We start from the raw sequence: 144,179 nt of genomic DNA on the forward strand, positions 1-144,179 counted from the left end.
CTACATTTTTTGGTGTTGAACCTAACCTGATTTGCCATCAGCATCCTTCAGCCCTCCTCCCGCCAGCACACCACGTGCATTTTTTTTATTATTATGTTCAATTAGCCAGCATATAGTACATCGTTAGTTTTTAATGTAGTGTCCACACGCATTTTTGACACAGGGAGCCCCTGTTCCCTTTATCCACACAGTTTACCTTTTGTTTTCAAATCTGTGCTGCCCCTCCCCCCCTCCTCTCCTCCAGTGGACCCAGGAGAGCAGGTAGCCGGGCAAAACCACAGGGGTTATCACCCTTGTCATGCACCCCATCCAGGTGGCCAAGATGGTGAATCCAGGCCAGTGCAGGTGCATTTCCCACGGTGACATCCTGGGACCTTGAAGGGGAAGGCAGAGCTAAGATGTCCTCCTGTGCCTCCTTTTTGCCCTATAAGGCAATTTTTCACAATATGGCTTTGCTTTACTCCCTCCATTTCATTGTTTTCCACCTCCCTGGCAATTTTAATTTACAGCAAGGTTTACTGTGTTATTTTTCACAAAAGGATCCATTAATATTTTAGCAGTTGCAGCACTGGTGCAGGATGGCAGCCAGGAAATGGCCTTAACTGGGCGTGTGGAGCACAGCTGGAAGGCAGCCATGAGGAAAACAAAGGGCCGGTGAGAGGGTCCACAAGGGAGGGGGGTGCCAGCTGGAGGGCTGCAGCTGGGAGGGGCAGTCCAGGGGCCTGCAAGAGAGCAAAGCCCCCCCCCCCAAAAAAAAACACCTGATAAAGCCATCCGGTAAGTGCCTGCACCAAGTAGAATAAATAGGTTTTTACTAAGAAAAAAACTATTCTTTGCATATAGGCCAAGGACAATGATAGTAAAGATATTATCACCTTGGTTCAAATCTGAGTAATTTATACTTTATATCATATGTCAATCAGAAAGAACTAAGAGTCAGCCTGGAGCTAACTCCGTGTTCTCATTGCTCCAATCTTTCTACTCACTTGCTCCATAGCCTTGGATAAGCCACCTCCCCATTCTATGAGGACATTTATTCAGGTAACCATTGTGGTTTCTTGCAATTCTGTGAACTCTATCGCTGGCCCCAGATTGTTTAGAAGGACCCTTGCTAAGGCATTTTCTTCCAGATTAGAAGCGTGAGATGAGAGTTGAAAAGTGAAATCTGACCTCTGACTCTGACAGAAGGTGGCCTTGTCCGATTAGACAAACCCCCAGGCCACCATTTCCTCATCTTCCTGGAACAGACAGGAGCCCCTCTCCCGACAACCTCACAAGATGGTGGCCACACAAAGCAGGAAGAAGAGAGACAGGATTCCCGCCTCCCAGGGACTACAGTCCTAATAGGGAGAGGTAAGAAAATGGACAATGAAGACACAGGTGTAGGAAAGTTTACTAAGGGAACCAAGTCATGGTCCCGAGAGATGAAGAGAAAGTAGAGGTAAGCAGAAGAGCACGTGGGATTTTGTTCAGACTGTCCAGGCACAAATCCTGGACACTTACCAGCTTAATGGCCTTGGCCCAGTCACCTACCTTTCCCAGTTGATTTTCTTACCAGTAGAGATAATCATTGGACCTGCAGCTTGTTGTAAGGATTACATGAGATTTCATAGTGTCTTGCACATAAGGACCCAGTAAATATAGTAAGAGGAATGGAAATATTATTAGTTTGTATTAGAAATAACCTTCTGCAGGTGCGTGGACATTAGTAGAGGTCAACAATAGAAACGGTTTACCAAAGAAGTAGAACTTCCTTTTTGCTCTCAATCATTTCTTCATTTACTTAGTCACTGAATCAATAAATTTTTAAGTGCTTATCATATACCAACCACTGTTCCAGGCACTGTTCCTGCATTCCAGGGGATTATAGACTAAGAAAGCCAGACAAGCAAACAGACCATTCAAGTCCAGGTTCAGAAATCAAGGATAAGCAGCGTTTCAATAGAGAGTGGACAGGGGTTGGGGTAGAGAGGGGATTGTGGAATTTCAGGCAATGGAAACAATATGATAGAAGGCACAAAAGGAGGGATGGGCTTGGGAAAAAATCCCCAGGAAACCCTGACATCAACGGAGTCTAGAAGGCCCAACACACAGTCATAATGACCTAAGGAGGGATTGGTAGCTTACATGAGCACCATAATGGATTCTACTGTTTGGGCATATGAATTGCAATATATTGTCTCTGTCTGGAACTCAGTTTTCAGCTGGGGCTTCCTACAAATCTAGGGAGTGGGAATTCATCAAGTGCTTCCTCCTCACCCCCCATTCCTTCCCCACACACTGTGCCATGGCCTGGGGAAGTCCTTTCTCCATGCTGGGTCTTCATCCATACATACTGTGTTTATGATCAACTGTTTTGACCCAGACATGAAACAACATTTTTTTTAGTTCCTTCAGAAGAATGTATTCTTACAAATGCATTAGTGAATGGACAAACTCAAAAAGGTAAACCTAGACATACCCTTCTTCTATGGTTTTTTCTTACTTGCATGCAAACACTTGCTATGCAGGGGTTTTCCTCTCTCTAGCTGGTCTCCGTCTAGCCCCCAGCCAGCTAGGCTCTCTCCTTACCCTCCCAATCTTTCTCCCCCTATTAACAAGGGAAAATGTTGCTTTGAGCAGCCCACACCCAAACAGGTGGGCCAACACAACCAAGGTCATATATAGTCAATAGCATCCACTCTCCTTACAAAACCTCAAATCAATTTCAATTAAACCACTTCTGTTTATTTTTTTTAAAGATTTTATTTATTTATTTGACAGAGACACAGCGAGAGAGGGAACACAAGCAGTGGGAGTGGGAGAGGGAGAAGCAGGCTTCCCACCGAGCAGGGAGCCCGATGCGGGACTCGATCCCAGGACCTGGAATCATGACCCCAGCTGAAGGCAGACGCTTAACGACTGAGCCACCCAGGCGCCCTAAACCACTTCTGTTTAGTTCTGTTAAATTAAAACACTTTGTTAAGAAGTGATAGCTGAACCTGGTTACCATTCTGGGATCCAGAGTCAGTGAGGTAAGTGAAACCTTTGCAAAACCGTGCCTAAGCCTACGTGGGTGTGTTACCCTTTACTTATTGAACTGCTGAATTTCTTTTTATCAGTTTATTCCTTTTTGTAAAGCAAGGATAAGAAACACGCCTACCTCAAAAGTCATTTTTAATGACTAATAATAATATAGTCACACATAGCTCAGATTTCATGGAACTTACAACTTTTGAACAGAATGGAATGTCCATTGTCTCCTTAAAACTAAAAACCAACCAAAACTCCTCATGTCCTTTAAACCTATTTATTAGAGCCTGAGGTGCCTTGCTAATGCTGGAAATCTACCACTGTGTGACCTCCTTCTTCCCTCCCTGATGCATCCACAAGGAGCCAGTTATCAGTGTGAACGACTATGTATCTGTATCACTGAAAAACACGGATCAGACATACTCGAAAATGCAAAAAAAGTCTGCACTGTGGCATCACTCTTTCTTTGTTCTTTCCTTTTCTGTCTTTCTCAACTTTAAAAAACAATTGCCATGGACTGTGTTCATAATCAAAAAGAAAAGTTATTTTAATCTTATAGAACAAAAACAGGGGCGCCTGGGTGGCTCAGTTGTTAAGCGTCTGCCTTCGGTTCAGGTCATGATCCCAGGGTCCTGGGATCGAGCCCCGCATCGGGCTCCCTGCTCCGTGGGAAGCCTGCTTCTCCCTCTCCCACTCCCCCTGCTTGTGTTCCCTCTCTCGCTGTGTGTCTCTCTTTGTCAAATAAATAAATAAAATCTTTAAAAAAAAAAGAACAACAACAACAACAAAAACAGTCACCAACTGTCAAACAGTTGAGCCCTAGAACCTCGTTCCAGCCAAAAGGTGAGCATATGGTGACTTCATGAAAAGAGATTATAAAACCAAACCGTTTCATCTAACCAGCTGCCTGGTGGCTTATAATTTAATATGCAGAAGTACCTGCTCTTTCCAGTGCTGCTCACCATCCCCAGAGACAATGGAACAGATGTTCAGTCTGTCAGATGGCCAATAGGAAACTATCCTTTAAAAGTCCTCCACTCACCGAAGTCCTTGGTATACTTCAGGGCCAAGCAGACACTCAGCTTCCTCAGAAAACTGCCTACGCCTTCTAAGACCTACCCAGGGTCCCTTCCTTGCTCCCTCAGTACTGTCTTCCTTCTCTCTCCTGTCTCTCTTGTTCACTGGTAGGTTTCTAATGCCTAGTGAGGTGTTTTACACATAGTGGACCTCCAAGACATATATTTTAAAATTAATCTGGATTTCTGGTTGATTTTCAGTTTTTACTGGGAAGACCTCTATCGAAGCTCTGAGCAATGGATAATTGAAACTATGTGTAAAAGCACTTTGAAAATTATGAAATTCTATTAGAAGGCATGGAATGATGATGATGGTTTTGATGAGGGTTAATGCCATCTCCCACTCCCTTTCTCCAGCATCATTAGGTGACCATAAATTTTATCCTTTTAAAGAGCTACTCACTAATGATGGGTGTGTTGGAAAACACACCAATCAGTCACAATTGTCACTTACATGTTCAGAAAGTGTATGTCTTCATCCTAAGGACGTGAATGTCAATTTTGTTATTGTTATGACCTCTAAACTTCACTGAAATCAACACCTGAGCAGTCAGCACCTGACTGGGCATTTGGTGAGCATGACATAGAGCCTTGCTAACACCCCTAAGGCGACTGGAACACTGAGGGAAAAAGAGGTTCAGGTTGGTTAAATAGGTGCAGCCCTGTATGAATTTGGATGCTGTTTTTAAGTCTAATGACAGCATATGAGTCCAGGGGAGGTAGAGTAGTGATTTTTGTTTGATGTACCTCCTGCACAACAAATATTTAATGAATAAATAAAAACAGAGCCCTAAGACAAACCCTAACATAGATTATGACATCATGAATATAGATTGTATGACCCTTGCTTTTTGTTGTTAGTCCCACTAAGAGTTTACTTGTGGAATTCGCTGCTATTTAGCTGGACCCAAGCAGTAAAATTTGTTTCTCAGAGTTAGGTGGTTTCCTGTTTATATGGTAGCCTGGCAGCCATTCATAGCCCATGCTGGTGTCCTGCATCTTCCTTGTCTGTGGCTGGTGGATTTCCACTGATCTGGGTGTCTCCGTGGGCCTCTTTTGTTGGCAGACTCAAAGGTGAGCTCATTAGCCATACCCCCAGGAAAGATGTTCTTGGAAATCAAACTCACTCTGAGTCACATCTGCCTGTCCCCTACAGAGACTGTATAATGTCATGCAGATTGGTTCTGCCCACAGGCTTCCAGGAGAAAGGAACTAAAAATCTCTCATAGCATGAAACAGCACAGCTTCAGTTGGAGAAGGACTTCACTCCACAGAAATTCAGAGTGAAGGCAGGCTTTTAGTTCACTTACACGTGTAGGTTAGCCTTGATAAAATTTGCAGGTCTCTGCAGAGGGCTGTAAAAAAAAAGAAGAAGAAGGAAAGAGGAGAACAAGTAGATTATTGGTGCAGAGGAAGCAGACTCAGCTCTTCCCAGAATGGTACCAGTCCTTGTTCTAAATTCAAAACCTAACACGTCTGCGCTTTTGTATACATCATGTGGACTGTTGCTTCAACAAGGTGTCATTAATCACCTATGTTGTTCCCGGCACAAACTGAAAGAAGCCAGGGGTACAAAGCACACTCCCTTACGCAGGGAGATTTGTGTTCTGGATAGGGAAACAAGAACTAAAATCTGGAAAGGTCCATAAACAAAATAAGGCTGCTTATAATCAAGGGCACAATGAGTGATGCAGGAAATCTTAGGACTATTGCAGAGATAGGAGGATCACCATGGGCTGATGAAACAGAAGACTGTAAGACAGCTACAAGAAGACCAAGTTTCAAGGCAGGAGTGAGCAAACCTATGCAGTGAGGATGTTCACCCAGGACCTGAGATCTTGGGGATTGTGAAACCAATACTTACATCTTACCAATAGGGAGCTGGGACCCACTGAGATACATGACCTACTCAAGGACACCCCATGCGTTAGTGGCAGAGCCGGGTCTGGAATTCCAGGCTTTTGGTGATGTTTCTCCCAGTTCGCTGTGCAGTACGCTAGACGGCCAAGGGAGAGGAAGGTTTGGGCCTTGCCCTCTGTGCTTGAGCAGGCTTTCCTGTTTACTGACTGCAGCTAGCTATTCTAGACAGGCTTGTTTCCTGACATTTTATAGATGGCTTCAAAGGTGTCTGAAATACAAGGTAACTTGCCCAAGCTCACCCATTTGGTGGAAGTGGATTTTGAACCCAAGTCTGGCTATTTTCAAAGCCCAGTTTTTCTCTGCTCTGTCAACCTGGAGTCAAGGGTTTCCACTGAGAGCAAAGAGAGATAAAGTGTTTACACTTGATATTTTATAGCTCCATAGACGAATGTTGCGCAAAATGAAGAAATGATTCACCTACTCCAATAGTTTACATATGCCCTTGAGGGAAGAGGTAGCAACGGGGAACATTGTTGGAGGTCCAAAAAGCAGACAAGTGGTCTGAAAATCATAATGTTGCTACGCTACTTTTTCATTGTTATCGTAAGCCTTACCCATCATAATAAAATCAGAAACAGATTTAATATCTCCTGCAGTTACAATAACACTTGTTGTCTACATTTGAAAAATGTTTCCTACATAATAAACCCTCAATTCCATAAAGTCAATCTAACCCAAGTAAGCAGAATTGCTCTGACAACTGACAAATTAATGCCTTTGCTTCGTCCCCCAGCCTCTGCTACTGTTTTGGCTCTCCACACAGAGTCACAGTCTTAATTCTCTAGCCGTATGTCTTCTGGGAAGCTTTCTGCCTGGAGAATCTGTAAGCTCAATAAGAACCACTGTCCTCCTCAGCTGATTAAACCCTAGAATACCCTGTCTGTTAGCAGAAATGTGTTGCGTGAACCTCAAATCTCCAACCCACCTCATCCCATGAGGCTTTCTTCCAGTGTTATTTTAGAGTGGGCATGTTTCCTGCATCATAAACCAAACTGATCGCTGGCATTTGGTAGTTACAACCAATTCAATAGACACATACATTATTTTTCATTAACTGTAATGAAAGGAAATATGGACACCTAATCTAAGAAAGAATATCGTGTTCTAGTTTTATTAGGCATTATAAAGATCTCACTCGTTGAAAGTGGAAAAGTAAACAAATTTCCAGAATAGTGGCAATTTTGAGGTCCTTCTGCATGAAACCCATCTCTATGGCCACTAAGGAAGCTGCTTCTTAGATTATGTGCTGTTTCAGCCCACACTGGTCCCAGAGAATTCAGAACAGGTCTCCATTTCCTGAGGTAGCCAGGTCTTTGATTTACCTGTGCCTATAGATATATGCACTAGATAATGATGATGAAACAATTATTTTTACTCCCTGAGCCAGGTACCTTACTCAGCTCTTAAATGCACCTCATTTGAATACTCACAGTAGACTTATGAGATGGTTGTCATCATCCTAATTTTACAAATGAAAAAACTGAGACTCAGGTTGAATTATTTCCTCAAGGCTACACACCCCACACATCAAAGCAGACTCAGGCTTGGCTGAGTCCAAGACATGAATAGTCCAATATAGACATCGCTATGTTGCCTCTCATAGGCAATGCCATAAACGGTAATGGCAACCTATCTCTCACTGTCGGAAGCCAGCATGGGCACCAGATCAACTTGACATCAAACTCGTCTGAAACCACCGGACCAGTCACTCCCTCCCAGTACAAAAGGTTCATTATTGTATTCCCAACACCTAGCAGAGTACCTCATATATTGTTGGAGATTAATACACATTTGTCGAGCGAATGAATGACTTACTTGGTTGGTTATTCGTGGATGATGCTCTAAGTGGCAGCCACTTTACTCATCTATTCTCTCCCATCCTCTTTATTCATATCCTTTCAATCATACCCCTTCGCTGTTGCTCTCGTCCTCACATCCCCAAACATCCCCACCATCTAGGCTCCTAGAACTTCTACCCCATGGCTCAGGTCATCCTAATCCTCATCAACCCACCTTCCCTCTTTTCACAGACTTATGCCTCACCTCCTGGTTTTACGTGAATCTTGTTTTTGCCCGCAGCCCTCTCACGCGGGGACATGCACTCACATATGCTCTGAGTACCCTGGACTCATCAGTAGAATTTTCACCTCTTAAGCAGTTCTTGAACTTGACCTCTGTTATTTATTCTCCAACTGCCACCTTTTTTCAGACCCTTATCCCTGCTTCTGCCTATCCTTAGCTGTATTCTTTCCTTCAAGAACTCCATCCATCTTTCTGAACATAATGCAATACGTTGCATCCTTGCTTAAAATCCTTTTGTAACCCACAACAATATGGCCAGTTAGTCTTGGACAAATCAGGAAAAAATATCCAGTGGGAAAAAGACAGTCCCTTCAACAAATGGTGTTAGGAAAATTGGGCAGCAACATACAAAAGAAGGAAACTGGATCACTTTCTTTTACCATACACAAAAATAAATTCGAAATGGATTAAAGGTTTAAATGTAGACAGGAAACTATAAAAATCCTACAAAAGAACACTGGCAGTAACTTCTTTGACTTTGGCCATAGCAATATCTTTTTAGGTATGTCTTCTGAGGCAAGGGAAACAAAAGCAAAAATGAACTATTGGACTTCATCAAAATAAAAAGCTTCTGCACATTGAAGGAAACAATCAACAAAACTAAAAGGCAACCTATAGAATGAAGATGATATTTGCAAATACGTATCCAATAAAGGGTTAGTATCCAAAATATATAAAGAATTTATACAACTCAACACCCAAAAAACAAATAATCCAATTAAAAAATGGGCCGAAGACATGAATAGACATCTTTCCAAAAAAAGACACCCAGATGGCCAACAGACATGAAAAGATGCTCAATGTCACCCATCATCAGGGAAATACAAATCAAAACTACAATGAAATATCACTTCACACCTACCAGAATGGCTAAAATCAATAATAAAACAAAAAGAAGCAACAGTTTTTGGCAAGGATGTGGAGAAAGGGGAACATTCTTGCACTGTTGGTGGGAATGGAAACTGGGGCAGCCACTCTAGAACACAGTATGGAGATTCCTCAAAAAGCTAAAAATAGAACTACCCAAAATCCAACAATTGCACCACTAGGTATTCACCCAAAGAATAAAAAAAAATACTAATTCAAAGGGTTACATGCACTTCGATGTATATAGCAGCATTATCTGCAATACCCAAAATATGGAAACAGCACACGTGTCCATTGACTGATGAATGGATAAAGAAGAACTGGAATACACTTCCACTGATAGATGATAGATAAGAAAGAAAGAGAGAAAGAGAGAAAGAAAGATGAAAGAAAGAAAGAAAGAAAGAAAGAAAGAAAGAAAGAAAGAAAGAAAGAAAGAAAGAAAGAAAGAAAGGTGACAGATAGACAGATAGATGACAGATATAAATGGAATACTACTCAGCCATAGAAAAGAATGAAATCTTACCAGTTGCAAGGACATGGATGGAGTTAGAGTATTATGCTAAGTGAGTATTATGCTAAGTGAAATGTTAGTCAAAAAAACATATATACCATATAATTTCACTCATATGTGGAATTTAAGAAACAAAACAAATGAGCAAATGGGAAAAGAGAGAGAGAGGCAAACCAACAGACTCTTAACTATAAAGAACAAACTGATGGTTATCAGAGGGGAGGTGAGAGGGGGAATGTGTTAAATAAGTGATAGAGATTAAGGAGTGCACTTGTGATGAGCACCAAGTGTTGTATGGAAATGTTGATTCACTATATTGTACAGCTGAAACGAATATTACACTCTATGTTAACTAACTGGAATTTAAATAAAAACTGGAAGAAAAAATCCTTTTGTAATTCCTAAACACATTTCAAGCAAAACATACTTTCCTCTCAATGACATAGTATCCTTCACACTCTGCCCCCCAAGGGCCTATACTCCAGCCATGCAGAATTATTCACATTTGCCTAAAGAGACCATGTTGGTCATATATTATTTCCAGTCCCCGGGTGACTTTGTACCTGAACATTCTTTCCTGTGCTGACTTGCAGTACTCTATTTCCTGATTCCCAAGGTGAGTTAGAAGTCCCTGGCTGGTATTGCCCTGACACCTAATTATATCCACCTCATAGCATACGTCATACTTGTGCATTTTGCTGTTTTGACAGAGACTAAATGTTCTCTTTGTCCCTTTTACCCAGTGATCGGCATCAGTACATATTTATTACCTATTAACTATTCAAAGAATGAAAGAAGTGCTTCCAACACCTGAGAGTCTACAGTTCCATGAAAAATAACTACACGTAGAACTCACCCTCTCTTTCCCAAACTACTGCTCCAGCTTTTTGCCTAGGCTCCTTCTCTCCATTCTTCCTTGTGTCCCTCAAACCCCATGCACATACGGCCACCAGAACGAGCTGACAGTGATATTTCCCTCGAATTTTACACCCTCGATGTTCCCCATAGGGCATGGATTTACATTCCACTGCCTCATAAAGCATCAGTGCCCTCCATGGGGGTGTCCTCTGCTTCTCCTTGTTCCATTCCATACCTTCCTTGATTCCTCCCAGGCGGGGTTAGAAAGCCTTCATGGCGGAACCCACCATACGGTGTGCAGAGCACTATCACTGCCCCCTACCACAATACTTTTTGGTAACTACTGAAATGACGTTCCCGTTGCCAGACAGTAAATTCCTTGAGGACAGAAACTGTGTCATATTTATCTCTGGATCCCTGCTAGCTTGCACAGTTGCTGACTGATAGCTGGTGCTCAATAATGGGTATTGAACTAATAGGATCTGGGTTGGCAAGAAAGTGTTGCAAAGAAAAGCAAACTTTTGGACAAAGAACAGGCCTCTCAGCAGACTTTAAATTTAATGTATCTCAGAATGTTAAGGAACTTATTTTTCTCATCAAACGTTTTCAACTGAGGACAATATTTCATAAATACTCTTTGGTGCAAGTCGAAAACTGATTAGATCATAAAACATAAGTAGAAAATAAAAATGCAGATAATCTTCATCAAATGCAGTGAATTTCATAGAGCAAGAAGTTTTTAATACACATTTTCATAACTAATGATACATAGCATTCACAGCATTGTACTTTTAGATAGCATAACAGCGGCTAATTGCATTCTGACAGCACTCATGTTCTGTCTCACTGTTTGCCAGTGCCTGATAACCCCCCATCAATAATTAATTGGTCAACAAGTATTTATTAAAGACTTCTTGTGAGGACAGCACCACAGTGGTTGCAGTGGGAGAATAATGGAATATCAGATTTCTGACACTCAAGCAGCTCACAATGTATTTGGATAGAACAGAGACACCCAAGAGCAATACAAGATAATCTGTGGACATTAGAATCCACAGATTCTATCCAAAAGCTGACCACTGCAGATCTGATGCAGGGGCACTGGCTGAGGGCTGAATGGAGGAAGTGCAAAGGCTGTAGAGAGCTCAAATAGAAAGAAGGCTCCTACAAGACTGGAGGGTTAACATCTGCTTCGTTTGTTTGTCTCTTCATTAAAACTGAGGTTTCAGTGCCAAGTCATCTCCATCTCTCAGCACTGGCTTAGTCTCAGTCATACATGTTCTGTTCATGATTATTACCATGAGCACTGTAAAAGGGACTTCAAAATGGAGCAAGCAAGCCTAGGTAGGAAAGCCTCTTTTAAAATAGAATCATGGGGCACCTGGGTGGCTCAGTCGGTTAAGTGTCTGCCTTTGGCTCAGCTCATGATCTCAGAATCCTGGGATCGAGTCCCGCATCGGGCTCCCTGCTCATCAGGGAGTCTGTTTCTCCTTCACCCTCGGCCCCTCCCCCCCAAATAAGTAAATAAAATCTTTAAAAAAATAAAATAAAAAAGTAAAATAGGGTTGGGGGCGCCTGGGTGGCTCAGTGGGTTAGCATCCGACTCTTGATTTCAGCTCAGGGCATAATCTCAGGGTCGTGGGATCAAGCCTTGCATCGGGCTCACATTGGGTGTGGAGCCTGCTTAAGGTTCTCTCTCTCTCTCTCTCTCTCTCTCTCTCTCTCTCTCTCTGCCCCTCTCCCCCCACACCCTTCTCCCTGCTCACACACTCTCTCTCTCTCTCTCTCTCTCAAAAAAATAAAATAATAAAATAAAATAGGGTGGCAAGGCCATAAGAGAGGAGGAATTTATGCAGGTCCTCATCAGGAAAACTATGAACTTTTTTGCCAGCTGCAAGCCCTCAGCCTGGCCTTACCTCCCTCCTCATCCTGACATGGGAATCTTTTGCATTCTTCACTTGGAAAGGAGCCAAGGTGATTTGACAAGCTTCAATCCCTCATTTGCATATTAATCCAACCAATCTCAGTTAACCCAGTTTCATAGAGGACCTAAGTGAGAACTGTACTCATGACCTTTTGCCTTACAACTCTGCCCCCTCTTTGTCTTCCCCAGAACACTAGTCAGCCTTCTACCTGATTTTATGTCTCCTGAATTGCAATTCTAATAGCCCAAATAAATGCCTGATAGCTTTAATTTTCAGGAGATTCTTTCTCTGTCAACAACATAAATATAACAAATAACTATATAGCTCGACTACAGCCTGTTTGATGGGTATTACTGCCCCTATTTTGCAAATAAGCAAGTGGGCACCCGGGGATTGTGACTTGCCCAAGTACATAGCTATGAGACAAGACTAAAACTTGAATTCACATCTTCTGACCCCAAAGTCCAAGCTCTTCCCAGTATGGTGCAAGAGGCAAATGTCAAATGTTGCCAAAAAGTATCATTAGTACTTCCAAATTCCTTCCAGCCTGAGATTTTATAGATGAAATCTGTTAGGGCAGATTTGGTTACATATGTTGGACTAAGAAGTCTATAATGTATCTTCTCAACCAAAAAGCACACAATTCTCTCTAGCCTATTTATAGACACCATCAATGCTGCCATAATTCAGCCATTACAACTGAATTGTTCCATCAAGCAACCAGTCAGGGCAATGAAGAAACAAACAATATATCTGATTTATTTAAGCAAGTGATTTAAACACAATGGTTAAACTGTTTCAGAGTGAAACAAAGCCATAGTCTTGGCCAAGATTAATATTACTTCATTCCTCCAGTGTTATATAATATGCTGGATTCCTGTTTATAGACATCACTATACCTTCATTAAACTGCATTTTGTGTATTAGAGAGTCTATTAAAATTCATTTGGCCATCCAGAAATATTTATATTAGTCCCTTGTGGCTTCTCTCATATCCCTATACTCTTCCACAATGCCTTATTGTTTATTTTTAATAATAAATTGCTGAATGTATTACTGCTATGGATTTGAGCATTCCATACTTATTAAATTTTCACAGAATTCTCCACTTTTCTATGACACTCAAGGTATGTCTTATTTTTTTTTCAAGGTATGTCTTAAACTATGAATGAATCTGAATCACTAAAAAGAGAATCTTTTGGAATTTCTAATTTTACTTTTTTTTCCCTTGGCTGGAAGACAACATCCACTATTTGAGGGAAATTTTCAGCTTTCATCCAGCTCTTTTATGGTAGATCTTTGTCCCCACGGTAAATTCCTAAAAAGCCAGGGACTGTGGCTTGCTTCTTCAGAGAGCCAACATTAATGAGGACAGTTCCGAAGTATCACAAGGAGAGAGAGCTCCTAAGTGCAGCCCAGGGGCATTAGCCTCTTTGCCTTCAGCAACTCTGTAGGATCTGACAGCTTCATTCTACCTTGCCCTGACTTCCAAGCCTGGGCACCCGGTATAAGTGCTAAATTCTAGGACAAACAGTCTCTGAAGGACAACATTTTACCTTAAAACGCAAACAATCTGCCCCTAACCAGGACTACAAGTTTTATGTATATTTAGTTCAGATAAGAAAAGCAGGAAAAGAATTTCTTTACAATGAGAGTTCTTGCTTCAAAGGCAAAGGATGACACCTCCTACAAAGGTAGTTTGGTAAGGAAATATTTCATCAAATTGGGAAGGCAGCAGTGCAACACCTTTGGGAGAGCAAGGGATATGGAGTCAGGATATCTGGTTCTCATTCTGCCGCTAAAATGTTCAGTCTGCACAACTATGAGCAAGTAACTCAATTCTCATGAGTCGGAGTCCTTCTCTGTCAAATAGAGATAGCTACCATAATTCCTCCCTTCCTTATTGAGTTGTTGTGAGGATCAGTTTAGTTATGGTAAAACATACTATAAATACCATACGCTGATTCATTATTAGCATTAATTCCACATTCATACCTGCCCTTTGAGACTGCATGAGTAAGTCCTTTTAGGATTCCCTAAATGCCTTCAGCTTTGAAATAGGAAAGAGTTTGTAAAGTAAGTATTCAACGAGCACCAAGTGGGGGTCCCATACTCTGTCAGGAGCTACAAGGGTTAACAATAAATAAAAAAATATATACAGTAATCCTATCCTTAAGCACTTCATATTCTAGTCATGGAGAAGATATGGCAATACAAGAAATAAATACTGAAAAAAAATCAACATGACATAGATTTAAGGCCACTTAGGTGAGACCTAATGGATGGATTAATACATAACACGGGTGAAGGGTAGATGGTGCTGAGGCAAGGCTTTGTGGAAAAAATGTTCACAAGCTGGGTGAAGATGCGGGCACCTGGAGAAATTAAACTAAGGAAAAGATCATCCCTTAATTGAGCCACTCTTAAATTGAGATTGATGTTAAAAGAAACTGAGGCATATTAAATTTTTTAAGAGTTTGAGCAAAAATTGATTTGAATTGACCAATATCTGATCTAGCAAATGAAAAGGAGCTCCAAGGAGTTGTACAAAAGGAAAGATTTTTATAGGCACAAGGGAGTGGGAACAAGGAAGTGATGCTAGCAAAAAAAAAAAAAAAAAAAGTGGGTTGGTTATGACAAGGTTACTTTCCTTCAGGGGATGGCAGGGATCTATCAGGCAGATTACCTAACTAATTCTGATCGGGTGACTAGTTTAAAATTCCATTTCTGGGGCGCCTGGGTGGCTCAGTTGGTTAAGCGACTGCCTTCGGCTCAGGTCACGATCCTGGAGTCCCAGGATCGAGTCCCGCATCGGGCTCCCTGCTCAGCGGGGAGTCTGCTTCTCCCTCTGACCTTCTTCCCTCTCATGCTCTCTCTCTACCATTCTCTCTCTCTCTCAATAAATAAATAAAAATCTTTTAAAAAAATAAATAAATAAATAAATAAATAAATAAAATTCCATTTCTGGGAGAACTGAAACTGTAATCAAGTTAAGTTTTGGCTTGGTAATATGGGGCTTAGCATACACAACTCCATTTTGGACCTGTTGTCTTGTTTTTACTACCAGAGAAGAATGACAAAGTAATAGAAGAGACACAAAACGATGGAATCCAAAATTTAGATCTCAGCACAAAGATTCCTATCTTCTTAGACAAAGGTGGAAATGTATAAGGAAACATGTTCACTGAAGTTTACTGCAAGGCAGAATAGAAAATTCTAAGTGTTTTGGTTGACAAGCTTGGTCAAGAGGAGTCCTTGAAGTGGAACCACAGTGAAATACTCATGCATGTAATTCTATCACACAAACTAGGAAAAAATATCTTACTAGAAGATCACATTTCATGTTTTCAAGTATCCATGTCTTTTTAAAAGTGATGAACATTTTTGAGTCTGTAACGTGTACAAAATAAGCATACTTGCAAAGATAAAGTCTTTACAGAAGTCCCCTAATTTGATACAACTCCTCAGTGAGCTAACTTTTTATATCTCCATTTTACAGATGATAAAATTAACGCATTTGAGTGGTGGATTCACTTGCCCACATGAGTGGCAGAGTTAAGATTCCAAGAGACATGCATTCAATCTTTTTTTTTCTTTTTTCTTTTCATGAGCTATTTGTTCATTCAAGTGTTGATGGCTTGCAAAATTTTATGTCAGAAATGGCTAAAACTGGAGATCTATTCTGTAATTTTGTTTTCTCTATGAATTGGAATGTAATCCCCATTGTTCTATTTTAGCAACAGAACACTCGAGCACTAAACATGTTAACTGTGGAATGTGGAATGTCCGCTGTAGGATCTTGGTTAGAAAACCACTGCGAACCAAGTCAAAAACTTTGAGAAAGACAAGAACAAGGATCTTTGTCTGGCACCAAGAACACTCCTGGCAGCAAATTAATTGGCTTTCTCTAGCAATTTTGCAATGCTCAGTGTTGGGATCCCAGGCAGCACCAAGAAAATGGCTGTTGGGCTCTTTGAGAGATTCAGTCACCATTAAAGGCAGTTGGATAAAATATGGTTTTAACAACCCCAATATTTTTTTTAAACATTGCCTTGAGTTCCAGCTGGCAGCTCTGAATATTTCTGCCTCTGTTTTCACCAACAAACTGAAAATTTTCCAATGTCAAAGGTAAACCACTGGGCCCTCCAACAGCAGCTCTTCCTCTCCCTGAAATATGTGTGCAGGCTGCATGAGCCTGAGCGGCCCATAAAATGGAGATGAGGGAGGTCACAGCCTCTGAGGCTTGCTAGACAACATCTTCTCTTTCCATTTGACCCAGACTCTGTTTCTCATCCCTGGAGGTACTTTTGTGTTCCAGAAATGTGCTCATAGGTCATGGTGCAATTCAGCGTGGCTGAAATATTATTTAGGAAATAGATGTGCTTTTCTGTTGATTGCTTAGTTTTGTTTTTGTAGAAATGTTGAGAGTTTTGCAGAAACTTTTTGATTTTGCTACGGAGCACCTTAAAAATGAACAACATTTAAAAATGGGGAAATTCAGACAGCAGGTCTTTAAGACAACATCTGCTTCTCCCAAGACAAGACCAGTGGAGATATTAAATTTTTAAAATCCTGAAATAGGATTTACTACAATTCCCAAAAGTCCCCATTCAGGCTTTTTGTTTGTTTGTTTCTGTAGTATAAGCCTCTCAGTCATAGGCAACTCTAGGGAAATGGACCTATTAGGCAAAATTTAGCTTCTCACTCAACTGAACTGAAAGATTCTAGGGCCCCAAATGCCTCCTTAGATTGTGCACCTGCAGAAAGGGAGGAGGCAGAACAGTGAAGGGTGAGTCATCACCCCAAGTAAAAATAAGCAAAAAATAGGGGAGGAAAAAGATTAGAAGAGACAGTGAACGCATACAACAGTAGCATAAACCAACCACATCTCAAATTCAAATAGCTCACCAGGTGGTCACATACCACACTCCATTCTGACTCCAAGAGTGGAGGGAGAGGATTTGGAAATCATCAGTGATGAAGTAAGGGGATGTTCATTTCTGGGGATTAGTCGTGAGGACCACTGTTGTAGGTAGGCGCTTGAGAAATAATAAATTCCTTAAAAGATGCAGGGAAGGGAAGAACAAAGATGATTCCTAGAGATCCAGCCAGAACTTCTTACATTCAGTGACACCTCTGAGGGAGAAAACTGGTGTTTCAGAGACTTCCTGTTCTTTGTTGGCCTCTGTTGGAAGATTTCAGAGGCAGCTCTGGCTCAGAAGCACAGGCTCCTTCCTTTGAATACGTCCAAATGTATGGAAAGGAGCAATGATCAGGTTACCCATGGCCCATGCCCACATCTCCCAGGTTTCAAATTACCAACAATGATAAGCCTCTTTGTCTGGATTGTGCAGATAATCATCTCAATTCTCCATTTCCATGGTGAGGCTCACTGTCATACTTTATTTTTGCCTCAAAAATAAATGGCCAGCCAAAAGTGTGCTGAAAGGGAAGAACAGAGTGGAGAGAGGAGTGTATTCCTTGGGAAACCCATTGCAGAATCTTGGTGAGCAGAGACAGTTATGGCAAATTTGGAAGAGGGGCCTCACAACCCGTATGTATAACCTACTGGATAAGAGCATTGACCCTTTTGGAGTATAGGGACCTCTTTAAAACCTAGGATGGCCAACCAACCCAGTTTGCCCAGGATTACCCCAGTTTTAGTGCTGAAAATCTCTTATCTCTCCCAGGTATGCAGAAAGTCCCAATGGCCATAGATACGGAAAATTGGGGAAACATAGAAAACCCGTACAGCAGCCCAAAAAATAGGGCTGAAATTACACTGTTGCTGATGTCAAATGACTGCAATGCAGATTACCCACCTTCTAGGGTGGCCATTGCTGCTTGTTTCCCCATAATTCTGTCTTAGTCTGGGTTTCTGTAACAGAATGCCCAGACCGAGTAGCTTATAAACAACGGAAAGTTCTTTCTCACACGCCTGGAGGCTAGGAGTCCAAAATCAAGGCATTGGCAGATTCTGTGTTTGGTGAGAGCCCACTTTCGAGTTCACAGATGGTGTTTTTTCTCTGTCCTCACGTGGCAGAAGAAGAGAGGGAGCTCTTTGGGCTTCTTTTTTAAAGGCACAAAGCCCATTCAGAAGGACTCCACCCTCATATCCTAACCACCTCCCAATGGCCCCACCTCCTAATACCATTACCTTGAGAGTTAGGTTTCACTATATGAATTTTAGGGGGACACAAACATTCAGACCCTAGCAACTGCTGATGTTGGCAACCATAATCTGCAGTTCACTATACCGGATCATTCACTGTTGTATTACTCCAAGGGATTAGTGTGCAATTTCAGTGCCTGGTAATCATGAGCCTTAACAGTCCACTTTTTACTTTGCATCCGGATCAACTATTGTGCTTTTTATCCAAATAAACCTAGTTTAATTTTTTCACATATTGACTATCGTGATCATGTTTTCTAAGAGTTCAGATAAAGAAAATGAGAGTGATTATGAAAGCTACTGCAGCATGATGTGGAAATTGCTAGAAAAGAAGGCTAAATGACTGCTATTTTAATGACAGATGGAAGAACAGTACAATGGGATTGGGGAGCTAAGTAACCAAAACAGAGTACACAATCTGCATCATCAGTACACAATCTGCAGGAAAGAATTTGGAGTTGGGCATGGCAAAAGGACATTTATGGTGAAAGGCTGACTTGGAGACCAAATCTCTTAAGTTCAAGACAGGACAGGCGTGCATTTCTTTCAATGAAGAGCCTTTTTGGGGGGGCACCTAAAAAGACACCAATGCTCAGTTGACAAAGGAACCAGTGAATTAGCTTAAGCACACCACACAAATGAATAGACATTGTCATATCTTTCTCTTGGCGTCTCTATGAAACTGAGTAGTTACATGTTCTGACTCAAGTTACAACTGAAGTGTCTATTGTTGAATAAAAGAGAAAATTTTCATAATAAATGTGCTGGCCTCTTAGAGTTTAGAGTTGATTCTGTCAGTTCTTACCAATGCCCATTCTATCTGCAGTTAATGAAGTGTTGAGTCAAACTGAGGCAACAAAAAGTGTTCTTTCTAGCTCTTCAGAACTTTGGTGTGAAAAATGAATTTTCCAATCATTCTCTTGAATTCTGTGAAAATTTAAAAGAAACCACAAAAACATAGAACAAAAGATTCTTGATATCTAAACACACACTAGACTTAGCAAATCTGCATATTTGGCAGACATTGCAAATGTAAATCTTGGTAAATTCCATTCAGTCCATATACTTCTTGCAGAAGAAAATGGGAGATTTAGTTGCTAATGTCCTGCACACTGGGTACACAATACTGCTAAGAGCAGATGTGATTTACTTATCTGTGAAATTGAGGCTCTCATAATGAAAGTTTCTACTCTGAGGAATTTTTCACTTTCCTCAAAATGTGCAGAAGCCTTTAATGAGGTATTGTACAGAAATTAAAGGAGATAGCCTCCTCACACATGTATCTAAAAGGGGGCTATAATTGTTACGAGCCATCAATAAATATTTCATGGCAGCCCAATATTTTAACACCTTTTGTATGATCTCCTTTCAGGAGATGATGTAGAAGTGGGAGTTTAAAAAACATGTCCAGAAAATTTTTGATACACTTCCTTTTAAGAAGTGGAGGTTCAGAGGAGCAAGATGAGGTGGAGTGGGAGACCTAAATTTTGTCTGGTCCCAGGAATTCAGCTGGATAGGGATCAAACCATTCTGAACACCTACGAACTCAACAGGACATCAAAGGAAAGAACAGCAGCAACTCTCTGAACAGAAAAGCGAACACTTTCTGAAAGGTAGGACGTGCGGAGAAGTGAATCCGAGGCGATATTCCGGAGGATAGACAGCGGGGGAGGGGGCCTCCGTCGGCCGCTTCTGGCAAGTGCTAGAGCCGCGGAGCACAAAATTGGAACTTTTAGAAGTTGGCTCCGCTGAGCGATGTCGCTCCAGTGGCTAAGTGGGGGGTGGAACCCTCGCGGGACAGTGTGGTCTCAGGACCCTCGGGGTCACAGAAAGACCAGGGGTGACTGAGTGCGGCAGAGCTCCCAGGTATCAGAGCAGGGAAGCAGGCTGCGGAGACAGAGCCGAGGCGCGGGCTCTCAGCTCGAGGTTGTCATAAACATGATCGGCAACACAGTCAGGCCACTGCTCTTCCAGCAGGGACCCAACAAGCAGCAGATCCGGGGAGACTCCCCTTCCTCCCCTGGGAGGAGTGGCATGTCAGTGCACTGCAGGGATCTGCTGGGTTTGGAGACTTCACACTGAGTCAGGAGCCAGAGATAGAAATGCTTGGTCTCAGGCCGGGTGAGCACAGAGTGCGGCCAGAGTCCGGGAGACAGGAGTGACTGCTTTCCTCTGGGGGCGCACTGAGGAGCGGGACCCCAAGTTCTCGGCTCCTCCGGGGGAGATTGGAAGGCTGCCATTTTCACTCTCGTCCTCCAAAGCTGTACGAAAAGCTTGCAGGGAACAAAAGCTCCCGAGAGCAAACCCGAGCAGCTTGCTTAGACCAGACCGACAAAGGTGGGGCAATTCCGCCTCCGCCAAAGACATTTGGGAACCACGGCAACAGGCCCCTCCCCCAGAAGATCAGCACAAACAGCCAGCAAGCCAAGACCAAGTTTACCGATCAAGGAGAACGGGAGAACTCCAGCACTAGGGGAATACTGCACGTAGAATTCATGGCTTTTTTTTACCATGATTCATTAGGTCATCAAAGTTAATTTTTTTAACTATTTTTTTTAATTTTTCTTTTTCCCTTTTTCAACCAACATCTTATCAATCCCTTTTTTAAAAAAACATTTTTTATTTTTCATTTTTAGAGTCATACTCTATGCCTTCATAGTAGTTACCCTTATTTTTGCCATATATAGGTAAGTTGTTCTCTCTTTAAAATTTTGAGGTACAGTTTCTTCTAACAGATCAAAATATACCCTAAATCACTAGTGTATGGCTTTGTTCTAGTCTCCTGCCTGACCACATTCTCTCCCTTTTTTCTTTTTCTTTTAACTCTCCTTCTTTCTTTTTTAAAACAACTTATCTTATCAATTCCTTTTATAAAATCTTTTATAATTTTCATCTTTACAGTCATCTTCCATCCCTTCATTGTATCGACCCTTATTTGGTAGATACATGTCTTTCTTCCTTTTAAAATTTTAGGAGGCACTTTTTTCTAACAGACCAAAATACGCCCAAAATCTAGTGTGTGGCACTGATCTATGCACTAGCCTGATCATATTTGATCATATTCTGCTTTTTTTGTAATGTTCTGTTATTGTTTTTATCTTTTTTTCTTTTTTTTCTCTCTTTCTTTTTTCTTTCTTTCCCTTTCTTTTCCCCTGGTTTCAGGTCTTTTCTGATTTGTATACAGTATATTTGCTGAGGATGTTGTTAACCTGTTAGCATTTTGTTCTCTCATTCATCTATTCTCCTCTGGACAAAATGACAAGACGAAAGAAATCACCTCAGCAAAAAGAACAAGAGGTAGTACCATCAGTCAGGGACATACTCAATACAGACATTAGTAAAATGTCGGACCTAGAGTTCAGAATCATGACTTTAAAGATACTAGCTGGGCTTAAAAAAGCATGGAAGTTATTAGAGAAACCCTTTCTGGAGAAATAAAAGAACTAAAATCTAACCAAGTCGAAATCAAAAAGGTTATTGATGAGGTGCAATCAAAAATGGGGGCACTAGTTGCTAGGATAAATGAGGCAGAAGAGAGAATCAGCGATATAGAAGACCAAATGATGGAAAATAAAGAGGCTGAGAAAAAGAGAGAAAAACAACTACAGGATCACGAGGGCAGAATTCGAGAGATAAGCGATACGATAAGACGAAACAACATCAGAATAATTGGGATCCCAGAAGAAGAAGAGAGAGAGGGGCAGAAGGTATATTGGAGCAAATAATAGCAGAGAACTTCCCTAATGTGAGGAAGGAAACAGGCATCAAAATCCAGGAGGCACAGAGAACCCCCCTCAAAATCAATAATAATATGTCAACACCCTGACATCTAATAGTAAAATTTACGAGTCTCAGAGACAAAGAGAAAATCCTGAAAGCAGCCTGGGAGAAGAGATATGTAACCTAAAATGGTAAAATATTAGATTGGCAACAGACCTATCTACAGAGACCTGGAAGGCCACAAAGGACTGGCAAGATATCTTCAGAGCACTAAACGAGAAAAATATGCAGCCAAGAATACTATATCCAGCTAGGCTGTCATTGAAAATAGGAGAGATAAAAAGCTTCCAGGACAAACAAAAACTAAAGGAATTTGCAAACACGAAACCAGCCCTCCAAGAATTATTGAAAGGGGTCCTCTAAGCAAAGAGAGAGCCTAAAAGCAGCATAGATCAGAAAGGAACAGAGACAATATACAGTAACACTCACCTTACAGGCAATACAATGGCACTAAACTCATAACTTTCAATAGTTACCCTGAATGTAAATGGGCTAAATGCCCCAATTAAAAGACATAGGCTATCAGATTGGATAAAAAAACAAGACCCATCAATATGCTGTCTGCAAGGAACTCATTTTATACCCAAACACACCCCCAAATTGAAAGTGAGGGGGTGGAAAACCATTTACCATGCTAATGGACACCAAAAGAAAGCTGGGTGGCAATCCTTATATCAGACAAATTAGATTTTAAAACAAAGACTGTAATAAGAGATGAGGAAGGACACTATATCCTACTTAAAGGGTGTATCCAACAAGAAGATCTAACAATTGTAAATATCTAAGCCCCTAACACGGGAGCAGCCAATTATATAAGGCAATTAATAACAAAAGCGAAGAAACACATTGACAACAATACAATAATAGTGGGGGACTTTAACACCCCCCTGACTGAAATGGACAGATCATCTAAGCAAAAGATCAACAAGGAAATAAAGACTTTAAATGACACACGGGACCAAATGGACTTCACAGACATATTCAGAACATTCCATCCCAAAGCAATGGAATACACATTCTTCTCTAGTGCCCATGGAACATTCTCCAGAACTGATCACATCCTAGGTCACAAATCAGGTCTCAACCGGTACCAAAAGATTGGGATCATTCCCTGCATGTTTTCAGACCACAATGCTTTGAAACTAGAACTCAATCACAAGAGGAAAGTCGGAAAGAACTCAAATACATGGAGGCTAAAGAGCATCCTACTAAAGAATGAATGGGTCGACCAGGAAATTACAGAAGAATTAAAAAAATTCATGGAAACCAATGAAAATGAAAACACAACTGTGCAAAATCTTTGGGATGCAGCAAAGGCAGTCCTGAAAGGAAAGTATATAGCAATACAAGCCTTTCTCAAGAAACAAGAAAGGTCTCAAATACACAACATAACACTACACCTAAAGGAGCTGGAGAAAGAACAGCAAATAAAGCCTAAACCCAGCAGGAGAAGAGAAATCATAAAGATCAGAGCAGAAATCAATGAACTAGAAACTAAAAGAACAGTAGAACAGATCAACGAAACTAGGAGCTGGTTCTTTGAAAGAATTAACAAGATTGATAAACCCCTGGCCAGACTGATCAAAAAGAAAAGAGAAAGGACCCAAATCAACAAAATCATGAATGAAAGAGGAGAGATCACAACCAACACCAAAGAAATACAAACAATTATTAGAACAAATTATGAGCAACTCTATGCCAGCAAATTAGATAACCTGGAAGAAATGGGTGCAGTCCTAGAGATGTATCAACTACCAAAACTGAACCAGGAAGAAATAGAAAACCTGAACAGACCTATAACCACTAAGGAAATTGAAGCAGTCATCAAAAATCTCCCAAGAAACAAAAGCCCGGGGCCAAATGACTTCCCAGGGGAATTCTATCAGACATTTAAAGAAGAATTAATACCTATTCTCCTGAAACTGTTCCAAAAAATAGAAATGGAAGGAAAACTTCCAAACTCATTTTATGAGGCCACCATTATCTTGATCCCAAAACCAGACAAAGACCCCATCAAAAAGGAGAATAACAGACCAATATCCTTGATGAACATGGATGCAAAAATTCTCACCAAAATCCTAGCCAATAGGATCCAGCAGTACATTAAAAGGATTATTCACCACGACCAAGTGGGATTTATCCCTGGGCTGCAAGGATGGTTCAACATCCGCAAATCAATCAACATGATACAATACATTAATAAAAGAAAGAACAAGAATCATGATCCTCTCAATAGATGCAGAAAAAGCATTTGACAATGTACAGCATCCTTTCTTGATCAAAACTCTTCAGAGTATAGGGATAGAGGGTACATACCTCAATATCATAAAAGCCATCTATGAAAAACCCACAGCAAATATCATTCTCAATGGGGAAGAACTGAGAGCTTTTCCCCCTAAGGTCAGGAACATGGCAGGGATGTCCACTCTCACCACTGCTATTCAACATAGTATGAGAAGTCCTAGCCACAGCAATCAGACAACAAAAAGAAATCAAAGGCATCCAAATCGGCAAAGAGGAAGTCAAACTCTCACTCTTTGCAGATGATATGATACTGTATGTGGAAAACCCAAAAGACTCCACCCCAAAACTGCTAGAACTCATACAGGAATTCAGTAATGTGGCAGGATGTAAAATCAATGCACAGAAATCAGTGGCATTCCTATATACCAACAACAAGACAGAAGAAAGAGAAATTAAGGAGTCGATCCCATTTACAATTGCACCCAAAACCATAAGATACCTAGGAATAAATCTAACCAAAGAGGCAAAGAATCTGCACTCAGAAAACTATAAAATACTCATGAAAGAAATTGAGGAAGACACAAAGAAATGGAAAAACGTTCCATGCTCATGGATTAGAAGAACACATATTGTGAAGATGTCAATGCTACCTAGAGCAATCTACAAATTCAATGCAAACCCCATCAAAATACCATCTACTACTGACCAAGTGCATTTCTTACCACTGAGGTGCGCCCTGTGGAAACCTGTGCTTCCCTCGCCCAGCCTGTTAGGCGCTGCCCTCCGCGAACATGTCCAAGTCTCTGAAAAAGTTGGTGGAGGAGAGCCGGGAGAAGAACCAGCCGGAAGTGGACATGAGTGACCGGGGCATCTCCAACATGCTGGATGTCAACGGCTTTTTCTCTTTAGCCCACATCACGCAGCTGGTCCTCAGCCACAACAAGCTAACAACGATCCCACCACACATAGAACTGAAGAATTTGGAGATGCTCAACTTTTTTAATAACCAGATTGAGGAGCTGCCCACACAGATCAGCAGCCTTCAAAAGCTCAAACACCTGAACTTGGGCATGAATAGACTAAACACTTTGCCTCGAAGATTTGGCTCCCTCCCAGCTCTGGATGTCCTTGATTTGACTTACAACAACTTGAATGAAAATTCTCTTCCCGGAAACTTCTTCTACCTTACCACCCTGCATGCACTCTAAGTGACAACGATTTTGAAATCCTGCCACCAGATATTGGGAAACTCACAAAGTTGCAGATACTCAGCCTTAGGGATAACGACCTGATCTCGCTGCCTAAAGAAATCGGGGAGCTTACTCAGCTTAAGGAACTCCACATTCAGGGGAATCGCCTGACCGTTCTGCCCCCAAAACTAGGAAACTTGGATTTAACTGGTCAGAAGCAAGTGTTCAAAGCAGAGAACAATCCCTGGGTTACCCCAATCGCTGACCAATTCCAGCTTGGCGTGTCCCATGTTTTTGAATATGTCCGTTCTGAGAAGTACAAATACCTCTACGGCAGACACATGCAAGCAAACCCAGAACCACCGAAGAAAAATAATGACAAATCGAAAAAGATCAGCCAGAAACCCCTGACAGGCAAGAACAAATAGAGGGTTGGCATGGGCTGAACTTCTGGTTGCTTCCCTCATTATGACTTCTGTTCTCTGTTACTGTATTCCACAAGTAAATACATGTGTATGTGTTGTTTTTTTTTTCTCTTTCTAGAGCTTATCACTTTACCTTTTAAATGTTTTTGGTAGGTGGTAGATTTTTATAAATTCTTAAAACCATTTCCATTTGTTTGCTTAAAAATGCCAAAGGCAGGAAACAAAGCTCTAATTCAACTGCAAATTCTATAGTAGGCACAGAGTTCAGTCTCTTGAATAGATGTTCACAAAGTTGCGTGTTATCAAAAGAATAATTAAAACCATGTGATTATTTAAATATCACAGCTAACACCATTCACTCTTCTGTTTATTCACGTAACTCATTACTTTGCTTTGTTAAAAGCTTGTTAAAAGCTGTAACCATCGAGATATTATGTTAAATAACATAATTTTTAATAAAATCTTGAATTTGTATCACATGTTGCTTCTTGAATAAAGAACGGTCTGATCTTAGGGTAAAAAAAAAATACCATCTACTTTTTTCAAAGAAATGGAACAAATAATCCTAAAATTTGTATGGAATCAGAAAAGACCCCGAATAGCCACAGGAATGTTGAAAAAGAAAGGAAAAGCTGGTGGCATCACAATTCCGGACTTCAAGCTCTATTACAAAGCTGCCATCATCAAGACATAATGGGACTGGCACAAAAACAGACACATAGATCAATGGAACAGAATAGAGAACCCAGAAATGGACCCTCAACTCTATGGTCAACTAATCTTTGACAAAGCAGGCAAGAATGTCCAATGGAGAAAAGACAGTCTCTTCAACAAATGGTGTTGGGATAATTGGACAGCCACATGCAGAAGAATGAAACTGGACCATTTCCTTTTACTACACACAAAAATAGACTCAAAATGGTTGAAAGACCCTGATGTGAGACAGGAGTCCATCAAAATCCAAAAGGAGAACACAGGCAGCAACCTCTTCGATCTCAGCCACAGCAACGTCTTCCTAGAAACATTGTCAAAGGCAAGGGAAGCAAGGGCAAAAATGAAGTACCAGGACTTCATCAAGATAAGAAGCTTTTGCTCAGCAAAAGAAACAGTCAACAAAACCAAAAGACAACCGACAGAATGGAAGAAGATATTTGCAAATGACATATCAGATAAAGGGCTAGTATCCAAAATCTGTAAAGAACTTATCAAACTCAACACTCAAAGAACAGATAATCCAATCAAGAAATTCACAGAAGACATGAACAGACATTTTTGCAAAGAAGACATCCGGGGGGGGAGCAAGATGGCGGAGGAGTAGGAGACCTAGATTTTGTCTGGTCTCAGGAATTCAGCTGAATAGGGATCAAACCATTCTGAACACCTACGAACTCAACAGGAGATCGAACAGGAGAGTAGCAACAACTCTCTGAACAGAGAAGCGACCACTTATTGGAAGGTAGGGCGTGCAGAGAAGTGAATCCGGGGCGATATTCGGGAGGATAGACCGCGGGGGAGGGGCCTCCGCCGGCCGCTTCTGGCAAGTGATAGAGCCGCGGAGCACAAAATCGGACCTTTTAGAAGTTGGCTCGGCGGAGGGACGTCGCTGCAGTGGCTAAGCGGGGGGTGGAATCCTCCCGGGACAGTGTGGACTCAGGACCCTTGGGGTCACAGAGAGACCGGGGGTGCCTGAGTGCGCCAGAGCTCCCAGGTATCAGAGCGGGGAAGCCAGCTGCAGAGACGGAGCTGAGGCGCGGGCTCTCAGCTTGGGGTTGTCATAAACTGTGATCTGCGGCCCAGTCGGGGCACGGCTCCCCCAGCAGGGACCCAACAAGCAGCAGATTCGGGGAGACTCCCCTTCCTTCCCGGGGAGGAGCGGTGCGGGAACGCACTGCAGGGATCTGCTGGGTTTGGAGACTCCGTGCGGGGTCGGGTGCCAGAGATAGCAACGCTCGATCACAGGCCGGGTGAGCACGGAGTGCGGCAGGAGACCGGGGACACGGAAGTGACTGCTTTTCTCTGGGGGCACACTGAGGAGCGGGGCCCCGAGTTCTCAGCTCCTCCGGGCGGAGATTGGGAGGCCACCATTTATGTGCTGGTCCTCCAAAGCTGTACGGAGAGCTTGCAAGGAACAAAAGCTCCTGAGAGCAAACCGGAGCAGCTTCCTTAGCCCGGACCAACAAGGGCGGGGCAATTCCGCCTCCGGCAAAGACATTTGGAAACCACAGCAACAGGCCCCTCCCCCAGAAGATCAGCACAAACAGCCAGCAAGCCAAGACCAAGTTGATCGATCAAGGAGAACGGGAGAACTCCAGCGCTAGGGGAATACTGCACATAGATTCATGGTTTTTTTTTTTTTTACCATGATTCATTATTTCATCAAAGTTAATTTTTTTTTACTTTTTTTTAATTTTTCTTTTTCCCTTTTTCAACCAACATCTTATCAATCCCTTTTTAAAAAAAAAATTTTTTTATTTTTCATTTTTAGAGTCATATTTTATCCCTTCATAGTAGTTACCCTCATTTTTGGCATATATATATAAGTTGTTCTCTCTTTAAAATTTTGAGGTACAGTTTCTTCTAACAGATCAAAATATACCCTAAATCACTAGTGTATGGCTTTGTTCTAGTCTCCTGCCTGATCACATTCTCTCCCTTTTTCCTTTTTTTTTTCTTTTTTTTTCTTAAATCTTCTTTCTTTTTTCAAACAACTTATCTTACCAAGTCCTTTTATAAAATCTTTTATAATTTTCATCTTTACAGTCATCTTCCATCCCTTCATTGTATCAACCCTTATTTTGTACATATATGTCTTTCTTCCTTTAAAATTTTAGGAGGGACTTTTTTCTAACAGACCAAAATACGCCCAAAATCTAGTGTGTGGAACTGATCTATGCACTAGCCTGATCATATTGGATCATATTCTGCTTTTTTTGTATTGTTTTGATTTTGTTTTTATCTTTTTTTTCTTTTTTTTTTCTTTTTCTCTTTCTTTTTTCTTTCTTTCCCTTTCTTTTCCCCTGGTTTCAGGTCTTTTCTGATTTGTATACAATATATTTGCTGGGGACGTTGTAAACCTGTTAGCATTTTGTTCTCTCATTCATCTATTCTCCTCTGGACAAAATGACAAGATGAAAGAAATCACCTCAGCAAAAAGAACAAGAGGTAGTACCGTCAGTCAGGGACCTACTCAATACGGACATTAGTACGATGTCGGACCTAGAGTTCAGAATCATGACTTTAAAGATACTAGCTGGGCTTGAAAAAAGCATGGAAGTTATTAGAGAAACGCTTTCTGGAGAAATAAAAGAACTAAAATCTAACCAAATCGAAATCAAAAAGGCTATTGATGAGGTGCAATCAAAAATGGGGGCACTAAATGCTAGGATAAATGAGGCAGAAGAGAGAATCAGCGATATAGAAGACCAAATGATGGAAAATAAAGAGGCTGAGAAAAAGAGAGAGAAACAACTACAGGATCACGAGGGCAGAATTCGAGAGATAAGTGATACGATAAGACGAAACAACATTAGAATAATTGGGATCCCAGAAGAAGAAGAGAGAGAGAGGGGGGCAGAAGGTATATTGGAGCAAATTATAGCAGAGAACTTCCCTAATGTGGGGAAGGAAACAGGCATTAAAATCCAGGAGGCACAGAGAACCCCTCTCAAAATTAATAAAAATAGGTCAACACCCCGACATCTAATTGTAAAACTTACGAGTCTCAGAGACAAAGAGAAAATCCTGAAAGCAGCTCGGGAGAAGAGATATGTAACCTACAATGGTAGAAACATTAGATTGGCAACAGACCTATCCACAGAGACCTGGCAGGCCAGAAAGGACTGGCAAGATATCTTCAGAGCACTAAATGAGAAAAATATGCAGCCAAGAATACTATATCCAGCTAGGCTATCACTGAAAATAGAAGGAGAGATAAAAAGCTTCCAGAACAAACAAAAACTAAAGGAATTTGCAAACACGAAACCAGCCCTACAAGAAATATTGAAAGGGGTCCTCTAAGCAAAAAGAGAACCTAAAAGCAGCAAAGAGCAGAAACGAACACAGGCAACAGACAGTTAACGGTCACCTTACAGGTAATACAATGGCACTAAATTCATACCTTTCAATAGTTACCCTGAATGTAAATCGGCTAAATGCCCCAATCAAAAGACACAGGCTATCAGATTGGATTAAAAAACAAGACCCATCAATATGCTGTCTGCAAGAGACTCATTTTAGACCCAAAGACACCCCCAGATTGAAAGTGAGGGGGTGGAAAACCATTTACCATGCTAATGGACACCAAAAGAAAGCTGGGGTGGCAATCCTTATATCAGACAAACTAGATTTTAAAACAAAGACCGTAATAAGAGATGAGGAAGGACACTATATCCTACTTAAAGGGTCTATCCAACAAGAAGATCTAACAATTGTAAATATCTATGCCCCAAACATGGGAGCAGCCAATTATATAAGGCAATTAATAACAAAAGCAAAGAAACACATTGACAGCAATACAATAATAGTGGGGGACTTTAACACCCCCCTGACTGAAATGGACAGATCATCTAAGCAAAAGATCAACAAGGAAATAAAGACTTTAAATGACACACTGGACCAAATGGACTTCACAGACATATTCAGAACATTCCATCCCAAAGCAACGGAATACACATTCTTCTCTAGTGCCCATGGAACATTTTCCAGAATTGATCACATCCTAGGTCACAAATCAGGTCTCAATCGGTACCAAAAGATTGGGATCATTCCCTGCATATTTTCAGACCACAATGCTTTGAAACTAGAACTCAACCACAAGAGGAAAGTCGGAAAGAACTCAAATATATGGAGGCTAAAGAGCATCCTACTAAAGAATGAATGGGTCAACCAAGAAATTAAAGAAGAATTAAAAAAATTCATGGAAACCAATGAAAATGAAAACACAACTGTTCAAAATCTTTGGGATACAGCAAAGGCAGTCCTGAGAGGAAAGTATATAGCAATACAAGCCTTTCTCAAGAAATAAGAAAGGTCTCAAATACACAACCTAACCCACACCTAAAGGAGCTGGAGAAAGAACAGCAAATAAAGCCTAAACCCAGCAGGAGAAGAGAAATCATAAAGATCAGAGCAGAAATCAATGAAATAGAAACCAAAAGAACAGTAGAACAGATCAACGAAACTAGGAGCTGGTTCTTTGAAAGAATTAACAAGATTGATAAACCCCTGGCCAGACTGATCAAAAAGAAAAGAGAAAGGACCCAAATCAACAAAATCATGAATGAAAGAGGAGAGATCACAACCAACACCAAAGAAATACAAACAATTATAAGAACATATTATGAGCAACTCTATGCCAGCAAATTAGATAACCTGGAAGAAATGGGTGCATTCCTAGAGATGTATCAACTACCAAAATTGAACCAGGAAGAAATAGAAAACCTGAACAGACCTATCACCACTAAGGAAATTGAAACAGTCATCAAAAATCTCCCAAGAAACAAAAGCCCGGGGCCAGATGGCTTCCCAGGGGAATTCTATCAGACATTTAAAGAAGAATTAATACCTATTCTCCTGAAACTGTTCCAAAAAATAGAAATGGAAGGGAAACTTCCAAACTCATTTTATGAGGCCAGCATTACCTTGATCCCAAAACCAGACAAAGACCCCATCAAAAAAGAGAATTACAGACCAATATCCTTGATGAACATGGTTGCAAAAATTCTCACCAAAATACTAGCCAATAGGATCCAACAGTACATTAAAAGGATTATTCACCATGACCAAGTGGGATTTATTCCTGGGCTGCAAGGCTGGTTCAACATCCGCAAATCAATCAACGTGATACAATACATTAACAAAAGAAAGAGCAAGAATCATATGATCCTCTCAATAGATGCAGAAAAAGCATTTGACAAAGTACAACATCCTTTCTTGATCAAAACTCTTCAGAGTATAGGGATAGAGGGTACATACCTCAATATCATAAAAGCCATCTATGAAAAACCTACAGCGAATATCATTCTCAACGGGGAAAAGATGAGAGCTTTCCCCCTAAGGTCAGGAATGCGGCAGGGATGTCCACTCTCACCACTGCTATTCAACATAGTATGAGAAGTCCTAGCCACAGCAATCAGACAACAAAAAGAAATCAAAGGCATCCAAATCGGCAAAGAGGAAGTCAAACTCTCACTCTTTGCAGATGATATGATACTGTATGTGGAAAACCCAAAAGACTCCACCCCAAAACTGCTAGAACTCATACAGGAATTCAGTCAATTAGCAGGCTATAAAATCAATGCACAGAAATCAGTGGCATTCCTATACACCAACAACAAGACAGAAGAGAGACAAATCAAGGAGTCTATCCCATTTACAATTGCACCCAAAACCATTAGATACCTAGGAATAAATCTAACCAAAGAGGCAAAGGATCTGTACTCAGAAAACTATAAAATACTCATGAAAGAAATTGAAGAAGACACAAGGAAATGGAAAAACGTTCCATGCTCATGGATTGGGAGAATCAACATTGTGAAGATGTCAATGCTACCTAGAGCAATCTACACATTCAATGCAATCCCCATCAAAATACCATCCACTTTTTTCAAAGAAATGGAACAAATAATCCTAAAATTTGTATGGAACCAGAAGAGACCCAGAATAGCCAGAGGAATACTGAAAAAGAAAAGCAAAGCTGGCGGCTTCACAATTCCGGACTTCAAGCTCTATTACAAAGCTGTCATCATCAAGACAGTATGGTACTGGCACAAAAACAGACACATAGATCAATGGAACAGAATCGAGAGCCCAGAAATGGACCCTGAACTCTATGGTCAACTTATTTATGACAAAGCAGGAAAGAATGTCCAATGGCAAAAAGACAGTCTCTTCAACAAATGGTGTTGGGAAAATTGGACAGCCACATGCAGAAGAATGAAACTGGACCATTTCCTTACACCACACACAAAAATAGACTCCAAATGGTTGAAAGACCTAAACGTGAGACAGGAGTCCATCCAAATCCTAAAGGAGAACACAGGTAGCAACCTTTTCGACCTTAGCCGCAGCAACTTCTTCCTAGAAACATCGCCAAAGGCACGGGAAGCCAGGGCAAAAATGAACTATTGGGATTTCACCAAGATAAAAAGCTTTTGCACAGCAAAAGAAACCGTCCACAAAACCAAAAGACAACCGACAGAATGGGAGAAAATATTTGCAAATGACATATCAGATAAAGGGCTAGTATCCAAAATCTATAAAGAACTTATCAAACTCAACACCCAAAGAACAAATAATCCAATCAAGAAATGGGCAGAAGACATGAACAGACATTTCTCCAAAGAAGACATCCAAATGGCCAACAGGCACATGAAAAAGTGCTCAACATCACTCGGCATCAGGGAAATCCAAATCAAAACCTCAATGAGATACCACCTCACACCCGTCAGAATGGCTAAAATTAACAAGTCAGGGAACGACAGATGTTGGCGGGGATGTGGAGAAAGGGGAACCCTCCTACACTGTTGGTGGGAATGCAAGCTGGTGCAACCCCTCTGGAAAACAGTTTGGAGGTTCCTCAAACAGTCGAAATTAGAGCTACCGTTCGATCCAGCAATTGCACTACTGGGTATTTACCACAAAGATACAAATGTAGGGACCCAAAGGGGTACGTGTACCCCAATGTTTATAGCAGCAATGTCCACAATAGCCAAACTGTGGAAAGAGCCAAGATGCCCATCGACAGATGAATGCATAAAGAAGATGTGGTATATATACACAATGGAATATTATGCAGCCATCCAAAGGAATGAGATCTTGCCATTTGCAACGACGTGGATGGAACTGGAGGGTGTTATGCTGAGTGAAATAAGTCAATCAGAGAAAGACATGTATCACATGACCTCGCTGATATGAGGAATTCTTAATCTCAGGAAACAAACTGAGTGTTACTGGAGTGGTTGGGGGTGGGAGGGATGGGGTGGCTGGGTGATAGACATTGGGGAGGGTATGTGCTACGGTGAGCGCTGTGAATTGTGCAAGACTGTTGAATCACAGATCTGTACTTCTGAAACAAATAACGCAACATATTTTAAGAAAAAAGAAAAAGAAGAAGATAACAGGAGAGGAAGAAAAGGGGAGTATGTCAGAGGGGGAGACGAACCATGAGAGATGATGGACTCTGAAAAACAAACTGAGGGTTCTAGAGGAGAGGGGGTAGGGGGATGGGTTAGCCTGGTGATGGGTATTGAGGAGGGCACGTTCTGCATGGAGCACTGGGTGTTATGAACAAACAATGAATCATGGAACACTGCACCAAAAACTAATGATGTAATATATGGTGATTAACATAACAATAAAAAATTAAAAAAAAAAAAAAAAAGAAGACATCCAAATGGCCAACAGACACATGAAAATGTGCTCAACATTGCTCGGCATCAGGGAAATCCAAATCAAAACCTCAGTGAGATACCACCTCACACCAGTCAGAATGGCCAAAATTAACAAGTCAGGAAACGACAGATGTTGGCGGGGATGCAGAGAAAGGGGAACCCTCCTACACTGTTGGTGGGAATGCAAGCTGGTGCAGCCACTCTGGAAAACAGTATGGAGGTTCCTCAAAAAGTTGAAAATAAAGCTACCATACGATCCAGCAATTGCACTACTGAGTATTTACCCCAAAGATACAAATGTAGGGATCCAAAGGGGTACGTACACCCCGATGTTTATAGCAGCAATGTCCACAATAGCCAAACTATGCAAAGAGTCAAGATGTCCATCGACAGATGAATGGATAAAGAAGTTGTAGTGTATGTATATATATATATATATATATATATATATATATAGACACACAATGGAATATTATGCAGCCATCTAAAGGAATGAGATTTTGCAATTTGCAACAGTGTGGATGGAACTGGAAGGTATTAAGCTAAGCAAAATAAGTCAATCAGAGAAAGACATGTATCATATGACCCCACTGATATGAGGAATTCTTAATCTCAGGAAACAAATTGAGGGTTGCTGGAGTGGTGGGGGGAAGGGATGGGGTGGCTGGGTGATAGATATTGGGGAGTGTATGTGCTATGGTGATTACTCTGAATTGTGTAAGACTGTTGGGAAAAAAAAAGAAGATAGCAGGAAGGGAAGAATGAAAAGGGGTAAATCAGAGGGGGAGAGGAACCCTTAGACACTATGGACTCTGAGAAACAAACTGAGGTTCTAGAGGGGAGGGGGGTGGGGAATGGGTTAGCCTGGTGATGGGTATTAAAGAGGGCACGTACTTCATGGAGCACTGGGTGTTATACACAAACAATGAATCGTGGAACACTACAGCAAAAACTAATGATGTAATGTATGGTGATTAACATAACATATTAAAAAAAAAAAGAAGAAGAAGTGGAAGTTCATTGCCCTCCCCTGAAAGACAGCCTTGCCAGGTAAAGTATTCTTGTTAGGCAATGTTTTCTTTCAGCCCTTGTGTCTTAGACTTTCTTTTACGTTTATTTTCTGTGGTGACCTATGAGCTTTATGAACTTAAATATTCAAATTTCTCCCCCTATTTGGGACATTCCCAGCCATGTTTTCTTTCTATATTAATAAGCATGTGATCCTTGACCAGCACAGTGGTGAGTCTGCAGTGGCTAAAGGGGCTGGTGGGGTCCTCAGTGGTGCCTCCATGTTCAGCGGCCAGAAACCACAGCAGGCAACAGTGATGGCCAGAGCTGGTGGTGTGCACAAATGTGGCTGTAGGTGCCTCTGTAGTAACAGAGGCCATCTGCACACACACGTAGTGATGAGGCCAGGGCAGGCAGCAAGGGCCAGGGCCAACGGCAGGCACATTGGTAACTGCAGGAGCCCTGGATTTGGTGTGTACTGCTGTGGCTGCTGGGTTTTGTCATGGGAGCATGGCAGTGAAAGCCATCGACAGAGGTCAGGCTGGGAGCATGCAGGTGCAGAATTGGAAAGGCTAGTTAGAGATGAGTGAAGTCATGCAGGTCAGTGACAAAAGACAAGCCCCACAAGCAGCTGTGGGGGACCCTGCTATCCACAAGTGCCTATGGGATGAAAGCTAGCAAAATCCGCAGGGCCTGCTGTGGCTGTGCTAGTCCTTGGTTTCTTTAGAAATGAAATCTGCTGGGTTTGTCTGCAAAGCAGGTCACTGGGGACTGTGGTAGCTGCTATTGGCAGCCCCTGCTTTTTTGCTTGGATAGGCAAGGTTCTTACCCTGTGAAGAACCATTCACAGTCTCTTGAATAAACTTCCTATATTCTCTTGCTTCTGGGATTTTGTACATGCTCTTTTTTTCACTCCATCCTCTCCCTCAACTAACTCCTAACATTCTCAGAGGTTTTCCCTAAATACCCTAGACTGGGTTGGGTACCCTGGCTCTGCATTCCTGTAGCTTCTTGGGCTTATCCTTATCATAGAACTTATCATGTCATGTGGTAATGACTTTATTTTGTTTTTCTGGTATATTTTACAAATGTATTTTGCTCACTGTTATATCCCCAGCACCTAGGTCAGTGCCTTTCACAAAGAGCAATCACATAATAAATGCCTATTTGTGTTTATAAATAAGTGATATAAGGCTATGTATTAGTTTTTTAGGACTATCCTAACAAATTACCACAAGTCTGGTGGCTTAAAACAACAGAGATATATTCTCTCCCAGGTATGGAGATCAGAAGTTGGAAACCAAGGTGCCAGCAGGGCCATGCTCTCTAGTGAAAAATCCTTTCTTGTCCTTCCAGCATGTTGGAGGCTCCTGGCATCCCTTGGCTTGTGGCAGCAACATTTCATTCTCTAATTCCATCTTCATGTAAACTTCTCCCCTCTGTCTCTGTGTCTCTTCTTTTCTGTCTCTTATGAGGATACTCATCATTGGATTTAGGGTTCACCCTAATCCAGGATGAGCTCCTCTCAAGATTCTTACCTTAATTACATCTGCAAATACCTTTATTCCAAATAAGGTCACATTCTGAGGTTCTGGATGGACATAATTTTGGAGATCCTCTATTCAACTCACCATATTCTGCACTCCGGCCTCTGAATTCATGTCCATTCCCTGTGAAAAATATATTCACTCCATCCCCACATCCCCAAAGTTAAGATAACTCATGACAACATCAACTCTAAGTCCAAAGTCTTCTATAAATATTATCAGTTCAAAAGGTCCCCAGTTTCATCACCTAAATCATCTGAGTCAGGTATGATTGAGATTCCAGGACCAATGCATCCTATAGGAAAAGTCTTCTCCATCTGTGGACTTGTGAACTAGAAGACAAATTATCTACTCCCAAAATACAATAGTGGTACAGGTGTTAGGTAGGCATTCTCTCTCCAAAAGGGAGAAACTGGAAGGAATTAAGGGATCACTGGCCCCAGCAGAGTTCAAAACCCAACAAGGAAAATTCCTTAGGTCCTCAAGACTTGCAAATTGTCCTCTGTGGCTCAAAGCTTCCATCTCTGGGCACACAGCTAGCTCCATCACCTCCTGCCCCTCCACAGTAGCTCCATTGTCCACTGTGCCCCCAGCAGCTGCTCCTGTACCCTCAGTTCCTGGGCCTGCATCTCCATACTCCAAGCCATTCTTCCTGCTCCTTGAAGAGTAGCACACGTTTGCAGTCTTGTAGCTCATTTCCTATTTATTGAATTTTAGAAAGCTGACAACCTTTTTTTTTTTTCTTTAATTCTGTTCAGTTACTGTCCTTTCCAGTCCAACCTGGAAGTGTTCCTGTTGGCATTCCCAAAAACCTCACGGTTCTCCCATGTATGTCAAGGGGATCCATTCATTAAAGAAGATTCTCCCTGAATAACCCCATCTCTATCCCAGAATTCTTCTGAGATGGCTAATTGGATCCAAGCCACATACCTAATCTCTTCAACAAAAGGTTGTCCAGCAATACCCTTGGGCTTCTCTTCAAAATACTTTTCCTCAACAGAGAATTTCCTAATTTTAGCATCCTTTGCAATCCGGATAGTTTGAGAACCTCTCAAATCATCAAATGCTGGTTCTTTTTTGTTTATTTTTTCTCTCAATTTCTCATTCTTCTTTCATTTGACTATAAGCAACAAGGAAAAAACAAGCTGCACCTTTCATACTTTGCTTGGAAATCTCATAAAATATCCAAGTTCATCATTTACAAGTTCTGCTTTCCAACCAACAGTGGAACGCAATCCACCCAAGTTCTCTGCCACTTGATTAAAAACGGCTGTTTTTCCTCTAGTTTCAAATAATATGTGCTTCATTTCCTTCGGAGATCTCACCAGAAACATGTTTAACTTTTGCCTTTCTACCAACAGTCCCTTCAAGGCAGTCTGGGATTTTTCTATCATGCTTCTCAAAATTCTTCCATTACCTATCACTAATTCTGAAGCCACTTCCACATTTGTAGGATTTGTGACAGCAGCTGTCCACTGCCCAGGACAAAAAAAAAAAAAAAGACAAAGCATCGTAAGGGTTCTAGAAGAGAAACAACCAATAAGATATATATATCCTGACACTGTGCTGTGGTCTACAGGCAGAATTTCTTCTAGATTTCAGGGAAATCTAAGTTTTGCTCTTAAAGTCTTCCAACTGATTAAATGAAGCCCACCAGATTATCAAAGATAATCTTTAAAATCAACTGATTGTAGATGTTAACCACATCTACAAAACACCTTCATAACACCACCTAAATTAGCGCTAAATTAAATAACTTGAAACTATAGCCAAGCCAAGCTGCCATATAAAATAGGTATGTCATTAGTGAGGCAGGAAGTAACACAGAGTATTAGTTCTCTCTGGCTTGTGTGGTCATTTATATGATAACGTAAAGATACTGACTCATGAAATGAATATGTTGGACTGCAAATTTGATAGAAAACATACTTAAAAAGAGCCACGTATGGAAACGCATACTTTATGATTTCCTTCATAAAAGAATATAGAGAACCCCACTGAATTATTACTTATTAGTTATTGTTACCGCTTTGCACTGCTTCCCCTGGCTGATGAATTAAAAGAAGTGAGGAGCACAGGGTGAAATGAGGGTTCAGCTCCCATTCTGTCCCTCAGTTACTTGAAATGGTGCCCAAGTTAAAATGTTACATCTTCTGCATTACTGCCCAGAATACTGCGGCTGAAACGTTCCTTTAAATTCAAACACACCGCTAGAGAGAGCATTTCCATATGTCTCGAATTATGGTTGGAAGTACTAAATAATAATGGTACTTGTGGTTACTAGAACATTATCTTAGGACATTTCCTGTGCTGCTTTATATTTTATTAAGGTGGTTTTGCCTGAGAGTTTTCCTACAAATTCTCTGATTTTCACTTGGTTATCATCAATTTAAAATATGGGCTACATATGTGTTCCTGATATAGTTAAATAAGTATTGGCAAGGACTACATAGAAAGAGATTTTGACAATGTTGAGAGAGGCCACTTGTCACACAGGGTAAAGCAGCCAACTTCCCTGACAAAATAACAAACCCCTTCTTCTGGTGAATGGTCTATAGTTCAGTGTCTGACTTTCAGCTGCATTGGCTCAGAAATTCTACCTCTTCAGTGTCCTGGAGTTGATTTAACTTAAGAAGTTGAGTTAAGCTAATGAAGCTCACAAGAAAACAATTTATAAAGCCAGAATATCAAAGTAGTAATTTAAAATAAAACTACACTGAGTGAACTAGATGTGTGCATCCACCTGACTATCCCTTTCTTTGTAGAAAAGCTTCATGGTTCTCATAAAATGAGATCAAGGGAAACTGAAAGAATCAAATACTGAATGGACTTAAGGCTTTGCTAAACTAATGCTTCCATTTCTACAGCAGGGATCTACCTATCAACAAAGGCTTGCGTCTGTCTATCTAAACCCCTCTTTTCCAGAAAGAGCTTGAATAACCCATTGGCAATATCAAAATCCAGGGCTCTGCTTCTATGTTACTAAGGCAGCTGACTTTCATGTACAATCTAATTGACATATTCTTCATGTACATTAACTTTTTCAATGTGGTTACAGTCAATAGTCATATTGGCCTGTGAGCCAATCATTTTCTTGAAGATGGGCTAGTAGTCATTATAATGACCCCTTCTGAGCACATGCCCTTCATAGCCTCCTTGAATTTGGGGAGATCATATAACTAGTTCTGACCAATAAATTTCAAGTGGAAGAGTCATGTGTCACTTGTAGATTGGAACATTTAAATGCCAGTGTAAACTCTCCTGAGCTCCCTTTATCTTCCAAGATACCCAACTATACCTCCAAATAAGGTCTGCTCTAGGTCCCAAGAAGAAGAAAATATGAAACACAGGCCCTCAGAGAACCTGTGAAGAACACATATCATGAACAAGAAATAAGTCTTGATGTTTCACTATGGAGATCTTTAAGCTGTTTTTCACGGTAGTGAAATCTGGTCTATTCTAACCAGTAAACTGGCACTACATGTTTTATCTATGATAGTAGGTTATCTCTGATGACACTTTTATTTCCATTTTTCAAAGTTATTGGCAAGTACCTCACTGTTGTTTATCTCCATTAATCACCTATGATGTCATAAATAAATGAGTTCTGTTTATGAAGCAGAATACTTACCTATCCAACCACAGCTCTGTCTATATACCCTGAACTGCCACAGAAGATAAATTATTTCAAATATTTCCACCTAATCATGCTTGTTAAATAATATGAAATTTTCAAATCAAGCTTCAGCTTCATTTACCATGTTCTACTGAAAGAACTAAGAAGGGTCTGGGACTATGCCCAGTTACTATTTTATTTGTTTGTCTGTTTTGGGGTTGGAAATATTGGGAAAGTAGTTAGATTAGTCCCTCCTATCTTATATGTGACATAGTTCCCTTCATCTCAAACCATTAGACTTGACCATCGACCTTGATCCTCAAACACTAGGAAAGGTGTCCCAAATCCTGATCATATCAAGATTTATCCTCCAATGAAGGAAAGCTCTGCGCATGCAGATAATTAAGAAAGGACACTTGAGAGTCTCTCTCTCCCTTCTCCTTTCCCTAATGGCACACCACCATCTTTTTCTCCTCTGTGAAAGAAAAAAAAATGGGGAACACACTTTGGAAAGAACTTCCAGATCAGAGACTCTAATTTTGCTATAGTTGAATCAAGATATTGCTCTGACCACCCCCCCTTTTTTTTTTCAAAAAAAGTTCAGCTCTCTGGATAGACAAAAGAAGGATATGAGGCATTTTGGATAAAGCACTTAAGACCTGTGAGTACTACAGAAATGTTATTTCTCATTTTTAGGGACTGTCAACTCATAAGTCAGAAATGTAATCAAGATACACTTCAGTGTATAATTTTCAGTGTGATTGTATTTGAAGTCATAATCATATAAGGGAAATTAGCATCTCCTTGTAGCTCCTAGCTTTTCTTTGATAAGTTCCTTTGAGGTGACTTACTTACATGCTCCAGAAATTAAGGCTATAAATAACAATCACAGCAGAAGAGAGGACTGCTGGGCATAAGGCCTTGGAAACATCACCACCAAGTCACGAAGTCCTTCATCTGTGTCTCTGGTCAGCATCCAGTGGACGTTGGCAGCAGGCAGAAGGCCCATCGCTTCTCTCATTACCATGCTGTGGCCTTTAAGAGATGAGTCAAGGGTTATTTTAACCAATTCCTAGGGATCTGTAGACTAAACACTATTCTTTCATGACTCTAATAGAAATTTAAGGGTAGAGTGGGCCAAAGATCCAGAGAACCGAATTACAAGGGAAATTAAAAATCATCCAGATGGGGCACCTGGATGGCTCAGTTTGTTAAGCCTCCAACTCTTAGTTTTGGCTCAAGATCTCAAGGTCATGAGATTGAGCCCCATATTAAGTTCTTTGCTCAGCAGGGAGTCTGTATGAGATTCTCTCTCCCTCCCCCACCCCCCTCTGTCCCTCCCCCCTGCCGCTGCTTGCATGTGTGCATACACATGCTCTCTCTCTCTTTCTAAAATAAATATTTTTAAAGATTTTATTTATTTATTTATTTGAGAGAGAGAGACAGCACGAGAGAGAGTGAGCACTAGTTGGTGGTGGGGGAAGGGCAGAGGGAGAGGGAGAAACACACTCCCCACTGAGCAGGGAGCCTGAGGCAGGGCTCAATCCCAGGACCCTGGGATCACCACCTGAGCCAAAGGCAGATGCTTGACTAGCTGAGCCACCCAGGCGCCCCAATAAAATCTTTTTTTAAAAAAAAATCATCCAGACTAGTCTCAGCCAGTGAGAAATCTCCACAGTATCCTTGATAAATAATGTGTTAAAGGAATTGTGCTTTCTAAGCAGCTATAATAGCTATCATTTATTGAGTTATTATAAACTAGGGAATGTGTCCTCACCAAAATCCTATGAGAGAAATAATTATAGTGCCTCCCTTTTACAAATGAAGGTGCGGAGGATTAGAAGAGCTGAAGAATTTATCTGAGATCTCAGATTACTCAAAGCCAACTCTGGCACTTTCTAAATTTCATGATTATAACCCTTACTTTACATTGCTCCTAAGAGGTAACTATTAAAGACTTTGAATTTGAAAGTGATATGATGAAGCTTTTGTTTTAAGAGATAACTTTAATAGCATAGAAAGGAGAGAGTTTATATAAAAAGCTAGAGAAAGCTCTACTGTCAAAAAGAGAGAAAACCAAACTAATGTATCATATCAAAGTCTAGGTGAGAAACCAAATGGAAAATAAAATTTGCACAAAGGCTTAAGATGAGAGTTTAACAATGGGTAAAAGGAGACCTAACTGAAACATATATAATTAATTTTTGTAATTCATATGCCTGTGTATTTTCCAGTGACCTCATTTCCTTTCCTGATATCTTTCTTGTTCATCGTTGTAAACTCAATGTCTGGCATCAACCCAAGTGAGACAGACACAGAAAGTTGTTAGTTGACAAGTGATTCAGCGTGGCCTTTAGTTCTCTATTGTTCTTTGGTTGTTTGATTTTTGTTTTTTTTTTTTTTAACCAGCATGCTGTTCTCTTCAAGGAACTCAATATTGAAGCCTTACTCTGAGTAAATATTAACTCACTTATATTTCTAAATGATCTTTATTATATTTTAATCTTATAACTGCCAAAATTACTATGTTGAAGACAGATATTTTCTAACAACTCACCTTCAGGCTGAATTACAACAAATAAGTTAGGAACTTTGATAGAAAACAGGAGACACTGAAAATTGTTCATCCGAGCCATTGGACAGTCTCAGATTGCGCCAAGGGCCCAAGTTCTCTAAGTACTTATTTACTTTGTTGTTATCCCTCAAACAGTTGAACAAGTCAGACTCTGAAGGGTTGTTATACATCTTTCTCAAATGTATATATCAAAGGAAAATAAGCAATCATAAATAACTGATCAGAAACAAATAATAAAATTCAAGGCATATACCCTTTTGACATGAGGTCAGTATTGTCACCTCCATTTTAGGAAAGAAAATGCAGTAAGCATCACCTTCCCCCATGATACATAATGCATGCACTATGAATAGGGAGTCAGTGTGGTCAACTTTACTACCGAAGTATGGCAATGATGTTTCATGGTGTTAGCATCTACTATTTGGAAAGAAGGATTGAATAAATGCACACTCTCAAGAGAGAAGCCAGCCAAAGCTTTCGGAATCCCTATTAAGTTGTGAGTCACTTCACTCATATCTAGGTAATAATTTTGATGTTGCAGGCTGCTATGATATTTTATAAACCCAGAAAGAAGAGCAGAAAATTATTTCTTTAGAGACACCAGGATTCAATATGTTATCTGATGCCTTTTGAGACCCATAGTGCCCTAAGAAATAAATAAAGGCCTCTCTAATTCTCTTTCTACTAAGAGGTCAAGGGTATAAAAGACTTTTTGAAACTATGTTAATTCAGCTAGGAAACATTTGACCATATCCTCATGAATTGCTTGTTCTGTTGTCCTCATGTTTTAAAGAAAATGTTTGCTTTTCCTAAATGAGTCCAAAAATAAATGGTTTATTTGACCTGTTTAACTAACTAGCAAACTTAATGAGGAAACATTAAAAAAAAAGAAGAACATTCGAACAAGTAGTGAGAATACCTATGCAGGAATTACCCCTTCAAAGCCCTTGCCTCTTTCACATGAGTATGAAGGAAGTCACCACACAAGTACAAAGAAATCACACTCCCACATGAGCAAAGAGTCTCCACCCTCCCCACAATCCCATGGTCCCCATACTCCCATCAATCAGCTGTTGCAAGTACAATTACATTGCAACCACAACTGATTGGTTCAAGGGTAGATAACTGCCTCATACCAATGAGTCTATTTCTTGGATTTCATCATGTACTTGGGACAAAATTAACCTAGTCCCTTTCAGGTGACCAACACTGTAATGCATAAAACTAAAAACTGTCCACAGCCATATTTTCTCATCTGTAGAAAGACTGACCTGTGGTGAAAGAGGAGAAGAAAAGCTGAGGTGTGAAAAAAGCAGAGCCGTGAGCACATTTCAATCTTCAAATTCAGTTGCTCCTAAGGGTCTGACATCTTCAAGTCCTTTAATGGTTTTTTGTTGTTCAACTTTCCCTTCTGACCTGTTAGATAACCCAGCATGTTTGCAATATAGTCTTCTTTTAATTTAACAAGGTGGTTCTTCCAGCCCCCAATAATAGTTTCAATTTCTGTATCAGTAAGTACAGATTTTGTTGAAGTAACAGAGAAACTTCAAATGGCTTTGAAAAACAAAATTCTAATTTTGTTCTCATCTCTTTACTGTAAGAACCCAGGCTGATTGAACAGCCATCATCTCAAATATTGCTGGTCATGGTGGCAAAGGGAAAGATAATTTTTGAAGGTCTCACTTTGTTTAGCACTTATGGGTCAGAAATAGTCACAGACCTATCCAACCACCCAGGAGCCTGGAAGTACAGGGGGAGAACTGTAAATATTTGGGAAATATCCCATCACCACCACATCCACATCTCAATGTAATCAGCATGGAAGCTGAGATTATTTCCATCAAATATACCATGTATTGAAGAAGGAGAAATTGCTCGTGGTACCCATTTTGTTGTGGGCCACAAATGTTCAGATCCTCAGCCATCAGGTCACTTTTGCTCAATAACTCAGAACTAAGGTTTGCTAATTTAAAAAATAAGATAGTTTCAGCACCAAATGGCAGCTGCACCAGGAGCCTGGAAACCCCTGGAATGGAAGGCCAGGGGGCTTCCTCAGAGGTTTCCCTAGGGCTTCTGGGCTGGGGTTGGGGAGGGATCGGGGTGAGCCTGGGTGGGGCAGAGGCTGGGAGCTCAGGGAGGCAAGGACAATGGCAAGGAGTGTATCCCTGTCACCACGCTGGTCAAGGATATGAAGATCAAGTCCCTGCACGAGATCTATCTTGTCTCTCTGCCCATCAGGGAATCTGAGATCATTGACTCTTTCCTGCGGGCATCCCTCAAGGATGAGGTTTTGAAGATTATGCCTGTGCAAAAGTAGACCCGTGCTGCCCAGCGGACCAGGTTCAAGATGTTTGTTGCCATCAGAGACTACAGTGGACACGTCGGTCTGAGTGTTATGTGTTCCAAGGAGGTAGCCACTGCCATCCATGGGGCTACCATCCTGACCAAGCTTTCCATCATCCTTGTACAGTGAGGCTACTGGGGGAACAAGATCAGCAAGCCCCACACTGTTCCAGGCAAGATGACCGGCCTCTATGGCTCTGTGCAGGTGCACCTTGTTGCCACCCCCAGAGGCAATGGCATTGTCCCAGACCCTGTGCCCAAGAAACTATTGATGATGTCCGGAATTGATGACTGATACACCTCGCTCCCACCAGGGGCTGCACTGTTACCCTCGGCAACTTGGTTACAGCCACTTTTGATGCCATTTCTGAGACCTACAACTATCTCCCCCTAACCTCTGGAAAGAGACTGGGTTCACCAAGTCTCCCTATCAGGGATTCACTGACTGTCTTGTAAAGACTCACACCAGGCTCCAGCTGTGGCCACCACATAGTTTTATACGAGAAAAAGAAAGTGAATCAAAGCCTGTTAAAATAAATAAAATTCAAAAAAATAAATAGTTTCAGCTGTGAGTTTTCTACTTATTTGAATGAAGCTAGTGATAAGGTTAAATGTGAAAGGAAATTGTTTAATTAATTTTTGTGTTTTGATGCTGAAGTGTTTAACATGTAGACAACACAATTGATACTAAGGTTGAAAATTACAAAAGACACACAATAACCATTATTTTGGAATCCAGAATACAAAAAGCAACCCTCCACCCACCCAGTCAATCTACGTTAGACATATAGTGTGAACAAAAAATAAAACCTTGTATTTAAAAGTGTTTTGAAGTCTTTTGTTACTTCAACAAAATCTATACTTTCTAGCTGATTCAGAAACTGAAACTATTATTGGAAGCTAGAAGAATGCTAACAGTGACAAAATATTTAATAAAAATGCTGCCAATTATAACTTGGAAGGCAAATGAGGTCCCTAATGAACTTTCACATATCAGAGAAAATGCTATAAAAAGGATGTTAGTAGGGGCGCCTGGGTGGCTCAGTCCCTTAAGCATCCAATTCTTAATTTCAGCTCAAGTCATTATCTCAGGGTCATGGGATTGAGCACGACATCAGGCTCTGTGCTGGGTGTAGTGCCTGTTTGGGATTCTCTCTCTCTCTCTCTCCTTCTGCCCCTCCACCCACAGCCTCCTCGCTCTCCCCCTCCCTCCCACGCTCTCTCTCTTTCGAAAGAAAGAAAGAAAGAAAGAAAGAAAGAAAGAAAGAAAGATAGGAAGGAAGGAAGGAAGGAAGGAAGGAAGGAAGGAAGGAAGGAAGGAAGGAAGGAAGAAAGAAGAAAGAAAGAAAGAAGAAAGAAAGAAAGAAAGAAAGAAAGAAAGAAAGAAAGAAAGAAAGAAAGAAAAAGAAAGAAGAAAGGAAAGAAAGAAAGAAAGAAGAAAGGAAAGAAAGAAAGAAAGAAAGAAAGAAAGAAAGAAAGAAAGAAAGAAAGAAAGAAAGAAAGAAAGAAAGAAAGAAAGAAAGAAAGAAAGAAAGAAAGAAAGGAGGGAGGGAGGGAGGGAGGGAGGGAGGGAGGGAGGGAGGGAGGGAGGAAGGAAGGAAGGAAGGAAGGAAGGAAGAAAGAAAGAAAGAAAGAAAGAAAGAAAGAAAGAAAGAAAGAAAGAAAGAAAGAAAGAAAGAAAGAAAGAAAGAAAGGTAGTAACATGTGTTTGTTTAGCTGGCTGAACTTGACAAGGCACAAGAAAAAGATAAGCCCAGAGAAAAAAATAGAGAATATCCAGGAATTTGGGTATGAGTAGGGGTAGAAAAGAGCAGTAAAGGATAAAACTGTGAGGACCTTTGAACCAACTAAAATTCAGCCTTGAGTAAAGGATGGAATCAAGGGCGTGACCATAACACCCATTTGTCAAACCTCTGAATGAAATAAGGCATCTCAGAGCAGAGATCTGTTTAATTTCAGCGTACCCAGTATATACCTGCAGTTCAGCAAAATAGTTCAGAGAAAAGATATTAGACGTGTGGTTCTCCCACTGAAGCCTGATAGACTGAGAAACTCATAAATAATTTGAAAGAAAGTCACAAGATAAAGAAAGCATAAAAGTATACCAAATGTAAGAAATGTCTGGGAAAGAACTGTAGGTGTGGCTATTGGCACATAGAACTGAGTAGGAGCAAATAGATAAGGATCTCAGTGAGTTTTTAAAGAGTTATATTGCCAAAGAAACTGTGAGCCTGTACTAAAAACGTTTACGGTACTCAAAATTCAAAATGACACTTGGATCCCACCAGTCTATGACTGAGAAAGCTGTTCAGATCTCAAGACGGGCATGTTCTAAAATACCATTTCAGGATTATTGCAAAAGAAGGATCTCCCCAAGAGGTGGATGTGGGGAAGATCCAAGGAGAACATCAGGCTGGGGAACGACTCCAAGGGTATGGGTTAACCAAGAAGCATTTCCCATTCCCAAAAGAGAGGGCCATCACAACATCTGCCAGGTAAGAGTTCAGAATTGCTACAGACCGATGACTGGAGATTCTCATATTCTTTTCACTTAGGAACTAAAGTGTTTATTTCAGTTATCCTGTCTGTATTCCACTAGTGTATATTGGGCATGGGGATGGGAGCATGTAGTGGATTGAATGGTAGCCCCCCAAAAGATAGGTCCACATTCTAATCGCCAGAACATGTGAACATGAACTTATTTGTGAAAAAGGGGTCTTTGTAGTTGTAATAAAAAAATGACTGACAGCTTGTACTGAAAGGGACAAAGACAGGAAAAAATGAAAGAAGGCCATGGGCCTTCCAAAATTCTACAGTCAGGAAATTGGTTGATAGAGCTACTCAACTGCAAACACATGTTACCCCACAAAAAAAGGAAAGATGGCTACAAGGGCAGAGCCATAACAGGTGGCAGAGAGACCAGTCGAGCCATCATGGGCCCAGAGGGTGGAGTATTGCCACAAAGGATTACTCTCTAGCTTTGGAACCTAATAGAATTTCCCCTGCTGGACTAAGACCTTGCTTGGGACCAGTGACTTCTTAATTTTCCCCAATTCCTCCTTTTTAGAATAGGAATTTCTATCCTATACTTATCACACCATTGTGTTTGGGGAGTATGTAACTTGTTTTCTAGTTTCATGAGTTCTTAAATAGAGAGGAATTTTTTTCCCAGGATGAAGTATACTCAGAGTCTCATGCATAAACAGATTTAAATAGTTCAGGTCATGACAGTGGGGATTTTTTGAACTGATGACATTTGGATAAGATTGGGACCTAGAGCTGATGTTGTTGTTATGCGCTAAAACGTTGGACGGTTTTTGGGATTTGAATGTATTTTGCTTGTGGATGGATACGAGTTTTGGCCAGAGGAAAGACTAGAGTGAGCTGCAATCATATGTCCTAAAAGATATGTCCATATCTTAATCCCTCAACCTATGAATGTGACCTTATTCCAGAAAAAAAAGTCTGCAAATGTAATCAAATTAAGACTCTTGAAATAAGATCATCCTGGGTTCTCCAAGTGAGCCCTAAATCCAATGACGAGTGTCACACAGAGAAGGATGCACACACAGACAGTAGAGGAGAAGCCACATGAAGACAGAGGCAGAGAATGGAGTGGTGTAGCCACACACTAACACCTGCAGATGCCAGACACTGGATAAGGCAAGGAGGGAGTCTCTCCCAGAGTCTCTGGAGGGAGCACAGCACTCCTGACACCTTGATTTCAAACTTCTGGTCTCCAGAATTGTGAAAGAATAAATAAATTTTAAGTCACCAATTATTGGTAATTTGTTATGACAATAATAGGAAACTAATACAGGACATAAGACCTGCCTTTTAATTTAGTTCATAGAGCTGCACATCAAGATGAGTCACATCCAGATCTGATGTGGACACCACTGAGCATTACCATCTAATATAGAGACTGCCTTGCATCACCCACAGCCCCTAGACTTTCAACTGGTGTCCACATAGAATTTTTGGGTTGTCTCCCATGGGGTGGCATGAGAGTACTTTGCCTGTGGGAGGGAAAACGTGCCAAATGTTTGTTAACCAAAAGAGTGCACTGTGATGGTCACAAGTGTTATTTCCCAAGGTTTTCCTGTGCTTTGGCTTCCAGGAACATGGTAGGATTTCATTTCTCAGCTCCCTTATAGTTGGATTGAGCCATATAATAGTCCTGGCCAATGAGAGCTGGGAGCAGAAATGACATGTCATTCTAGATGTGGGAACTTTAATAATGGTGGCTACTATATTTGAGGTGGGGGTTGCTCCCTCAGCTCAGATCCCAGATAAGGAGATGAGAAGAAAGCTCCCAGCTCTGTGTCTGTGACGGAATATAAATCTCACTAATAGAAGACAATAGGATTTGTTTGGCTGTTGCTGCTGCTGCAACATAACCATCCCTCATGACTGTCTTAAAGATTCAAAAATTCAAAGGAACACCTGCTATATACTGGTAGGGGGATGGATATAAAGACAAACAAAAAAGCATTTAATCTTTCCAAGTAATTTATGATCTGGTAAAATTTAGAGCCATGTAGAGCAGTGGCATCTATACTTGACCGTGCATCAGAATTACCCAGGGAACCCGTGTACCCCACCACAGACCTATTGAATCACACTCTCTGGGCAGAAGTGGAATGGGCTCCAGCTGGGCATTGGCATAGTTGAATGGGTGCCAGACTTGTGTAGTCATAGCAGCTAGGGTCAAGACACGCTGATCAAGACCAATTATTATCAAATGCTTTTGGTCATAGAACTCCTTCAGATGGCATCCTATTAAAGCTCAGGATGTAAACAGTAAAGGTAAACCAGCCCTGGTCAAGTGGAGTGGGAGCCCAGAGCCCCAACCTTATGCTTCTCTCACCCCTAGCTTGAGCCCTGAGATAAGGAACCCCCAAGAGACTGTAGAGAGGATAGCTTTTAAAGGTGACTAACAGAATATGACAAACACAGTTAGGGTAAAGTGTAGTGTCTGGGGGATTCAGAAGAAAGTTTAGGCATGCAGGACTAGATCAAAGAAAACTTCATGGAGGGGGCAGCATTTAAGACAAACTCTTAAAGACTGGAAGGGCGTCAGCATGTAACAACAGTAGCATAGTGAGTAGGTAATGGGTAGAAATAAGTCTCCTCCTTATGACCATGCATTTAAGGAATCCCATAGCTATTTATAAGCCACCACACTCAAGCTCCACAAGAGCAGAGACTTAATCTGTTTTCTTCACTGTTGTATTCTCAACACCTGTAAGAGCAGAAGGGGTGTTCAGTAAATATTCATTAAATAAAATGAATGCTGTCTGCCAAGTGTCATTTACCTTTAGTGGCATGCCTTCATCAGCCACCAGAAGCTGGAAGAGGGGAGGAAGGATTATCCCTAGTAACTCTGAAGGAATCATGGCCCTACCAACATCTTTATTTCAGCATAGCAACACTGATTTCAGACTTCAGATTGGCCTCAAGAACAGTGACAGAATAAATCTCCATGTTTGTTTTAAGCTACTAGGTATGTGGTCATTTGTTACAGCAGCATCAGGAAACTGATACAAAGCCCAAGGAGGTTCAGTGACTTGGCTAAGGACTCACAGCTGAAGAAGAGTAGACAGAAATCAAACGCTTAGGTCTTTGCGGTACTCTTTCCACTACAGCATTTTTTTAATAGTTTTTTTTAAGATTTTATTTATTTATTTATTTGAGAGAGCGAGAATGAGAGAGAGAGAGAGAGAGCACATGGGAGGGGGGAGGGTCAGAGAGAGAAGCAGACTCCCCACTGAGCAGGGAGCCTGATGTGGGACTCGATCCCATGACTCCAGGATCATGACCTGAGCCGAAGGCAGTCGCTTAACCAACTGAGCCACCCAGGCGCCCCTCCACTACAGCATTTAGACTGAGGGAATTTTTATTAAAAATTCGAGGGCTAGAGGTAGAAGTGGGGCTGAGAGGGAACAGTGATGAACATGTTAGAAATGATCATTCCAGCACTTCCCCAATTCTCTTCCATAACCATTTGGTGGCTTTCACAGTGGAAGAGCAGATTTCTAGGACATTGAACTGGCATCCACTTCTCCAGCCAAGAACATGAGTCAGCCCACAACAGTGAGCATCTCTGGCCAAAACTTGATGAGCCACCTGTTTGTCTTTTCTTTTTCTCTGCTCCAAGTTTGCAAGTGGATCAGCATATTTTTCAACAGAAGAGATTCTAGAGTTTGACACATAAAATCTATAGAGATTAATGGCCCTTTTAGGCTGGAACCTAATTAATTTACTAAAATGATGAATGTGGCAGAGAGCTGCAGTTTGCTGTTGCAGGGCTCACTGGGCACACCCGCATCAGGTAATCTTCATCAAGTCCTTGGCTCCCCAGCTGGTGGAAAGTGTGTTGCCCTTGCTCTTTCCAATTCACAAGGATAGTAGGACACATTGCATTAAAAAGCTCAGAATCTAAGAGCCCCTGATTGGAATTCCAAGCTTCTCATCCCCAGGGAAGTCTAAGGAAAAGGGAAATCATCAGCCTGGCTCAGGAGTACCATGGTGCATATCAGTGAGGGAACAGCTAGAATCTCCAAGCTCCCAAACACATGTATCCCTACACATAGGACTCAAGTACATCAAGTGACTAAGGGTGAAAGAGCACTGTGCTAGGGGTCAGGGGAACTGAGGTCAGTCCCAACTCTCCAAAACTTGCCTCGGCAATTCACTTGGCACATCTGAACCTCAACTTATCTGTGAAATGGTAAAATCAGGGTCTTTAAAGTTCTTCCTAGGGAACCCTCATGCACTGTTGGTGGAAATGTAAATTTGTTCAGCCTCTGTGGAAAACAGTAGGGAGGTTCTTCAGAAAATTTAAAGTAGAACTACCCTATTGGAGCACCTGGGTGGCTCAGCTGTTAAGTGTCTGCCTTCAGCTCAGGTCATGATCCCAGAAGGTTCCTGGGATCGAGCCCCGCATCAGGCTCTCTGCCTGGCAGGAAGCCTCTTCTCCCTCTCCCACTTCCCTTGCTTGTGTTCCTGCTCTTGCTATCTCTCTCTCTGTCAAATAAATAAAATATTTAAAAAAAAAAAAGAATTACCCTATGATCCAGAAATCCCACTTCTAGGTATATATCCAAAGGAAATGAAAACAGGATATTGAAAAGATTTCTGTACTCCCATGTTTATTGCAGCATTATTCACAATAACCAAAATATGGAAACAACCTAAGTGCCCATCAATGGAAAAATGGATAAAGAAGTGATACACACACACACACACACACACACAGAGGAATATTATTCAACCATGAGAAAGAGGAAATCCTTCCATTTGGGATGATATGCATGGACCCTGAGGGCATTATACTAAGTGAAATAAGTCAGACACAGAAAGACAAATCCTGCAGAGAATCACTTACATGTGGAATCTAAAAAAAAAGAAAAGAAAAGAAAAGAAAAAAAGTCAAACTCATAGAAAGTAAAAAAGTGGTTGCCAGGGACCAGGGTAGGGAAAATAAGAGATGTTAGTACAAACGTTCAACTATAAGATGAATAAGGTCTGTACACCTGAAACTAATAAAACATTGTATGTCAACAATACTTCAATAATAAATTTTTTTAAAGATGAATAAGGACTGAGGATTTCAGGTAAAACATGGGACTATAGCTGATAACACTGATAACTGAAATCTGTTAAGGGAGTAGAACTTAAATAGTTTCACAAAAAAATATATATGTGACATGGCAGATGCATTAATGAACTACATGGGGGGAGTCCCTTCACAATGTATATGTATATCAAATTACCATGATCATGATGTACACTTTAAATATCTTACCATTTTATTTGTCAATTATACCTCAATAAAGCTGAAATTTTTTTAAAAAAGAAAGAAAGAAAGAAAAAAAGTTTCTTCCTGGCTCTAACAACCAGGGTTCTACATCCAGGTAATTAATACAACCTGGACCGAGACATCTGAACAGATGCACACAGCCATGCCCCTTGACTACATCCTTTAAGTCCAATGGGCACGAAGTAGACAGGGACTAGGGACTCTCATGTGTGTGACTGGAGTATCCAGACAGTGTTCTCTGATTTGCAGCTATTTCTGAATCTTATGAATGCATATGCTTTTGTTATTTCCCAGCAGAGCTTGGCTGCAGTGTGTATCACTGTTGGAAGAGAGAAGAAACATCAGTATTAGGTGAAAGCCTTAAGGTCTTTACAGATATAAAGAATTACCACCAAGAAGGCCTCGCTTTCCTAAAGTAATAAAATGTTAAATGCTATACTTCCATCCCTAGATAGTATAAGGAAATTCTCAGCAAAATGCAGTTTGGTATAGTAAAAACAAATAAACAAGAAAACATACAATCCCACGCAATCAATAGGCAAATGAAAACTTGTATTCAAATTCTAAATGTTCATTTTACTAAGTCAACAAGTGAACCTTAGTTTGCAAGGGGAGACATTCTAGCTATTTAGGTCAGTGGAAGACATTTTTTAAAATTTTATTTATTTGAGATAGAGTGAGAGAGAGAGAGCACAAGGAGGGGTGCAGAGGGAGAAGGAGAAGCAGACTCCTCGCTGAGCAGGGAGCCCAATGTGGGGCTCGATCCCAGGACCCTGGGATCACCACTCGAGCCAAAGACAGACGCTTAACCGACTGAGCCACCCAGGCACCCCAGTGGAGGACATTCTTTTTTTTTTTAATTTTTTTATTGTTATGTTAATCACCATACATCATTAGTTTTTGATGTAGTGTTCCACGATTCATTGTTTGTGCATAACACCCAGTGCTCTATGCAGAATGTGCCCTCTTTAATACCCATCACCAGGCTAACCCATCCCCCCACCCCCCTCCACTCTAGAACCCTCAGTTTGTTTTTCAGAGTCCATCGTCTCTCATGGTTCATCTCCCCCTCCGACTTACTCCCCTTCATTCTTCCCCTCCTGCTATCTTCTTCTTTTTTTTCCTTAACATATATTGCATTATTTGTTTCAGAAGTACAGATCTGTGATTCAACAGTCTTCCACAATTCACAGCGCTCACCATAGCACATACCCTCCCCAGTGTCTATCACCCAGCCACCCCATCCCTCCCACCCCCCACCACTCCAGCAACCCTCAGTTTGTTTCCTGAGATTAAGAATTCCTCATATCAGTGAGGTCATATGATACATGTCTTTCTCTGATGGACTTATTTCACTCAGCATAACACCCTCCAGTTCCATCCACGTCGTTGCAAATGCTAAGATCTCATTCCTTTTGATGGCTGCATAATATTCCATTGTGTATATATACCACATCTTCTTTATCCATTCATCTGTCGATGGACATCTTGGCTCTTTCCACAGTTTGGCTATTGTGGACATTGCTGCTATAAACATTGGGGTGCATGTACCCCTTCGGATCCCTACATTTGTATCTTTGTGGTAAATACCCAGTAGTGCAATTGCTGGAACGTATGGTAGCTCTATTTTCAACTGTTTGAGGAACCTCCATACTGTTTTCCAGAGTGGTTGCACCAGCTTGCACTCCCACCAACAGTGTAGGAAGGTTCCCCTTTCGTGAAGAACATTCTTGATTTGAACCCCAGCTCTTCCATGTACTAGGAGTGACAGTGGGCAAATTAATTTTCTCAGACTCAGTGTCTTTATAAAATGGGGGATAATAATGATTTCCTCACAGTATTGTCAGGATTCAAAGGAGATAGTCAATGTAATAGACTTTCTGCAGTGCCAGGAATATCTAAGTTCTCGGTAATCAGTAGCTGATTTTGCCAAAGATTGAGGACAGCATGAGTGATGAATATAAATGGAAAGTGTATTTAAATGACTATTTCAAGTAGTTTGGCTAAAAAGGGAAGGAGAAGAGACAGGGGCGCTAAGGGGATGCGTGGGGGTAGATGGTGTGACTGATGCTTTGTTGTTATTGTTGTTTGCTTGTTTGGCAGTTACTGTGTTTTTGGTCTGATGATAAATGATGGAGTAAGGTCCCAGGGGTCAGGAGGGATGGAATCCAGTATGTTTAGGAGGAAAAGGGACACCTCTTCCACTGAACTATGGGCACAGGAGGGAAGCAGAAGCAGTAGATGAGAAGAAGCTGGCTTGGTGGAGGAAGATGGTGAAGGTGAAAGTACCCTTGCCTCATGGCCACAGTGTACCCCAAGAGCTGAAGATTATGATTCTCTGAGGGAAGTGGCAGCTGGAGGCTTGAGAAGAGTCACAACCATTCCAAATGTTGTTAGGAGAACAACACCAAAAAATGTGTTTGCTCATTTGTCCCAAGAAAGTTCACCTGGGACACATAAAAGACCCGCCAGGTAAAACCAAAGACTCAGCAGAGGTTGAAAACTGAATTTGTAGGACACAATTCTCTAAAATTATTAACTTTTCCCAGCAGAGAAAGAAAGTCTTTCCAAATGTATGAATAGAGAATATGGGTCATCCAGGTGCTTCAGGAATGGGGTTTGGCTGAGTGATTGGAGTAAAATGACAATAATACTACAAATCATTTTGTCATGTGCATATGCTTCTCCAGAGAGTAGTTTAGTGTGGACAGTTCAGAACATGCAAGTTTAGGTATCCATAAAATGGGAATAATAGTGTCAATAACAGGGCAGTTTTTGTTCATCACTATTATTGTCTTAATGAACAAAAAACCTTAAAAATGGGGTTTGTGTTAGCTGATCACACTAAAAGATATCAAAATGGTATTTTAAACTTCCCTGCCTCAAAACTGCTCTTCCCTGGGTCTTTCCCATCTCCGTGAATGATGTCACCATTTACCTATTTGCCGGCACCCTGGATTCGGCTCTGTCCACTCTGCCGCCTGCCTCCACATTCAACCCCATCCTGCTACCTCCACATCTGAAATAGTTTCTGAATGTACCATTTCTCACAATCTCCTACTCCAGGGCTTGGCAGACTATTTCCACAAGGGCCAGACTTGGTCCCCAGGCCATTATCTGCCCCACTGGGCTGCCCCTGAGCATGTCCCATCTTTATCATCTGTCTGCCTTCTACAGTCTTCTCCCTGAGTTGACTTTTGCTCCCCTGTGGCCCATTCTTATAGTAGGAAGAATGACCCTTTTGAAAAAAATTCAGATTATCTTAAAATCATGCAATGGCTTCCTGTTAACTAGAACAAAGCAGTCTCCTGGCTTCGGGAGCATGTCATGATCCGGAGCACTTTCTACCCCTGCCTCCTCTCCCACCACCCCCCTTTCACTAACCCCTCTCTGCTTACCCTGTCCATCTGTCCTTTGAACAGCCTCTTCTTGACTCAAGCCATGCTGTTTCCTCTGCTACAAATGGACTTCTCTGGACTTTATACTAGTATCACCTCCTCAGAAAACTCTTTCCTGGTCCACCTGGCGGACATACTCCTGTGCACACCCACTCGTCCCAACCACTCTGCGCCCCTTAGCCTGCTTAGCTTCTTCCAACCCAACAACCTGAGCTCATTCCATTTATTTACTTATTTATTTACATACCAAAATCTTCTCCATGGCCATAAACTCCATGAAGGATGGGATTTTGTCCCATTTGTTGGTGTATCTGTAATCTCTGTAATATTCCTGGCAGATTGCAGGCATTCAAAAAATACTTGAAAGGAAGAACAAGCAATGCATCATTGATCAATGTTCAATGGTTTAAGGATGACATTCAAAGCCAAAGGTCACTCTCTGGTCTCTCATTTCTTTTCCACTCTCTCACTGCCACCGAGTACTTGAAAACATTTCAAATGTTTGGAGCTACACTGCACACTCTGAAGCCTTAATCAGGAAAAAGACTCCATGCTAATAATTTTGCTATCTAATGATCCAGTATCATCATTGCCATGTTTTAACTCAGTCAAGGAGTGAGTCTAACTTGGACAAGGTCAAACATTGGAGCAATTGTGAGGGCTTGTTTTTTTTTTGTTTTTTTTTTTTTGGTCCTATGGGTCCTCGAGGATTGCTCAAAATCAACAGAGACTGTTGGTGCCAGGACAGAGTCAGGAGACCTCAGCTAAGCCCTGGCCTGTCATTTACCGGATGTGGGACCACAGAAAAAGTACTGAGCTTCTCTCACACTCCCTTTCATCATTGATAAACTGTGCTACAGATAAGATGATAGCACAGATGCACTGTAAGGGTTAATCCAGTTCTGTCTATAAAAGTGCTCTGTAAACTCAAAACTGCTGTCAAATCTCAGTTGTTTTTTCAAAAGTTTGCTTCTTTGCCCAGGTGGTCTATGCTGTGCAGACCCCATACATTTTGTCTTCAGAACACAAGATCTTTGTGGATTTTTAATGTGTTACTGACCTGGGACACTTTCGCATTTTATTAGGAGTCTTCAATTAATAGGGGGGCTAAAAAAAAGAATAAATGAAATGAAAAGAAAAAATGAAATAAATGAAATGAAATGAACTTTAAGTACCACCAAATGAGGGCAGGGGAGGGGGATTTTATAAAAAGCACAAGTTCTGAGGTTAGACCTGGCCCTAAATCCTGCTTCTGCCATTTCTTAGTTGAACGACCTTGGAAAAGTTACTTCACTCTGAGTTTTGGGTAACAAACCTGTACGCGGAAGATAATAATTCTTACTTTAGGGATTTGTTAAAAAGATAAAATGAAAAAATACGTGTAAAAAACACCTGGCCCCATGCCCAGCTCATAGGAGGAAGAGAGAAATTTTGGTTGTCTTTTCTGTAATTTATAGTGGGCAGGATAGCAACTGCCACTTCTATTCTGGAGGGAAAAGAGCCCCAAAGAGAGTATCCTTCAAGAATCTTTGAGCTCAAGTGGGATGAGGGAGGACTGCAGCCATGGGCTGATGTCCAGGGCGGGAACCTTCAGCTTCCTCAGGGGACTCCCCCGGGAGGAAGAGAGGAAATGGACCTGTCTGTCTCTCAGATGTCCCCACATGTGTGGCTTCATAAGCAATGTTTCAACCTTAACCAGAACAAGTTGGGAGAGCTCCTGCCCCACCTCCAAATCCAACATTTACTGACTTACATCCATCTGTGGAGCCAGAGACATTTTCAAAACCCAGTACTCATTCAGACACAAACGCTACGTAAATACGTGGGACAGGAAAGTGCCAAGCAAGGCATACACACTGCAAAGAAGTTATAGGTGGTACCAGACCTGGTATTTCAAATTTGCACAGCGATTGTTTTAGTTACACTGGAGGCTGCTGATGAGTGGTAGAATTATTTCCCGGTTGAGAGAATGTTCTTGTTCTTTGTTTCTCTGTGTTGTCTCTTCCAAAAGGAGTCTAATCATTCCTTCTGATTAATTTCTAACTATATATACTTAGAATTAAAAACAGGTATATGTGCCAAATAAGGAGGCATCAAATGAGCTACATCCTAAAATAACATTCTTTTTTTTCAAAGACAGAGTATGGCTGCCTTAAGTAGACCTCATCTAAGTCCACAACAGGACAAAAGGTAACGAAATCTGGACTGGGCTCAAAGGTCCATAAAGTGTGGTCATTGTTGGTGACAGGTCAGTGGGGCCCTCACCACCCTGAGGATGGCATACTGGCTCAGTCTTACTTACGAGGAAACCTGGAGCATGGTCAAACAACAGCTTCTCATTAAGAACTGAGGACTGAGGACTGCTGGTCTTGGGTTAGAGATGAGGAATGTCTGGTCTGAGCCAAGTGAACAAAGCCCTCAGGGCTGGCACCTTGGGTGTTCCTTTTCAGAGATATGTTACAGGTTGTTTCAAGCCACGAACAAAATTGCTCCTGAAAGGACATTTGGGTGTTTAGGGCCAGCAACCTGAAGTGAATTTCTTGTAACAGATATCTCCCCAAAATACCTCCACCGTGTTATCGCCTTTCATTATGTCTGCATAAAGCTAAGAAAAGAAGCTTGTTGGATGAATCATCCCATCTAGTTACTTGGGAAGAGGGACTGGAGTGATGGTTTCTGAAGTGTCCAGTTTTTTAACTGCCTTGATGAGGAAATGAGAAAAGAATTTCCTAGGAGAAATTGTCGTTCCTTCATCAGAGACAATCCCTATTTTCATGGTGCAGTAAGACCCTAAAATTGGGGGGTACAAGCCTGCTTTTTGGGGGGCTGGCTAACAGATAGAACTGGTATCCTACAAAGACCTTTGGGCTCTAGGCTGGCAGCCTCAACGTTATGACCTTGTCCTCTCCTCTGCTAAGGTCAGAGTTGGTGAAGGTGTTCTACTACTTATCTTAAAGGCATTGACTTCTTAGCCATTCACAGATATCTAAATGTTATTTTCTCTTAAATCTTTAAACCACTATTTCTGATATTCTTCTGAGGTAAGAGTACATAGGCAAGAAAGAACAATGAATTTATTTATTCTATTCATGTGCTTCAACCAGCTAATGATTCATACTCATGATGATAAAATTCAAATAATGCAAAAATAAGTGCCCCTCATACCCCAGCCTCCCAGTTGTCCATATTTTTCCTCTGAGAAATCCAATATTGCCAGTTTCTTCTTTTTGTGCATCCTTCAAGAGAGAGCTTATACATACAAAGCATCCTTTAAAAATGCAAATGGGCTGGGGCACCTGGGTAGCTCAGTCAGTTAAGTGTCAGACTCTTGATTTCAGCTCAGGTCATGATCTCAGGGTCGTGAGAGCCCTGCATCAGGCTCCATGCTTGGTGGGGAGTCTGCTTTGGATTCTTTCCTCTCCCTCTGCCCTCCCTCCCCACTCTCTCTCTCTCTCTCTCCTCTTTCTCTCTCTCTCAAATAAATAAATTTTAAAAATGCAAATGGAAGTGTAGTATATACACTCTTCTGCATTTTGCTTTTTTTCATTTACTAGTTTATCTTGGAGATAATTTTGTGTCAATAGATCTACTTTATTCTTTTTAATGGATGGATTATTATATTAAGTATACCTGTTATAGAAATGTACCATAATTTAACTTGTCCAGTATTGATGAACTCTTAAGTTGTTTCTAGAATTTTGCTATTATAAACAATGTTGCCACTTGTATGTTGGAACAGGTGTAATTTTGAGCAAAGATGAATTTGGTCAGGATCTCAGCCCTTAAATCATTGGTCAGTTGCCTGTCTCCACAGTGTGTGCCAGAAAGAACATCAGAAGCACAAAAGATTAAGCTGTTCTTACCCACTACCTACACACACACACATAATAATTATTAATAATAATTAATAATAATAATAATAAAGAGGATTAAAGGAAGCTTTGGGACATGATGGTCATGCCTTGGCCTTGATGGTTGTGATGGTTTCATGAGTGTATATTTACCTCCAAACTCATATTTCAATATGTGAAGCTCTTTACGTGTCAATCATACCTCAACAATGTGTTTAAAAAAAGGAAGTGCTAAAGATACTCTGACCAAATGCATATGCTCCATCATTGGGGTAATAAAGTGCTTACAAAGACAGCTGCAATAATTCTACCCATCCCTGTATGCACACTTCTTTGCAATGGCCTTCACTATTCCTCACATCCTGAGGGACAGTCCATTTCTCTACACCTTCTATCTGACCTCACCTTGCGATTGTAAAGTACTTAGACTAGTGCCCTCCACGGAGTAAGTGCTCTGTCAGTATTACTATTTTTATTTTGAAATTTGCTTATTTCGGCCAGCATTATGTGTGTAGGACTCACGAGTGCTCTGCTATCCCTGTGGTTCATTCTTACAGAGTTGCTCTAAGTGTCAGTGTGGTAAATAACTGGACCACGAGTTATATACCCATTCTCTACTTAATGGATTATCATCATCGTCTCCAGTTCTTTACTTTTACAACAATACTACTACGAACATTCTTCTACACATCTCCTAGGAGACGTGCAGACTCTCCTCTGGGGTGTGTTGCGGGACTGCGGTTGCCGGGTCATAGATGGGTGGGGCCGAGCGCTTCCCGCAGCGCTGGTATCAGGGCCGGGCCCTAGACTCCTGTTGTTTCACATCTGCACCACTATTTGGTTTTATCAGACTCCAGAATTTTAATGCATTTATTTTTTCTAGAATTTTATTTATTTATTTGAGAGAGTGAGAGAGCACGAGCAGAAGGAAAGGCAGAGGGAGAGGGAGAGGGAGAAGCAGGCTCCCCACTGAGCAGGGAACCCCATGTGGGGCTCCATCCCAGAACCTCGGGATCATGACCTGAGCCGAAGGCAGACGCTTAAATGACTCAGCCTCCCAAGTGCCCCTAATGCATTTATTTTTAAGGCTTGGAGAAACATTATGGCTCAAGATTTTGGTGAAAATTAGATATACCTTTTGAAAAAAAAGTTAAATAATTTGCCTTCATTGACTTCACACTTGAGGAAGCCTAAAGGCCTTCCCTCACTCCTTCTCAGACCCTCCCTCCATCACCCCTTCCTACTGTGGTTCTTCTCTGTCCCCCCCAATGCTGTACCATGTGTCCCCCCTACTTCCCTGACCACTCTCTCCTTTCTCCTCCCTCTCTGCTGATCTCGTTTATCCCTTGCTGCCCTTGCAGGCTGCCTGGGTTTGAATCCTGACACTTTTCCGCTCCCCACTGTGTAACTACAGACTAATTTGTTAATCTTGCTGTGTCTCAGTTTCCTTAGCTCTACCTCACCTGGTAGAGTGAGCATTTGATGTAAAGCACCCAAAACAGGGTCTGGCGTGTGTTAAGTACTCACTAACGTTAGCTGCCATTATTCCCTTCATCTTAAGTTTGCAGGACAGCAGACTCCGAGATCTGCCTGCAGGAGATTTACTGGGGAGTGTCCTCTGTATCACCACCCTGTAGGGTTGTCAGAAACAGAGAGGGCAGAGAACCATGACTCAGTAACAACAAAGGTCTCAGCCAATCCTGCAGGAGCTCTGGAGCTGATGGCCTCTCAGAACCCCCCAAACTGGGGCCCGAGGTCAAGTCTTTCATCTCCCACATCCACCAGTCACCGGGTGCTGGCCTGGAAAAGGGACAGTTGGGCAAGGCAGCTCTCTTCAGCTTTTTTGAAAACAAAGGCCAGAGACAGCTCCAGTTGAGGGTGGTTAGCTTCTAACACTACCAGTGGCCCAGAGACAAGGGCTTCAGTCCTAAAGGGGGTGGGGTCGGCTGTCCACTGCAATATTCACTATATTTCTTCTGTATTTTCTCCCGTGGAAACCACTCAGGTTATTTCTTGCTTTTAAATTGTATTCGACTTTGTTCTCCCTTGTCACAGGTTGCCATATGGTAGCAAAAAAACCCTGTCATTTTGAGGACAAAAAGAGTCTACTTTATTTGGCATTTTAGGAACTAAAGTCAGTTGCAGGTTGACTTCTACTTTGTCGGTTATGGTGGTATTGCATGGAACTAGCCAAAGTCTCCCGTGCTATGTGTCTATGCTATATTCATTAACAACAAACAGTATAAAAACATACAGCCCTTCAGCAAAGTTGCTGTTAATTGATGCCAAGCTACATCAATCTACTGTTTATCTTTCCTATTAAATTCCAGAGGTACCATAGCAAAGAAAAGTTAATACTGCTAAGAGTCCATGTTCTTCATCTGTAAAATGGTTAAAATTTACCTATCTCAAAGGATTCTATGGGGGAAAATGTACAAAAAGAAAGTCCAGTAAAGAAATGACCACTGTCAGTATAAGGTGTTAAATCATCAAAGCATATGACAACATTGCCTTTGTTGCACATTTATAAAAAAGAACTTAAAAATCCTAGTAATCCTAAACAATCCTCAAAACCATACTGACCACCAGCATAGATGGTGACCTCAGAGGCCACTCAGTGTTGAAAACTTTCAACAACAGACTCATTTACTCACCTTCATTCATGACGGGAAAATCTAGATGAATACTCTATTTAAGAAAAGAACAGTTCAGATAAATGTCACATGGCTAGCAATAACCAAAAGCTGATTAAATATCGAGTGCCTATAATCCAATTTAGAGTGTTTGCTCACTTTTTCTGCTTTCTAAAAGCTGATCAATAAAAATAGACTTGGAGTTTTTGTGTGTGATCACAGGCAATATTGAGACATACTTTGATCACAGATATGCCAGGCATCCTCTGGCTTTCATTGATCTACATTGTACCGAGTGCCTAGCGTGAAAATAGCAGTAGGCAAAGATTAAGTCCTCCTTACAAAGAAAAGAGCAAGGACCCCTCTATATTTGAAGGATAGGTAGGAAGCAAGTAAGATGAAGCTACAGGTCTTTGAAAGGCTTTCTTTCTACAAACACATGTATGAATGGTGACTAACAATGATGGGACATTTTTTTCTTCCTCTGTCTATATTAACATGGTTTCTGTACATAATTTTCTCCTGTATTTTTTTTCTCTTTTCCCCATTTTCTCTTAAATAGAGAAAAAAAATCAATTCCTTTTTCAACAAAACACAACACAAAGAATGAACTGAGAAGAGTTCTCTACCCAAGAGCCTGGAAGACCCCTTTATCTACCTGAGGAGATTATACCTGCCTCTTGGACAACTGCCCCGACTCCTTGCTTCTTGTCATAGTCATAGCATTTGATTCTCCTCTTTCCTGTTGTTCTTTTTCTTTGCACATTGAGCCAGTTAGGCATTTCTTTGCTAAATCACTAGAGGATACAACCAAAGAAAATGCAATCAATACAGCCAAGTTGCTGAAGTACAGACTCCTTTAATAAGTAGTAAAGTAGTTGCTGACTTGCCATATGCCAGCAATACAACAACTACAACCACATTTCAAGAACTCTACTGAATTATTTTCTATTCCCTGCTTGTTTCTCTTGTGACCACTGGAATCTATTTGTTTCCCTGCAACCAGGACAGTAATCTACCTGGACAATTTCTATTTTACAAGGGCTATTTGAACTACCTTAAATGAAACCTGTCCTACTCTCAAACATCAGTTACCTGCTCAGGCTCTCCCATTCAGCTTCGGTCTCTGCTCTGAGAAACACACCTATTTAACAACTGACAGTGATGATCAACATTCCCCAGTGACAAAGTGATGAGAACTTTCCTAGAGTAGTGTGTTGTCTCTGCAAAACAATGTGTCTTCTATGAAGACTCAGGCAATTCTTCTTAAAGTAAATAAATCATTCATTAGCCTCATAAATGTCTACCCATTTCCATTTCACAACACAATCATAATAACCATTCATTGGACACTTGTGTGCCAGGCCCTACCTTACAGGTTTGCCCAAGGTGGTCCACTTAGTAAGTGGTGGAGCTGAGGTTTGAACCTCGATCTCTGACTCTAAAGGCCACGCTTTTAATCACCACATGCTTTCTCTATTTATTTATTAATAATTAGTACATGAGAGAATGTAAATGAAGGGCCTTGCACAATACAAAGCTCACAAATACTTCTCTTCTGCTCACCTGAATCATACAATAGTGATACTGTATGCGAGCCTGATGTAAGAAGAGAAACATGAAGCCCCAAATGCCATATGAGGAATTAAAAATAAGGTGGTCACTTAGTTTAGTGAAGGGACACTTGTGTGGTTTTTTTTTCATCCTTAAGCCAAGAATATAGTTAACTTAGCTTGATGTCAACGATTAATTGCAGAATACAATAAAGGAAAAAGGTATTCCTAAATATTTGTTGAGTATTACTTGTTCTCAGTGAGTACATAAGTAGCTTTTCTTCAAGGCCACACTGAGATTACTAATGATAATAATTATAATGATTAACTTTATTAAGCATACATTATAAGCCAGCTAATGTTTGAGACATTTTACATACTGTATCCAATTTAACCTTTAAATAAAACCCTATGAGATCAGTTGTATTATCCCTATCTTACATAAGTAAACATTAGGACTCTATAAAGTAAGTGTCTTGACCAAAATCACAGAAGCAGATAGTGAAGTTAGAATTAAAACTCAGATGTGCCTGAATCCAAAACCTTCCCTCTTTATATGTTCTTCACTTGAAATTTATTTACAGATATCTCTCTGAGCACCTACAGAGTGTCACACATTAGGCTAGGTTGCAGGGGTAGCATACTGAACAATACAGATCGGATGCCAGCCCTCATCAATTCTTCAATCAGGTACAAAACCAACATGACAAATATTAATATATGCTAAATGAGGCAAAAGAGCCATATGGAGTGTTATGGGAACATAATTATAAAGAAATATCTAACCTAGTTTAGGGAGTCAGTGAAAACTGTACTGTGAAAGAAACATTTAATTTGAAGCTTGAAGAATGAGTATGAGATAGCCAAACAAAGGAGAATAAAAAAATACTGGGGCAAAAGCAATAGCATGTTTGAAGGACTGGAAGCAAGATGATATGGCTCATTGGAGGAACCATGAGGTCCAATGAAACTGGAACACAGAACTGTTCTATTACAGGCACTGACGGGGAGGAGTTGCTATCAGAGAGCCAAGGATGAAGTATAAGTAGACAAGGACCAAATCACCATGTGCATGTCAACCCCCATAAAGATACTGGACTTTATGCTAAGGACATAAGGAGGCATGTAAAGGGTTTAGGAGAAGAGCAGTTATGTGCTTGGAGGAAGGGCAAGAGTGGACAGAGGGAGCTACAGTCTGCCTTAGATATTGTACAAAGTCACAGAGAAAGAGAAGACTTTTTTTCTCAAGGGACATGGACTCTAAAGAAGGATATAACAATAGGTAACACTTACTGAGAACCTCATGCCATATATTCACTTGTGGATATTTACTGATCACCTACTTTGGTGCCCCGCATTGTTCTAGGCACTGAGGAGGCAGCAGTGAACAAAAATGCACCAAAAAATGCCTATAGTCATGGAACTTATATTTGAGATGTGAGTGCCAGACGCTAAGTACTTTGCAGATGTTAACTAGTTGAGCCTCACCCCAGCCCTATGATGGGGGCTATCCAATTATTTAACCTCACAAAGATACAGGTGCAGGGTGGTCAAAGACTGCCCAAGATTTCCCTGCAGGTCTGTCTGGTTCCAGAGCTGTGGGATAAATGCAAGAGACAGAGAAGAACTCAGGGAGGAAAGCCTAAAGCATGGCATCTAAAGGGACTGTGGCAGTGGGAGCAACTCAGGGTCCCACAAACACTGAATCCACAAGCTTTAATTTCAGTCTTGCCAAAGGTGATTTTAAAGTTTTCCATGATTGAGGGGCGCCTGGGTGGCTCAGTCGTTAAGCGTCTGCCTTCTGCTCAGGTCATGATCTCAGGGTCCTGGGATCGAGCCCCGCATCGGGCTCCCTGCTCAGCCGGGAGCCTGCTTCTCCCTCTCCCACTTGGTAAAGCCTCCGACTTTTGGTTTTGGCTCAGGTCATGATCTCAGGATGGAGATCTCAGGGTCATGGGATCAAGCCCCACGTCTGGCTCTGTGCTCAGTGCAGAGTCTGCTTGTCCCTCTCCCTCTGCCCCTCCCCCCCTGCTTTTTCTCTCTCTCTCTTTCTTAAATAAATAAATAAGTAAATAAAATCTTTAAAAAAAAAGCTTTTCATGATCTTTTGTTTTGCTTTGTTTTGCAACAAAACCATCATTGCCTTGTAGTATTTCTTTCCATCAGTAAATTCCATCCTCTGCTTGGCACAAAAATTAGCTGTGCCCCTGGGAGAGACAGCATACTTGATGGGCTGTCTCCACAGGGCATGGCACTGTGATGGATCAGCTGGGGGTCTGGCTGACAGGAAGTCAGTGCCCACAGCTGCCCACTGATTTTCCTTCCATCCTGTTCTCCCTTCTCTTCACTGAGTTTTTAACGAAGGAAACTTTGCTTTGCTTTAAAATCAGGAACCAGATCCTCTGTTTGATCTCCCTCCATCGCTATGCTCCTGAGCTCCTTAGTGATCAATACTTCTCAGGAACTAGGATCAAGAAACCATCTTAACATTGGTTTCTGGAAGAATGTGTTTTGGGACACTTCCCTCAAATTCCCAGTAAAGACAGTGGGAATGAATGTGAGAATCAGATGACTCTTTAGTCCATTAACAGGCATAGCCTGGCCTGGAAGATGTCTCCCTCCATTCTTTGGGTCCCTTCTTCCCCCTATCTTTTGCCCAGCTGAATTGGTGTCGATTCCCTGACTTTGTTCAGGCCCTTTAACCATGTCATGGGTTACCCATGAGATGTTTTCAGTATCAGGTGAGTAAAAACCACTGCCTGGTTTGTATCTGAGGAAATGGGGAGGAGGAATGAAAGGACAGGCAATTCACTCATCATAGTCAAATCAGGCAAGAGTTAATTCTAATTTATACCTGAACCACCTTATAAACTCCCCAAAGATGCCACTCCCACCGCAGGACTGTTGCACATGGCTCCCTGTGTCAGGAACAAAACTGTCACCAAATCTCATCCAAGTTCCCATCCCCTTACCAGTTCTCTCCCATTCATCTGTCAGCTCTCAGCCCCAGACTTCCCTGAGCCCAGGTGGGTGGTGCTCTTCTGACCTTCTCTCTCACAGAGTCAGATTCTTTTCCTCCATAACACTTTACCCTCCTTGTGTTTATGCACTTGTTGTGAGATTCTGTCATTAATTCAGTGTTCTTCCTTCACCAGACCATGACAGCAGGAGGCTTTTGCCCTTGGCACAATGCTTGATGATAGGAGAAGCCCAAAAATATTTGTTGAATAAATGAATGAAGCCAGATTATCAAAATGGGAGTTTACTTTCCAAAAAAAAAAAAAAAAGTCTTTAACTGGTCATAGGAAATGGACAGAACTCTGTGTGTCAGGGACAAATAGAAGTCACCCATGAGAGTCTGAAGACAAAGAAGTAAGGTTAGCCTTGAATATGATCGAACTTTCTCATATTCACATGGTGTCCCTTATGGTATCCCCTCAGTTAATGGGGATCAGCAGAGGAACCTCTCTAAGCCAGCAGAGGTAAAACTTATTCTGCCAACCTCTGGGAAAAAACAATTTGATCAATTAATTCATGCATCAGTAGGTATTTAGCACTGATTAGGTTTTCAGTAGCAATCCTGTAAGGATTATCCTGTAAGGGATTATAAGGGAAGTGTTAATATAAACATGGCCCCACTCTCAAGGAGCTCATGTTACAGTGTATGGGCTTTAAATTCAAGTTTGGTTAATTTGTAACTGGTTGGTTGCAGAGTGTCAATTCATTGGGAATACAAACCTGAAACTTTTATTGAACCTTCCTATCCAATTGAGTAGTGGGTCCCTGGAGAGCATCACAGCTTAATCTTTTAGCTTCCTAAATTCTATGGCTATTAGAACAGCCTCAGTTTAGCATTTAAGGTTTAATGCCATTTTATGTATAAATCTTTTACATCAAATTCAAGAATCATCTCCTCCTCATAAACTTCAGCGCTAGCTAGATCTGTCTTTGCTTTGCCAAACATCTACCTTAACAAGATGAAGCTGCTGCCCACTCACGGGTTAGTTGCTCTAGCTCATTGTTGACAGGATACAACGTCATGGTTCATGAGAGCAATAGTGGGCCCCACTGACAGGGTTTGCTCTTGTGCAGATCTTCTATGTACTAGCCATCCCCTTCCAGACTTGTCCTCCTTATCAGTCTGACCTCCACCTTTATGTCATTACCCATTGATGTACGTACACCTTTCCCTCAGCTCCAGCACCCAAAACCCATCAGCAGGTTTAGGTTCCCCAATATCACCTTTCTGCCGGAGTCAACATCTCCATACTTTCTGGGAACTGGGCACTTGAAGGGAGCATGTTGGCATCCTTTTTGGGCAGACCATCCCACATATCATTTTTTCCAATTCTGTCTCTCCTATTCACATGGTACAGAGGATGTTAAGAGTCAACTGGCTAAGAAGAAATCAGCTGAGGAATGAAATATCAATAACTTCCTTTCATGCAGAAACTACCAATCTTTTCAATTCTTGGACAGTCTTCATTTACCTTGACTTCAGGAAGGGAAGCACCTCCCATGGGCTGGAAGTGCAAAGTCTCTCTCCATGAATTGTGCATCCTAAGGTGACTCTTCTCCACTTTCAGTCCTCTGACCCTATTATACTAGCAAAGGGGGAAAGAGAGGTTGGTAGGAAAGCTGGGATCTGAACTGGTACCTAGAAAATGATCTGACAGATCCTTGAGTTTAGAATGTCAGGCACTTAGAACCTTTTTCTTCACCTTTGGGTTTTAGCACCAATTCAGGACTACAGAAAATCTCATTCAATGTCTGGTCACATATACCATAAAGGAAGAGCAGATAAAGCATGTGGCCTTGAGTGAACCAGGTAATCAGTGGATCTGTCCGTTTCCATGTTTCTATGTCCCTATGTTCAACTTTTCTCCATTCCCACTTAAGCCAAAAAATAAAGATCCCCTTTCCAAGGCTAATCCCTCCTGCCAACCTGACTTCTTCTCCTTCAGTTAGAAGATAAATCTTCTTTCTTAGGATCCTTGACTTCACCCTATGGCTATGTTTACATATTCCCTATGTCAGTAAACTTTCATGCAAGCCATTCTGCTAAATTAGTCAAGTGACCTTCCCATATCTCTCTTCACTTTTACCCCAAATTCTCACATTTATCACTAACTTCCTTCATTTCCAATTCCACTCAACACTCAATCCTTTTCAGTTTCACTTCAAATTCTGCTACTATTCAGAAACCCTTCCCTTGAAGATCCAGTGACCTAACTACCAAATTCATTTTTTTTCCTTCAGTCTGTAGGAAAAAACTGAGAAAAATGGATATAAATATAAAGGCTAAATGGGTCAAAGATGGGGCTGAGGTTTAGGATATTTCAAAAAATCCTAGCTAAGTGGAGATGAGAATGGGAACAAAAGCAGGTCAGGAAGAAACAAGGACAGGTCCTGGGGAGGTGTCTGCATGACCAGCTGGTGACAGACCCATACTTATGGCCAAACAAATATGAGTGTGCAGGTGGGTCAAATTAGACGCAGAATGAGGAGAAAAGCATCCTTTCAAGCCCTCTAATTCTGTGGTTCCTGTAACTCCTCTGTTTCTGAAGAATATTATAGAAGTCAAAAGAGGATGAGGTCTCCCTACCCTGGTGACTAGTCATCATTCCACATATTTACAAATCTAAAAACTATATATCCTTGAATTTTCTCTTTTTAAGGAAAGTAGACACAAGAACTCCTCAGCCAGTGTTTCCCAAAATGTGTCCCATGACATGTTCCTATTTAGCAAGCCTCATAAGGGCTGCTGTAATCCCCAGTGCCTAGAAAATACCTGGTTCAGGTACTCAAAACTATCTGTCACATGAGTAAAAGAATGAATGTTACATGCATACACATACACCCACCACTGTTTGTTTGGGTTTTGGGTTTTTTTTTTTTTGTAAAGTTTGAAAAAAATTTTTTGAAAAAAGTTTGAAATAAAATTTCTTTGCTGCAAGGCAGCTTAGAGCCTTATGTAATTATGACACAATACAAGGCACTTCTCAAATATTTTCAAACATAAGACCATTTCTCCCCACAGAGCTTCCAAATGTATATGTTTTGAGAAAACATCCCTAGATATTGCTGGTAACACAGTGCCAGGGCCAACACCTCTTCAACTCTAATTCACCTCCCCTTCTCCCTTTATAAGCATATAAGAGGACTGCCAGCCTCTAGAGATGCCCCATTCTTCAGAAATACATGAAACACAACTACACAAAAGCTAAAGCAGGTGAATTCAAACAGTTGATTAAGGCACTATAAGAACAAGAGGGTTTAAATTAACTGCCTAGTTGAATGAACTAGATCTCCTTGTTTCGCTCCAAATGTCCATGTAAAAATGTAGCCTTGGACAAGAGTACACCTACCATTTAGAAAGAAGTACAGCATTTACATTATTAGCATTTGAAGTTGGTGTTTTGGAGTTATTGAAAACTTCACAAGGCTGTTATGAGAACTAAATTAGATTATATATGTTCTAGCATGTAGTAGTCTTCAAAAACCAGATGTTACAACTAGGTAGATACAAAGAGGGGACGATGGTAATAGAGTAGGAGGACTATAGGCTCACCTCCTCCTCTGAATACAGCTAGATAACTATCAAATCATCCTATATACCCCAGAGATTGAACTGAAGACTAGCAGAACAAACTCCACAACTAAAGGTAAAGAAGAGGCCACATAAAAGAAGGTAGGAAGTGCAGACATGCAATTTGGGAGAGAAACAGACAATGATTGCTGCAGTGGGGAGGGAGCCACAGTCACAGAGAAGGGCGAGAGATAGACTAGCACAGGGGGGCTCATGGGGAAATGAAACCCCATAGCAACTGGCTTGGAAAACGAGAGACACCAAATTTCATGACTTCTGGCAATCAACAGGGCTTAAAGCCTGGAGCTTTAAAGGTCAGCATGCTTGGCTCTAGGAGGCATTGTGCTGCTCTTGAAGAGAAGGAAGGCAAACATCCTGCAGACACACAGCATGGAAACAGAAATCTAAAGAGCCCCTGGAGCACACAGAGGGGAGTTTATGTGCTCAACCTGAAGCATGTCCCAGAGAGGCAGCATTCATGGAGAGACCCCTCTGGGTCCACAAAGGAACTGGCAGATGTCATTTCCCTCTCCCAACCTTCAGCATAAGCATAGGGCCACCTGTAGGAACCAGTGCCACTCACTACCTAACTTGCTTACACCTTCCCCTGCCCCCTGCACTCCAATGGAGCTGCCATTCACAGTTACACTTACCTCAGTCCCAGCGCAGCAAGTACCATGCCACTGAAGACTTGCCCAAACATCTGCCCACACCATGTCTCCCAACCTGCGAGTGTTGCAGGGTCTCGGTTCCAGCAGTGGTGGAGATAAGTCATATATCACAAGCAGACCAGAGCACACCTAGTTAAAACTCATCACATTCAGGCCAGGGACCAAACACTGCCCACAACAAGCAAAGAGAGCCTCTGCAGATGAAGGATAAAGTAGCCAGGACACAAGAGCAGAGCACAAACAGTACATACTGGGGACACTACCAGAAGTGCAAGACCCTTCAGGGCACTGCACAACCTCTTCTTCATAAAGCTACTACCCTCAAGAACAGGAGACATAGCTGACTTTCAAACATACACAAGGAGGCACAAAGATTTAGACAAAATGAAAAGACAGAGAAATTTATCACAAATGAAATAACAGTAAAAGACCATGGTCAGAGATCTAAGTATAACAGATATAAGTAACATGCCTGATAGAGAACTTAAAGTAATGATCATAAGGATCTTGCCTTGAGAAAAGAGTGAGAAAAGACATGAATGAGTTCCCTTAACACAGACATAAGAATAACATAGCAGAAATAAAGGGCTCAATAAATAAACACACTTGAAGGATTGAACAGAAAGCTAAAAGAAGCAGAGGAGTGAATTAGTGACCTAGAAGACAAAGTAATGGAAAGTAAAGAAGCTGAACAAAACAGAGAAAAAAGAATTATGCGAAACAAGAATAGACTTAGGGAACTCCGTAACTCCATCAAAGGTAATAACATTTGCATTTAGGAATCCCAGAAGAAGAAGAGAGAGAAAAGGGGACAAAAAATTTATTTGAAAAGATAATAGCTGAAAACTTCCTTAATCTGGGGAAGGAAACAGATATCAAGATCCAGGAGACACAGAGACCCACCAACAAAATCAACAAATGTAGATCCACACCAAGACATATTGTAAGTAAAATGGCAAAATATAGTGATAGAGAAAAATTTTTAAAGCAGCAAGACAGAATCATGGGTCACTACATCAAAAACTAATGATGTATTGAATGGTGACTAACAGAACATAATAAAATTAAATTAAATTTTAAAAAAAGGCAGCAAGACAAAAAAAAAAAAAAAGACAGTTACATACAGGAGGAAACCCATAAGGACAGCAGGGGATTTTTCAGCAGAAATTTTCCAAGCCAGGAGGGTGTGGCATGATATATTCAAAATGCTGAAGGGGAAAAATCTGCAGTCAAGAATACTCTATCCATCAAGACTATCATTTCAGAATAGGAGAGATGGAGAGTTTCCCACACAAACAAAAACTAAAGGAGTCCATGACCACTAAACCAGCCCTGCAAGACATATTAAAGAGGATTCTGTAGGTGGAAAGGAAAGACCAACAGTGGCAGTATAAAGGTTAGAAAAACAAAAGCAGTAAATATTTTTGTAAAATATCAGTCAAGGAACTCACAACATAAAAAGATGTAAAATATGACACTATAATGTGGGTCATATTTGTGTGGGGGGGGGTGGGAGAAGAGTAAGAATAGGTTCAAACGTAAATGACCATCAACTTAATATAGACTCTTATATGCAGAAGAGTTATATACAAACTTAATGGTGACCATGAATCAAAAAACCACTAATAAATATGCAAAGAAAAGGGGGACATAAATCCAAATAAAGAAAACCAGCAAAGCACAAAAGAGAGAAAGACAAAAAAGAATCAGAGAAAATCTTCAGAAACAACCACAAAGCAGGTAATAAAATGATAATAAATACACATCTATCAATAATTACTTTGAATGTAATGGGCTAAATGCTCCAATCAAAAGACATAGGGTGAAAGGGTGTATAAGAAAAACAGACCCATCTACACACCGCCTACAAGAGATCATTTTAGATCTTAAGACACCAGCAGATTGAAAGTGAGGGGATGGACATCAAAAGAAAGCTGGAGTAGCAATACTTATATCAAACAAACCGGACTTGAAAACAAAAACCATAGCAAGAGACAAAGAAGGACACTATATAATAATAAAAGGGACAATCCAACAAGAAGATATAACAATTGTAAATATGTATGCACCCAATATGGGAGTGCCCAAATACATAAAACAATTAATAACAAACATAAAGGAACTAATTGATAATAATACAATAATAGTATGGGACTTTAATGCCCCACACACATGAAAAGACAGATCACCTAACAGAAAATCAACATGGAAACAATGGCTTTGGATAACACACTGGACCAGATGGAATTAACAGATGTATTCAGAACATTCTGTCCTAAAACCGCAGAACATACATTCTTCTCAAGTGCACATGAGACATTCTCCAGAAGAAATCACATGTTACCCCACAAAACAAGCCTCAATAGATTCAAGATCAAAGGCACACTGTGCTTCTTTTATCATCACAATGCTATGAAACTGAAGTCAGACAAAAGAAAAAATCTGGAATGATCACAAATACTAACATGCTACTAAACAATGAATGGGTCAACCAGGAAATAAAAGAAGAAATAAAAAGTACATGGAAACAAATGAAAATGAAAACACGGTGGTCCAAAAGTTTTGGATTGCAGCAAAAGCAATTCTAAGATGGAAATCTATAACAATACAGGTCTATCTCAAGATGGATGAAAAATTTCAAACAATTAACCTTACACTTAATGAGCTAGCAAAAGGACAATAAACAAAACTTAAACCAGCAGAAGGAAGGAAATAATAAAGATTACAGCAAAAATAAATGATACAAAAACTAGATTAATTAAAATAAAATTTAAAAAATTAAATAAATAAAACAGATCAATGAAACCAGGAGCTGGTTCTTTGAAAAAAATCAATAAAATTGATAAACCTCTAGCCATACTTATCAAGAAAAAAGAAGAAAGGACTCAAATAAATAAAATCACTAATTAAAGAGGAGAAATAACAACGAATGCCACAAAAGCACAAACAATTATAAGAAAATATTGTGAAAACTATATGCTAACAAATTAAACAATCTAGAAGAAATGGATAAATTCCCAGAGCCATATATATAAATACTAAAATCAAAAGTGGAAGAAATAGAAAATCTGAGCAGACCAATAACCAGCAAAGAAATTGAATCAGTAACCAAAAATCTCCCAACAAACAAAAGTCCAGGATCACATGGCTTCACAGGCAAATTCTATCAAATATCTAAAGAAAAATGAATACCTATTCTTCTCAAACGATTCCAAAACATAAAAAAGGAAGGAGAACTTCCAGATTCATCCTATAAGGCCAGGATTACCCTGATACCAAAACCAGATAAAGACACCACTAAAAAAGAGATCTTCAGGCCAATATCCCTGATGAACATAGATGCAAAAATCTTCAACAAAATACTAGCAAACTGAATCTAACAATACATTAAAAAATCATTCACTACAACCCAGTGTGATTTATTCTCAGTTGCAAGGGTGGTTCAATATTTGCAAATCAAACAACATGATACATCACATCAATAAGAGAAGGGATAAGAACCATATGATCATTTCAGTAGACACAGAAAAAGCATTCATTCGTGATAAGAACACTCAACAAAGTATGTTTAGAGGGAACATACTTCAATGTAATAGTGGCCATTTATAAAATACCCACAGCTAACAACATCCTCCATGGGGAAAAACTAAGATCCTTTCCCCTAAGATCAGGAACAAGACAAGGATGTCTGCTCTCACCACTTTTATTCAACATAGTACTCAAAGTCCTAGCCACAGCAATCAAACAAAAAGAAACAAAAGACATCCAAATCAGTAAGGAAGAAGTACCATTTTCAGATGACACAATACTATATATAGGAAACCCAAACAGACTCCACCAAAAAATTGCTAGAACTGATACACAAACTCAGTAAAGTCACAGGATACAAAATCAGTCTACAGAAATCTGTTGCATTTCTATACACCAATAAAGAAGCAGCAGAAAGAGAAATTAAGAAAACAATCCTACTTACAATTGCACCAAAAATAATAGGATACCTAGGAATAAACCTAACCAAAGAGGTAGAAGACCTGTACTCTGAAACCTATAAAACACTGATGAAAGAGATGGAAGAAGACACAAAGAAACAGAAAGACATTCCATGCTCATGGATTGGAAGAACAAAAAGTGTTAAAACGTCTATACTACCCAAGGCAATCTACAGATTTAATGCAATCCCTATCAAAATACCAAGAGCATTTTTTTCACAGAACTAGAACAAACAATCCTAAAATTTGTATGGAATGACAAAAGACCTTGCATAGCCACAACAATCTTGAAAAAGAAAAGCAAAGCTGGAGGCATCACAATTCTGGACTTCAAGTTATATTACAAAGCTGTGGTAATCAAAAAAGGATGGTACTGGGACAAAAATAGACACACAGATCAAGGGACACAAAATGGAAAATTCAGAAATAAACCCACAACTCTATGGTCAATTAGTCTTTGACAAAGTAGGGAAGAAGATCCAGTGGGAAAAAGTCTCTTCAACAAATCATGTTGGGAAAACTGGACAGCAACATGCAAAGGAATGAAACTGGACCACTTTCTTATACCATACACAAAAGTAAATTCAAAATAGATTAAAGACCTAGATGTGAGGCTTTAAAGCAAAAAATTTTAGAAAAGAGCACAGACAATAATTTCTCTGACATCAGCCATAATAACTTTTTTCTAGATAGGTCCCCTGAGGTAAGGGAAACAAAAGCAAAAATAACTACTGGGACTACATCAAAATAAAAAGCTTTGGCTTATTTTGTTCCCAAGTGAGGGGCAAAATCAATAAGACTAAAAGGCAACCTGCAGAATAAGAAAAGATATTTGCAAATGACATATATCTAATAAAGGGTTAGTATCCAGAATATGTAAAGAATTCATCAAACTCAATACCCAAAATACAAATAATGCAATTAAAAAAATGGGCAGAAGATATGAACAGACATTTCTCCAAAGACACCCAGGTGGCCAACAGACACATGAGAATATGTTAATCATCACTTACTATCAGGGAAATGCGAATCAAAACTACAATGAGATATCACCCCACACCTGTCAAAATGACTAAAATCAACAACACAAAAAACAACAGGTATTGGCAAGGATGGGGAGAAAGAGGAATCCTCTTACACTGTTGATGGAATTCAAACTTTGCAGCCACTGTGGAAAACAGTATGGAGGTTCCTCAAAAAGTTGGAAATAGCACTACCTATGAACCAGCAATCCTACTACTGGATATTTACTGAAAGAAGACAGAAACACTAATTCAATGGGATACATGCACCCCAGTGTTTATAGAAGCATTATTTACTAATAGCCAAGATATGGAAACAGCCCAAGTGTCCACTGATTGATGAATGGATAAAGAAGATGTGGTATATATCTACCATGGAATATTATCCAGCCATAAAAAAGAATGAAATCTTGCCATTTGTAAAGACACAGTTGGAGCTAGAGAGTATCCTGCTAAGCAAAATAAGTCAGTCAGAGAAGGACAAATATCATATGACATTACGTTTCAAGATGTGGGATTTAAGAAACAAAACAAATGAACAAAGGAAAAAAAGATAAAGAGAGAGACAAACCAAGAAACAGACTCTAATTATAGAGAACAAACTGATGCTTACCAGAGGGGAAAGGGGTGGGTGAAAGAGGTGATGGAGATTAAAGAGTGCACTTATTGTGATGAGCACTGGGTGATTTTTGGAAGTGTTGAATCACTATATCGTACACCTGACATTAATATAATACTGTATGTTAACTAGCTCGAATTAAAATAAAAACTTTAAAAAACAGGTAGATCCAAAGGGCATATTGTAGAGATCATAAAGAATGTGAAAGAAAAGAATTCTAAAAATACAGTGAATTATGAAAAATTCTATATCACTGTTTGACAAGACTGGATTCCATTGATATGAGAAATCATGCTTCAATGAAAGTCAAAGGAATTTCGCTAAACCATTATTCAGCCAACGGCCAATGTGATAGAACACTTAATTTGTCTTTGTCAAAAGTTAGAGATGGAGCACTTAATTTATTTTAAATGTTGGTTAGAAAGGCCAATATGAAGATAGTTATTAATTACAACTTTTGTTTGAAAATGTTTTCATCATAAATATTTTTGCCTTTATTGTTTTTTCAGTCACATTACTTTAGTCAGAAGATCTAGGCATTTGAGGCAAATGTGGTATGTCCTTCAAGGCTTACGAAAGTTGGCTCATTTACCAAAAAATATTTAATTCATTAAGCAAATACTTACTTTGAGCGCTTACTATAGACAAGACAATGTGCTAGTTATTCTGAGGATACAGGATGGGTCTGATATGGGATTATTAACTCCTTCAGGGTCTTATAAACAAGAAAAACAGAAAAAGCCTGCACAAATAGACTATTACAAAATATAAATTTATATATGTCATAACTAATGTGCTGATAAAAATTTATTAGAACTCTGAATAGGACACATTTCATTGTATTTTAAGTTTTAATTTATATTTCAGATTTCCCTTGAGGGAAGGGTATGTTTTACCTATTTACAGATCTACAAGAACAGACATGTAATAGACATTCAACAAATATTTACTGAAGGAATGAAATGAAGGAATGAATGAAACTAAGGATTCTGGCATGTCTTCTTTTCAAGTAATGCTATTACAGAATCATCCTTTATTTGTATATTTCATATAAAATAAATGAATATTTCCTTGAGGCAAAAGGCCATACCATGGCTCATTTTATATTCTTCACAGAACCTGGTTGGTACAGTTAATGCACAATAAAATTTTCTGAATAAAATGAATGAATTAATCACAAAGCATACTTTAACAATGTACAACAGATAAACAACTCTAATGCATTTGTCAAAACTCATAGAATTCTATGCAAAAAAGGATATATTTCAGTGTATGTTAATTTACGTCAATAAACTTTAAAAAAAAAACCTCTAAAAGGTTTAAATAATAAGAAAATTCGTTATGCCACAAAGCAAGAACTCTAGAGGTGAAGTGATTGCAAGTTCAGTTGGTTCAATGGCTCAACAACAGCATTAAGGATCCAAGTTCTTTCTCTCTGTTCTGCCATTTTGGGTGGTTCATTTTGTCTTCAGGGTAGTTCCTCTCATGGTTAGAAAATTCTACAACAGGGGAGCCTGGGTGGCTCAGATGGTTGGGCGACTGCCTTCGGCTCAGGTCATGATCCTGGAGTCCCGGGATCGAGGCCCGCATCGGGCTCCCTGCTCGGCAGGGAGTCTGCTTCTCCCTCTGACCCTCCCCCCTTCATGCTCTCTATCACTCATTCTCTCTCTCTCAAATAAATAAATAAAATCTTAAAAAAAAAGAAAAGAAAATTCTACAACAGTTCCTCATGTGACATCATCCAAACATTAAAACATCCAGAGGAAGAGAAAACCGTCTCCTCTGTGTATCTTTTTAAAAAACAAGTTAACTTTTCTCAGTAGCCTCCCACAGACTTTTCCTCATGTTTTGGTGGCCAGGTTTGTCTCTTGTCTGTGTCCAAACCAAAGACTCCTAGAGGATGGAACTGCTTTGATTGGCTTAGAACATCAATTTGAACCCCATCACCCTCCATCCCACAGAGGCCCTGGGACCAGGCTTCCCTAGACACATGGCTCTCCCAAAAGTTTGTATATAACAAAATCACGTCTGTTGGGAAGTAAGGGTGGAAAGAAAGAAAGGATGCTAAATCAGCAACCAACAGTACAGTACAATGCTACGTGGAATCCTTTCTAGGTACTGAAAAAGTAAACTTCCATTTAGGATAAGACTAGAATTTCAGATACCAAGACAAAGTCTCAAGAGAACATGAACCCAAGTAAAGTGAGTTTTTTACTTGCTCCCCCTTCACTTCCATCACAGATGACCCTCATTCCCCCTCCAGATGTTCTGCCCTTAGCTAATTGCCAGTTACCAGAGACCCCCCCCCAAAACCCTTCAGACCCCTACTCCTAGAGCCAGGCCTCACCTACACCTTAAAGCCACTATTTCTCCTTCTATCAAAAGCTACCTAGATTCCCACCTATTTTTTAGGGTTTTAGTCTCAGCAATCTTATCACTTGTTGTTCCCCCCCACCCACTTCCTTTTAAACTGTTTTCAGGAATCCCAGACCCAATACCTCACCAAAGAAGTGCAGTTTCACAAGTTCCTGTGAAGTAAAAACGGCCTCAATTAAAAAATAAATCTCATCTCTGAGTATAGTGTGTGACTCCGAGGCAGGCTGAAGAGGAAAAATCAGGGAAGGAAAGATTTCCCAGAGGCCAGCTGGTATGTATACACCATGTCCTTCATCACTGTCTTTCTCCTTCCTGTGCTCTGTAGGCTCTGTTCTTCTTGTATCAAGAGTGGGTGATATATCATATCAAATACATGACATTTATGACAGCTGGAAAGCTGTGGAGAGAAGGATAAAGAAAGATGAGTAATGGGGAACAAAGTCTCAGGACCTTCAAGGCAGCTGCTGAAGCTGTTGAATGGCTCAGCTCCCCCTACAGGACGCCATGTGACATAGCAGCACACACTTGGAAGGTACCATTTTGTTCATCTCCTGGCCTTCCTGCACTCTCATGTAAGAGAACCCAGGTCACCAGCACCATCTCCAGCCTTCCTACACCAGAAACTTTTTCCTGGCCTTCCTTAACCTTTGCTAATAGTTCTCAAATATCTGTCAGTAAAACGTTTTCCAAAATTAAAAAATGAACTCCAAACATTCCCAAGTGGGAAGTTGAACTGAAAAACATCCAGTGTCTCCTTCCAACTCTAAGATACCATTGTCCTTCCTGTCAGATTACAAGCTGTTCATGTAGTAGGCTCTGGCCTGAGCTTACGTATGACCTGTAAAAACTCTAACATCTCTGTCGTTAGACAGAAAAACAACTGCTGCATCTAGGACATAGGGGAGAAGGCTTGTGTGTGTCAAATCTCCAGAAAGCCCAGGACTAGTGGTTCCCAATTGTTTATTCTAAGGAAAAGTTCAACAAGGCTGTGTGCGCACACACACACACACAGCCTCCTACACAGGGGTGTATCACAAAGAAAGCAAGGACAAACATGAGAGGGAAAGAGAGAAGAGAATGCTCTCTGTTTTGTGTTTTATTGTGTTGCACTAGAGAAAATACAAGCAGCCAGAGCTGAATTTCTTATTCTAGAAACCTCTTTCATCACAGTCAGATGACTGTTAATAATTGGGCAACTGACAGAGTGACACTAGTGCCATCTAGCTCTCACTACCACAGCCTGGCATCCTACTCCCAGCCTGCTGAGAGGTTTAGAATTAGTCACAGCCCAATGAAACGCAGCTGATTGCCATTACATGACGATGAAAGCAAGCAAAACCCCCCAAATGGATTTATGTCTAAATTATTTGTCTACATTTCATACCGAGTTTTCACTGAAGATATCAAGACAGATCCTCCTTATTGAACATCGGTTAAACGTTGCCATTGGTTAGTTTTGTTAGCCAAACTTCCACCGACTTTACATTGATTACCTCCTATCTTCCTTGAAAAGCTGTCAGCAGACAGTGTTACAGATTATAGATCTAAAATCAACAGATCACTGGTTTTGCAAATTCCCAGGGCATTTATGAAAATCTCTAAAGGACAATGGTAAAATTTTATTTTAATTCACCCACATTAAATAACAGAGTTTTTCCACACTGTATTTGTGAGGAAGAAATATGGGGGTACCATATAAAATAACAAAATAATAAATGGGTGTCATTCTTGCAGAAAATCAAAGATCCTTGTTATAGGCATTATCTAGAAAATGTCTAAGAAACAAATTTTTTGATGCTTCCAGATAATAAATTCTTTTTTTAAAAAGACTTATTTATTCATTTATTTTAGAGAGAGAGAGAGAGCACACAAGCAGGGGAGGAGCAGAGGGAGAGAGAAAGAGAGGAAGCAGATTCCCTGCTGAGCACGAAGCCTGACGTAGGTCTCAATCCCAGGACCCTGAAATCATGACCTGAGCCAAAACCAAGAGTCAGATGCTTAACCAACTGAGCCACCCAGGCATCCCCAGATAATAAATTCTTTACTAGAGTAACTAATTGTGGGGAATTTTGCCTACATCCCATCACTAATGCTGACTAGTTGGGAGGGGGGAGGCAGGAGAGGAACACTAAAGGTCAAAGGGGCAAGGCCAAAGCAGCATTGGATTTCTTCCCTGAAATAAGTAGTATCATAGTGAAAGGAGAACGACCTTTGTTTGGCTTTACAGACTTGGAATCAAATATTCACACAGGCACTTTCTAGATGTTTGGGGAAATTAACCTCCCTGAGCCTTCCAGTGTTACTGTAAAACATGGTGGAGATAATGTCTGTAAAATATCTAAAACTGCATTTCAGATAGTCTTTAATATTCTAATGTCAATACTATTAAAACATCAAAGAGGAACACAACTATGTACTGGCATCTTTATAGGTGTCATAGGCAGTCATTAGGATATTTGTATCTCTCATAATCTGGTTATGATTTAAGTCAGTGATTTATGAGGGGCAAAACATTTCCTATCCCATTATCTTTCCTGTACATCATCTGACTTCCAAAAATAGAGACAGTGCATCTTTTAACAGAAATAGATGTCTGAAATGGCTGTTAAACCATCTGAGCGTCAAAGTCTTAAGTACGAGGTAAATTAACCTGAAATAGAGTTGTAGCAGAAAAGAGTCAAGTGCCAATACTCGGCAACGGTGATGGAGCTGAGGAGCAGGATTCTTTCTGGCTCCCACAGGAGTCAGTTTGGTAGGGAAACAAGCAACAGATCGCCTGCCCCAAGAAGCCCAAGATTGCCACACAGCCTTTCCATTTACCAGCTGTGTGGTTAGAAATAAATCTATTCTCTCAGAAGCTTAACTACCTTATTTGTAAAATAGGGATTATGTTTTTATTACCTCTCAAGGATTGTTGTAAAAATAAAAAAGATAATATATCTGAAAGTCTTTCACCGATCTTGATTTCCATCTCAGGGATCAATCCACCCCATGTAGCAGAGTGTTGCTCTGTTTGCAACATATTGCTGCTCAAGCCAGAATCCAGCAGCTTCTCTGCCTCTTATCTCTCTCTCTCCCAACACCCTCTGTCTCCAACCCATCTGCAAGGTCCATTTACCTCTACTCCCTAGACATTATCTGCATCAGTGCACTCCTTTCCATCTCTACTGGTACCACCCCCAGGAAAGCACCAATATCTCTTATCCCATCTACCACCACAGCCTCCTAACCAAACTGCCCCTTTGTACTTTGACCTCACTAAAAAAATATTGTCCAAACAGCATTCAGAATGACCTTTTTAAAACGTAAATCAAGGGACAACCAAATGCTACATACCTCCTTCTGGATATATTCAACAACTTTATAAAATATTCTTGACAAATAAGTTAAACTTAAACACCCCTGCCCACTTCAGTAGTGTCCAGCTCCTCATCACTCTCCCCTACTGGGCTCCAGCCTCCTCGGCCAGACCTAAGGCCACTAAGATTTTCCTCTCTTTTTTCTTCTGAAAGTTTTACAGTTTTTTAACTCTTACATTTAGCCTATGATTTTCCATATCAAATTTATTTTTATATCTGGTATGAGGTAAGATTTGAATCTTTTTTTGTTGCATATGGATATCAATTGTTTTCACACCACTTATTGTAAGATTATCCTTTTCCCATTGAATTCCTTTGCCACCTCTATAGAAAATAAATTGACCATATATATGTGGGTCTATTCCTGAACTCTACTGCATTCTCATTGTGCTATGTCCTTATTTGTATATATGTTGACACGGGCTGTCTTGATTATTGCACTTAGAAGTAAGTCTTGAAATCTGGTAATGTTAAGTCTTTAAGCTTAATAAAGCTTAAAAGAAATACTTTTTCAAAAATGGTTTTGGCTTTGATAGGTCCTTTCTATTTCCATTTAAATCAACTTGTCAGTTTCTACCAAAAAATCTGTCACCTAAGTCACTTTCTATCCATTGACTGATTTTAATTCTCGTAGGACACTTAACTTTTTTTTATCGTCTCTCTTCCCACTGGAATATAAGCTTTATGAGGGGAGGAAAAGTACCTATTGTTTCCTTTTTTCTCCCCTGTATCTCCAGTTCCTTGAATGAGACCTTACACATAATAGGTTTACTGAATAAATGAACTCATTAGTCTAAGGACTTATTTTTCCCATGACAAACCTTATTGTTATGAATGTCTCCCTTGCCATTGAAGGACGCGGGGGCTGATACTCCTTCCATGGTGTCTTCTTGAACGAGAGGAGTTTTCAAGGCTATCACTATTCCCTCTGTACCTACAAAGATTGAGAACAGCCTAAATGTAATAGAAAGGGCTTCAGTCTCAAATTTAGATAAAATATCTAATTCTGCTCTGCCACTAACTAGGAGTGTGACCTTGGGAAAGTCACTTAACCTTTCCAGACCTCTTTTTTTTTAATCTGTAATATGGGGATAACAATTGCCTATATTTTATATGTACATTATGAGAATTCAATGAGATAATTATGTAAATCATTCGGTACATTGCCCATTATAAAACAAATTATTACTAAGTATTATTGTATTATTATTTAGATGATTACAACTTTTAGAAGCTTATTTGGGGTTGTTTCAGGACACATTGAAAGCTAGGGGAAAAAAATAAAGAAAAATAAAACCCAAAATAACAGAAATTCTTCCAGAGGTAGGAACTGGAAAATTAGTAGTAACTCTGGGCCTGGCTGCCTTGGGTGTAACCTTGTACCACTTCCTGGTCTGAAGTGAAACTGCTTAGCTGACCCAGGCCTTGTTACAACCAGCATTTCTCACCAACAAGCTTCCTTTCCAGAAAGTAGGATTTAGATCTTCACCAACAAATGTTTTTTATTCCCAAAGTCTTCTTCATTTTACCCAAACTGCTCTTCATGCCATTACCCCAGGACCTGGCTTCCTCAATGGCAAACCAACACATTTAAGCATATAAGCCATAGTTGTTTAAAATCATGGGAAGTTAGTGGTTTTCCTCATTAATGTCATTATTTGCTAGAAACGGGAAGATTGAACAAGGTTGGAAGAAAGGCTGGGAGAAGCTGAGTGAAGGTACAGCCTGCTTTATGTGTAGGGGAGGGGGAGAAGGAAGAGAGGGAGATAGAGGGGGGGGAGAGAGAGAAGGAGGAAGGAAGAGAGAGAGGGAGGGAGGGAAAGAGAAGGGGAGGGGGAAGAAGGGGGGAAGGGAGAGAAATGGGGGAGAGGGAGGGAGGAAGATAGGGAGACAGAGGGAGAGAGAGAGAGGCAAAGAAAGAGAGAGAAGGAGGGAGAGAGGAAGAGGAAGGGAAAGAGAAGGAAGGAGGGAGAGAGAGAAGGAGAGAAAGGGAGAGAGGAAGGGAGGGAGACATGGACAGGGAGAGAAATGGGGGAGAGGGGAGGGAGGGAGACAGGGACAGGCAGAGAAATGGGGGGGGAGGGAGAGAGAGGAGAAAGAAAGGGAGGGAGGGAGAGAGTAAGTAATAAGGGAAAGCACCTGTACTAGCAGGACTTGAAACTGGAAAGGACATCAGACCATCTCTTCCTTAAGGACTACTTCAGGGACTCAAATCTTCCTGTGTCTGCTCAGGACAGGGTTGGAATCCAGAGCAGCAGACTGGAGGGAAACAGCAGCTCTGTGCTGCAGTCAGGATGGGGTAGACAGGATGACTGGCTGAGTCTGTTCATGCTTTGGCTAAAGCATTTGGCCTCTGTCAGGTGTATACACAACACAGTGTGGGCTGGTCAACTGAAAGACATTCAAGTAACATGGGAACAAGACCTGTGTCTCCCAGGGTCCAGTGACCTAGGCTGACCTTCACCCCTTGAGGGGTGCAAGTAGGAGACAGGAGTCTCGATAAGAAAGAGGGCACAAAGCCCTATGTAGGAAACTTCAGAACTGTTCCCATGAACCAGGACTCTCACGGCTAAACATGATAAACTGCACAGGGCAGGTGAGTGGACAAACACAACCCACAGAGGAGAGCAGGCAAGTGTGTGAGAAGAGGTGGGTTCTGGTACGTGGCACACATGAGCCCTACCAACTGCCTGTGTTCAGCCTTCCAGGAAGACCACTGAGTGCCACAGAGCAGGGGCGTGTGTCACTCCCCACCCAGCATACAGAGGATGCAGGACATCACTGAGAATAGTCTCAGTTTCCTCCACAACGGATCACACATTAAAATCCATGCAGACTAGAAAAACATTTTTTCTGACAGGGACGGGAAGTTTAGCTCTAATCTGCCCTGCTTCCCTGACTCCCACTTGCCAAACACTAGTCCATTCTCAGCTTGCTTTCTGTGACAGAGCGGGGTGCTGGGCCAACCAGAAAGTGGAACCCAAGAAAGAGAAGGCACAAGAAACTGACAAAAACTTGTCACCACAGACCACCTTCAGAATGGCTGGAAAGTCCAGTGCACTTGGAGAAAAGATGCTAGATAAGAGGACACAATGCTGCAGAGACAATACTTTGCAAAATTGAAGGCAGTGAGACCTGGAAGAGCATCCCTCAGTTGCAGTGCTCTGAGTTTGCAATGCAGCGTGAACCATCAGAGCTCAAGGAAGGTAGAAAGACTTACCTGGTTCCACCCTCATTCCAACAAGGTAGAAGAGAGCAATTATCCCCAATGTACCCGAGAGAAAACAAAAGGAAGGAAGCTTAGAATCCTGGAGGCCTGCCAACAAACAAAAGTCCAGGACCACATGGCTTCACAGGCAAATTCTATCAAACATCTAAAGAAAAATGAATACCTATTCTTCTCAAATGATTCCAAAACATAAAAAAGGAAGAAAAACTTCCAAATTCATCCTATAAGGCCAGGATTACCCTGATACCAAAACCAGATAAAGACACCACTAAAAAAGAGATCTTCAGGCCAATATCCCTGATGAACATAGATGCAAAAATCTTCAACAAAATACTAGCAAACCAAATCTAATAATACATTAAAAAATCATTCACTACAACCCAGTGTGATTTATTCTCAGTTGCAAGGGTGGTTCAATATTTGCAAATCAAACATGATATATCACATCAATAAAAGAAAGGATAAGAACCATATATATGATCATTTCAATAGACACAGAAAAACCATTTCACAAAGTACAACATTCATTCATGATAAGAACACTCAACAAAGTAGGTTTAGAGGGAACATACCTCAATGTAATAGTGGCCATTTATAAAACACCCACAGCTAACATCATCCTCCATGGGGAAAAATTAAAATCCTTTCCCCTAAGATCAGGAACAAGACAAGGATGTCTGCTCTCACCACTTTTATTCAACATAGTACTCAAAGTCCTAGCCACAGCAATCAAACAAAAAGAAACAAAAGACATCCAAATCAGTAAGGAAGAAGTAACATTTTCAGATGACATAATACTATGTATAGAAAATCCAAACACACTCCACCAAAAAACTGCTAGAACTGATACACAAACTCAGTAAAGTCACAGGATACAAAATCAATCTACAGAAATCTGTTGCATTTCTATACACTAATAAAGAAGCAGCAGAAAGAGAAATTAAGAAAATACTTACAATTGCACCAAAAATAATAGGATATCTAGGAATAAACCTAACCAAAGAGATAGAAGACCTGTACTCTGAAAACTACAAAACACTGATGAAAGAAATGGAAGAAGACACAAAGAAACAGAAAGACATTCCATGCTCATGGATTGGAAGAACAAAAAGTGTTAAAATGTCTACACTACCCAAAGCAATCTACAGATTTAATGCAATCCCTATCAAAATACCAAGAGCATTTTTTTCATGGAACTAGAACAAACAATCCTAAAATTTGTATGAAATGACAAAAGACCTCGCATAGCCAAGGCAATCTTGAAAAAGAAAAGCAAAGCTGGAAGCATCACAATTCTGGACTTCAAGTTAGTGGCAAATAATCAGGTAAGGATGGTACTGGAACAAAAATAGACATGTAGATCAATGGAATAGAATAGAAAATCCAGAAATAAACCCATAACTGTATGGTCCATTAGTTTGGACAAAGGAAAGAATATCCGATAGGAAAAAGACAGTCTCTTCAACAAATCGTGTTGGGAAAGCTGGACAGCAACATGCAAAAGAATTAAACTGGACCACTTTCTTACACCATACACACAAGTAAATTCAAAATAAATTAAAGACCTAAATGTGAGACCTGAAACCATAAAAATCCTAGAAGAAAACACAGGCAGTAACTTCTTTGCATGAACCGTAGCAAATTTTTTCTTTTTTTACCTCTCCTGAGGTAAGGGAAATAAGGCAAAAATAAACTACTGGGACTACATCAAAATAAAAAGTTTCTGCATAGAGAAGGGAACAATCAACATAACTAAAAGGCAACCTGCGGAACGGGAGAAGATACTTGTAAATGACATATCTGATAAAGAATTAGTATTCAAATATATAAAGAACTTATGCAGCTCAACACCAAAAAAAACAAACAACCCAATAAAAAATGGGCAGATGATATGAATAGATATTTCTCCAAAGAACACATCCACATGGCCAACACATGAAAAGATGCTCATCATCACTTACCATCAGGGAAATGCAAATCAAAACTATAATGAGATATTACCTCACACCTGTCAGATGGCTAAAATTAACAACACAAGAAACAACAGGTGGAGGATGTGGAGAAAGGGAACCCTCTTGCACTGTTGGTGGGAATGCAAACTGATGCAGCCACTCTGGAAAAACAGTATGGAGTTTCCTCAAAAAGTTAGAAATAGAATTATCTTATGATCCAGCAATCCTACTACTGGATATTTACTGAAAGAATACAAAAACACTAATTCAAAGGTTTATACGTACCTCTATGCTCATAGCAGCATTATTTATAAGCACAAAGATATAGAAGCAGCCCGTGTCCACTGATTGATGAATGGATAAAAAAGTGTATAATTTGTATATATATATATATGTATATATATATATATACACACACACACACACATATATATAATGTAATATTATTCAGCCATAAAAACAAATGAAGTCTTGCTATTTGCAAGGATATGGGTGGAGCTAGAGAGTATAAGGCTAAGCAAAATAAGTCAGAGAAAGACAAATACCATATGATTTCACTGATATGGGGAACTTAAGAAACAAAACAAATAAGCAAAAGGAAAAAAAGAGAAAGAGACAAATCAAGAAACAGACTCTAAATTATAGAGAACAAACTGATGGTTACCAGAGGGGAGGTAGGTGGGGTGGATGGGTGAACTAGGTGATGAAGATTAAGAAATGCACTTGTTGTGATGAGCACTGGGTGATGTATGGAACTTTTGAGTCACTATATTGTGATTTCAAAACTGAAACTAATATAGTCCTGTATATTAACTGGAATTAAAAGTAAAACTTTTTTAAGATTAAAAAAAAAAGCCTTAAGAATCCCCCCACCTTCTGTGCACTATATCATGGGATAAGCTAGAGACCAACAGAAACATCACTGAAACAGGTAGTTCCTCCCACAGTGGGTCGGAGCTAAATTTTTTAATTGAGAAAATTGAGGTGCAGCAAGTCAGATGGTGCTGACATTTCCAGCAGTAAGCATCCTGCTTCTTTGTAAATGCACTTAATAGGTAGGGAATTAAAAGAGAAGTGGATCTACAGAACTTCCTTCAGCAGATGTTCAGCAAATCCTTTCCAATATGAGGTACGAGGGACTCTAATGTTAACTTATTAATTTGGCTAAATTGCTTCTCAGGGATCTATATTAATAACATTTTATGTGATGCCAAATAATGGAACACTGTCAGGATAAAATTTTATTTTGGACCAACAGTTTCCTGGTTTGATCTGTTTTCTTCTGTAGGAAAAGGTCTATATAGTCTACCCACCTGTATCCCTGTTCCAGGCTCTGTAATGTCATACACCTCTAAGGTTGCCTTAGATACTTGACTAAAATTGCTTGATTTTTTTCTGGAACTTCTTTGAAGATGCTGTCTGAAGTATGTATGTAATTTCTCTTTCCTGGTTATAATTCAAGAATCAGTGACTTCTGGTTTGTGTCTCAAAGAGTTAGGTTTGCCAAGGTACTTAGACAGGTCTTGGCCATTGACACTAGATTGGCATTACTACCAAAGGTCATATTCTCTACCTGCCATCTTCTATCATTTTCTCCATGGGGGATCTGATGCATCCAAGTATATTCTTCTACCATTGCCTCAGCTCAAGGCACACCGAAAACTTAGCTAATGTGTTTACTAGGATGAGACTATGTACAACCTTTTACCTCACACCTGGTACATAAGATGCTGAGGCCTGGTATAAACCAGAATGAGAATTCATTAGGTAGAGTGCTTGCTAAGGACATTGACAAATAAGGTTAGGATGAATGGAGATCATCCATCATTATTAGGTCTTACTCAAAGTTAGGCATAGTAGGAGACACAAAAAAAAATAAGACTTAAATTGCTTATGGAGAAAAAAAGCGTTACAGTTCACATAAAAACATAACAACACGAGCAGAATTTGATGTTCTGAAAACTAAGGTCATTTTCTTACTGCATGCCAAGGTCAACACACCAAAAGCTCCCCATGCTGTTTACCCCAATCTCTTCTTCAGCCCAGAGACTTAGAGCCAAACTTGATTCTTCAGTCCCCCTGCTCATACTAACAAATAGGAACTGAGGATTGTGGGTAACTGAATTTAACCTACTTCACGCCAGACACTATGCTAAGAATTATGGTAGGAATATGGACACATGGTCTCCGCACTCAAGAAATTTACAATCTAATGAAGTAAATCCCATTATTCTACTTAGTAAAAACGAACTGAGACCCAGCCAAATTACAGTGTTTTTCTCTTGCATAATCCAAACATCATTTGCATCAATGTATCCTGAAATGCTTAATTAAAATGCATATCATCTGAAACTTCTGATTCAGAATCTGACAGATGAGACCTGGGAATCCATAATTTAACAAGTTGCCTGAGTTCCTCTTACATCTATCAAAATTGGAGAACCACTAATAAATGAACCCATGAGAATAAGCACCATAGAAAAGTCCCACGCAGTCCCTCTTCTGCTGAGAAGAGTGTGGGTTAGTGTAGAAAGTTCCACTATCAGTATCTGAGTCAGTTTCTGATGAGTCTACAGAAGAAAAGAAAGAATTTAGGGGAAGGACACATACAGCACTGTAAGCCCTCCAAATGGCCTTGAAGAATTCAGGATATCTCATGTACTTGTGGAGCAAGAGTGACTGTCAGCTTGCCCAGCCACATTTCTAAAGGACACTACACAGAAGGCAGGCTTCTCAGCACAGTGGACCCCCCCACCCCCACCCCAGGTGCTTCCATACATGATGTTGCTGAGGCCTTTACTCTCTTCCTCTGATGTCACTGATCCATCTCTAGGATTGGCAGCATACTGGTGAAAGATCCCATGCCCTGGCACCTGTGGCTTGTACCCGGAGGACTTGTTGCACCTGCTCCCACGGCTAGCCCCAAGCAGCATTATGAGGTTTGGAGCAAATGTTGTTTTTACCTGTTTATCTTTTAGGATCTTTTTACTCCTCTAATTAAAAAGGGAAGTAATTTGATAAATGATTTCACATAAGATGTTAGGGATTTGATGTTCTGACTTCTCTCAAGAACATTAAATTTCAAGGAGGTTGACTTGAATAACTATTAAGAAATTTTAACCCCTGAAATGTCAGGCTGGGAAAGGAAATTTGAGGCTTCCCGGAAGAGGCCTTCCTCCCCACTCTGCTCTTCATGTCATGGCTACATAGGGTGGTTTACAGAAGCAGTGGGAAAAGACAGAAACGCATCTCTGGCCATCTTTTGGCACCTTGAGGAAATATTCAAGATCTGGTATCGGTATTTAAGCTTGACATCTAGCAAGGGCATTCGCTTTCAGTCTTTGCCTTTGCCCCTCCCACTACCATTTTCATCCCCTAAAATAGCCATGTCCTTTCCTCATCAGCTCTTCTCAAAGGCCCCCTGCCTTGTCCCCAGCTTCTCATCCCCAGAATGGTGTCTGGATAGACTTTGGGGTCAGAAGAGCTGGACTTGAATGTGCTCTACTGTTTGCTAGGTGGGGAGACCGGGAGTTCTTCCCTCTACAGGAAAGGTTACTGGAAGGGTTGGATGATGTGTTGGATGTGAAACTATAGCCTTGTAAACACACAAAGCCCAACAGATACAGCACTGGACAAGAAACCGTTCCGCTTTAAGTTGCTGACTACATGATAGTGATATCTGGGCACAGACACTGGACCTGGGTACACACATGCCTCCCAGCAGCTACTGTAGAATGACCACAAAAGAGTTTGTCAGAGATGATGGTGATCGTGGACCCACTAGTGACTCTCTTGGGCAGTCTGGCACACAAAGAGGTCAGCACTTAAAAATGGGAAGAAGATAGAGGGGAGGGGGTTGGGGGGATGGGTTAGCCTGGTGATGCGTATTAAAGAGGGCACATTCTGCGTGGAGCACTGGGTGTTATGCACAAACAATGAATCATGGAACACTACATCAAAAACTAATGATGTATGGTGATTAACATAACAATAAAAAATTTTAAAAAAAACAAAGGGCAGAAGAAAACAAAAAACATGGCTGGAGGAAACAGCAAGGCAAAAGACTGAGCAGGCAGAATCTACTGAAGAACAAGAAGGCGGGAACGGGGAGAACAGCGAAGAGGGGCACAGCCGCCACCACAGAGAAACACTAGAGTAGAAGTCAGCCTATGCTGAGCAGGGAGGAGAACACTGGAGGGTTCAAGCTACACCAAATCCTACACAGCCCAGTTCTTGAGCAACAGTCTGTGTGGTCTGGCATTCTGATACTTCTTCCCCCATGCAACTACCTTTTATTTTCCTTAATTCCCTGCGGATACTTAAAACAAACCCAGTCACTGCAAGAAACCCCAACAGACCACTTTCTTCCAGGCTAAAAGAGACAAGCACCTTGTTTGGTGCGGGTCTCTGCCTATCAAGAGCCAGTGTTGTGGTTGGACTCACCCTTGTGCTTCTTATTATGATTGCAAGGTAGCCTTCAGCAACAGGCATCAGGAAACTTTGAAAAAATAAACATTTATTACTTACAAGACCTGGAAATTACATCGCACATCTGGGGACACACAGCAAGGTTGCCGGTAGAGAGAGAGAACGGGAAAAAGAGTGCACGGGGGCCAGGAGTTCTGCTTTTATTGGGGTCAAGGTTGGGGACCCAGGGTTTTGCAGGTTCACTCTTTATTGGTGAATTTAAAGTATGGAAGAGAAAAAATAAGTGGCCCAAATGGTCAGTTAGGGAAATACACCAGGACCTTTAAAACAATGGACCCTCAGTGCTGGGAAGGTGGCCCGGCTCTTTATCTAGTTGTGTGTCTGATAATGTGTTTATTCAAGATAGGATCTTTGGAGTAGGTGCTTCTTTGAAAAGGGTGTCTCAGAAATCAAAGCTTAAGTCAGACACTTGCATTACAGAAAAGAAATAAAACTGTCAGGGCTTACACTATACTCCCAAATGACAAATTTTATTTGAGGTCATGATCCTCTTTTGTTTGGCCCCAAACTTTTGAACCATTTATTAATAGTTATTTTTTTAAAAAATCTACCAACACTTCCTGAAATTAAAAAAATATATATATACTGACTAAATAAATATGATCATAGCTAGATTTGAAAAAGTGATATTCATGCAATTGAAAAGACACCAAAAAGATAATATCAATAAACTCTTTGACTTTCAGATCTGTCTGAGAAACTCCAGACCTGTCACTGTCTCAAAATAATGTACATGAATACAGAAAGCAGAATATGCTAAGAGGGGGGTCCATGGACAGGCTTTAGGGAATCCATGAACTCCTGAGGCTGTGCACAGTTAAAAGGTACATGTTTTGTTTTCATCCATGGATTTCATCTAAGTCTCAAAAACCCCTGGCTTAGATGTTCCTAAACATCTTCCTTCTGGGACCTCTCTGACTCCTGGATATATTTTACTAATTTAATCTTTATTGGTCATACCGCAGCTTGAGTTTCAGTCCTAAATAATGATGCTCCTTTCCTATCCTCTCCCCAAGCCCCTTTTTTCCTTTCTCTTTTCTGCTTCCATCCTCCATCCATCTCTTTCCTTCTCCTTTTCTGGCTCCCTTCTCAGTTTACCTGTTTCTCCTACCTTTAGTTGTGCCCACCAGTGACTCCCCTGTTTCTCGTCTCTCAGAGCTAAAGAGGCTGCCACTTCCCCATTTAAAATATCCCACCTAAATCTTGGTCCTTCTCCTCCTCCCTCTGCATCTTTGTCGATCAATTCCCACCCCTCCCCTCCAGTAAGTGCCCGGAGTCACACAGTGTGAATCACTGTGAGATTAATAATGTCCTTCGTATAGGAAGATGATGTCACTAATCTCCCATCAGTGGGCTCCGTGCTCTTGAGCAATTTTCTCTACAGTGGGAATGAGTGGGCATTGATTCTTCTCATGCCCCAGCTCAGTGACCCTAAGAACAATTTCAAGGGTTTTCTAGGCTGAGATTTGGGGTACAGAAATGGATCCAGAATAGAAAAAAAGCCAACTTACTATCTCTTGAGGTTTTGATCCAGGGCAAGAGTCTTAGGAGGCCCATGGCCAAAACCAGAAGCAGTCAGAACATTTCAACTGAAACTGATGTTGTTTATGGTTAGTCAGTTTTGATTATTCTTCTAAAATTGAAAAAAGATCAGGTTGCTAGTATTAGAGTCCTTACCAATGAAATTGCCAGTTAGTGAGCATGGGTATGTTATATCATCTCTAACCCCCAACTATCCTTGGGAAACAAAAATTCCCTGAGATTAAGTAAATTGCAAAAGCCATAGAGCTAGTAAGTGATAAATTCAGGACTGAATCTCCTTGTCTTTCCATTACACCACACTACTGTGTGTGTTAGAGCTGCAGTTCCTCTACTCTTAGATGTTTGATAACTTGAGCCCAGTTGTGGCAGAGAAGAGCCCTGTGGCAGCTTAGTGACTATGAGGTCCTCCTCTGACCCCACCTTTAAAGTCACTTTTCCTCATCAAATATGAGACTCTCTCAGTCCCTGGAGATCTGGTGACTAACACCTATTTGTAGTGTTTTAGCTGTATATCTTCATAACATGCTACCTTATCCCTAGCATGGAAGAGGGATCCATATTTGGCCTGCCTTTATCTGCTGTAATTACTTTGATCAGCTGGTGCAGGAAGCAACTGGAGCTGCTTACAAATAGTTTGCTTCCTTTCTGTCGTGCTTGGAGGTGATCTTTTCTTGGCTGGAGCCAGCTGTGCCATCCTTGTGCTCCAAGATCAAGTGAGGGCTAGTAAATACCATTCTGGTACTATGCTCCAGTTGCATTATGCATGTGTCCTCTTTCCCTACTGAGATTACAAGCAGGAAAGATATAATCGTGTGTTAGTGATGATAATGGTAGCTGGAACAACAATAACCATAATAGCATAATATTAGCTACTTATGACATGCCAGACAATATGCTGTGTAATTATTGAAATGGGATTCCAGAGGAGGTCTACTGACTTCAGAGACCACAGACCACACAATTAGCCACTACTTATTGTTCTCAAAATTCTCATAGGGGAAATTTGGGAAAAGAGAGAACATAGATCAGTTTCCTGGCTTTGAAGATTAAAGTGAACTCTCAATTAATTCTATAAACATTTGTTAGTTGCCTACTACATCCTGGCCTTTCTGCTAAATGGTAAGTAAATTTAGAGATGGTGGTGCCTGGGTGGCTCAGCGGTTAAGCATCTGCCTTCGGCTCAGGTCATGATCCCAGGGTCCTGGGATAGAGCCCCGCATCGGGCTCCCTGCTCAGTGGGAAGCCTGCTTCTCCCTCTCCCCCTGCTTGTGTTCCCTCTCTCACTGTGTCTCTCTCTGTCAAATAAATAAATAAAATCTTTTAAAAAAAGAAGGAAAGAAAGAAAGAAAGAAAGAAAGAAAGAAAGAAAGAAGAGAAAGAAAGAAAGAAAGAAAGAAAGAAAGAAAGAAAGAAAGAAAGAAAGAAAGAAAGAAAGAAAGAAAGAAAGAAAGAAAGAAAGAAAATTTAGAGATGGATTAAAAAAAAACTCAAATCTATCTCAAGAGACAGACATGGGAGAAAAAAAGACTTCCAAGATGAATTGGGGGAGGGGACATGATGCAAAGTGTAACAGGAGCCCAGAAGAAAAACAGATTTAAATCTGACCTGGAGAATCTGGAGAGGATTCTTGCAGAGGCTGGCATAAAGTTGGTCCTAAAAGGTAAAGATTTCTGCACATGGAAAAGAAGAGGGAGGATTTTCCCACGTGGGGAATCCACCAAAATTACTAGTGATCACAACTACCATTGTTGGATATATACTATGTACCTAACACTATTCACATCACATTATATATGTTGATTTATTGAACCCTGATAACAATCTCAAGGGTAGGTATTCTTTTCTTTAGTTCACACATCAGAAAAGTGAGATTCTTAAAGTTAAGTGGTTTGGCTAGGTACTTAGGTGGCTAAGGAATCTCTGGCTGGCAGCCCCATGTCTTCCTACTACCCAACATTACCCTCACATCACATTTGTGTTGTGTTTTATAGATGTGGTTATCATCTTTGTATATGACCAGATTAATTAATCTATTAATTTTTGTTATTTGTTTAAATAATATTTTCTTCATGGTCTGCAAAAAGACACAGAAACAAGAAGCAGTTCAGCCCTAGGCAAGGCATAATGATAAAATAATAATTTATTGGCATTATTATTATGTTTTCTAACATGTATTGAGCTTTCCTATCTGCCCAATAGTGTTCTGAGTACTTTATGGATAGGAATGTCAAACTCCTTTATGAAACAATTATTCCCAGCCTACAGAGATGAGGACATCAATACATATCTACATATCTAGGTTATAGGCTAACCTCCCCTCTCATTTACTTTGTGCAGTTTATTTTTTGGGGGGGGTACATTTTCTCTGAAGGCTATTTTATTTAAATCATATACAAACTTTACTCCTCCCCCAGCTGCCTCCTTCCCTGACACCCCTCTTCCCTTTAACAAAAACTCCAAATTTGTCTATTTCTGAATCCAATCTATTAGCGTCCCCGGGCAAATGGATTCCATTATGATTCAGACCAGGCTGTGCTGACTGAGGATTCCAAGGGTCCCTCAGTCCCCTCTAGGGTAAAGGGAAATGGCATGGACTGCATAGAAGGGCTGCCAGTCTGGCTTGGAACACATTTGGATGCTTAAAATACCAGTGCAGTAGAAGGCTGGCCTGCCAGATGAACGCTGACTGGCAGGAAGAACAGACATTCCAAAGAAAGGGCTGTTTCTCCCAGCTTTCATCTGGGATTCACCTGGGAGTTTGAAATAAATTGCTAAGAGCTTCAAGAGTTTTGTTTGCTGCAAGAAAAAATGAGAAAAGAAAGAGAGCTGGTGGTCCATCTTTTCCTCCCTGAACCTGAGCCCAGCTGGAGAAAACACACAACCACGCTCACTAGTGTCACTTTCAATGGATAGCCACTATCCTCCCTGAGGTCCTTGGTGGTGGCCTCCCATCCTATTACATATCTCTAGTTCATTCAGTCTCCTTCTGTCCTGGACCAGATTTTCACACCATCTCCTACTACTACTCTCATTCTTGGCTGATGGCATTACTTCTTATTTCCTATAGAAATTAGAAACAATCAAAAAAGAACTTCCATATGCTACCACCTACCAATCTACCAAGAGCTCCACCTATATGAGCTGTCATCTTCCATCACGATATATGAACTATCTATGGTCCTAGCTGAAGTCACCCCCCATAGTTGTGCTCTAGGACCCATCCCCTTCTGCTTTCTCAAAGATTTTGCTCCCTCCAATGTTTCATCTCTTTCCTACATAAAGAATGTTCCTATCTGCACACAAACATACTGTTGTTTATCTTATTTTAAACCCATCTCTCAACTCCACTTCTGCCTTCAGCTACTGTCCTGTTTCTCTGCTCCCCTTTATAGCAATAGTGATCATGAGTTGTCGGCACGCAACATCTTCCCTTCCATTTTTGGACTCACTCCAATCAGCTTCCTTCACCGCATGGCTTTTGTCAAAACCCCACCCACAACACACACGTGGCCAAATCCAGGGATTAATTCTCACACTTCATGTTGCCTGACCTAACAATAGCACTTGACCATGTGGATCATGATTTCCTTCCTGAAATATTTATTTTCTGGAACATCATTCTTAGTTCCTTATCTACTTCATTGGCTGTTCCTTCTCAATCCTCTTTGTTGTTTCCTACTTGTATCTCTGCCACCCAAGTGTACACAGTCCAGGGCTTACCCTTCAGGCATCTTCACGATCTATATCCACTCCCTTGGCGATCTCATCCAGTCTCATAGACTTAAACACCACGTCTATGCTGATGATCCCCTGGTCTATACTCGAACTTAATCTGTTCTCTAAACACCAGCCTCATAAATACAATTTCCAGGTAATATTCCGCTGGATTTTTAATAAGTATTGCACATTTATCACGTCCCAAAATTAAACTCTTAATTTCCCATTCAATCCCCAAATCTGTTTATCTCATAGTCTTCCTCATTTCAGTAAATGGTAACTGCATTCTTCTAGTTGCTTGGACCAAAACCTTAGCGTAATCCCTGACTCCTCTTCACTTATCCCTCCTATCAACAAATTGTGCCAATTCCTCTCTCAGTTTATAGTCAGAATCTGACCATGTCTTACCACTTCCACTGTCTCTACCTTGGTTCCATCCACCATCACCTTTTACCTGCATTATTATAAAACTATCTCACTAATCCCCTTTCTTCCAACCTTGTTAACATATAATCTGTTCTCTATCAGCAGAGTGATTTTCTAAAATGTAAATCAGATTATGTCACTCCTCTGCTCTAAAATCTCCATGCTTCTCATATCGTTCAGAGTAAAATCCGAAGTCCTTACCATCAGCAGTGGGGTAGCAGGATGGTGTGAGTTTTTTTCTGTGTCATGGCCCAACATGAAAGAATAGCATTCACCTATATTCTCTCATTTGTTCAGGTCAAAACCTTGGGATCACCCTTGACTCCCGTCCTCCTCTCACATTCAACCCCCATTCCATCTGCAAATCCTGTCAATTCTGCCTTTAAAACATCCCCAGAATCTGATCATTTTTTTACCATCTACATTGCTACCATGGTAGTTCAAGCCACCATTTTAACTCATAAATAATATTTTCATAGCATTCTAATTGATCTTCCTGACTTAACACTTGCACCTTTCAGAGTGACCTTGATAAAGCACAAGTTGCATCATGTCACTCCTCTGTTCACCACCAACCTCAGAGAAAAATCCAAGCTCTTTACTACAGATCAAGTGGCCTATAGATCTGGTGATAGAGAACCATCATAAGAGTAGTTTCAAGGAAGGAGTGGGAACATAAAGCTTAGGAGTTAAAGAGTTAACCAGAAATGGTAACAGCAGTTTAAACAACTGCTTCAATAAATGTGGCTGTGAACAGAAGGAAAAAAAAAAAAAACAGGATAATAGGTACAGGTGGCTTAGGATTGAGTGGGAAATTTTCCGTAAGATAGAAGAGGCGTGAGCATACTTTCACATTTAGAATAGTTACTGGAAAGGGTGAGGTTGATGATACAGTAGAGAGAGATCACATGTGGCCCCAGAGGAAGCAGAAGGAATGAGAACTTGGAGGTTCAGTTGAAAAAGACTGCTTCAGACAGGAAATAAGGCACACATTCTAATGAGGCAGAAAAGGAAGAGAGGATTGGTGTGATGCAGACACACTTGTAAGTGGTAGGGTTAAAAGTAAAAAATAATAAAGAGATCCATGTGATTGGAAAGTTTCACCAATACTGATCATGCTCATTGAGTAAGCTAATATATTTTAAAATCAATGTCAAATTCATAGCAAACAGATGCTATTACATTAAAAGTGAATCTAATTCTGGATGGATTTTCTTTTTCAAAAAAATGGTTCTCAATGTTATAGCTCTGGAGCACATATGCTAATTTGATGTCAGGTCTCTATTACAATGAGGAATATCAATGTTTTTATAATGGTGGTTTGCAGAAGCCCAAGGGCTCAAAAATGGGTTCCAGTGAGTTAATTTTATTAAAAACAGTAATGTGTTTTGTTTCCATTGACATTTTAAAGGATCAATCAGTAAAATAATTATTTAAAGTTTTGTCATCACAAAATGGAAGCTTAAGTGGTATTAAAAGAGATTATAAGGCAGTCAGTGAAATTCACATGAGCATGCTGATGACACAGTCAGCTAGTTCATCACTCAGCTGAGCAAGACTACTACTGTGGAGGTTTTCACTGGTATATAGATTCACATTTTTCTATTCTTAGTCATATATTATTTGATTTATACACATAATTATTATTTATTTATTACCCATAATTAACCGTCATGAGGACAGGTCACTTAAGTCATGTTACTGCTGAAAGCTGAAAGCTTATATAGCAAGTTACTAGGAGGATAATGAATTATAAGAAGTTTGTGAGTTTCCCCAAGATGCTTTTCACCAGACACATGTGGAATGAATTTGATCAAAATACTCTTGTAGACAGTATGGTACTGGCACAAAAACAGACACATAGATCCATGGAACAGAATAGAGAGCCCAGAAATGGACCCTCAACTCTATGGTCAACTAATATTTGACAGAGCAGGAAAGAATGTCCACTGGAAAAAAGACAGTCTCTTCAACAAATTGTGTTGGGAAAATTGGACAGCCACATGCAGAAGAATGAAACTGGACCATTTCCTTACACCACACACAAAAATAGACTCAAAATGGTTGAAAGACCTCAATGTGAGACAGGAATCCATCAAAATCATTGAAGAGAACACAGGCAGCAACCTTTTCAAACTCAGCCACAGCAACTTCTTCCTAGAAACATTGCCAAAGGCAGGGGAAGCAAGGGCAAAAGTGAACTATTGGGACTTCATCAAGACAAAAAGCTTTTGCACAGCAAAGGAAACAGTCAACAAAATCAAAAGACAACCAACAGAATGGGAGAAGATATTTGCAAATGACATATCAGATAAAGGGCTAGTATCCAAATTCTATAAAGAACTTATCAAACTTAACACCCAAAGAACAGATGATCCAATCAAGAAATGGGCAGAAGACATGAACAGACATTTTTCCAAAGAAGACATCCAAATGGCCAACAGACACATGAAAAAGTGCTCAACATCGCTTGGCATCAAGGAAATCCGAATCAAAACCTCAATGAGATATCACCTCACACCAGTCAGAATGGCTAAAATTAACAAGTCAGGAAATGACAGATGTTGGTGAGGATGCAGAGAAAGGGGAACCCTCCTGCACTGTTGGTGGGAATACAATCTGGTGCAACCACTCTGGAAAACAGTTTGGAGGTTCCTCAAAAAGTTGAAAATAGAGCTACCCTATGACCCAGCAATTGCACTACTGGGTATTTACCCCAAAGATACAAATGTAGTGATCTGAAGGGACACATGTACCCCGATGTTTATAGCAGCAATGTCCACAATAGCCAAACTGTGGAAAGAGCCAAGATGTCCATCGACAGATGAATGGATAAAGAAGATGTGGTGTATATATACAATGGAATATTATGCAGCCATCAAAAAAATGAAATCTTGCCATTTGCAACAACATGGATGGAACTAGAGGGTATTATGCTAAGCAAAATAAGTCAATCAGAGAAAGGCAAGTATCATATGATCTCACTGATATGAGGAATTTGAGAAACAAGGCAGAAGCTCATAGGGGAAGGGAGGGAAAAATAAAACAAGATGAAACCAGAGAGAGAGACAAACCATAAGAGACTCTTAATCTCAGGAAACAAACGGAGGGTTGCTGGAGTGGAGAGGGGTGGGAAGGATGGGGGGACTGGGTGATAGACATTGGGGAGGGTATGTGCTATGGTGAGTGCTGTGAATTGTGTAAGACTGATGAATCACAGACCTGTACCCCTGAAATAAATAATACATTATATGTCAATTAAAAAAATACTCTTGTATTCCCTATCTTATCAAATGGTACACTATCCAATCTTCAGACACAGAACCCTTTGAATCTTTTTATTCTTTTCTCTCTCTCAGTCCCCATACCCAATCAATCAATCACATCATGAAGACAGCAGACACTCCCCCCTTAACACTTTTAGAATTGAATCTTCAACCCTCCCGCCAGTCTCAGTGCAGAGCCTCCTCACTTGGATCACTACCAACCCTCCCCAATACTCAGCTATCTGTGTAATCCTCTTTCAATGTAGAATCACACTTCTTCTACTGCTCTGATTCCAATCCTTTGAGAGTTCCCTAGAGCTTTTAGGGTAAAGTTCAAACTCCTTAGTAAGACTAAACCATAAGGTTCTGAATGGTGTGGCTACTGCCTGATTCTGACCTTATTCCTCCTTATTCTTTCCCACTTCTTGTTTTATCTCAAGCCTATTTGTGTTTCAGTTACAACAATAATGAATGCCTTATAGTGCAATGGCATGACCAAATGCACTTCCCTTCACTGGAATTCCTTCCACTCCTATGTTTTTAGCTAACTGCTATTTATTCCTCAAAGCAGAGTTCTGAACTTGATATATACTTTGAAGTGTCTGTTTCAGTTTTTGTTTCCGAAGCAGGAATACATTTGTCCTGACATAATCCTACTCTTCTCTCTGATCACTCTTGATTTAGCAGTTTATACATTTAAAAAATAGGGAACAATTGAAAGCTTCTTATGAGAGAGAACTATGGTTCATACACTTGAAACTAATATAACACTCTATGTTAACTATACAGGAATTAAATTTTTTTTAAATAATAATAAAAAAAAGGAACTGTGAAATGGTCAGGGTAAAGAAATGATAAGGCTAATGGCTGGACCATATAGCCACCTTCAAAAGGGAAATGCACCAGAAGCATTGAATATCCTACTCTGATATGACATAACATCTTCATACCCCTACTAAACTATGTTGTTGGCTATATCTTAATAATGCAGAATACCAACTTTCTCATTAAGAAGGAGGTAGATATAATTGCACACACTTTTAAAAAGTAATCACAATCCCACAAAATATACAAGTCAAACAATAAAGAACATAAAGTAATCTTGCTTTGACAATTCAGAAGGCACTACAGATCTTGTAATATAATCACTAGATTGTAGATGCTCAAAAGATGTCTGTTGAACAGAATTCTCTGGATGCTGGAATGGCACACAAGTACTGTATCTACATGTCACAAATTTCCTGAGACAACTCTTTCAACCCATTTCAAAATGAAGACTAAACTTCTTTGCCAGACCATATGTCCTCACTTAAAACAATGCTTAATTTATTCCTATTTCAACTCCAGGCACTTCATTTTGGAGTTTAAGGATTGTACCCTCTCTTTTCTGGCACTAACTTGGGAAGGAGAGATACAACATTCTTCTTTTCCCAACTCTTAAGGTCCATTTCAAATTTTGCCTCCTCCACAGGGCCTTCTGGGCAGTGGGCTGCTGATAAATGTGTAAGCTCTGTAGATGAGTGGGCAGAAAAGGAACACTGATTTACAGTGTTTGCCAATTTTCATGGTATAAATACTCCCACCATGGCCAATTTCAACCTACCAATGGTTTAGCAACAAGCTGTATGTTTAAGGATGAGCTCTCAACTGCAGGTTCCAGCCAGCTCCACAATACCCCTGCTTTCAGGTAGCGCTGGTCCATAGATACCTCTTGCTTATCTGAGTTCTTTATTTTTTCCCCAAATATATATTAGTTTATTATTTTTTATTAATTTTTTATTATGTTATGTTAATCACCATACATTACATCATTAGTTTTTGATGTAGTGTTCCATGATTCACTGTTTGCATATAACACCCAGTGCTGCATGCAGAACGTGCCCTCTTTAATACCCATCACCAGGCTAACCCATCCCCCCACCACCCTCCCCTCCAGAATCCTCAGTTTGTTTCTCAGAGTCCATAGTCTCTCATGGTTTGTCTCCCCCTCCGATTTCCCCCTGTTCATTCTTCCCCTCCTGCTATCTTCTTCTTTTTTTTTTTTTAACATATAATGTATTATTTGTTTCAGAGGTTGCAGGTCTGTGATTCAACAGTCTTACATAATTCACAGTGCTCACCATAGCACATACCCTCCCCAATATCTATCACTCAGCTTATCTAAGTTCTGAGGCATTCATGGCTTGCTCTTGCCCCTACAGCAGCCCCCAATCCACACTTCACGGTCAACATCTTATACTCTGACAGATTGAAACTCCCCTGAGTCTTATGCTCTGGAAAACAATAAAGGTTCAGAAATTCTCCCAACTCTTTGTTCTCAGAAATCCACTACCCTTCCGGGTTTCTAAAATGGCTAACTGCAAATGACCACCGTGCCCCCCAATATTCTAAATATTCTCAGGTAAGACCATTCTCATGACTCTCATTTATTTGTCTCCATAACGCCAGGTCACTTTCCTTTTCTTTGAGACATTGCTCATGAACAAACTCTCTCCCTATTGCAATAGCCTGAATTAAATCATCTCAGTTGTCTGGTGTATTTTGTCTCTCACCATTCTTTGTTGTCAGTTTACCAGTATCCTGAAACCTCCTCCCACCTCCCCATTGGCTTATCCCATTAGGGCTGCCCCTCAGCAGTGGGAAAACTCATGCCCCTCCACACCAGCTTCAGCTGTGGTTGCACCACCTCTGCATTATTGCTTGTTCTGATAAAAGAAAGGTGTCCAGGTGGGAGAGCGGGAGGAGCTCAGGGCCTGAACTGAAATGCCTTGACACAAACCTTCTTTCCCATGTACTGGGATCTCTCCGTCACTTGGGTACAGTCCCACTGGCCTGCAGCCATGGTGGTGGTAGTGGGTTGGGGGAGCAGGGCAGGGATGGTATATGAAGACCAGTCACTTTCCTCTTTTCCCAACACCCCTCTTATAATGCCTTTACCCATGAACTCACAAGCTTAGTCCTTGAGGAAATGTCTGGATTTGCTACCAGCTGGTCAGCCTGGTATTACCTTTGCCCTACCAGTCTTGCCCCCCAGAGCTCATTAGAAATGCAGGATCTGAGGCCCAGATACACAGAATGGGAACTTTCATTTTCACAATATCCCAGGTGATTTATTTGCACGTTACAGTGTGAGGGGGTAGTTTCTATACGGTGTGGCAGAGGAAATACTGTGTGCAGGCAGGGTTGGGGGCTGGGGGTTCCTAATCCACTCTGACTGGTCTCAAGGCAATTCCCATGAAGAAGTGACATCTAAGCTAGAGCCTTAAGATCCCAGTTGCCTGCAATGTCAATGGGGACAGAACAAGCGCAACAGGGCCTGCAGGCCATTCTTTGAGTCCTGCCTCTTTCCCTCCTCTTTCCCCTGCCCTCTGGCACTCTGGAGCCATGCTCTTTTCCTTGGCTGCGTGCCTGGCAATCTCAGGCACTCCTGACACCACTGGGTAAGGAGAAAACCCCTTTGGCCCTGTGAATTCCCCATTCCTAGAATGGCTTCCATCCTCGTGGAGAGCAAGCTAGTTTGGAAGGATTTTTCTCTACATGTCGCTTGGATAGAGGGATGACTGATGGCTTGATGAATTGTATGCTGAGCTCTGACTCTTAGGCACTAAATATAGACTGTGCACATGCTGGAAGATCTAAATTTAGCAGCGCTGGCTGGGAGGAAGAGGAGGGGCTTCAGGGGCTCTCCCAGGACTGGATGGAAGGAAACAGCCCTAAGTGATGTCCAGCAGCTGCTCAGCCTAGGAATAATTTATTATTCCTGGCAGGGAAGGAGGTGCACTGGAAATTTCATCCTAGGTTGATTTGTCTGTTGGAGGGGTTTGTTGAAAGTCATTTTTCTGCTAAAAAAAAATGCAGATCAGGAGGCATCTCTCGGCCTCCATTTGATTAGTTTTCTCCCGTTTGGGTTATAGCATGGTGCTGTCCTCCTCAGGCTGAGTTCTGATCTCCTGGTGGGTTATTTCTAATTCTGTCCCATGCTGCCCCAGATCTTCTTTGTTTAGTTAGATGAGAAGGCTCTAATTATTTAGAGTGAAGGTCAAAATGAGAGTGGATCTCTGATGCTGCCAAATGCAATGCTCCAATTTGCCCTTTCTGGTTAGAAAAGTCCCAATTGCCTGGTGTACTTTGGGGAAAGCTACTTAGCTGGCAAAGGGAGGAAAAAACAAGATCTTTGTTCAGGTTGAGGCAAAGGAAGGAAGAAACAAGATCCCTTGGCCTCCTGCCCCTCCTCCAGCAGTGTGAGAAGAGAGCACTAGTGCAGCACTTAGCTTCTCCTGACGGAAAGTAGGCAGTCAATACGTGGTGGCATCAGCTTAGGAAACAAAGTGTGTCTGCTGGCCCTCCATCCCCCACTTTCACGCCAGTGGCCATCTGTGGACAGAGAAGCCACAGTAAACATGCATTAGCCATTTTCCCCTTCATTATCCAGAGTCTGTGTCCCTTTCCTATGGTAAGATAGGGAAAGCTCATCTGCATTTTGATTGCTGTCTTTGTGCAAAGACAACTGAAAACAGGCTCTGAACTCCCCCTACAATCACTTCCCATTAGACTCAATTACATGGTCCTAGTAAGGAAAAGAGGAAGGGAAACTGTCTCCTTGCCTGCCCATGAATAAATCATATTTGACTGATTCCACCGTGTTTTCCTCCAGCTCTCCTGGTTCCCCCAAATCAGGAGGAGTTAGAGAAGCCCTATAGTAGATATGCCATATCAGCCAGCATCACAAACTGAGGACCACTCCACCCTCCATTTCTCTCTCATCTGCCTCATCCCCGGGATGCCTCTGAGAAACTGGCTGGTCTCACCTCCAAATAAAGGAGATGAGGAAAAGTTTGACTCACTGATTGTTTAAACGTCCTCATGTTCAGCAGTTTGGGGGCAACATTCAAAGTGATTGATATTTAGGGGCTTCAAACCATGATTTGAGCAACACAGCTAGCTCCCCTCTAGGAACTAAGGGAAAACTCAGCCTTGTGTTCCTAAGAGAACTTTCCAAGAAGTCTTAATCATGCTAATTCTCAGTGTTTCTACCAGCCCATGATTATATCCCAAGGAGTTGGAAAAAAAGTCTCCTGCTTCATAGAGGCTGAATATGGTGCCTAACATGGTTCATGGACTTATGATAGACAGTGCTGGGGGAGCCAAGAAACTGTGGAGAGCTTTGCTAAGTGGCTTTATGTAGATCAGTCCACAGGGGCCTAGATCCTCCACACCCTTCCCCCCTCCACCAACATCAGGTTCTGTCTCACGCCTTGCAGACTTGTGGTGTGATTCCTCTCTCAAGGCTTCAGTGCCTCTGGAAGAAGAGTCCGCAGGCCACAGAATCTCTCTGAGAAGCCTGTCAGCAACACATAGCCTCTGGTATCAGCTATCCTGGTGTCACCTACCATGTCAAAACTGTGTCACATTTGAAGGAGGGTGGTCTTGATCTTGGGGACCCAAAGTGGTAGATAAGGTAACATCACAAATGTAGGCTCACCTCATTTTACACCATCAACTGACAAATCTCCCCTCTTTCCAATGCAGAAAGTACTTTATCATTTGGTTTATCTTTAATTACTAAAGACTTTACTGGGTACTCTTCCAGTGACAACCCGGCACTGGCTCACAGACTCTTCTGAGGGTTAGTGGATTCTACAGAATGGTGCATCTTCTACTGTTTCCACTCACTAGACAAGCTCTATGGGAATACAAGTTAAGCTTTGGAAAACTGATAGTAAAACAAATGATCCTTGTCTACAGAAATGCAAGTGAATTTTGTCTGGTAGAGATTTGATTGATTTCCATCCTATAAAAAAGTTAACCCCAAACATTATATTTGACTGTGCTCTAGACTGTGAACCAGTGTTGTATCTATTAGCAAATTCATTGCTGTGTTCCTGAGTGTGTGTTTCTGTGTGTTCTTCAGATTGTCCTTGGAACAGATGTCAGCATCTTACTCTTCCCTAATCAATGGGTTAAATAAAATGTTTGAAATTTATTCATTTTTTATTTGTGTGTGGCTCATAATTTTTACCTTTTTGAAAATTGTACTTTAGCATAGCTTTTTAAATTATAATGCTAAGAGCTATTATATCATATTAATAATCATTCCCTATATCAACTTTAGTTTCCATTTTCTTAAGGGAAAAGTGGCAAAAGAAGGAAAAATTATCTACTCATGCTAGACTTAATTCTGTGGTATAGAATATTAGTACAGAAGGGCTCTTCTTTTGTTTCCTGACTCATTATAAGTGAAAGAAGGATATAGTCACATGTGTTCATATTTATTTTCCTATAATAAAATAATGTGCACTAATTTTATGTCATAGCAACCTTATAATGAAATTACTGCTATTGTCATTATTATAAAACACTTGTTCTATGTTAGCCACTATTTTAAGTTCTGTGCATATGTTAAAATATTTACTCATTATAGCAATGCTAGGAGGTATGTGGTATTAATATGCCCACTTGCCAGATGAAGAAACTGAGGCATCAGGAGGTTCAGCAACTTACCCAAGGTCATACAGTTAATGAGTGGTAGATTCCCATTTAAACCTAGTCTAACTTCAGAGCCTTTGCTCTTAACCTCTTTTTATGTAAGCCCAATTTTGCAGCTGAGAAAACTGACAGTGAGTGAAGTTACTTGCCCAATAACACAAAGCAAGTAAATGACAGTGCCAAGATTTATACCCAGGTCCATCTGATGTTAAAGGCCAGCTTTCTTCACCATAACAAAAAGAGTGCCGTTGGATATGAACCTACAGCTTTTGTCCTATTGACAGCCTAATCATATTTGCAGAAATCAGACAAAATAACCCACATTTTATTCCTTCAAATCAGCTGGAAGAAAAGAGGTGTTGCGCCTGGGTGGTTCAGTCAGTTAAGGGTCTGACTCTTGGTCTCAGCCCAGTTCATGATCCCAGGGTCTTGGAGCAAGCCCCCTGTCAGGCTCCATGCTCAGCAGAGAGTCTGCTTGAAGATTCTTGCCTCTAACCCTCCCCCCCACTCACTGGCTCTCTCTCTCTCTCTCTCTCTCTCTCAAATAAATAAATAAATCTTTTTTTTTTTTAAAGGAAAGAGGTATTAAGTATTTGAACCTACAGAAAAAAAAGGTATAGCACTTTGTATCTCCCTTGAGCTTTGCAGGTACCATGTTTGGCTCTGTGCTGTATTTATCTGGGCCCTTGTCCTATTTATTACCATTATACTGCAATACCCAGAGGGCAGGAATATGCCCTGAAGGGCCTAACCTGGTTCCTCGTGTAGAATAAAGTCAAATAAATATTGTGGAATTACAACCACCTGATTGGCGCAACATGGAGTTGCCTTCTCAGCTGAGATGTTGACTGTCCCCAAACATGATGACTCCAGCAGAGCTTCTGCTAATTACTGGGTGCTGGGGTGGACGGCTGGGGACTGTGGCTTAGGAGAGTCAACGATGGGGAGGAGTGTGGCTGTGGTTATAAGGAAGAAAGAATTTGGGGGAGAGGCCCCCAAAGAGAAATCGTGCTGCTAATCAGTTAAAGGAGCTTGCTGTCTTAATCCCTTACCCCCCAACAAAACAGCTGCAAGACCTCTGGTCTTTTCCTCTCCCCTTTGTCTCCTCAGCTCCCTCCCACACTGCATGCTCCCACCTATTGTCACAAAGGGGCCCCAATCAGACAGCTTTCCCCACCATCCCCAGCCCCACCCCCTGAGCATTGCCAAATCAGGTCTTGGAGCCCCAGCACCACTGCCAGAAGCTCCTAGTCTCCCTCCTCCATCCCTGCTGGTGCTCCACATTGCAGTAGTAGTCACTGAACCTCCAAGCATGCTCTCCCAGCTGGGATCTGCAGTGTGGTGCCCGCCGGCTGGTTCCCTGCCCCCACATGGCTTCCTAGGCTCTGTGCTGAGCTGCGGCCTGCAGGTTACATAAGCCCCCTGCGCACTTGCAGTGAATTCATCTTGTCGGTTATCCAGACTCTTGGATAGACAGTGAAATCTGAAATGCTGCTAGATTGTCCTCCCCTCTGGAGATGGCAAATAGCCAGGCTCCGAAACAACAAAGCTAGCAATAGCAACTACCCTGGGACAGGTCAGAAAGGCAGCCTTACCTAATCATGAACAGGGAAGTCTTCTTCCTAAGGAAACAGGAATGCTTGGGAAGGGGATCCCTGCAAGGGCTTTAACCTCTTTGCCAGCACAGAGCCTCACCTGACCTGCAGGGACAGCCTGCCTGCGACCCTACCATGTGCCAGGGAAAGCCAGCCAAGAGAAATGAAGGACAAACTGGTTTGTGCTAAGTCTTCTCAATTACCTCTTGGCTCACTGACGTCGTAAGTAATTCCTCCTTGCCTGACTTTACTAGAATGTTCTAACCTGGAAACAAGAATTTTCCGTGGGGTAATGGGATAGTCCTAATTTCCTGCAGGCAAGAGCGAGTAGCTCCTCTCTCCTCCTCTCACCTCTGACCAGCCAGAGCTGCTCTCTTCCACCCTAAGGAGCTTCTCAAATTACACCAGGAAGCCCAGGCCCCAGAAAATTTGCCCTTCACCTTGATGGGATCTCTCGTTGTCCTACAGAACATGAGGCTCTCCAGCCCAGTTCACCAATCCTTCTGCCTTTGTTAGATGTGGGTGGCACCACCAAATGCCTTTCTAGTGAGGAAAAAGCATTTTGCAGGGTCTGCTTCATAACCCCCTGAGGCAGCAAGAGAGGCCAATGCAAAAAAAAAATCCCCTCATGGAAGGATGACCAACAACCCCCGTTTGTCCTGGATTAAAGGGAGGACATGAGACTTTCGACTGAGAAAGTCCTGGGCAGACAGACGAGCTGGTCGCCCAATGCAGGGGTGGGGGATGGCAACACAATTTTTTCTTGATGACTTGACCTCTGGACTAAAAGGAATTTTTTTCCTTTCCGACGTATACGAGAGAATATTTGCTCCTGGAAGAGAGGCAATGAAGAGGACATCTCTTCACGAACATGTGAGAAATTGAATAAACAAAACCTGATTGGGAATGTAAAATAGCAGAGAAGTCTGGGGGAAGGTATCAAGAGACCTACTGGGCTAATAATGTTCAGGACATTTAATCTTCAGCTATACCTTGTTTATGCCAGTTGGAGTGGCACAAGCCATAAAAAGGATCCATATCCAGGATGGCAGGATGGCATTCCCACAGTCCGCCCCTGGGTCTACCCCACCATACGCCTCCCCCCATCCCGACTTAAACTTAGAATAGTTGCAGCGGTCTTCTGCATGGCATTTTCTGGGCATCGGATGTGGGTCTCTTGGAAGCAGGCAGCCGCAACATAATGGAAAGAGCACTGGCCTAAAAGTCAGGACACCTGAGTTCTATTTTTATCCCAGTCCCCCCCTGACTGTGTGACCTTGGGCAGGCACTCAACTGTAAAATAAAGAAAGCAGTCCTTACCCCGTCCTCCTCCCATTGTTGTGAGGAGACACTGTTGTGACTGAGCATCTAATGGCTCCAAAGACTTACGTCCTCACCAGCAATTCCCAGGCTGTCTTAATTCCTAGTGTCCCAGGCTAACCCACTTTTGCCCCAACTTCAGTACTCATCAGATCCACTTCACTGGATTTTTTGTGCATCCTTTTATTGTTCATTTGCATATTCTTAAATAGAGTTCCTTGAACGCTGAGAACATAAGTTAAATCTCTTTCCAGACATGCTTTGACTAAATTTATACACCTTTAGCAATAATTCAGTCAGACGGTCAGACACCCAAAGCTAGGGGTGGGGTGGAAGCCAGTCTTAACCAGTGGCTAAAAGCCTACAGCAACAACTCAGATTGGGGGCACCTGAAGATCCACTGACCTTGGAAGAATTTCCAGGGTTTGAATCCCTAAAAGATCAGCATTTGAACCTTGAGCAGGAAGCCTGAGGGCTTGGGTACAAGGGCTCTCTCTGCAACATGCTACATGAACACACTAAACTTCAAGTTCATCTTCATGGTATAGACTATACAAAAACTGTTTCATTTAGAGAGTATTTCTTGAGAAGAGTACAGTGCATGAATATGTGGTTCAGGAGAGAGATGAGAAAACTGAAGATAAAGATGGGCAAATAATTAAATAGAGAACTCTGGCCCTACCACTGAGGCAGCAGAAAGACCTTTCACCAAATGGTGTGGGATGATAAGCAGACTCAAGATTTCTGGGATCCACTGCTCAAGCTAATGCCTATTCTTTGCTTAAGCTCACTAATCCATAAAACTTATACCACAGTCTTAACTTATTTGGCCAGTAATTTATCTTAATTTCTGGTTGCTGTACACTTGATAAGATGCACAAGGTATATACAATACCATGATGGGATCTTGCCTCTGTAAACTGCCGAGTCTCCTGATGTGTATCTTTCCATTAAAGCTCCTTGGCCTGTCCCACTTGGGTTTTTCAGTTGGGATGTTGGAGGTTATATTCATTGCTCATCACACAGACCTGCTGTCTCTTTCTTCTCTCTTAGTTTCTTTCTCTGCTTCCTGATATTTTAGTACATTTTCATTGTTCTTTTATCAAGGAAAGAATATGAAGCAAATTTCTGGGTTCACACCTCACCTGCTCCATCTGACTGTTTATTCTCAGACCAGTTAATGGTGAGACAGAGGGGCTGGGCTAGCAAAGGGAGAAAAGCATGAGAAATTATAGGCATTTGAAGGCTAAAATTAATTTGAAACATTTCTAAAACTATAATCTATGTCAAAGGAAAAGCAGACTGTAATTAAAAGAAAGAAAAACAATAGGCTCTTACCCACAACACTGTATTTTCTATGTAAAAAAGGAGTACAGGCTTTCCAGGAAATAAGTAAATTGTGCCATTTAAGAGCAAACGTCATATCTTATACTTCTGTGACTTTGGGACAGGGACCACTGCGTGTTCCTTGGTATCTGTTCTCCACAGAACTCGTCTGATGTTTAGCTGGAAAATGATCATTTGGGAAGAAGACTATATTTCCCACCCTCTTTGCAGCTGAACTTGGCTGTATGACTACCTTCTGGGCAGCGAGCTCTAAGACCAAGGGGTATGCACAACTTCTGCAAAGTTTCTTCTAGAAGGCAGAAGCATAATTTCCCTTTCTCCTTCCTGCTGGATGGAACATGGATGCAAACTTGGAAATGGAGGGTGCCTGGATAGCTCAGTTGGTTAAGCGACTGCCTTCGGCTCAGGTCATGATCCCAGAGTCCCAGGATCGAGTCCCGCATCGGGCTCCTTGCTCAGCAGGGAGTCTGCTTCTCCCTCTGACCCTCTCCCCTCTCATGTGCTCTCTCTCTCTCTCTCTCTCTCTCTCATTCTTTCTCTCAAATAAATAAATAAAATATTTTTAAAAAAACTTGGAAATGGAAGGTGGAATGAACCTGGTTCAGTGAATCTCATACCAGATGAGATCTTGCTTAACTCCTAACCATTGCTATGACAAAGAGAAAAAAAAATGTATCTGGTTTAAACCACTGATATTTTGGATTTGTTCACTCACAGCTCAACCTACTCCTTAGTGATACACCCCTACAACTTGTGGAAGGACACCTTGCATTCAATCAACAATTAAAATTGCCCCAATTATGGTAATTGACTAAAATATGTGAGGGATGTTACTTTCCTCACATTTTTAGAAGGTTTGGTTTTGGAGCTTCAAGGATATATGTGAGAGAGAGGTTTGGGGCATAATTCACTTTAACAGGGTGAATGAAGCAACCTGTGGGAAACATATATATATTATGATATATGTCATATAATAAGATGTATATAATATATAATTATATATATATATATAAAATATGGGACAATATCTCCATAGATGATAAATAGATAGCTAGATAGAGAGATAGAGAGATAGAGAGATAGAGAGATAGAGAGATAGAGAGATAGATAGATAGATAGATAGATGCAGATAAAATGGCATTCAGCAGAAGCTGCAGTGAGCCAGGGTTCAAGGAGAGGCACTGTCACTAGCTGGTGGGTGTATAAATTGGTAAAACTTTGTGGAACCAAATTGCCAATACGTATCACAACCTTAAAAATGTTTATTCTCTTTTATACAGTAATTCCATTATTTAGGGATCTACAGGAACAATGTGGACAAAGAGCGATGTCCAAAATTTTCCATGTAGCCCTGGGTATGGAGAACCTAAATGTTCAGACAAATAACTCCACAGGTCATGAAATGTCAGTTGGCAGGTAATGGTGTCCGTTTGCATGAGCTGATTTTCGCTGAGGAAGGAGCTTCCGGGAGGGAAGTCAGGCCTGGACTCTGAGGGCTGGAGATGGGGGACGATGGAGAGGGCAGTGAGGCGTCTGCCTCCCACCCAGGCCCACGGGTCAGTCCATCCTCAAGGGGGAGGTCCTCACACGGGCTAAAGAAGCCTTTCCAAAAAGGAGCCTGGCAGGCCTGGAAGCTGTCCGGTGCTCAGGAAAGAAGTTGAAGACGGCGCGGAGCGGTCTTCCCTCGGGGGAGAAGCCCAGAGGGGGCCTGGAGACGTGCCTTGGCAGTGGAAGGGTCCTGGCCCCGGAGACGCCCGAGAGGCCGCGTGGGCGCTTGGCGGGCCGGTGCTGCCCTCCAGTGGCGGTGCGGCTGGAAACAAGGCAGGGGCCGGGCGTGGAAGGGCGGGGAGGACCGTCGCTGCGCTCACATGAGCTCCGAGAGAGAACTGAAATGGGGTGTGGAGTGAAGACGCCTGCAGGTGGGGACATGAGCGGTGCAATCTGAGTTACCAGTCTCATTTGTAGCCATAGGTCAGAGAAATAACTGAAATGGACAATTATGGAGAAAATTAAGTAAAGGATGATTTGTCGCATAACCGGTGGGCCCTATCTTACCTAATGAATTCATTATCTTCCCTGTCCGGCTACGCTTTTCGCCCCGGAACCATAGGCGTTGAAAGCTTAGAAACTATATTTCTCAGATGTCCTCGGCAGCAGGTGTCTGGATATCCTCAGTGGGTGGCACTTTTCGAGGTTTGCAAGTCAGAAGAAAAGGATAGGCCACTGTTTGCGGCAGAAGCTCTAGGTATGAGTGTGAGCATCAGCAAGTGGCCGATGTGGGGGGTTGCTGGCAGCTCTCAGCGCTGGGGGCAGCTGAGCTCCGCAGTAGCGGCATCTCTGAAATACGTGTGTTTCTAGACCTAGGGCTTTCCTGATTACTGTTCTCTTCCAATGGGAGGTGTATACAGGTTGTATAAGCCTTACATACCCGGTGTTAAAGTCCTTCGTATTGAAAATTTTTGAGTGGCTTCTGTCTGCAAAACCAAAACCTGACCGATATGGTACAGCCTATTGTTTAGCACCTGGGCTCTAAGGGTGCTCAGACTTGATTCAACCCCGATTCTGCACTTAATTCTAGTGAAGCCTTGAGCAAGTTCCCTAACCCTTATTTGCCCAATTTCTTCATCGGCAAAATGGGTTAATGAAATCACCTACCTCATAGGACTGTCACATGGATAAATTGCATGACATATATTAGCATCAATAAACATTAGGGGTCATCATTATTGAATATCAAATGACCATTAAATTAAAGTGGTACAAGAAGAAGAAGAAGAAGAAGAAGAAGAAGAAGAAGAAGAAGAAGAAAGAACATATACATATACAGTATAATCTCAACTATCTGAAACACACAAATGGAAATATACCAACATGTTTTCTCTCTAGGTGATGGGCTTATGGGTGATTCTGTTTTCTTCTGTATATCTTTCTTGTTTTTTAAAATTATCTACAATAAGTATGTATGTCCTACTTTATAAAAGGAATTAATGTATAATGTTATTAAAATAGCCTACAGGGAAGTTACTTAAGTATATATTCAATACTCAGCATTGCTCACAAATTCAATGGCCCATGCAAACATACTGAAATAATACTGTCTTCTTGGCATCTAATATTCACCATTTTTTAAAGTTCTTTACTCATCAACCCAAAGACAAGTAAACATTGTGGTAACTTCTGATCTGGGAACAGCGAAGCCCCACCCAGTTCAGGAAATTCACAAAAGGTAAACTCTGGAGGTGGAAGAAAAGTTTGTGAAATTATTCTGGGGAAACTGTTTCCTTCTTCTGCAAAGGGGAGAGAATCTACTTCTGGGTCAGCTGTGGTTTGATATTCCATTGAGAAGATATTTCAGGGGTTTGGGGTGTCTTTATGTTTTGGTTTGTCCTTAATTCTTTTCCTTCACTTTGACAGCATTGCCAGACTAGGGTGCCATACTCCAGCTTTATGTCTGCTGTTGTCACGGAATAATCAGTAATAATAGTGCTCCCTTTTACTGCCAAAAGTGTCAGTTTACACAACAGTGTATATGTGTGCTCTGTGTAAGACCTATCCAAATAGCAGTGACTCAGGTTTTAATAAAGGTCTGTATTCGACAATATGCATAGAATTGCTCCTTAGTTAACTACCCAAGAATGGCAACTGTTTTGTTTTTGGTTTTGTCTTTGAAAACTTTGCTTTGTTTTATTTTTACTGAGGTATAATTGGCATGCAACATTGTATTATTATACCTGAAACTGATTCAATGTTGTGTTTTAGTGTTTAATGAGCTTCCTGGCTGGAGAGGTTGTAGCTCACTTCTGGTCTACTTGAGAGCCCCATACATTATATGTTTCCCTTCTCCAGCTGGACGTAAGTTGGGCCCCTGGGGTGCCTCTTAAAATGAGTACTGATTTAAAAAAATAATAGTTTGTTGTGTATCTGTGTTCCTATTTATAACTATAAAACAGCCCTACCTGCTAGGAAATTCCAAGCAGTCACATCAAATGTAACCTTATAACAATGTCCTATTTTTCTCTGTATCACCAGGGCCTAGCGCAGGAGCACTTTTTAGAAATGAAACAAACCTGACTGAACTGAATTGAACTTGCTGTGTTACTGATAGAGATGATAGAGGAGTCCATTATTTGGGCTTATCTATTCATCATTTCTGTGTATGTGGCCCTCCAATCAACATCTTGAAAAGAAATATTGTTTTGGTCGGAATTTTTATTTACCTTTTAATTTCCTTTTTATTTCTTCATGGTACTCAGAATAGGGTCAGCATAGAACAGATGCATCAATCAACTGAGTTACCAGGCTGGATGCTGATAGATAAAAAAACCATTAACACAGAGACACTGCCTTTGAATTATAGCGTAGTGCAGAAGACAAAATATATACACGGCATGTTTTTGGTTTGTTGGTGCATAATCTTGATAACCTGCAACACATGTCTGCATTTTCTCTGTTACCTATGTCTCCTTTCTTTGCTCCTCTATGTGAGCTCGTGGACTTCTTAGTGGCAAGACGGAGTACTAATTTAATTGAGGAAGACATATTAATGGGGACCTGGAGGTAAAGGTGATGGAGCCCTGCCCTCAAAGGGCCTACAGACACTCATGAAAAGCTTAAGGACAAGACAATCCCTGCGTGGCAAGGCCAGATGAATGCTGTAGAATCTTAGAGGGAAAAGAGATGAGATGGGCTTTGGAGGGACAAGGAGAGGTCTCTTGCAGGAAGTGAGTGTGAACTAGGTCTTGAGATGAGCAAGATGACCACACTATGGAGACAGAGCTTGGGCCCCAGCAGAAGTTCTGGGACCCCAAGTGGGGCACAAAGGCAGCAGTACCCATTGCTGGGGAATAGAGGAATAGAGACAGTCACATGGACACAGATGTCAGTGTGAACCAAGGACTTGGATGGACACTTGCTTCAGGGCAATGGCTTTATTCTATCTCTTCAAACCAGACTAAACCCCAGGATGGTAATGGCAGTGGGGAGCGGAGACTCCAAGTTGACTGAGAAGACACTGCCCTATCCTAGTGAAATGGGGCTTGAAATTAACATTAAATAGAGATTTGGAAAGCAAAATAGTGAGGTTTCTTGTACACTTATGCTTGTAGACTGACATGTGCTATTTGTGTCTCTGTGACAATCTTGAAAATGGCAAATTCACTAACTGTTCATGCTGCTGGCTTGGGAAGGGAGCCTGGGGAGGCCCTTGTCTCCGGAGCCCATCATCAGTCATGTGGTACATGTGACTTATCAGAGATTGACTTGCAAGGTGGAGTTGTGCAACCAAGCAACATGGGTCTGGACACTTTCCTACCGCCAAAATGAACTCAGTACACACTTTACCCAATGCAATGGGACCTGCAAAATTGGACTGTAAATCTAAGAACAGAGAGCATTACCTGTCAGATGGTGAACTTACCATTTGCCTCAGTTCCTCCTGAACCGGATGGACAATTTTCCCTGCAGTGCTTAATTTGACATTTCTGTTCCCCTCGTAAGTATAAAAAAGGAAGTGTTAGAGCAAACAAAAAATTTCTTCTAATAGTGGGACAATGTGTATTCCAGAAATCAGCATACATGTTGCTTTGTTTCATATAGCCTATTGGCATTGTATGTATAATCAGACATTTTCAAAAATAAATATATATTCTTTGTTTTTAAGAAAAGTTTGCATTATTGTATTCTTTACTACATCAGATTTATATGACTGTCTTTCTGGCCAAAATCAAGTTGGTTAGCTAATTTCCTACATGAAGTGGTCCTGCCTCATGGAGGGCAAGCTTGTCAATGGAATGAAATAGCAACATGACCATCCTGCTTTCAAACAACACATTGTGAACATCCGCCTGGAACATAGGCAGAGAGTGTCATCATAAATCCCCCTTTCTCAGTTCTCTTGAAATAGGAGTTGGCCTACTCAGTTCAAATTACCCACGGTCATTTTGCAGAAATCTCTTGGATAGAGACAAAAATCTCGCCAAAATTAGAATTATTGAGTGGCATTTATGATTTGTCTCTCTTCCTAACATCTTGAGGTCCTAATGGAACCCACCAATCACAGCAACTGGCCACACACTCGATGGAAGTGAAGGCAAAGGGTTTCCATTACACTGAGGGAGGACAGAAACTGAGAATGTCAGCTTGCATTTTTTTGTCTTATTGTTTTCTTTTTCTTGTGGCTGTAGAGGAGACTATAGAGTAGGTAAGGGTTAGTTGCTGAAAGAGTAGGTGAGGGGAGTCCAGGGTAGGCTCAAAGGAAAATTCAGCAGTAGTGGATGCTTCGTATTAGCTGTATGAAAATTTCACTTTATTTTATATTTATTTCTTTAATCGAATTAATCAATAGTAAGATCTTAAACAAATCTTGGTTTTTAACATTTACTATTTTTTAGAGTAAGGCACAAAATTAAATAGAATCCCAATTCAATTTTTAAAATATCACAGGGACAAAGGGAAAGCAAAATAGAAATAGTAGCAATGCCATGATATCTATGGATGGTAAGATTATAGATGATTTTTGTTTTCTCTTTTTTTAAATTTTTTATTGTTATGTTAATCACCATACATTACATCATTAGTTTTTGATGTAGTGTTCCATGATTCATTGTTTGTGCATAACACCCAGTGCTCCATGCAGAATGTGCCCTCTTTAATACCCATCACCAGGCTAACCCATCCCCCCACCCCCCTCCCCTCTAGAACCCTCAGTTTGTTTTTCAGAGTCCATCGTCTCTCATGGTTCGTCTCCCCCTCCGATTTCACTCCCTTCATTCTTCCCCTCCTGCTATCTTTTTTTTTCTTAACATATATTGCATTATTTGTTTCAGAGGTACAGATCTGTGATTCAACAGTCTTGCACAAGTCACAGCACTCACCGTAGCACATACCCTCCGCAATTTCTATCACCCAACCACCCAATCCCTCCTACCCCCCACCACTCCAGCAACCCTCAGTTTGTTTCCTGAGATTAAGAATTCCTCATATCGGGTGCCTGGGTGGCTCAGATGGTTAAGCATCTGCCTTCAGCTCAGGTCATGATCCCAGGGTCCTGGGATCGAGTCCTGCATTGGGCTCCCTGCTCCTTGGGAGCCTGCTTCTCCCTCTGCTTCTCTGTCTCTCTCTCTCTCTCTCTCCCTCTGTCTCTCATGAATAAATAAATAAAATCTTTTATAAATAAATAAATAAAATAAAAGAATTCCTTATATCAGTGAGGTCATATGACACTTGTTTTGTCTGATTGAATTTTTTGGCTCAGCATAACACCCTCCAGTTCCATCAATGTCGTTGCAAATGGCAAGATCTCATTCCTTTTGATGGCTGCATAGTATTCCATTGTATATATGTACCACCTCTTCTTTATCCATTCATCTGTTGATGGACATCTTGGCTCTTTCCACAGTTTGGCTATTGTGGACATTGCTGCTATAAACATCGGGGTGCACGTACCCTTTCAGATCCCTACCTTTGTATCTTTGGGGTAAATACTCAGTAGTGCAATTGCTGGATCGTATGGTAGCTCTATTTTCAACATTTTGAGGAACCTCCATACTGTTTTCCAGAGGGGTTGCACAAGCTTGCATTCTCACCAACAGTGTAGGAGGGTTTCCCTTTCTCCACATCCCTGCCAACATCTGTCGTTCCCTGACTTGTTAATTTTAGCCATTCTGACTGGTGTGAGGTGGTATCTCATTGAGGTTTTCATGTGGATTTCCCTGATGCCGAGCGATGTTGAGCACTTTTTCATGTGTCCGTTGGCCATTTGGATGTCTTCTTTGGAAAAATGTCTGTTCATGTCTTCTGCCCATTTCTTGATTGGATTATTTGTTCTTTGTGTGTTGAGTTTCATAAGTTCTTTATAGATTTTGGATACTAGCCCTTTATCTGATATGTCATTTGCAAATATCCTCCCATTCTGTCGGTTGTCTTTTCGTTTTGTGGGCTGTTTCTTTTGCTGAGCAAAAGCTTTTTATCTTGATGAGGTCCCAATGGTTCATTTTTGCCCTTGCTTCCCTTGCCTTTGGTGTTGTTTCTAGGAAGAAGTTGCTGGGGCTGAGGTGGAAGAGGTTGCTGCCTGTGTTCTCCTTTAGGATTTTGATGGACTCCTGTCTCACGTTTAGGTCTTTCAACCATTTTGAGTCTATTTCTGTGTGTGGTGTAAGGAAATGGTCCAGTTTGATTTGTCTGCAGGTGGCTATCCAATTTTCCCAATACCATTTGGTGAAGAGACTGTCTTTTTTCCACTGAACATTCTTTCCTGCTTTGTCAAAGATTAGTTGACCATGGAGTTAAGGGTCCATTTCTGGGCTCTTTATTCTGTTCCATTGATCTATATGTCTGTTTTTGTGCCAGTACCATACTGTCTTGATGATGACAGCTTTGTAATAGAGCTGGAAGTCCGGAATTGTGATGCCGCCAGCTTTGCTTTCTTTTTCAACATTCCTCTGGCTATTCGGGGTCTTTTCTGGTTCCATACAAATTTTAGGATTATTTGTTCCATTTCTTTGAAAAAAGTGGATGGTATTTTGATGGGGATTGCCTTGAATGTATAGATTGCTCTAGGTAGCATTGACATCTTCACAATGTTTGTTCTTCCAATCCATGAGCATGGAACGTTTTTCCATTTCTTTGTGTCTTCCTCAATTTCTTTCATGAGTATTTTATAGTTTTCTGAGTACGGATCCTTTGATTCTTTGGTTAGATTTATTCCTAGGTATCTTATGGTTTTGGGTGCAATTGTAAATGGGATCGACTCCTTAATTTCTCTCTCTTCTGTCTTGTTGTTGGTGTATAGGAATGCCACTGATTTCTGTGCATTGATTTTATATCCTGCCACATTACTGAATTCCTGTATGAGTTCTAGCAGTTTTGGGGTGGAGTCTTTTGGGTTTTCCACATACAGTATCATATCATCTGCAAACAGTGAGAGTTTGACTTCCTCTTTGCTGATTTGGATGCCTTTCATTTCTTTTTGTTGTCTGAGTGCTGTGCCTAGGACTTCTCATACTATGTTGAATAGCAGTGGTGATAGTGGACATCCCTGCCACATTCCTGACTTTAGGGGGAAAGCTCTCAGTTTTTCCCCACTGAGAATGATATTTGCTGTGGGTTTTTCATAGATGGTTTTTATGATATTGAGGTATGTACCCTCTATTCCTATACTCTGAAGAGTTTTGACCAAGAAAGGATGCTGTACTTTGTCAAATGCTTTTTCTGCATCTATTGAGAGGATCATATGATTCTTCTTTCTTTTGTTAATGTATTGTATCACGTTGATTGATTTGTGGATGTTGAACCAGCCTTGCAGCCCAAGGATAAATCCCACTTGGTCGTGGTGAATAATCCTTTTGATGTACTGTTGGATCCTACTGGCTAGTATTTTGGTGAGAATTTTTGCATTCATGTTCATCAATGATATTGGTCTGTAATTCTCCTTTTTGATGGGGTCTTTGTCTGGTTTTGGGATCAAGGTAATGGTGGCCTCACAAAACGAGTTTGGAAGTTTTCCTTCCATTTCTATTTTTTGGAACAGTTTCAGGAGAATAGGTATTAATTCTTCTTGAAATGTTTGGTAGAATTCCCCTGGGAAACCATCTGGCCCTGAGCTTTTGTTTGTTGGGAGATTTTTGATGACTGCTTCAATTTCCTTGGTGGTTATAGGTCTTTCAGGTTTTCTATTTCTTCCCGGTTCAGTTCTGGTAGTTGATACATCTCTAGGAATGCATCCATTTCTTCGAGGTTATCTAATTTGCTGGCATAGAGTTGCTCATAATATGTTCTTATAATTGTTTGTATTTCTTTGGTGTTGGTTGTGATCCCTCCTCTTTCATTCATGATTTTGTTGATTTGGGTCCTTTCTCTTTTCTTTTTGATCAGTCTGGCCAGGGGTTTATCAATCTTGTTAATTCTTTCAAAGAACCAGCTCCTAGTTTCGTTGATCTGTTCTACTGTTCTTTTGGTTTCTATTTCATTGATTTCTGCTCTGATCTTTATGATTTCTCTTCTCCTGCTGGGTTTAGGCTTTATTTGCTGTTTTTTCTCTAGCTCCTTTAGGTGTAGGGTTAGGTTGTATATTTGAGACCGTTCTTGTTTCTTGAGAAAGGCTTGTATTGCTATATACTTTCCTCTCAAGACTTCCTTTGCTGTATCCCAAAGATTTTGAACAGTTGTGTTTTCATTTTCATTGGTTTCCACGAATTTTTTAATTTCTTCTTAAATTCCTGGTTGACCCATTCATTATTTACTAGGATGGTTTTTAACCTCCATGTATTTGAGTTCTTTTCATCTTTCCTCTTGTGATTGAGTTCTAGTTTCAAAGCTCTGTGGTCTGAAAATATGCAGGGAATAATCCCAATCTTTTGGTACCAGTTGATTTGTGACCTAGGATGTGATCTATTCTGGACAATGTTCCATGCACACTAGAGAAGAATGTGTATTCTGTTGCTTTGGCATGGAATGTTCTGAATATGTCTGTGAAGTCCATTTGGTCCAGTATGTCATATAAAGTCTTTATTTCCTTGTTGATCTTTTGCTTAGATGATCTGTCCATTTCAGTCAGGGGGATGTTAAAGTCCCCCACTATTATTGTATTGTTGTCAATGTGTTTCTTTGCTTCTGTTATTAATTGCCTTATATAATTGGCTGCTCCCATGTTAGGGGCATAGATATTTACAATTGTTAGATCTTCTTGTTGGATAGACCCTTTCAGTAGTATATAGTGTCCTTCTTCATCTCTTATTACAGTCTTTGGTGTAAAATCTAATTTGTCTGATATAAGGATTGCCACCCGGGCTTTCTTTTGGTGTCATTAGCATGGTAAATGGTTTTCCACTCCCTCACTTTCAATCTGGGGGTGTCTTTGCATCTAAAATGAGTCTCTTGCAGACAGCATATCGATGGGTCTTGTTTTTTCATCCAATCTGATAGCCTGTGTCTTTTGATTGGGACACTTAGCCCATTTACATTCAGGGTAACTATTGAAAGATATGAATTTAGTGCCATTGTATTGCCTGTAAGGTGACTGTGACTGTATATTGTCTGTGTTCCTTTCTGATCTATGCTGCTTTTAGGCTCTCTTTCTTTGCTTAGAGGACCCCTTTCAATAGTTCTTGTAGGGCTGGTTTTGTGCTTGCAAATTCCTTTACTTTTTATTTGTCCTGGAAGCTTTATATCTCTCCTTCTATTTTCAATGACAGCCTAGCTGGATATAGTATTCTTGGCTGCATATTTTTCTCATTTAGTGCTCTGAAGATATCATGCCAGTCCTTTCTGGCCTGCCAGGTCTCTGTGGATAGGTCTGTTGCCAATCTAATGTTTCTATGATTATAGGTTACATATCTCTTCTCCTGAGCTGCTTTCAGGATTTTCTCTGTCTCTGAGACTCATAAGTTTTACTATTAGATGTCAGGGTGTTGACCTATTTTTATTGATTTTGAGAGGGGCTCTCTGTGCCTCCTGGATTTTGATGCCTGTTTCCTTCCCCACATTAGGGAAGTTCTCTGCTATAATTTGCTCCAATATACCTTCTGCCCCTCTCTCTCTTTCTTCTTCTTCTGGGATCCCAATTATTCTAATGTTGTTTCGTCTTATCGTATCGCTTATCTCTCGAATTCTGCCCTCGTGATCCTGTAGTTGTTTATCTCTCTTTTTCTCAGCTTCTTTATTTTCCACCATTTGGTCTTCTATATCGCTGATTCTCTCTTCTGCCTCATTTATCCTAGCAGTTAGCAACCCCATTTTTGATTGCACCTCATTAATAGCCTTTTTGATTTCGACTTGGTTAGATTTTAGTTCTTTTATTTCTCCAGAAAGGGTTTCTCTAATAACTTCCATGCTTTTTTCAAGCCCAGCTAGTGTCTTTAAAATCATCATTCTGAACTCTAGGTCCGACATCGTACTAATGTCCGTATTGAGTAGGTCCCTGGCAGACGGTACTACCTCTTGTTCTTTTTGTTGAGGTGATTTTTTCCAGACTGTCATTTTGTCCAGAGGGGATTAGATGAATGAGAGAACAAAATGCGAACAGGGTAACAATGTCCCCAGAAAATATACTCTAAACAAATCAGAAAAGACCTGAAGCCAGGGAAAAAGAAAGGGAAAGAAAGAAAAAAGGAAAAGATAAATATAAAAACAAACAAAAAAACAGAACAAAACAAAAAAAAAACAGAACATGATCAAATATGATCAGGCTGGTGCATAGATCAGTGCCACACACTAGATTTTGGGTGTATTTTGGTCTGTTAGAAGAAAATGCCTCCCAAAATTTTAAAAAAAGAAAGACATATATGTACAAAATAAGGGTTGATACGATGAAGGGAAGGACTATGAGTGTAAAGATGAAAATTATAAAAAATTTTATAAAAGGAATTGATAAGATGTTCGAAAAAAGAAAGAAGAGGATTTAAAAAAAAAAAGAAAGAAAGAAAAAAGGGGAGAGAATGTGATCAGGCAGGAAACTAGAACAAAGCCATACACTAGAGATTTAGGGTATAGTTTGATCTGTCAGAAGAAACTGTATCTCAAAATTTTAAAGAGAGAACTACTTATATATATATGCCAAAAATAAGGGTAACTACTATGAAGGGATAGAATATGACTAAAAATGAAAAATAAAAATGTTTTTTTAAAAAAAGGGATTGATAAGATGGTGGTTGAAAAAGGGAAAAAGAAAAACTCAAAAAAAAATTAATTTTGAAAGACTAAAGACTCATGGTAAAAAAGCCATGAATTCTATGTGCAGTATTCCCCTAGCGCTGGAGGTCTCCCGTTCTCCTTGATCGGTAAACTTGGTCTTGCCTGGCGATTCTTGCTGATCTTCTGGGGGAGAGGCCTATTGCTGTGGTTCCCAGATGTCTTTGCTGGAGGCGGAATTGCCCCGCCCTTGGTGGTTTGGGCTAAGTAATCTGCTCGGGTTTGCTGGTGGGATCTTTTGTTCCTTGCAAACTTTCCGTACAGCTTTGGAGGACGAGAGTGAAAATGGCGGCCTCCCAATCTCTGCCCCAGAGGAGCCGAGAACTCGGGGACCCGCTCCTCAGTGTGCCCCCAGAGAAAAGCAGTCAGTCACTCCCGTCTCCCTGGTCTCCGGCCGCACTCCGTGCTCACCTGGCCTGTGACCGAGCGTTTCTATCTCTGGCACCCGACCCCTTGTGGAGTCTCCAAACCCAGCAGATCCCTGCGGTGCGCTCCCGCACGGCTCTTCCCAGGGGAGGAAGGGGAGTCTCCCTGGATCTGCCGCTTGTTGGGTCCCTGCTGGAGGAACAGTGGCCCGACTGTGCCACAGATCACGGTTTATGGCAACCCCGAGCTGAGACCCCGCGCCTCGGCTGCATCTTTGCAGCCGGCTTCCCCGCTCCGATACCTGGGAGCTCTGCTGCACGCAGGCACCCCCCGGTCTTTCTGTGACTCCGAGGGTCCTGAGACCACACTGTCCTGCGAGGGATCCACCCCCCGCTTAGGCACTGGAACGACGTCTCTCAGCGGAGCCGACTCCTAAATGTTCTGATTTTGTGCTCCGCGGCTCTAGCACTTGCCAGAAGTGGCCAAGGAGACCCCCTCCCCCGCCGTCTATCCTCCCGGGTATCGCCTCAGATTCACTTCTCCGCACATCCTACCTTCCAGAAAGTGGTCACTTTTCTATTCAGAGAGTCGTTGCTACTCTCCTCTTCGATCTCCTGTTGAGTTCGTAGGTGTTCAGAATGGTTTGATCCCTATCCAGCTGAATTCCTGAGACCAGACACAATCCAGGTCTCCTACTCCTCTGCCATCTTGCTCTGCCCCCTGTTTTCTCCTTTTTACTTTTGTGTGTTCTCTAGGTTTACTATTATAATCATAAGTTTTACTTTTTATGTTTTTTGGGGGAAAAGGAATTTGTAAGTGCCCATGAGGGAAAAAATACTTTAAAACCATATACTCTAATAACTGTGACATATTTGGATACACAGAACCCACAAGGAGTATAGTAAGTGAGAGCAGATATTGAAAAGGCTCTGTGGTCTATATCAGAATGAATAAATTAGGTTTAGCCCAGTTGTACTGATAGTGATAGAAAATGGAATGTTCCTAGGTTGTACCCATTCTTTGCAGAAGTCCTTATACTAGTGTTATAACTTTTTCCCTCAGCTGGTGGGTTTGTGCTTAGATCAAAATCTATCATCTGATTTGATAGAACAGAGGCACAATGGGATGCCTGGCCAAATGTACCTCCTTTGTGGAGGTGATAGCACCCCTCCCCCACCCCACCACAAGCATCCAGTGATTCATGACAATGTCAATGAGCCTAGAAGAGGGGTGGAAAATTGAGACAAGGAAGGAAAAGCATATAGCAAATCCATCCTTGGCTCTGAGATACAAGCAGAAATTGCTAATGGACCCCTTTGTTTTGACAGTCATGAGGAGAAAGATGTCGCTGACGTCATGTTGCAGTGTGATTGCAGGAACATGGGATGGAATCTGAAATGGAAAAAGGAACTTTGCTGTGATGACCAGACTCCCTGAATGGGAGGGAGTCATGAAATCTTTATAAGAACTGGTGCTTGGAACTTGTGTGATCTCAGCCACCTGGATAGACGTGTGCAGGGCCTAGGAAAAAAGGGGGCTGTGTATACCCACTGCACGACCACCTTCTTTAATATCTCGGGGCTGAGCAGTCCTCCTGTGGGGCCCTCCCACCCCCAGCTACACGTACTCGGAGTGCACATTTTCATTCCTACAGCCAAAGAGCCTCATGGGCCAGGTAAGCCACCTGCACCAGGAGGTGACAGGCAAGCTGGAGAAACAGGACCCAGCTCAGAGCACACCTGTCAACTCCCCAGACCAGCAGCTCTGCTGGCCACGAGGGCCTCTGAGCTGCAACAACAGAAGCCACAGCTGAGAGGAGCAGAGCTCTTATTGTCATTTTAAGAGCCCTCTTGGGGATCCCCAGAAATACGGGGAGGAAAGGGGCTTTGCAAGGGACTCGGGTGCTGCATGCATAGGTGCAGGGCTAGAGCGAGCAGGCCTGTTCCTAGGACCACATCAGAACTGAAAAGTTCATGCTGCCTGGATGCAAATACAACAGCAGAGAAGCCTCACTTGTGGGTTTGTGTCCCTTGAACAGTTATGTAACTTCACATAGAGAAAATGCAAGTTCATAGCCACAGAAAGAGAACTAACTTTATCCTACCATCCCACCTTCAGAGTGTGCAACTCTAAAATGACATGTTTTTGGCTGCTTTGTGAGTATTCTTGCGGGTGTGTGTGTGTGTGTGTGTGTGTGTGTGTGTGTGTACATGTGCATTTGTGCTTCACCTTGTCCCAAGAAATATTTAGTCCATTTAAAACAGAACAGAACATGAACGTGCCTTAAAAGAAGATTCTAAGTAGTGGAAATGCCAAGCCACCCCAGACTTGAGCTAAGCCAAATGACAACTTAAAAAGTAAGACATGCAGGTTTGGAGAGCCCCTGCTGCTGATTCTGAAAAGGGAATGAACTTTCTTGGAGTACCTTCCCTGTGCCAGACACGTGATAGCCATTTTGTCTCCTGCCCTTCAGACACAGCTGGTCTGGAGACAGATTAAGCTTCCTTGTGTTTTATTGTTGCCTCCAAACTGCCGTTTCTCCCTCTCCTCTGCCTGTCCTATAGAGACTCTAGAGATAAGATCATGAGACAATACTGCCAAATACCCTTCTTTGTGGCAGCCGTCTTCAGAATTAAAGGATCTTAACCTTCATTACTTGAAAATGTTCACACCCAGTGTTTGCCTCCCTATCATTACTCCAGCTATAATTCTTGCTCATTTCAATATCCATATGGACCATGTTTTCAAATACTGGCCTGCTCTCCCCTCACCTCATATTTCCCCCTACACCTGAGATCCTCACTCCCACGGTCATACGCTAGACACTCATCACCAAAGTATGGCATCTCATCCGTCATGTGGCTTCTGACCCGCACGCCCGATCTTGTATCTCATTCATTCTATGATCCTGATTCCAACAATTCTTTGACCCCACTCCACTATGACCCCAAACACATTGACTGTACCACCTTTCCCCTGGCCATCACCCCCTAAGGCCCTCACTAGCCTTTGGATTCCAGGATCCATCATTACTATCTCTCCCTTACACACCGGCCCCTTTTCCCTCCTTCAATCTCACATTTCTCTAGTCCAATAACTCCCACTCTTCTGGGTGTCAGCTTTCTGCTTTCTTCTCTCTCTCCAAACAAAAGATATCTTTCTTTTCTCCTTCCCCCTCTCAGCTACTGACATTGAAAAAAATAAAGATCAATCAGAAGCAAGCTTTCCCATACTCCTGCCACCATATTCCACCATATACAACTCTCTTTATGAACTACCTGTTTTGCATTTACAATGATAAACCAACCATGTTCCTTTCTATAGGCATGTATTCACTGGGACTCAGTTCTCACAGTCTCAGGGATGTCACTTCTACAATTCTCTTCTCTCTCTCCTAGCATCAATTCCCCCCTCTCTGTTGTAGTATCACCCATATTTTTAAAGAGGGAGGGAAGGAAGGAGGGGGGGAAGGTAGGAAAAGAAACCCCCTTCCATCCCATATTTCCATCCAGCTACTGTCCCATGTTTCTGCTATTCACTATGGTAACCTCTTCATCATGGCTAAGAGTCGTCCAGAAGGACACTCTGCACCTTCTCTCTTTCCCAATGCTAATCAGACTTCACTAATACTGTTCTTGCCAAGAACACCAGTGACCTTCATGTTGCCAAATCCAATAACCAATTCTCGGTCCCACTGCCCTTATGTATCTGTACCTTGAAAAGGTTTCTTCACTTGTGCCCCAGAACACCACCCTGGTGTTTCATCTGACACACTTGACACCCGTTCTCAATCTCCATTCTGATTTCTGTCCTTCTCCCTGACTTCTATAAATGAAGTGCTCTAGGAGTGAGTTCTTGGAACTCTTTTCTTCTGTGAATGTTCATCCCCTAAGTAATATCCTACAGCTTATGGCTTTAAATACCCTTTTTCTGCAATGACTCTTATATTTCTAACTCAAAGAGTTGAACTCTTAAGTGTCTAAATCTAACTGCCTGCTTTACACTCTCACTTGGATGTCTAATAAGGATCTCAAATCTAACTTGGTTAAAACAATTTGGGATTCCCACTTCCTAATTTTTTCCTTCCCCATCTCTATTCACTCGATAAATGAAAACTCCATTTTTTTCTGATTGCCCAGAACAAAAACTTCAGTCATCTTTGACTCTTCTTTTCTTCCATCCCCAACATCAAACCATCATCAAATTCTGCTAAATTTATCTTTAGGAAGAAACAAAACTTCTTAGATATGACACCAAAAGCAAATAATTTGGAACCTTATCAAATTTTAAACCTTTTATGCTTCAAAAGATATGTCAAGAAAATTAAAAGGCAAGCCACAGATTGGGAGAAAATATTTGTAAAGCATACGTATGACAAAGATCTTGTGTCCCAAATATATGAAACATTCTTATAATTCAATGATGAAGAAACAAAGAAGCCAATTAAAAAGTGAGTAGAGGGACACCTGGATGGCTCAGTTGGTTAAGCGACTGCTTTTGGTTCAGGTCATGATCCTGGAGTCCCAGGATCAAGTCCTGCATTGGGCTCCCGGCTCAGTGGGGATCTGCTTCTCCCTCTGACCCTTGCCCCGTCATGCTCTCTCTCTCTCATTCTCTCTCAAATAAATAAATAAAATCTTAAAAAAAAAAGTGAGGGGCAACTGGGTGGCTCAGATCGTTAAGCGTCTGCCTTCAGCTTGGGTCATGATCCCAGGGTCCTGGGATGGAGCCCCACATCGACTCCTGGCTCAGCGGGGAGCCTGCTTCTCCCTCTCCCTCCGCCTCTTCCCCTGCTCATGCTCTCTCTCTCTCTGTATCTCTGTGTCTCAAATGAATAAGTAAAATCTTTAAAAAAATAAAAAAATGAGTAGAATATTTTAATGTTTCATCAGAGAAGACATACAGATGGTCAATAAATGCATGGAAATATGTTCAACATCATTAGTCATTAGGAACATGCAAATTAAAATCACAAGATACTGTGTCATGTCTACCAGAATGCCCATAATAAAAAAAAAAAAGGTAAGAACAAGTTTAGGATATGGAAAAACCTGAATCCTCACACGTTGTTGAGTATTAATGTATAATGATGCAGTCATCTTTGTAAAGCAGTTTTTCACTTTCTTAACACACTGAACATAAGCTTACAATAACATCCAGAAACTCCATTGCTAGGTATTTCTGTTTCCATCCGTGACTCTTTAGAATCTATTTTTCACACAACTGACAGAGGGATCATTCAAAATATAAAACAAACATCATAACTGCTCAAAAATCTCTAATGGCTCCTCATTCTGCTCACAATAAAATCCTGAGTTCTATGGCCAACATGGTGTTGCATGCTCTGCTCTGTGAACTCCTGAACTCCCCCTCTCTCCTTTCACTCATCAGTACTGGCCACACAGGTCTTCCTGTGCTCTTCAATCCTATTCACACTCTTATTCCTGCCTCAGGACCTTTGCATTGACTCCTCCCCCTGCCTGGGATATTCTTCATTGAGATACCTTCATGGCCACTTTCATTTCATTCAGAACTCCCAGATTTTATCAAAGAAGACATCCCTGACCACACTATTTAAAGCAGAGCACCACTCTTTACTCACCTCCCCCACCATATCATCCCTACCGTTTCACCCTACTTTATTTTTCTTTATAGTACTCATTACTTCCTGACACATTTCAATTGGGGTGTGCATGTGTGTGTGTGGTCCTCCCTGCCTAGAAAGGAAATTCCATGAGGACAGGGACCTTGTCTATTGTCTGTTTTGTTCATCAATTTATCTCATTTGATTCCCACAATCAACATGTAAGTTGGGTCATTTTGTTTATAGGGGAAGACAATGAAGCTCACAGAGGTTTAGCAGTTTAGTAAAAGTCACACAGCCACTGATTATGCAAGCTGGAATTTGAGACCAGGGCTGTCTGACTCCAATACCATGGAGTCATCATCACTACAGACTCCCAAGAAAAACAATTAAACTGGATCCCACTGAACAAAGTTTTATTTAATCTGTTCCTCTTAAATCGGAGTTAATGGTCTTAATAATTTTGAATTCTTTGAGTCTGTATATATCAGCAAGATCTATACAAGAATAAGAAATGTAGCTGTGATATCTTGGCTTTCTCACATTTGCTCCATCCTGTAAAAAAGTCAACGTTCTTATCCTAAAATTTGAAATAAACACATTTCAGAAAAATTAGAAATTCCAAGTACTTACATAAATCCAATCTAACATCAAGATTAGAAGGGCAAGAATATGTAAGATAGATGACACCAATTCATCACAGAAACTTCCTTTCTCCAGAACATAATACATTACACAGCTTCATAGCAATCCATGTGATTTATTAGTGTAATCAGAGGATAGCGATACCTTTTTAAATTGGTTTTTTTTTTTTGCTCAAAAGTTGTACACACAAAATGTAATCAAGGAAAGAATAAAATACTTATTTATGTCTAAGCTCGTCTTAATGTCAAGAGACTCTGTTTTTGCAGTTTTCTTCCTTCTATCTCTTCCTTTATGTCTTAGAAATATTCCAAATATACAGATGTACTTGTGGACGTGGTAATGAAACCAGAATGCTCTGAGCATATTAATTAATGACCAGGGAGAAAAGAAAGGAGCAGAAAGGACAGATGGCACCTTGAGTAATGGGAGCATGATCCACTTCTCCTCCACGCCCCCACGGTGTGTCCAACCCTTTGTAAGTTCTGAATATGGAGATGGTGCTATATAGAAGACAGCACTTCCTCCAAAAAGCCCACCCATTACTCAGAAAGACAAGCAAGAATATGCTCCCCAGTCTTCTCTCCAGAGTTCCAGGAGGTGAAGGAGAGGAATTTGCCGTGTAACCTGGGCTGAGAGTCATCACCATGGTTACCACTAGAAGTGAAAGTTAGTACCCTGCCGCCAACCAATCCCAACTCCAGTTTGGGGCTCAGCACAAACTGAACATGATGGTTTAAAAAAATGCATCTTGACACCATCATGGCCCAAGAGGAAAAAAGTTGATTAGAATTCCAGGCTTGCCGTTGTACACCAACACGGGGTAGCAGTAAAAAGGAGATAAGCTTTTTCATCCAAAATCTGCAGCTATCTTTACAGAATAGTTTTAAATACCTTGCAGTAAATTCCTATGCAATCTCTAAAGTTCCTCCCCCAAGATCTACTGTGAAGCCTCTTGGACCAAACCCTGAAATCACTCATGTATCCTTTTTCAACATAGGATAATAAAACCACTATATATTTGTGCATGAGGCAATACATCATGTTTATTTGGTAGTAGCTAGAGTTAGAAATCATTATACCTTCACACGATCCTTGTAGATTGACCATCTATTCATAGGCCCTTGGTTTAGCTGTGCTAATTAAGGATGACTTGCCTCCCATCATCAAACATGGACTTCTGTATCACATTCAGGTTACCAGAGCTTTGAACATGGGGTGTTTACCAGTGTCTTAAGAGAAAATATTAATGCAAGAGTTACTGCAGCTTTGCTTGTAGTTATTTAAAAAAAAAAAAACAAACTCACCCCAACAAACGTGAGAAAGCAAAGAACCTGGCTGGAGGGAGAGATGCAATTAATTAGAAAGCACTTATGGATTCTTCTCCTCCCAGCACTCCGCTTCATAGGGAATGGACACTCAATAAAGGGTTGTGGGTGCTTTTTGTTGGACAACCTTTATTCACATTTATATAATAAATATTTAATGCAGAATACTCAAAGAACACAGAAGACAGAACTGGACCAGAGTCAGAAGCTCTGGCTGAGTAGTTACCTAGGTTGTGCAGCCTAGCATAAGATCTTACTTCTCTTTTTCCTCATTTGAAACATTACAATTCCCAACTTCCTACCCTATCTCACCTGTCTTTTGCTCTGAAGCTTCAGTGAATTAATGCAAGTAAAAATGTTCTAAAAAGGACATTTGTAAACAGAGGCATTTGAAATTGTTTCTTACTATCAAGGCATCAAGATAATATGCCAAGGGTATACATCAATGGTGTCCTGGCATCTTTTCATTTTTATGCAATTTTTCTCTGTCTGTTGGTCTTGCTTTGGACAAGATAGATGGAGAAACACTTCATTGGTTAGGAGGAAAATGATTTCCAAACCCTTAATCTTTCATCTTTAGCTATGATGCTCTTCATTATTAAAATCACACTGGTGATTATGATTAATGTTATATCAACTCCATGAAATTAATTGTTCAAGGTGAATGTGATGAGAAGTAAGCTACCTTCTCCCACTTCTAGTGTCCTTAAACCTTCCACCATTAAAACAATTTGCTACCTCTACATTTTGTCAAATTTAACTCTTGTGGATTCTTAACGAATTCCAGCCTTAAATCTGATGAAAAAGAAAGAACTAAATGATGACTTATTTCAATTTTTTATTGACCTAAAACACACATATCAAAAAATAGACATAAGTTAACAGCTAAGAGAACATTTATGAACTAAACACACTGGTATAACCACTATCAGATCAAGAAACAACTCCAGCCACATTAAACAACTCTAGAATCTAATGTTCATTCTCAATGTATTTTTTACCAAACATTACAAATCTATTACATGGAATATAAAATTTTAGTATTTTCACAGTCAATCATGTAAATATAAGTGTTAATCAAAACATACACAGAGCAGTTTCTTGGACAAATGTGAAAGGATTGTCAGTCTCAAGAAGGTATAGCCCAACTTACCATTAGATTCCTCTGCTGTTGTCCATCAAAACATTTAAGTAATTGTGATTCCTTGAAACCCAAGACAACTTCTTCCAAACACGCCACAAAATTTTAATACTGTGATGAGACAACAAGTTAGAGAATTCCAATCAAGGCAGAAAAATAATCACAAAAGTGATTAAAACAATCATGACACTACACTAATAATATTTGCCTCATCTGTTTACAGTGAAAACTAAACATGAGGGCCTATATTTTGCCCAGGTGAAAAGTTAATGACATGGATGTATAAATATCCACTTTTTCTCTCAACCCATTTTGATGCGGACATGCATGCATGGAAGTCTAAGAGCACAGCTCTTTCATGGAATTGTCCTGAGGAATGAAGTGAGTCTTCTTCCCAAAGTGAGCTGCCAACCATGAGAGCAGAGGAGAGGATTCATGCTGCAGGTTTCTCTGCTCATGCCTGTGTGTCCTGGCTTAGCAAGCCCAACTCACAAATGGCCTGTTTTTCTGTGACAGGAGAAAGTGCTCTATCCCTGGGAACCTGAGACACCCAGGAGATTCCACCTCAACTGAACAGCCCCAGAAATGTGTCTGGACATCCACACTTTGTTGAGACTTACATTTCCTACTGGTACGGGTACAGGTGTGTGGTGCTGTGATGAGGTAATGGGAATGGGAAATGGATCTAAATGAATTACCTTAATCCAGCTGTGTGATATAGCACTCAGATGCCACGGACATCTCCATGGAACTCAAGTTGTCCCCTAAATAAGATCAATTCTTCAAAACAACTCAAGATAAAGTTAATTCTCCAGTCTCAAGAAACCTTCCTAAGATACATTTGCATTCATCCTATCATCTTAACTGTCCAGACCATACTCGCTGATCATTTAGCAATATCTGCTGAGTATCCATACTCACTGATCATTTAGCATATATTTGCATTGTGCCAGGCACTTGGCCAGACATTGCTATACAGTCATGAGTAGAGCAAAAATGGGCCTTGACTTCAGAACATTTATAGTCTACTAGAAGATGCAAAGTAATGAAATAATCCACGAAAATATCTTGATTTCTTACCCCACCACACCTTTTATCTTATATCACTTCTCCCCATTGGTTTTTAAAGCCTACTCCTTTTCCATGGTCCAGTTGAAATATCTTTATCCATGGCACAAGCTTTCTGTAACCAACCCCAACAGCCCACAGTAACCTGCTTCTTCTCAGCCCTATGCACTGTTGACCATACCAGTATCACCACGTTATCTGAATGCATGCCACCAGTGAGCTCATAACACAAGGAAGACACCAATAACTGACCACAGCACTCTTCCCACTAGCCAAGAAGTAGCCTCAAGGTCTCATCAAATACGGAAAGTCAGGCAGCCACAACCAATCAACTGGAGGGGAGTCAGTCCATTCCATTAACTAAGCGATGACCACACACCTTTACCTTCTGTCGTCATTATATCCTCTTGTGTAGGTATTATCTCCACAAATGTGATCTGAACAACTCAAGGGACATGGACCATACCTTATGTTCCTTTTAACAGTTCCAGTTCAGCAACTGCGTGTTGAGCACAGACTATGGGAGAGTCCTGTTGTTGGTACTACAAGAAATACAGAGATGAATGAGATGCAGTCCCTGCTGCCAACAACTCCCAATTTTTTGAGGGATAAAAACTTCACAAATATCTACAATTTGAAGCAGAGTAAAATGAATGGTGTAAGAAAAGCCCAGGGGTTTAGAGAAGCCACAGATGAGATCCAACTGGAAGAACAGGAGAGGTTCCTTAGAGGAGGTGGCATCTGAGATGGACACTAATGATTGGAGAAGGAGGAAAGCGGAGGCAGAGTGTCACACTCCAGGAATAATGAAGGGCACCCACAAAGCCACTGAAAGAGGAAAGTTCAGAATCCTTAAAGTATTCCCTTTTGGCCCCAAAGTACTTAGCATGACACTCACTCATGGTAGATATTCAACGAGGGCTGGTAAGTAGATGCTTTAGGCAGTACCTGGTTAATTACAACATAAAGAAGCCAAAGACTCTGTGAACACTTCACATGCATGTGTGTGTGTGTGCGTGGGTGCACGCTCACCCCCCCACACACACACACACACAATCCAGAATAACAGACATTTCCAAAGTGGCACTCTAGGCTCCACCAGGTTACAGAGACAAGAAGTGAGCTGACCTGGAGTAGATTCCTCTTTCCGGTCATGGTGATGCTGTTAAAGGATTGTAGATTTGTTCTTCCGAGATTATGGATCTGAGTAGGTTTTTGGTCTCCAATGTTTTGGAAGAATTTATGTTCAGTAGGTGTTCCCGGGATGTTAATAAATAGTTTATGGAAAGGAGTTTTGTATTCAGGTTAACTTGAGGACACAGAGAGATAAGTGAGGTTTACCGGTTGTCCCTTTCACAGCATTTCTCAGAGACTTGGACAAGCTGTCGCCATGATTCTCCAAGAGAAAGGGGGATGGATGATTATTTCCTAAATGCATTCGACTATAGTCTCTTCTTTTTTTTTAAATGAAGACTCTCCTGGTACAAGTACTCCATAGAACACACTATGATTTGATAAGTTAGATGTAATTATTGAGAAAAAATAGAAAATTAAATCCAGTTTTGCCTAAATGATGGAGACAGAGGTCTCAACCAGTAAATGTCAGCTTCCGGGAAATCTTGTCCATCCTCAGTGTATCTATTCCTTTTCTAGCTACCCTCCATTTTACCACATCCTTTCCCACCCTACCCACTAGGGATAATAAAAGCTAACATTTACTGAGCCTTCACTTTGTGCCAAGCCCTGTTTTAACTGCTTTAACCTTCACAATAATCTTCAGCACTATTATTATTCCAATTTTATGAATGAGACAGCCTAAGGCACAGAGGAATTGAGAAATTTTCCCTTGCTCACCTATATAGTAAGTGGTAAAGCCAGTATACAAATCCAGGCAGAGCTAAGACTCCTAACCACCATGCTAGTATCTACCCGGGAGAGTGAGGAAGTGGGGGAGAGATCACGTGAAGATCCTTGCTCCTGTCTTTCCCCCAGTGCTTATGACGGGTTGGTCTGCCAACACTCCCCTCCCCCATCCAGTCTTCAGGGAAATGGAGTCCAGTCGTCCCTCACACAGGGTCTGGTGGTTCTGATTAAGACCATCTTAGTCTGGCCATGTGTCTTGTTTCCTTACTCCAGAATGTGAAACTTCCTCCCAAATATCTCATTCAGCATTCCACCTTGATAAATCACAGGTTTGGGGAGGAAGCAGATCATACAGCCTTAGCAACTACTCTAGGCAAACGGTGTGACAGAAATCAATATGCATCACTTGGATTTGCCTGAAATTTCTTTTGGAAGGCTGGGGGAGGGCAACTATTTCTCGGCTGAGGTTCCAGCTCACTCCTCTGTCCTTCCACCCCTCAGCAGTCTGTCCCAATTTTTTACTAGTTCCTCCCAAAGAAAGAACAAAGAAATGTCCCTTCAGCCTCCTCCCTCACCCTCTGTCCTCAAACACCGCCTCACAGTCATCCCAATTCCCACTCAGAACCTTTTCTTGTACCTCTTTTCTCTCCCTCTCTCATTACGGATTCATCTCTCTGCTCCTCTTTGCCTCCCACTGCCGTGTGACAAATCTCTCTTAAAATAACCCTGATGACTCACCCAGCAGATACTGTATTCCATTTATGTACACCTTTGTTTCCCCAAGGGGCACCGAGAATTTCACAGCTATTCAGTGTTATTTTTACCTCGTCCTTGTAAAGAGATTATCTGTCAAAAAGGAATAAAAATGCAGTTTGGGCTTTTGTCTGAATGACTTGAGCATTAAGGCTGATGGAGTCTTTTTACTCTTCCAGGTCTCATCGTTCTCCTCATCCCCTTCTCCTTGGTACTGTTTTGTTGTTGTTGTTTTGTTTTGTTTTGTTTTGTTTTTCAGGATCTATTAGTAATCACACCAGAAATTAGACTAAAATCTTACCAATCAGTTGTGGTCTTTCTTAACCAGTCATCCAAACTGGAAGCCTCAGAGCAGCCTGGCTTCCTCCAACTGGTTGAGCCCACATACCCGTTGCTAACCAAGCCATTCCGGTCCTGCCCCAGACCCCTCGCTCCTATTCCCACTTCAACGACCTCATCCAAGCCGCCACCTCCTCCAGCCTGGCCTGATGCAGTGGCCACCTCACTATCCCCTCCACCCCCAACCATTTTATTACTCCCTCACGTTAGTATTCCCAACCTAGATCTCATCACGCTGCCTCAGGGGTGTTCCATTTAAACTCCTATCCTTTTCCAGGGCACTCGGGGCTTCTCAGTCTAGCTTCAGCTACCCGGCCTCTGTGACCCCTGGGTCTACACTGTAGACATCCCAAAAATAAGCAGTGTCCCTCGACATGCCTCGATTCATGTGCCCCCCTTCCCCTGCAGGAGCACCCGCCTCTAACTTCTCTTCCTGGAGAGCTCCTTCTCAGGTTTAAAGGCACGATTTTTATATTACCTCTTCTGAAGAGCTTTTCTGAACTTACCCAGGGCACTTTTAACTATTCTCTCTTCTGCATGCCTATAGCTTTTTATGATAACTGCTGGAGTAGATTCACATAATGTCATATATATTCCACAAAAACTTATTGGAAGCCTGTGATGTCCTGGGCATTATGCCAGGCACTAGATACACAGGGATCCAATTCACAGTCCCTACCCTGACTATGTACGAAGTAAGACAAGAAACAAAGAAAAGTAATTGCTATTTCAGAGTGAAATGAGCCACAATAGAGCTAAGCCCAGGGGCTGAGTGGGCACATGAGAGGGCCATCACCCAGGCTGGGGACAACACAAAGCTCTCTGAGAGGAAAGGAGCCCTGAGCTGCCCTGTCAGAAATATCCAAGTCGGAATGGTTTTGGGGACTGCACTTTCTCCCCACCAGATCATGGGCTCCGTAACAGCGGACTAGATCCTGTGTCCCTTGTACTCTGCCAAGTGCTCAACAAATACACAGGAAACGGAATAAATCAGAAAAGCCTTGGTCTAAAACCCCAGTAATATCAAGTTTATTGCTTCTCAACCCTGCCTCCTCGTTCCTCTTGATGGTTGACCAATCTTGGTCCCACCGATCCAGCCTTAGCCAATAAATAATGCAAATAATAAGGTGATTCTGCAAATGCGGTTTTTTCCCATCCCAGCCCTGGCTCCGCACAGCCAAGGAATCTGGAATGAAGCAACTGGCCTGAGACATTTGGCATGCCACTGAGCCACCCACCAGAGTCGGGCAATCAAGCGTCGCTGATGCACACACTGGCTAAGCAGAAAAGGCCCAAGAGGAAAAGGGAAAATGTGTCACACCATGCCAGGCCAAGTTCAAAAGTCACCAGGTCCAGAGCCCCCTCCCAGTTGGCTTCCCAACTCCCATCTCATTCTCTGCACTTCACTTTGCACCTGGCAAGCAATGTCATTTCCCACAGCCTGTAACATGAAGTGCACATTCCTGCTCTAGCTGACGAAGCCCTGGGGAAAGTCTCCATCTCTCTACCTCACTTTTGTCCTCACCCCCATTATTCTCTAACCTTCACTTTGTCCCTCAGTTGGTCATTCGTAGGAAACCATGTGCATTTCCTTAACCCATCTCTCTGGCCTGCAGGCATTTTCACAGCTGCTGTTCTTTTTGCCTGGAATGCACTGAAACCCTCTGGATAACTGGCTCGTCCTTCAGTTTTAGGTTGAAGGCTACTTTCAAGCCGGTCCTGCCCCCCTCCGCAGGCTGAAGCCTGGGCAGGTTTGCGCCTGCGCGTCCATAGCGCGCTGTCTGGTCTCCCTCTCAGCGCCCGGGTGACACTGTGGTGAACTTGTCTGCTTAGCTGGGTAAGCTTCCCGCAGGTAAAGACTGTGTCCAGTTTCTGCACTGCATCCCAGAGCCCAGCAAAGCATCCAGACTGCGTGCATTAGGCACCGTAAACATCTGTTGATTGAGTTGATGAAAGAATCCTGGAGAAAGAGATAGGGCACAAGGTAAGTTTGGTGAGAGCAGGGACTTTGTTCTGCTCACTGCCACACCTCAGTTTCTGGCACAGAGTAGACCCTCAATAAATGCTTACTGAATGAACTAATTAATTACTTGGTTAGACGAAGATATTGTGTAAGCCTGCTACTCTCTTCCTGGGTTCTTTATGTGTGGTTTAGTCTTCAGGGGACTGGCTTCTGAAGAGAGGAATTTAGCGTGACATAGCCATCAACAGCATGAACTTGGACCACACCTCCAGGGGTTTACATCTGAGCTATATCCCTCACAGTTTTCATGTGCTAGTTGTTTTGTCTTTAATTGAGGTCAGTTATGTGATTAAATGTCTTAACATTTGTAAAGCAATAAACTAGTGCTGATGACAGAGTAAAAACTATTTAAGTATTTGCTCTAGAAAACAGAACAGTATTGCAAATGCAAAGTCAAGAAATGCTGTCCACAGTTGACAGGACAAGAAATAAAGAATAGGTATATTACTTAAAGCTATCAACATAACTAACTGGAAATATCGACATAAGCCTATGGAGACAATGGCAGAAGGTTGGGACTAAGTGAGCTAGGTCCTAACATTTCATAGAGGCAGCCACAGATCACATCCAAAATTGACAACCCAGGAAATAGTGGCATGCAACTCTTGGTGATTTGAAGGTGACTATGAGGAAGATCATCAGCTAAAAGAGTGAAAAGCAGTTGTCTATGAAGAAGAAGACTAAAAAAGAGAAAGAACAGGGCAGGAGACTGTGGGTTTCCTTAGTGGTCCTTTTGTACTATTTAAACTTTTGACTACATTCATGTGTTATTTTGATAAATTAAAAACATTTTAAAAATAATTGCATAGGAAAAAATCAAATGGGAAGTACTTGTTATGGTCTTCAAATACTTCTAATTTACCTTAGAGATTTATGAGATGATGTGGCCATGCTCTGAGAAATCCTATTTTACCTCCACGCTAGGGGGACTCCTGCACCCCACTCTCCTTCATGAGGCTGGGATAGCAGGGAAAGTCAATGTCTGAGATTAGGCTCAGTTTCTCAGTAACTCTGTGCTCTTAGCCAAGACACTCAATCTCTGTGTGGCTCATTTTCTCACCAATTAAATTATAGTGACAGTTTTAGACTCACTGTATTGTTACATCAGATACCTAGAAAAGCATAAAATACTATACAAATATTATAATCACAGTGAGGAATTTTCTAGTGTGGAGAAAAACATGTAATAACATCTTTCTTCAAACCAACTAAAGGTGCATCTTCCCAGCATTTTTTATGAATAATAATAATTCATAATTTTATATAAAATCAGAAATCCTTTGAGAGTACATTCCCAAGATAATCATTCCCTTCTCCATGTTATCTCTGTTTCTTGAACATGCTTATATTATTTCCTGTTTCAAGCCCTGTACTGCAGTTGGTTTGCTTACATCATAGTTTCATCCACTAGACTGTGAGTTCCTGAAGGCAGAAATGGTGTTTTACTTATCTTGATATATCCTGAGCTTAACACAGTGCCTGCCCTAAAGAAAGTACCCCAAAATGTTTGCTGAACTGAACATTGTTTTTAAAAAAAAAGTTTATTTTGAGGGCTCCTGGGTAGCTCAGTCAGCTAAGCATCTGCCTTCAGCTCAGGTCATGACCCCAGGGTCCTGGAATCAAGCCCCACATCAGGCTCCCTGCTCAGCAGGGGGCCTGCTTCTCCCTCTCCCGCTTCCCTTGCTTGTGTTTTCTCTCTCTCCTCTCTCCCTCCCTCCCTCACTCCCTCCCCCCCGTCAAATAAATAAATAAAATCTTTTTTTAAAGTTTATTTTGAGTTAAATATAATTTTAGAACTATAAAAGAGTAGACGTAGAATGAAGGAAATAAGCTAACATGTGTTCTTCCTCCCATCCATCCAACAAATGTTAACTGATGCCCTAGAGTTCTGTCCTAGGCTCTGAATAATACATACAAGCAGCTTCCAGTCTAATTGTGGGGATGGGGAGGGGAGGACACAGAGAGACAAATGAGCAATTTCAGTACAAATTGATAAATTTTTGGTTAAAGGTAAGTACAAGATGTCATAGGAGCACAAATAGTGGCCGCAGCCCCTAAAAAAAGAAAATAATATTCTGAGATCTCTTCTTCGTACATTATTTCTTTGAATTGAATTAAAATCCAATAAACCACCAGAGTATAGTTAGAAAACTCAGGTCCTACACAAATGAATTCAAAACATCCAGTCAATTAGTTAAAAGTTATGTACACTACTTGGCTGAAATCCCTTGACATCATATAGCACCACCTTAGATAATGTGGTAAGTTAACAAGATGTGCATACCCATATTCTTCCATTTGTCATATTATTATCTCATAGAAACCTCTAGGGTCTGGGACACATTTGGGAAATCAAATACACACCTCAGTCAAGAATCCATTCCGTTCCTCTTCTATGACTTTGCCATGTGTCACCCCTCGTAAAGCAAGTATTTTCTTCTTAGTCCTTGTTTCTTTAAGACCAGCTTTGAAAATTATCGTGAGCAAATAGAAGCGGGAGAGGATAGATGGGCCCACCTTTTGCTAGGAAGTGACTTTCTAATGGTTCCCACTCTGGCTCACCAGCTGGATGACTAGAAGTGAGCAGATTCCAACCAGCTGCCCTCCGTTAATCTCCGAAAGCGTTTGATATTGCTGAGTGCCCCCTGAGGACTAGATAGTAGTAAGTACTCCCTCGTCCCTTGAAATGATCAAGGCACAGTTAGTTCTTACTAGTTAGAGTCTCATAGAACCGGATGTATGCATCATGAGCTACGTGGATAGTATAGGCATAAACATGAATCAAATTGGCAATTTAATGAAAATAGAACAGAGCATGAGTCTGGGATTTTGCGAATGCCTAGATGAACATTTAATTAAAACTTTACTGCAAGTTGTGATCATATCCAAGAAATGTTCCAGGTTGACAGTGTTTGAGGTATTTAAAAGCTTACTGACGGCCAAGCATGCCTAGTATGATAAAGTAGTGACAATTACAGACAGCACAGGAAGACAGCAAGGTCATTGCCCATTTCAAAGAGCAATGACTGTTATTTGAATAAAATATCTTTTCACCAAAAGTCTAACCTTTGCTATCTTGACAAATGAAAGAACTGACAAGCCCTTTGTTTGTGTCCTTTCATAGGAAACCAAAAGAAACAGAGAGGTAAGAGAATTTGCTGGAGATCAAGCACGAGTGAAGCCATTTTTGAGTAGTGGACCCTCAGAATGGAAATGCAATGACAGTTGGCTTATTTTCTCCCCTATTTCATAAATAGAACTCTATTATGAAGACAGGTTGAAATAGTTCTTAAATTGTTGCCATTGTCACAATTGTCACTTGTCACAATTGTCACTTGCAAGCTGGAACCTAAGAATGATGACTATAGTTTTCATCTGTGACAAACACCGGCCAAAATCTCTCCCATCATGAATACCATCAATGGGAGAGACAATTAGGACCGAGACAGAGCATAAATGATATAGTATCTTTCCCAATACGTAATGAATAGACTTTGAGATTATTCTCAGTAATAAATATTTATTAATTAAAACATCTAAATGAATATGAAAGACATGAAAAATAAAAATACAAGAAAATAAGTTGGCTCA

The 144,179-nt window shown here is 41.1% G+C and overlaps 1 protein-coding gene and 2 pseudogenes across 1 annotated transcript in view; 2 read left to right on the forward strand and 1 right to left on the reverse strand.

The window, feature by feature from the left end:
- Positions 1-25,157: 25,157 nt before the first annotated feature.
- Positions 25,158-26,068, forward strand: LOC114224003 (ras suppressor protein 1 pseudogene; annotated as a pseudogene).
- A 9,905-nt stretch (positions 26,069-35,973) lies between these two features.
- On the forward strand, positions 35,974-114,742 carry LOC114223977 (uncharacterized; annotated as a pseudogene).
- Positions 114,743-144,130: 29,388 nt separating this feature from the next.
- LOC114224019 (lymphotactin-like) overlaps positions 144,131-144,179 on the reverse strand; it is a 3,845-nt gene continuing 3,796 nt past the window's right edge. Inside the window, exon 3 of the mRNA XM_028123067.2 lies at positions 144,131-144,179. This exon is cut by the window's right edge and continues 265 nt beyond it. The gene's annotated coding sequence lies outside the window, so the exon portion shown is untranslated.

This window comes from Eumetopias jubatus, unplaced genomic scaffold (assembly GCF_037043125.1).
Source record: "Eumetopias jubatus isolate StellerSeaLion01/CBP00866 unplaced genomic scaffold, mEumJub1_p1.0 scaffold_12, whole genome shotgun sequence".
Lineage (NCBI taxonomy): Eukaryota > Metazoa > Chordata > Mammalia > Carnivora > Otariidae > Eumetopias > Eumetopias jubatus.